The 131,492-nt window shown below is 33.5% G+C and overlaps 1 protein-coding gene across 1 annotated transcript; it reads right to left on the reverse strand.

Moving 5' to 3' along the window:
• Positions 1-56,844: 56,844 nt before the first annotated feature.
• Positions 56,845-120,377, reverse strand: LOC115875402 (zinc finger protein ZIC 4-like). The gene is made up of 2 exons (XM_030890847.1): positions 119,413-120,377; positions 56,845-57,528 (listed from the first exon to the last, which is right to left on the reverse strand). Exons 1-2 carry the CDS (start codon positions 120,218-120,220, stop codon positions 57,092-57,094), a joined length of 1,245 nt encoding a protein of 414 aa, XP_030746707.1. The 5' UTR covers positions 120,221-120,377; the 3' UTR covers positions 56,845-57,091.
• Between the last annotated feature and the right edge of the window lie 11,115 nt (positions 120,378-131,492).

A 131,492-nucleotide genomic window follows, 5' to 3' on the forward strand; every position in this document is an offset into this window, starting at 1 on the left:
TTAACGTCACTGTCAAAAAAAAACAAGCTGAACACATTCTACGAAAATTTACGAGCATCGTCGGACGGTGCCGATGATTGAGTCCTTCTAATAACCGGACAAGTATCTCACATAATTCTCTCCAGCTCCTCCGAGAGAAAAATGTATCTATAACGTTCCACAAAGAACCGGTCCTCCACTAAATTAATACCGGTACAGTTCGCCGATTATTTATACCTCTCCCGTGTTGGTAATACGTTACACGTATTAATCCAATAAATAAATATGGCGGACATAAATTTCTCGCTCAGTTTCGTAGACGACGAAAAGAAACGAAAAAAAGGGCTCCGGGGTTATTTATAATCCAATTAAGTGGGCTATGGACGAAGATGCTACTTTCTAGTTAGAAGGGTAGAATAGAGATTATATAAAAGTGTTAGAAAATATATACAGAAAAAGTGATGGGGCACATTCACAGGAAAGAAACTTTTGGAAAAAATTGGAGATGCAAGGGAATCATCATCATCATTTTCAGCTTATTCAACCGTTTCCAGTTATGGTGTACCATCATAACTCACCTTTTTCACAGTCTTCAACAGAACTCACAGTTTTTTACGGCTATTAAGCCATATTGTACACTTTGCACTAAAAGAGATCTGGTAGTAACATTTTTCAGCTTAAAGTATCACAACACTATTTATTTAATCCAAAAACTCGTAATACAAAACTAAAGTGTCAAAACGAATGACAATGTCGGGAAATAAATAAATAAATATGGCAACTTGACATTTTTACAGCAGAGCTACCACCTGAATATCCAGCGCAAAACTTAAATACCACTTAATCAGCCCGACGCCGAATATTTTCATGGTTGGTAACAATGAATTTAAAAATCGCGCCATCGATTACGTAACTAAAATTTTAATTGATATCAAAATATATACCTACTGTAGACACCTTAACTGTGACTCCAGCAAGGTCAAGGTGTTCTCTGTTTATAGATATTTAGAATATTTATATGCTTACAGATATATAAATAAAAATGGGGGTAAGGCAGGGTCTCCAATGTTGTTTAACTTGTATTTTGTCTCTTTGTTTAACTCGTATTCTCTCTTTTATTCTGTCTCCAATGTTGTTTAACTTGTATGTGGAAAGAGCATTCACTGAGTCAATCTCCGACAGTCCCATTGGTTTGAAAATGACATTCCAATTAATAATATCCGATATGCGAATGGCACAGTGATATTGGCAGACAATGCACAAATGATCTCCAAATCCTTCTAAATAAGGATAACAATGAAAGCCAAAGACTGGGTTTAAACATTAATACTAGAAAAATTACATTTATGGCTGTTAGCAGAAACAACATTCCGAACACCAGAATTTATTTAAATGGAGAGTTCATCAAGCAGGTCACACAATTTAAATACTTGGGATGCACGGTTAACCAAACGTGGGATCCAGATCAGGAGATCAAATGCAGGATCGAACAAGCAAAAACAACTTTTTTAAAACTTCGATGGTTTCTCACAGATAGGAACTTGAACTTCGGCCTTAGATATAGAATGATGAAGTGCTATATCTGGTCCGTTTTGTTATATAGTTTGGAAGCATGGACACTGAAGGTAGCAATAATAAACAGAATTGAAGTCTTCAAAAGGTGGCTTCACATATAGTGGCATACGACGAATGCTAAAAGTGTCCTGGATCGACCGTGTGAGGAATGAAGACATTCATAGAAGTGCTGGTCTAGAAGAACGCGAACTCTTCGAAATCATCAAGAGCAAAATAGCATATTTGGAACACATACTACGTGGACAACGCTATCATTTTCAACGTCTAAATCTCCAGGGTAAAATCGAGCAAAAGGGGAATAGGCCGAAGGAAGCTATCCTGGCTGAGAAATATTCATCATTGGGCAGGCATACATGACTTCCAAGCACTCCAAGTCGCTGTAATTAATGGAACCATCTGATGAGGTAGAAAAAGTTGAACGCCTACGCTGGAATCTGTCTGTACGGAATGAAGAATGCTACACAGAATCTAGAATGCCACTATATGTGAAGAAGTAAACATTCGACAAATTAGTACTACAGTCATGACATCATGCAAAACCTAGACACTTAAAACGGACATTATATGGAAACTGCAGGTCCAATTATATGGAAACTGCAACTCCCAATAGTTAAATCCCTTTAATTAAAAGCTCCCAAGATAAATTAAGTAAAACAGCTTCGAAAATAATAATCGCCTCTAAAATTGACTTTTTTATCGTAAACTTTTTTTTTGAAAAATTGTAAAAAACAACCATTCTTAATACAAGTTGCTTAATTTTAATAATCATTCGACACATACAAATACTCAAAATGTTCTACTAAGAGATACAGAGCATATACTATACAGAAAAATCTTTCTTTTGTATTAGTCTAATCCTGGTTTTGTTTGACATGGAGATAAAGATTAAGAGAGCCCCTTCTAAGAAACACGAAAAAAAGTAAATGAAAGAATGCGAGTTATTAATAACATTCCTTTGTTATGATCCCCACACACACACATACTAATACATTCACATCCACACCAGAAATTATTCAGAACAATATATCATCTCGTCCAGTCAGGCTCGAAAGGACCAAAATAAATTAAGTAGAAAAGTTTCGAAAATATGTCGGGTATTCTTCGGGTCCGGCTTTTCGAAACATTAACATATTTCGCTAATTAATTTCTACCCTCTCCGAGATATAAGTGTTAAAGAAAGGAAACTTTCTGAAAGGAACCCGAAAATGATTTATCGATTTTTTTCACGCGAAATTAATAAGCTTTTCGTTGGATACTTGGTCTGTGAAAAACCGGCCAACGACTTAAACACTACCATAGACTATAAAAAGTGCTGTACAGCAAATCTTGTTTTTTTTTCATCATTTAAAGTACCTACCTATAGATATTCTTAACTCTCCAGCAATTTATTTAATGTTTAAAAAGATAGGGCTGATGATCAATAAATCCCACTCACACGTGTAAAGACAATCCTGTCTCTTTTTTTTTTTTCTTTCGCTATAATTTTTCAATTATAGACCTTTTCATTAGCGATGGGAGCTATCGAATGAATTAGACTATCGAATGGTTAATGAATGAATGATTTCAACTATCGAATGGTTTTATTCGAATAAAATCATTCATTCATTTGTATACTAAAGCATATGTGACAACCTCGCCGTGCGACTAAATGGTTATCGTTGAGCCACGACTATCGAATGCTTTTGATAAATGAAACTTAGTATTCGTTTGATTTTTGTATGCGTCAGTGCATTATTAGTTCTTCCAAAATTTTATAACTTCGCCGTATAAATACTGTGCTATTTTTGCGTTTATTAAAATAGTTAAAATACTAAAATAGTAGTTATTTTTTAATTTTATTTATTGACAATTGTGTGCATGTGCAGGTGGTCAAAATTTTTCCGAAAATTTGTGTGCTTTTCCGTAGTCCGATCTTTCAATTATTTAATTTTATATGGTATATGGTCTATTTTTTAATGGGAAATTTTGAGAAGTAGCAATTTTTAAGAGAGATGAGATGAACTTACAATTAATTTTAAAAATACATATTTGTATTTTAGATGTTTTAATAATATGAATTAGTTGAACTTAATAATCATATTTAAGTAATGTGGTTAAGTAAATGGGGTTATCGAACTCAGACTATGGGGTGAGAAAATTAAAATGAAAGTTTTACACGTGCCAATTTAAAAAAAAGTTAACGATGTTTGTATTTTGTTTATGCTAATTCTCTTACATGTAGTTTTTTGCGAAGAAATATTTCATTTATTTTTAAGTAAATAGCCAGTAAAAGTAAATATAATTTTTAAATAGTAATATAAAGCACCTAATATAAATAATTTTGATTTCTAATTTTTTATTTATATTTTCCTTCCATTACACTGCATGCTTAGTAAATTAATAAATGTTTATATTTCATGATTTTAAAATTTGTTGTTAATATAACAAATTAGTTCTGTAATTATTATTATTTAATAAACCAACGTTGCCACACACAAAAAAATTTGAGACTATATTATTTTTAAATAGGATCTAATATAAAATAATTTTGACATCTAATTTGTTGTTTATATTTTGCTACTGCTTAAAAAAAATATTTATATTAAATGATTTTAAATTTTGTTGTTAATAGGTATAACAAATTATTACTGTTATTATTATTTATTAAACCAGTCTTTGCTTAAAAACATTAAAAATCATTTTCCTACATCCAAAATAACAAGTATTATTGCAGTGTAACAACAGAGTATTAATAAAAAAGAATGCAGAATATATAGACATACTATCCCTAACTAACTAAAGCCAAACAATAATATTCTTTGCTAATATCAACTAATACCAAAAATATGGCAACAGCGCCCTTCATAATGTATTTTCTGTGTAAATACTAGCACCTGAATAAAAAAAATAATGTGTCCTTATCTATATCTGACTCCGCAAAATCAAAGATGCCGGCTTCTTTCATAGCATTGCCACCGACCGCTGTCGGGTTTCTCGAAAAAAACTACGTCGCCGGGCGACAACTAAAATCCAGTTAATATTTTATTATAATCGATCCTGACGAATAAATGAATTTCATAAATGAATGAATTTTATAAATGAATGGTTTTTGCTGCCGAATTACTAGAATACAATATTTCAAGGCAGATGACGGATCTATTCGATAATTTTTATTCGAATAGTTTTCAACGAATGTTTTTTTACTAACTATCGAATTATTCGAATGAATTGCAACTATCGAATGTTTCGATAGTATTCATTCGATAGTTCCCACTACTACTTTTCATGCTTGTATTGACACAATTTAGATTCAATTTATTGCCATACGCTTACAATTTACAGTACTTTATTCATTTTGTGAATGCTCTATACATTGTCGTGGAATGTAGTGGAGTATTATCCAGCGATAACGTGTCATAATTAGGAAAATGAATTATTTCGATGGAGTCCACTAAAAGTTAATACCGTTTTAATAAGCGCATAAAACAGTAACTGGCCGTATCGTTTTCCGTATTCCGGAGAAAAACCGGCGTATACTCTCAGCACAACGCCTTTTTCTCTTCATTATCGTAAATTATATTTAAGACGTCGTTGAACAGGACCGGACTCGTAGCAGGTGCGTTTCGTTCGCGAGAATTTCGTTTTTCCAAAGGGTTTTTGTTTTTGCGTCGCGAGAAACAGAGAATCGCAGAAAATATTCGCGCCCGTTTGATTTACCGTTTTTTACCGATGGTTCGGTGGTAGGTAGTTCTGGTTTTGTGTTTTATCAATGCTGCAGGACTCGCGGTAACCGTGTAGCCTAGCACGTTACGCGGACTATAAAACCGAAGAGGTTGGAGAGTTAGAGGATATATATCGTAGAAATTAAATCTAAGATTACATAAAATTTATGACAATTAGAAAATTTATATAATTTTCAAATCTTAATAAACAAAACAAAGTCGAATTCAATGAGTAAAGAATACAAGGACATGTAAGGCCCATCCCATACAGCATATCAAATCACATTTACGATGTGTTTACATTATTAGATGTAGACACAGGGTGACACAATTCCCCCGATGTAAATATGCTACGTTTACACATTGTAGTTCAACACGTATGCACAAAGGTTAAACGTCCGCCTCACAATGTAGCCACAGTATAGCATTTACGTATACACAAAGTAAGGGATACACAGTGCTTGTGTATTACGTTTAAACTCTGTTTACACATTGCAGTTGTTACTACCGCGTGTATACGTATGTATTTTGCTTCGTATATACATCTTGTGCTAGATAAAACTACTTCTTATGAACGAATTTAGGAAATAATACAAGTTTTGATGCCTAACTTTTCATTCTTTTTAAGAAATATTTATTCAATGATACCAATTATATCTTTTTAGAACGAAAATTAGGAATGCAAAACTTTTTATTTTCCAAAAGTATCTCGATCGTAAGTTCAAGAGAAGTAACCTTCAAATTGTTCCATTTTTGTTTTGTATTAAATGTACCATTTTTCTTCCATAAAATGGATTAAGTGGTTAAAAAATAAAATTCTTATATTTCTTTATACCATGGAACGCAATAGCGCAAAAAACACAATAATAATTATTATTTACACTGCAGAAACCAGAAGTAAGAAAACACTTTAAAACAGAATTGTAGCAAAATGTATTAAAAATATAAGTACCTAGTATAACAACATACTAAAATGGTAAACACTGTTATATCGCCACGATTTGGTGGACCTCGTTTAGTAATTTTTTCCTCCTCTTTTCCCTCCAAGCAGTTGGTTTATTAGCATACTCATTCATCGAGCACTCTGTTGGACTTTGTTGTATTTTATTTCCAGATTAACAGTCTCACCCTTAAATTTTATATGAAACTGATTATTGAATATTAAACATATCTGTATATCGATCCATCAATAACTTACCGAATATCAGTGTAAGAAGTTCTTTGAAGTGTTTAAATCTTTCTTTCTCTGGTCCATTTAGATTTTTATTATTTCCAAATTAAAAAAAATATATTGCAGAGCAAACTCAGCTAACCTCTTTATCATTATACGAGAATATTTGGAGTTTTCATTCATTGGAGTCAAAATTTGGTAAATTGGGTATCGAGTAAGGGAAGAGTCGCTCCTATAATATTAATAATACTCTTAGGAAGGTGTAACAAGGTAATTAAAAACTTGTACTTACCGTCAAATCTCTTTTAAACTACACACAAACAGAACATTTATATAGAGCTTTCGAATGATACAACAATAATGGCTGCTAACACATACCACTCCTAAAAGGAGAAAGGAGAGGGACACATAAGATACACTTGGTCGGTGTATCTACGCTGAGGCTATCCGCGCATGCGCACACCTTCATTTCATGCTAGAATGTAGACACAACAGTACACTATTACAAAGTGTCTATATAGATATTTATAGTATGTGTATACGTCGTTTTTACAAGGTGTGTACTATAGGCACAACTATGATACGAAGTATCACACATACATATGACTTATACATTGTATGTCTTATATACCGACGTCAGATTTCATCATTTTAATAATTATTTGTTACGTTACAAAAACTCTTTAGAATCTTGAGTGCATACGGTATACAACTAGTAAACACTGTATCACACAATTCTATCAATATAAACCTGCGTGTATCTCATATGTATATGTTAGAACTAGATGAACACTTAGGTTCACTTTAACATATGTTGTTTCTCATGTGTCTCCCTTGTAGAAACGTAATTTCATTTGGACGTGCTATATAGGATATTATATCGGCTGCGGCAGAATTTGTGATGTTAGACGCCTTTTTTTTGGAAGTAACGCATGAGTCATCAGCTGGTCGTCAGCGACAATTTTAGCGATTTTTAATAGTTTGTGTGTAGCGAACTTTGTATAAACTTTATTAAAATGGTGATTAGTTGTTCAGCTTTCAAGTGTAAAAGGCGCAGCGATAAGAAAGAGCCCGGAGCCCGGAGCCCGGAGTTACGTTTCATAGGTATTTAAATAAATATCCTACTCTACCTTTTTTGCGTTTTTTTTTATTGAAATCGATAATTATTTTTCTGATATTGTACTTGATATATACTTATACGTCGATATTAGTTTTGTACCTTTTGTTAACATTTTTATACTTTTCTTTTCTTAATTAATTAGTATGATACCACACCGCATACACCATAGGTGTAGTCAAAACATTTATCAAAAATATAAATATCCCTTCAAGCAGCTATGTTAAGAAAATATGTGCCACGGCACTGTTTGGAAGTATGGTAACAATTTGGTTTCGGGTGTTATTAGTCCTTGTATTCTTTATTCATTGGTCGGATTAGTGTCTCTATTTATAACTCAAGAATGTCTGGACCGATTTTAATGATCTCTGATTTGTTGGATTCTTCACCGTTCCGAATAGCAGCATAGAAACTGAGAAATATCGAAAGAATAAACATAGAAAAAATTAATTTTTAAATTAATTAGCTTATGGATTCCGCCATTTTCTGCATTTGACAGCTCACGTCACGCACGGTTATAGCTTATTTGTAATAATTGATCTCAATTGATCAAATCAGTAACATACTAGACAAGATAGAATAGAAATTCAACAAAAAATAATTAGAAAATAAGATAATATTCAAATCTATAAAGATATTTAAATATGTAGAAAATATTTGAATCGAAATTTGAAAAAAAAATGGAGATTTGTTCTCTGACAACAACTGTCAAATCGATTTGTCTCAATCATTCCCGATTATTCGGTCAATCAATCAAATCAAAAAACTCTTACTTCACTTTAATGTTAGGCGGTACAAATTTAGCTGGATCAGCGAGTATAAAAATAATTGATGACCATATCAGCCATGATTTTAGGCGGGTTGACACGGTCCAAGTGTACTTGGACCAAGTATAGTAGTGTAGAGGTAGAAAAAAGCAATAGATAACATTTCTTCTTCTTCTTCTTTCTCAGCCTGGTTCCGTCCAGTGTTGGATATAGGCCTCTTCTAGGTTTTTCCATGCTTCGCGATCTCTAGCCAATCTTATCCATTGTCTTCCCGCCACTGCCCTGACGTCATCGACCCATCTCTTTTTTGGTCGGCCCACACTTCTTGTTGTTCCCCTAGGTGTCCATAGGATTGCTTTTTTGGGGCCATCGGTCTGGATCCTGTCTTGCCACATGTCCTATCCATTGCCACTTCAGACTTGCCACTCTTTTAACGACATCTATTAATTTTGTTTTTTGACGTATGTGGGTATTCCGTATTTTTTCCCTAATGGTGACTCCCAACATGATTCTTTCCATGGCTCTTTGTGCTACTCGTATAGTTGTTCTGCTGTTTTTCGGGTAATTGCCATAGTCTCTAAGCCATACGTAAGCACAGGTAGAATGCAGCTGTCGGAAGCCTTTTTCTTTAGGTTGATGGGCACCTTTTTATCCTTGAAAATATCGCTCATATTTCCAAATGCTACCCATGCCAAATGGATCCTGCGTTTGATCTCCGTATTTTGGTTTTCCTTGCCCAGCTTGATTTTATGACCTAAATATATATAATGGTCTACGTTTTCAATAATAACGTTGTCAACGGTAATGTTATGGATATTGTTGCTCATTATCTTGGTCTTCTTCAAGTTCATTTTAAGGCCAATTTTCTGGGATTGGTCATTTAGCTCATTTAGCATGGTGTTAAGTTCTTGAATGTCGGTGCTCAGCAAGACAATATCGTCTGCTAACCTTAGATGGCTAAGATAACATTTAACAACCCTTTTTCTGTGGAAACCAATTCTGAAAGCAGTTATTGTACTCGCTAGTTAGTACCTTCAAAATTGAGTTTTTAAAGCGCTGACTGCATCTTCTGGGGAATAAAACTTTTGGCCACGCAGTTCATTCTTAATTTTTGGAAAATCAAAAAAGTCGTTAGGATTTAGGTCGGGACTGTCTGCAGGATGGTAATTTTTTTCGAGCTGTGTGGGACCTTGCATTGTCTTGGTGGAGGGTCATTCGTCGTGGTTGTGGCTTTTCGAAACTCCGCAATTACTTCAGACAAACAAATAGATATGTATAGATATGTACCAATAAGCAGTAACAGTTTTTTGATTTTACAGAGGAATTGTTGATCCGATTTTGGGATAAATGTCTACTATTATTTTGAAAACACTTCGAGAATGGATAACTTTCGTCGGTTTTGGTTCATCTCGGAACACCCAAACAGCCGATTGGAGTTTATTTTCTGGTTAATAAGAATAAATCCAGGATTCGTAACCACTCACAAGACTGTATATATTTTTGAGGTGTCTACTTTAAACCGGCTGATGTAGTTTTTTTGACATCGATTGATTCTAACTGCTTAAACTGTTCTTCCGTCAACTGATGCAGTATCAACTCTTAAACGAGAAACTATTTTTTTTCAGATAATTCATCATGTAAAATTTTTTGGTCGAGGTTATTGAAATGCCCAAAGATACTTCAGTTTCACGATATGTGACATATCGATCTTCCTGGATCAGTTTCACTGACTTACGAACAACATCGACGTTTTCGTGGGTGACTGCCGTCGTTTGTGGACAAGGATCGTCGGTAAGACTAATCTGTCCGGGTTTAAATTTTCCATACCAACGAGAAATTGTCCACTGATATGGTGCTTTATTGCCTAAATAGACACTAACTAGGTAAGGCAATTTTTGCATTTCAAAAACTCAATTTATGTACAGTTTTAAACCAAGCGGCCTAAAAAAAAGATAAAAATTAATTTTGGCATTTGATATGTTGACAGGCGATTACTGTTTCTAAAGACAACCCCCGTACTCTCGAAATCGTACCTCGTTCGTTCACACGTAGTACTTGTCACCGCCGAACCAATAAAAATAATTTGCCGTTTTTTCCGCGATCGATCAAACGGCCCCGATGCTCACATAACCGTCACTAAATTGATAATATCGCAATGTTCTCGCGCTTTTCCCATACACGCCCGAGCCTCAGCCACAGAAAAAAAACTGGGCCGCCGCCTCTGACCATTTCGGGCTCAAATCGCCTTTTCCAGCCGATGGGCCAGTTAAAAGGACAATTAAACTGAATTTGTACCGGTGTCCAGCCGGTGTAAAACACTTAATAGTACGGCATTCGATAGTTTTTTCCGCGCGCGGCGTATTAATATTTCATAAAGCGGAACCATTAAAATGGGGAGAAAAAGGGTCGTTGAGCAAAAATATTCTGTGACGGAATTTTCGGTGGTATTAAAAAAGTGAGCGAGTTTCAGCTTAATGGGAGCGGGCTTGTCGGCGAAAAAGGTGACAGTAAGTCAATCATTTGTACGGGTTTTTGCGACAGCGATCTTTATTATCGGTACCTGAAATAAGTTCGCGAAACAAGAAAGAGTCATCTTATCCGATATTCAAGCAGCCTTAAAAGCGATCAACTGGTCAATTCGAAGTTGGTCAAAGAATGCATACTGCCAGCCCACCAAGGGATAGAAGATAATGAAAAAGCAAACGATCTAGCTGGAAAAGAAACGAACACTGCACTAACTGGACCAAAAACGTTCTGCTTCCCAAGTCGGTAACCAACTTAAAGCGGACCTCAACAGCCTGGAAGACTTCATCCATAACCTGGAAGGGAATCCTCTACTTGTCTAAGACAGTTGAAGAAATTTCTCAGTACTTACGACCGAGAAAAATCAAAGATTTTGCCTTGAATTTAATAAGATCAATCTTCGGATTGTCATGGAGTTTTTAATAGGACACTGTCTCGTCAATGAACACCTCAGTAGATTCCGGTATAGTTCACAACGGCAAATTCAGACTCTGTGGGGCGAAAATGGGAAAACGCCAGAACACCTCATCACTGAATGCGCCGAGATGACAATCATTCGTGCCATAAACTTTGCTACGACTGATATCGGAGATGGAGAACTTCTTCTTCTTCTTTCTTAGCCTGGTTCCATCCAGTGTTGGATATAGGCCTCTTCTAGGTTTTTCCATGCTTCGCGATCTCTAGCCAATCTTATCCATTGTCTTCCCGCCACTGCCCTGACGTCATCGACCCATCTCTTTTTTGGTCGGCCCACACTTCTTGTTGTTCCCCTAGGTGTCCATAGGATTGCTTTTTGGGGCCATCGGTCTGGATCCTGTCTTGCCACATGTCCTATCCATTGCCACTTCAGACTTGCCACTCTTTGAACGACATCTATTAATTTTGTTTTTTGACGTATGTGGGTATTCCGTATTTTTTCCCTAATGGTGACTCCAAACATGATTCTTTCCATGACTCTTTGTGCTACTCGTAGTTGTTCTGCTGTTTTTCGGGTAATTGCCATAGTCTCTGTCGTAAGCCTTTTTCTTTAGGTTCATGGGCACCTTTTTATCCTTGAAAATATCGCTCATATTTCCAAATGCTACCCATGCCAAATGGATCCTGCGTTTGATCTCCGTATTTTGGTTTTCCTTGCCCAGCTTGATTTTATGACCTAAATATATATAATGGTCTACGTTTTCAATAATAACGTTGTCAACGGTAATGTTATGGATATAATTTTCTGGGATTGGTCATTTAGCTCATTTAGCATGGAGTTCAGTTCTTGAATGTCGGTGCTCAGCAAGACAATATCGTCTGCGAACCTCAGATGGCTAAGGTGTACCCCATCGATGTTTAGACCTCTATTTTCCCATTCTACTTGAAGACATTTTTCAGTGCCAGTGTAAATAACTTAAGAGAGATGGTATCTCCTTGTATCACGCCCTTGCCGAGTGGTATTTTTTCTGTTTTGAGGTCATCATCTAATTTAACTTGGAAGGTTGCACTATCAGAGAGAACTAACCTCTATAAAACCGTTTCAGATACTAGCTTTTGTCAAAACCCTAAGACTGTATACCGAGTACGTCCCAAAATTGGCTCACCCCTATAACTTTTTTTATTTTTTCAGATAAAAATCGAGATTTGGTATGTTAGTATATGACATAAATTAGGATTGATTGGCGTATTTAATTATTTTTGATCGCTTCCTTTTTCACCGGAAATGACAACTTTTGATTTTTAAATGGCACCCTCCGTATATTTTTACTTCTAGAAAATGACATTCTGAATAGAATAACATATGAAATGTCAACTTTTGACATTTTCGCCTAAAACAAATTGTATTTCAAATTTAAATCTAGAGTGCCACGGCTGTGTACAGTAAACAGTAATTTTTAATCAAGAAGCCTTGGAAAAATAGATTTGATCGTCTAATGTTTTTCGTGTCTTGTCCTGGCCGGTTAAAAGATGTTTAAATCGTAGGTATTTTTAACCATATCTCAATTTTTTCAAATGGAACAAGGGTGGCTCATTAGCATATTTGGAAAAGGCAATTTTTTATGAATAATGTGGTACCACACACTAGGTATTTCGAGTCAAATTGTCGTTATGAACCGCATGTTACATTTTCAAATAATTATGATATGTCATTCTATTCAGAGTGCCATTTTGTATAGAATAAAGTAAAAGAATACCGAGGGTTTCGTTTCAAAATCAAAAGTTGTAGTCATTTCCAGCGAAACAGGACGTGAACAAAAAACAGTTGAATAGGTCAATCAATCCTAATTTATGTCATATACTAACATAATAAATTTCATTTTTTTATCTAGAAAAATAAAAAAGTTATAAAGGTGAGCCACTTTTGAGACGCACCCGGTATAGTTCTCGATATAGTGATAATAAATTAAACAAAGTAAAAAAAGTCAAGAACTACTGGACTGATTTTAATAATCTCTGATTTGTTGGATTCATCTTTGTGCCGACTATTAAAATTTCGGAAAAATTCACGGAAAAAAGAAATTATACAGCAAATTAATTTCTAAATAAATTAAGTTTGCAACGCCACCATCTTCTGCAATTGACAGCTCACGGCTCGCACGCGCCTATACCATACAATCGAAAAAAAAAAACGGCGTCACAGCTTTGAAATTAATGTAATTTCATAGGTAAAATTATATGGAGAATCCAATACGGGGGGGTAGCTGCATACTATACCTAATGGCATGCGGTAGCGGATTTTGATTTGATGCCTATACTACAAATCAGTGAAAATTCGTAAAATTCAACAAAAAATAGTAGAAAAATAGCATATTTAAAACTAGAAGGATATTAAAACAGAATTAAAATATAGAGAAAATCCTGAAACGAAATGTAAACAAAATTATAGAGAACAAATGACAACATTTAAATTAATTGGCTTCCATCATTCCAGAGCATTCAATCACATGGATGACTATTATATCACAATATTGATAAAAGAAAAAAAATAACACTCTCACTTTACTGTTTAAAGGTACGGAGTTAGCTGGTTCAGCTAGTTGATCTAGTATAATATAATATAACATTATAAATAATGTTTAAACAATTTGGAACTCCTCTTTTACGAAACATAACAGGGTACTTTGTGAATGTGGTGAGTCGTATATATTGCAGAAACAAAATGTCTTCTAAACGTACGACTTAAGGAGCCTAGAAAAACATACGCAAAGATGTGAGGAAAACAATGACAATGTGATGTGTACAATGAATGTACGCAAAACAATGAGGATAGGTTGTAAAAAAATTTCAGACCATGTGTGGTCCAAACACCACAACAAAATGTCGTCAGAAGCTCGGATTGTCCACAAAGAACCTTATTGGAAATTATCGTAAATTTAAAGAAGCCGTCTTTAGCAACCCTTCAACATTAAATGGTATTTTTATGGAAGCAATTTCTATTATTCTATGACGTAGTTTTCTATGTCTAGAAAGTACGTGTGCAGCATTGAAGGAAATAAATATATTTCATATCAGTTAAACTTTTAGTTACGTAATCGAGGGCGCGATTTTTAAATTCGTTGTTGCCAACCATGGACATATTCGGCGCCGTGCTGACTAACTGGAATTTAAATTTCGCGCTGGGGATTCCGGTGGCAGCTCTGCTGTAAAAAATGTCAAGTTCCGCATTTATTTATTTATTTCCAGACATTCTTATTTCTTTTGACACTTCAGTTTTGTATTACGAATTTCTGGTTTAAATAAATTGTGTTGTGATACTTTAAGCTTAAAAAAAATTACTAGCAGACCCTGCAGTCGAACATTGTTCTTTTTAGAACCTTTTTTTAGTGCGAAGTGGGTACAAAGATAGCTTAATAGCCGAACCAAACCAAAAAACTCATCGCAACTTTATTAGAATATTTTGAACGGGAGAGCGGTAGTAATGGCCCTTTATGCCCCTTAAGTGCTGTTAAGAAGGTAAGTTTTATTGATATAAATAATAACTATTTATAATTAATTTATTTTTGTGTCGTAAAGTATTTTGATTAAAAGAAAATATGTAAAAGTGGGCAACGCTGTGCCTGTCAAGCTTAATCACGTGACTAAACGTTTATTAGGTATGAACTTGTACATATATCACTCTAATAGAACGAAAGAAATAACTTAAAAAATTAAAAATAAACATATTATATAGTTCTTCTTAATTATATTCAGCCAGTCAATGGGTCCTTAAAAAACAATAACGTTCGTCTCTAACCCGCTATGGGAACGCATATAAGAGCGCTGGCCGAGCATGAAACCATTGAGACGAGTTTTGAGCAATATTTTAAAAATATGACAGTGTCTTGTGGCCCATCTCGGACCATCGGAATGTAGTCTGGCGTCTGCCCCGGTCCATACCGTCGTCTATCGCTGGCCATCTCTGTTTTTTAATCGCCCAGATAAATACGTTTATTAAGGGGACATTTGCATGGCCGGCCGCACGCTATTTTATTCCCGTAATAAAGTTGTGTCACTGGCGCGCGATTCGAATTGCTAAAATCGGTTGGTTCGTGCGTGTAAAATAGGCATTGGCAAATGCTTACGGAGCATTCTACAGGGTGAGCCAGTGTATCGAAAAAGATCCATTTTAGGTTTTCTTTCACAGCCTGCTCATTCCGTGCAGTTTCGGTTATATAAAAATATATATTAATGGGGTCAAGCCGAATGCCACTAGTAATCACACTTGGTGAAGAGAGGCGGTGTATATACCGGGTGTTTCTCAAATGTGGCTCCCCCCTATAACTTTTTAATTTTTCCGATAAAAGAAAGAGATTGGTATATTTATGACATACATTAGGAATTAGGATTGATTGATGTATTCAATTGTTTTCGGTCACTGTCTATTTTACCGGGAAATAACTACAACTGTTGATTTTTAAATGAGAGCCTTAGTAATTTTTTACTCTATTCGATAGAAAATGACACTCTGAATAGAATTGCATTTCATATGTTAACTTTTGACATTTTGGCATATCATTTTTATATATGGTTTATTTAAAAATGTATGTAAATGCATATTATTCGTAAAAATAGCTTTTTCCAAATATGCTAATGAGCCACCCTCCTTCAATTTGAAAAAATTGAGATACGATTTAAAATACGATTGGGGCATATTTTAACCGGCTAGGACAAGACACGAAAGACATTAGACAATCAAATATATTTTTCCAAGTCTCCTTGATTAAAAAATTGAATAAAGTAAAAAAAATACCGAGGGTAAAACACACCATTTAAGAATCAAAAGTTGTAGTCATTTCCGGTGAAACAGGAAGTGACCGAAAGCAATTGAATACGTCAATCAATCCTAATTTATGTCATATACTAACCAAATAACGTTTTTTTTATCTATAAAAATATAGAAGCTATAGGGATGAGCCACCTGGGGTTGAGCCCAGGGGGGGCCTAGGGCTTTTGTTTTTTTAAAAATTAAAAATTATTTTAAAAAACACATTTTTTGAATAAAACGTTTACATGAATTTTTCTATCAATAAATTTCATAGAATTGGTTATCAAACCGTGTTTCCGTAGATTACTTATACCTACAAATTTAAAAAAAAATAAAAATTAACACATTTTTGAACACAACAAAATAATATTAACTAAACAAAACTAAAAAACGTCATTTTTACTGCATCACAAGCAAATAAAAATTAATACGTAGCCAAGAGTCAAGAACAGTTAACCTAATAGGACTGCTCATTCAGCCAAAAGTGTCCGCCAGGTGCATGCGAAAACTACTCGCTTTGTGACGTCATTGTAGCCCTTGTCATGGTTATTAGTCCTTATCCGGCAACCAATAATACACACACGTGCATTATTGGTTACCGAATGCAAAACGTTCATTATTTAGTTTATTTATTTAAACACCTTATATGTATGCAGTATAGAAAATTAACTGTATAAATCCTATTAAATACTCGGATAATGCATTTTTAGGAACAGCAGTTCCCAGCATCACCTTTTGCAAGCATTCTTTTTAGAGTACTTCCATATTTTGCTTTAAAATAATTAATAAACAAAATCGTGGGCACTTAGTATGCACTTTGTCACAATCCACAATACAAAATGAATGTATTTATACACTCTATAGCTCTAAAAACCTTAAAGACACCTTTTTCACATTTAAAATTGACAAAATAATTAACACAAAATTTCTCAGCTGTTATTTTTATAAGTTTACCATAGGCAACTAATAATACACACTATCATGACAAGGCCACGAAGGCTTTGACAAGGGCTACAATGACGTCACAACTGTTAGCTGAAGCGCGGGAAGATGCGAACGTACGTCTTATGAGGATGAGCAATCCTATTAGTTTACCGTTCTTGGCCAAGAGTCACAATTCAGGATATCTCTGGGGTGTGTCCGGCAGTACCTGGGGGAGGGGGGGTCAGGCCCCCCCGGTCCCCCCTGTAGTTACACCAATGTAGTAACATCTTTAACAATCTATGGAAATTTCCACAATGCTGCTTAATAAAATGTACCAATGTCGTACCAAACGTCCTCATCCCCCCCAACTGAACTAGTTTTAGGATTTAGATTAGTTCACAATTGATGACGGTGACTCATATATCTGTCCGAAACGTTGTGTAAAATTTAAAAAAAAATGACAATATCAGTCCAAGAAGATATTCTAGTTTATGTTGGTATATTATTTTTTGGGTGGTTTTAGAGAAGCAATTAAAATCTAATTGGTGTTCTTAATTCTACGTAACTCTAATAATAACAAAATTGTACTTAATGCAGATTTTTTGCGAACACAGCAGATTATTTTTAGTAATCATCTTAATAAAATATAATGGAGTTGGTTTATTGTTTAACAGTTTCCATGTATCCATGTCCTCTAAAACTGCTCATATCTCAAGTATGTATTCTTCTTGTTCATTTCAGACCAAGCCCTATTGTAAATATTTGTCATTCATTCATAACGACGATCGTGGACAACCTGTTCCGTTCAGATAAATATATCTGATTCTGATTTGAATAGGGCAAATGAGACGATTAGGACATTGTCTGAGACGGACAATGTGTGAGGCTGTTTGTATTTAGAACGTATCAATTTCAGGCTTTATTTTTCAATGGTTTATTAATATTCCAATTTAAGAATACTTTTCTTTTACAGCGAATATATTTTTAGATTTAAAAACAATGTCTTCAAGTAGTAATGATATTGATAAATGTGGTTACTTCACTCGTTTATTTGTTTTAAAATAAGAGTTTTCATTCCAACAGCTCTTTAGTACCTTTAATCTCATAACAATGTGTTTATACGTATTGGTAAATTTATAATTTTTCAACCAGTTTGATAATATTTTAGATTCTTGTATATACCGTATGATAAAAAAAAAGCGTCCAGTTGGCTTGGAAATGAAAATCGATGACATTTCCTATATAATGTTACATACAGTATGTCCCCGGATTGTCTTTACCAGAGGAAAAGCTTTTTTTATCATTGATATTATGAGAATATTATGAGAATCAAATATATATTATAATATGACTATTATTGACAGAATTTTAACTAAGGTGATGTTTCTTGCTGTTTTAAAATGTTAAAGAAGCAGAAGATTTATTTAGTTCAATGCTACGGAAAGAGTGATATAGTTATAAGAAAATGTGATACTTTGACAACATCAAAAAATATAACGTTAATCAAAATTAATTGTAGCCTTTTAATTTTTAGAACTTCAACTAAGGAGAAATTCAAATACATTTTCATTATTTTTTAATTTTTAATTTATTACATTTTTAGCATTTCAAACTACACTTTTTCAAACATGTCCTTCCAATGCTTCAATTTAATAGCTGTTATACAGGGTGCGTCTCAAAAGTGGCTCACCCCTATAACTTTTATACTGACGTATTCAATTGTTTTTGGCCACTTCCTGTTTCTCCGGAAACGACTACAAGTTTTGATTTTTAAATGACTCCCTCGGTATATTTTTACTTTGTTTGATAGACACTCTGAATAGAATAACATATTATATGTCAACTTCTGACATTATCGCATATAGTTTATTTGGAATTGTAACATGGCGGCTGTGATCAATTATTGTAACATCACCACAATTTGACTCGAAATTCCAGGTATGCGGTAAAATATGATTTGGGCATTTTTATCCGACTAAGACAAGACACGAAAAACATTAGACGATCAAAACTATTTTTCCAAGGCTCCTTGATTGAAAATTCGTGTTTTTAACACAGCCAAGGCACTATAGATTGAAATTTAAAATAGGGTTTCTTTAAACGAAAATGTCAAAAGTTGACATATGATATGTCATTCTATTCAGAATGTCGTTTTCTATTAAATAAAGTAGAAATATACTGAGGGTGCCATTTAAGAATCAAAAGTTGTAGTCATTTCCGGTGAATCAGGAAGTGACCAATCATAATTAGATACGTCAATCAATCCTGATTTATGTCATATACTATCATACCATATCATAACGTGGTACACTGATGCTTCCAAAACCAAAGCAGGGACAGGGATAGGGGTATTTGGGCCGCAAAAAAAATACTCCGAACCTATAGGCACCTACCCCAGTATCCTTCAGGCAGAAATTTACGCTATCGAAAGATGCGTACAATTTATCTTAGATAGGAACTATCGAAAACAGGAAATTGCCATCCTATCCGATAGTAAAGGGATAAAAGGCAACGAAAAAGCAAATGATCTAGCTAAGAAAGGAGCGAACACTCCACTAACTGGACCAGAACCGTTCTGTTTTCCAAACTTGAACCAACTGAAAACGGAACTGAAGAATTAGGAAGACTCCATCCGTAACTTGGAATGGGTATCCTCCAACGGTCTAAGACACTCGAAAAAGTTCCTCAAAACTTACGACCAAGAAAAATCAAAGGTTTTCCTTGATTTAAGTAAAAACAATCTTCGGATTGTCTCGGGATTTCTAACAGGACACTGACTCCTCAACGAACACCTCAGTAGACTGAAGCTGAGAAACAACGGCGAATGCAGATTCTGTGGGGAAGATGGGGAAACACCAGAACACATCACTGAGTGCGCCGAGACGACGACCATTCGTGCCATGAACTTCGGTACGGCTGATGTCGAGGATGGAGAGCTGGCCTCTGTGGAGCCGTCTCAGATACTGGCTTTTGTTATAGCCTTGAGACTGTATGATGAGTTATAACTCGTTATAACTCAAGAAAGGGGAACACACAATAGATCTGTCAGGTCGCGGTGATTAACTCCCCTCCCTAAACATTCTACATCATACCAAATCTCGTTTTCTTATCTGAAAAAATAAAAAAGTTTTAGGTGAGCCACTTTCGAGACGCACCCGGTGTAGTAAGATGTTTCACTTCAAATATGCGCACACAGTGTACACACAATTTTTCATTATTAATGGTAATGGTAAAGCGACTTATACCGCAACTATTTTCTTCATTTTTGCCCCTTTCGTAGCCAATATCCAACTCCTAATATTCTCAATATTACCGTTAAACATTGTATATACACACTGTCATAAAACCGATAGAGGGTTCTTTTCCGATCTCAAAACACACTTAATACCCACTGGGATAACCGAGGGTAAACACGGTGCTGAGGAAAATTGTGGGTGAATAACGAGAATAGGACATTATGCTACCCGCGAAAATAAATATTAAAGCAATTTCCTCGGTCGATTCACACATTTTTCTTTTGCTCGTTACACGATTTTCAGATTAAATTTATCGCTTTGAGGGTAACAGTTTATTTTTCAAATGTTTTTTATAGCACGTCGGCAATATTCAGTTAATACACTGTTATTCTTTTGTAGTTAATATAAATAGAGCACAAAAAAACTATTTATTAACAATTGAAATATATGTAGATATACGGTAATAGCAAAACATTTTCCGATGCACGTCATCAATCATATAGAAATTGACACTAAAACCTATAAACCTGACTAAATGAAATTTTGGCAAAAATGTTTAAATTTGTTGTATAATTTAAAATACCGTGCAGCTCTTCATTTTACTTCATGGAGCAAATTATTGTAACAGATATTTTATTTAAATTAAAGCTGCAAAAATTGGTTTAAAGCGATTTTTATTACCGCTATGTTGGTTACATTGCGCTGCGATCAGCAAGGTTGTTGTTTATTATTTGACAATTATCATAATGTCAGTCATTATTTTGTATCGTGTTGTTGTTGAATCTTTGGGAGTAATTCTCGTTTTTTTGCCGATTTTTATAGTATTATGGCCCATACGATAGTTCGAAAATCCGGACATAGAGGGCGTATCGCTTAGCATGAATAGCGTATATGGTGCATTTCAGTTGATTTAAAAAAAATCCGACCGCAGCGCTCTTTACGGCAGAAATCAGAACTTTTTTTTGGTGTGTTTCATGGAATTACTCGTTTATGAGTAGAGATACAATTATGCGATTTTCACATTACTTTGCTACTTTTTTATGAAACTAAATATGCTGCACATAGGTTTGTCCTAGTCTCCTTAGTTCCTGAAATACAGGACGAATTTGTGAAGCACAGTAGTGAACGCAAGGTCTACCGGCAGCCAGACGGTCCGCACTCTGTTCAGGAGAGCATAGTAAAAGATATATTAAAAAAACAGCTTTGTTAAAATTCTCTCTCGAAAAAAACTTTGCTAGCTCTTAGACTACAAGTAAAACAGCGAAATCGTTATGGAAATGAAAATATAAAATGACAACAATCACAAGCAAATCGTATATACCCGATAAACCGAGGCATGAAAATACTATAAATTTAAAAACTGCGTAATTTTCTAACCAATCGAAGTCTTTAAATTCAACCAATAAAATTAATATCGTATCATTGTATCGTCGGACAAATGATGCTTTAGACCTTCAAAGATGCTTTATGAAGATACAAAATGACAGCTACAAATGATGCTTTAAAAAATCAAGCTTTAGATCTTCTGAAAATATCAAAATATTATATTTTTTTTAGAATTTTCACTAATTATACTTCCTTACACATTTAGAATAATTAGATAAACTTTTTTTTGTATACTCGCTATTTAAACCCGTGTATTTGTATATGCCGATTGTTTACGACATTCTCCGATGGTGGCAGCACCGGCGGAGAATGCACCAAGCCTATAAGTAGAATCATCACCATCACTGTAATATTCTGTACTACTACGCAACCGTCGACAACCCTAACCTAGCTCAAATCGTTTTTTGTTAATTACCAGCGGGAATGTCAAGCGCGCGTCTCCTCGTACCTCCTGCCCATACCAAAACAACACCGGTACCACCGCCGCAACTATCGCTCCCAATTAGCCGACTTCGCGTGCTGCGCAGGACAGAATCCAGGCTCCGGCGACGTCAGCGCAGCCCCGGGGTGCCCCTCCGGGGGCTCCACCGTTTCGGTTTCTAATTAGTCTGATCGATTGCGGAGGCCGAAAATGTTTCGTGTGCAATATTCCTTATAAAACAACGATATTGTTGCCGTTTAAATCATCATGGTTTTAAATTGGCTTGTCGTCGGCGTCTTCTCCGGCTTTTCTACCGGGCCGGTGGAAAATATTGGCCCGTAAATATTATTAATCGGGCGGCGAGGGTAACGCAGGTGCCGGTGGGTGGAACACAAAACGAGGAAAAATGGTGGTAAATATCTTGCCACGATTTGAGTTTACAGTCATGTATTAATATTGATCAATATGGTTCTTCAATATGTGTATGTTCGTACACGTGAACTCTCAAATTTAAACTTGGTTTATATTTTAATGTTTACTACGATGGTTGTGTCTTATACAGGATGTGTCTTAAATAAGTGCAAATATTTTTATGAGTAATATAACACGTCTATGAGGTTTTTTCGCAATAAAATAAAATAGAATAAAATTTGGATTTTTTTTTTAAATTTTAAGTTAAAAGCCATAATATCCTCATAACATGGCAACATAGGTAGTAGATTAAATTTACAAGAAAGAAAACCCGGAAAAGATACAGTGGTTCTTAAAATATAACCAAACAATTTTTTTTTCTTCAAATTTTCAAAGTAAAATAACTCGATAATTTTGGAGTTATTTGAAAAACGACAAAGAAAAAATATGGTTCTTTTGACGAGATCTACCAGCCTTGAAAATATTTGCACTTATTTAAGACTCATCCTGTATATTGCATACTGGGTACGTCTCAAAAGTGGCTCACCCCTATAACTTTTTAATTTTTTCAGTTGAAAAAAACGAGATTTGGTATGTTAGTATATGACATAAATTAGGATTGATTGACGTATTCAATTGTTTTCGATCACTTCCTGTTTTACCGGAAATGACTACAACTTTTGATTTTTAAATGGCATCCTAGCTATTTTTTTACTTTATTCGATAGAAAATAACACTCTGAATAGAACGACATATCATATGTCAACTTTTGACATTTTCGCATATATGGTTTATGTGAAATTATAACTTGCGGTTCGTAACGAAAATTTGACTCAAAATACGAAATGTGTGGTATCAAATTATTCGAAAAAAATGCTTTTTCCAAATATGCTAATGAGCCATCCTCGTTCCATTTGAAAAAATTGAGATATGGTTAAAAATATGATTTGGGCTTCTTTTAACTGGCCAGAACAAGACACTAAAAACATTAGACGATCAAAACTATTTTTCCAAGCCTCCTTGATTAAGAATTAATGTTTTTGACATAGCCATGGCACTCTAGATTGAAATTTAAAATGCTATATTTTTTATGAAGTGAAAATGTCAAAAGTTGACATATGATATATGATATGTCATTCTATTCAGAATATCATTTTCTATCAAATGAATTAAAAATATACCGAGGATGCCTTTTGAAAGTCAAAAGTTGTAGTCATTTCCGGTGAAACAGGAAGCAACCAAAAACAATTGAATACGTAAATCAATCCTGATTTATATCACATATACTAACATACCAAATCTCGTTTTTTTATCTGATAAGGAGTGTGTCACATTTGTGACGCACCCTGTATAAAAAGTTTAATTATTGGTTTTCTTTGTGTCAATAAATATGTTACAGAATTTTTGGTTGTTACATTAATTTGGTTAAAACACGTAAATTTCCTTTTATTCATTCACTTTTTATTTTTTTAATCATCAAAGTTTTCTTTTTATATTAGATATGTGAATTAGTTTTTCCTTTTTACTAGAGTTACTTTTAAAATTTTCCGTTTTTAGGTCAAATGGAATAATGAAGTTACTATGGAATTTATTTCACTTTATGAAAAACATCATATTTTATGGAATCCTAAACATTCCGGACATAAAAACCGAAGTGCATTAAATGATGCTTGACATTGTCTTGTCCATAGCAGAATTAAAGAAAAAAAAGAGTCTATTATGTCTTATTTTGCCCTGCTTTTATTTAAAGATAGTATCTAGTATCCACCATCTCCTATTACGTCTTATTTCTTTTGCTTCTCTTGCAACAGTTTAGCGCAACTTTAAATTATCATATCAACGGCAATCCCAGCACTTAATATATTATCCATATCTGCTCAAGCCAAGAGTACGTACGACACTGAGTCACTGAGTTAATTTCACAAAAAATGTAGCGCTAGCTTTGCGTCCAGCGTTGGAACAAACCTTCACGCCGTCGCACAGTGCTTCGAACATATAGAGACAAAAATGCAAAACTTCTCTTTTATTGTAGGCAATTTATTCAAACTAGGTTTATTTGACACAAATGATGAGTACTCTCATTGTACTAAATGATGATGTTCTTAGTCCCACGTTTATGAAAAAAATCTTATAAATAATAAAAATGTTGGAGCTCTGTTCCATCTAAGGAAATAATAATTTATAGTATGAAAACGGTGTAAGTATTAAATAAATTCCTGTGATAAAAAAGAATTGGAATAACATTAGAACATGATTCCTACAATATATACCTAATATAAGATAAAAATGTTTTTCTTTAATGAAAAAGAAACATTAATGCTATATTTAATTTAAAAAAAAACTTAAGATACTATAAATTTACTTTAGGACAACAAAATGCATAGATCGTAACTACTCTGATTCAGAAGAATCATTGCTGACAGAATCTTCCAAATTTATACTATCCAAATCACAGGTAGATGAAATATCCTCACATATAACATATTTCTGTACATCATTTTCTAATATGTTACTTTTTCGCGTTGTTATTGTTCTTTTTGTTGGTATGAGGGGTTCGGATGTTAATAGTTACCTCTTTAATAGACCATATCCATATATTATTTTTTCGTTTTCTTGGGTATGAGGTTTTATAATAAATTGAAAGATGGGAACATTTTTTATGCCACGTTTTGCTCCAACATAGTGGGCTCAGGTACAAGTGGTTATCTCATTGGACTGGAAGGTTCATCAATATCTAATAAAGAACACATTTTTTGAAATATAAATAATTTTGAGTTCTTGTCCTTATGATCAAGCCAAGTATTAACCAGATCGGCATTGCTTATCAATTTTACTCCATCTGAAAAGTATTATAAAATAAAGTTCGTCGCAAGCAGACGCAGGTGAACTATGCAAAAATTAAAAGTGTATGGATATGGCAACAAAAATATTCAATAAATACGATATGTTTTGATATGTTTTTTTAATGCCTTTTTGAAGTTTGAAAACGTAAAATTTTTATACCCATTTAAGAATCATCTTAAAAAATAAATAAAAACTAAACAATAACGAACTTGTTTAGAAGTAAATATAAAGTACATACCTTGTTTAACAATATCCATAGTGACTTTTAATTAAGTACGTAAGGTTTAACTCCATATACAGAACTACTATGAATGTTATTCTTTTCACTGATATAAGATAATGATCGCAAAATTTATTTTTAGTGAAAATATTTGCTAATAAAAAACGCTGTTTATGAAAAATAATATACAGGATGGTTGAACATTGCTATAAGTATAAAATTACATATTCAGATATTAGTAAATTTTAACATTTTTTTCGATTTTTGTCCATGGGACGAAGCACTGTGCGTCGTTTAGGAGACACATTTGCCAATTGCAATATTGTCGAAAACTGTGTCAAATGTTGGTTCCAATGTTGGTTCCAACGTTGAACGCACCGTGTAGGACCGGCTTAATGTCCGTAATGGAACGTTGGAAGTGTTTGCCACCTCGTGTGGGACCGGCTTAAATGATATGTCGTAAAAAACGAACTTTTTTTATGTGCAGACGATGTGAAAATATTCCGCATTATTAAAAATGAATGTGACTGTTTAGCACTGCAAAATTAATCCCTAGACGGTGCTAATAACATTCCATTGCATTGAAGGGAAGGAAATACATGAAAGGTATTATTGGTGAGATGGTGAGGTATTTCTTTTAATCTGATAACGAATGAACAGTGTGTATTAGCATTAATCTAGGCAGAGAAAAATCGAAATTTCGGTCAATTTAACGTATACAGCAGCCGATTCTCCCGCTTGGCCAATTAGCGAAAAACCGACAAGACCTCGTCCAAGCTCGGGCCTGGTAATTACCTTAATCTAATAAGTATCCTGGCGATTAGGGTGCTTCCACACGCCCACCGCGCCGCCCGCTGCCGTCCGACGATAAATCGAAGCTGTGGTCGGCGCGCAATATGCCCCGGGCCATAAATAACCCGCGGAATTCCAGACGAACCGCTCTCACACACACTCGCACACGAGGACTTAGACAACACACGATCCTCATCTTATTATAATAAATATGAGGGCTGTCCGGACCCATAAATTCATTACCGAATGGAGGAGGAGAGAGTCGAGGAGGGAAGGAGATAAGAGATAGAGCTGTTTATGGGTCTGCTGGTATTTATTGTCGTTTTAATTAAGAACTAAGATCGGGTTTTGAATAATTCGTTTCAAATCGACGGGAAAATATAAGAGGTGTCTATGGATTTTTTCAAAAGGCACTTGCAAACGGAAAGACTTAAAAATAGATGACTCTATACATATTACCTGATGAGTATAGAAAGGAAGGGGGTGAATAACTATTTGGACCCTGCTAATACCAATCAATATCAAAAGGTTTTTGTAACAGAATCGAGATGTTTTCTAATGTATACTATGTAAAGTGTAAATTTAGAGATACCATTTTAATATCCAGCAATACCGGAGTGAGGTGGTAGAACTGTTTTATTTTTTCAGATAAAAAACGATATTTGGTATGTTAGTTATGACATAAATTAGGATTGATTGACGCATTCAATTGTTTTTGGTTACTTCCTGTTTCACCGGAAATGACTACAACTTTTGATTTTTAAATGGCACCCTCATTTATGCGATAGAAAATGACACTCTATCTAGTGGGCATATTTTAACCGGCCAGGACAAGACACGAAAGACATTAGACGATCAAAACTAATTTTCCAAGGATGCTTGATTAAAAATTAGTGTTTTTAATACAGCCATGTCACTCTAGATTGAAATTTAAAATACGATTTGTTTTTAAGTATATACATATATATATATATATATAAACGGGATTTGGTTTAAGTATTACTCATTTCCAACTACAGCCTATTGCTGCCTTCCCGTTACCCTTCGCCACACATCTCGATTTAGAGCCTCATCAGCTTCTAGGTTACGAGTTTCCATTGCTTCCGTAACCGTTCCGTTCCAGGATTTTCTACGTCTACCTCTCTTTCTTCAGCCCTGGGGAGCCCATTGAAAAACTTCTTTTGGTCACCTGTTCTCCGGCATACGTAGAACATGTCCAAACCATTTTAAGCTGTTTTTCGATACGATCTGGTTCTGTTTCCTCCGATGCATTCACGCCTGACCTCGATGTTTGTCTTTTTTTCCATCCTAGATATACCTGCACTTCTTCTAAAGTACTCCATTTCAACAACTTGGATTTTGCGCTTCGCGTCTGCACTCAGAATCCATAGCTCTGAACCATAGCAAAGAACTGACTCCTCTAATGTTCTTCCAAGTCTCTTTTTAGTTGTTGCAGACAAGTTTTGGTCCCACCAGAGGCTATTAAGACATACAATAACTTGTTTGCTCTTCTGAATTCGGGTTTGTGTTTTTTCTTTGCCCAAACCCTCGTTGTTAATAGTAGCACCCAGGTATTTAAATTTGTCTACTTGTTGAATCTGGACGTTATCATTAATGAAGTCATTAATGACGTTATCACAAATGACTTCAAAATAAGCGTTGGAATTGACAGCTAAGTGTTTTTAAGTAAAACTAGTGAAATGAATAAAGTAGGTTTCCATTTGAAAAAAAAAAAATGATTTATGATAATTTCTGAATCTTTCAATTCCATGACAACTACGGCCAATATTATTTGACATTCAAACAATTTTATTTTTGAAACAGTGGCTGTGGTAATCACTAAATTTGACGTTAGCTATACAATTTTTTTTGACAGGCAGTTTTTTTGCTCCAAAAATTTTAAATATTTTTTATTCTCAAAAACGGTTAATGTTAGATATAGAGTGTTTGATATAAAAATGCATAAAATTTTACAGAGAATCTAAACGTGTAATAAAAAATGAGTTACTTATTTAAAAAATAAGAAAGTAGCTGTCAATTTCTGGTATTTCCGGAAGTGCCGCCATATTTAATCGATAGATCTCATTGTGAAACAATGATGTGCAAAAAATCTCTGATCTAGATACTGTAGTTCTCTAGAAACTTCTAATGCACGCTCAGCCTGGGACACCCTGTATGTGCCAGATTTTTCTCTATTATTCGACACATACTCATATAATAAACGACAAAGAATAAAGCATAGCCGGCCATTTTATCAACATCGTCCAATTTTTCCGAAAATTTACGACCAAGCCTAGCACATATTTCCAAGGGAAAGAAAGATAATAAATAGCCAGTATTTCGGCCGAAAATTAGGTCCTCCATCTTTACGAGCTGCTTACGTCGCGGGACGAAAAAAAAACGATATAAGTTCGAGGGCTTCATTGTTCGTGTGCGAATCCTGCTGCGCCCCAATGTTCTCCACCGAGGGTCTACAACCGAGTACAAGCGGAGATTCGCCAACTTATATTTGGGGAAGCGGTTATTTATTATCTAATGAAAACATTGTCTTGGCGGAAAAGGCGAAGAGATTACTGCAAGGGGCTCTCAGGAAAGTTTTGTATAGATGTTGGTCATAATTTTTCGTTATATTGAAACTAAATAAAAATGGCATTTATGATTACTAACAGTTCTTTAATAAATATATCTAAGAGATGTCAGGGGACTGAAATATTCTATCATAACTTTCAAAATACACTCTGATACAAAAAACGCCACGGAAACATTTTTGGTCAAGTTTATAAAATGTTTATTTTTTTTTATTTTTAGCCCTATTTTCTTGATTTTTTTTAGCAAACTGTAGCAGCCGGAGGAGGAAATACAAAGTATTAGAGTATTACTCCATTACGATTTATTCCACACAAACTCACAAACAAAAGTATAACGCACACGTATTCGAATACGTAAAAAATAACCAAGACAGAAGCATCAGCCGGACGCCTGACTAGAATCAGCTGTTAAAAATCGATAATCCCTGCCAATATCCTTTAATGCGCAAGCCAACCCAAACAGTTCTCAATTTGGACCATGTACCGAAATTACCGTTCTGAAATCGTAACTAAACGATCTCAAGGTAGGTTAGTACGCAAAAGGAAACGGCGAATGCAGATTCTGTGGGGAAGATGGGGAAACACCAGTACACCTCATCACTGAGTGCGCCGAGACGACAACCATTCGTGCCATGAATTTTGGTACGACTGATATTGGAGATGGATAACTACCCTCTATAAAACCGTCCCAGATACTGGCTTTTGTCAAAGCCCTGGGACTGTATGATGAGTTATAACTCAAGAAAGGGGGACACAATAGATTTGTAAGGTCGCAGTGATTAACCCCCCTCTCACTCATTCTAATTCTAAATTCTAGTACGCAAATATGATCGTCCGATAACGGTTAAATCTTGGTTGGAACACATTTGAATTACTGCGCACGAGCGTGATCGTTTAGTGAGGGTTCTACGGCGGGTTGGAACAAACCTATTATCCTCTCATAGTATAGTGTCTATTTAATTTTTTGATTATGTAATGGGCACTTTGTTTCGCCGAATTGCCTGAACCCATTTTTACTTTTGATCAAATCGATGTGAGAAGCTGTGAAGCTATAAAATGTTGATTCGGAAGAGTTGAATACCCGGGAAAGTTGAGTTATTGAATGTTATTGCACCCAACAACCACGTAATTATGCCCTTCTTTACGCGTTAACATTTTTTTGCCAATTTTATTAACATTTGAAATTGTCAGAACGTCAGAACACATCAACGCGACGCCCAGTTGGAGTTCTTTTTCACTTAATTTTTACTACCCGAATCAGGGATATATCACACAAACGACAAGTAATTTACTTTATATTTTTATATTAACTACTAGATATACATACACAAAAATATTTTTGTAATATCTCTTCCGAGCTTCGTACTAAAAACGAAGAAAGAGATTTGCATTGATTAATAGTTCTGTTCTGCTCTATGGAAATAAATCAAGCTGGCGAGTGGAAAGCGTAGACGTGGGAAATGAAACAGTGTGCAATCGTGTGTGTGAGATATCGGATGTGACTCAGAACTAGAAACTGCATCAATGAAATTAACAGATGCGTAAAATATAAGAGATGTTTTACAATTTAAATTCATGAAAATTAACAGCGAAGCTGTAAATTAAGTCTACAGGGTGTCCCATTTTCGTGTGTTTTGTAGGGTTTCTCGTTTATGAGTAGAGCTAAAAAGATGCGGTATTTACATCACTGTGCTACTTTTTTATGGCACTAAAGATGCGACACACAGATTTGTGCGTCGCTAGTGTCGCTACTTACTTTGATAAAAAGTAAATACTATACAAGCAGCGTACAAGTGAGACGCGCGCAGTTTTAGTATCATCATCATCATTTTCAGCTTATTCAACCATTTTCGATTATGGTGTAGCCTCCCTCACATATTTAGATACTCTTTTTGTAGTTGGGCCCATTTTTGTCTATTGTTATGCATTATCATGGTCCCTTCTCAGGTTCGGTCTTCTTCTAGGTCTCTTAGTTCCTCGTGGGTACCATGCTGCAATTTTTGTGTTGTCCGTTCTTCTTGCCAAGTGTCCTGCTCATTGCCACTTGAGGGATTTGATTCTGTGGATGACATCTATTACCTGGGTCTTTTGTCGTATCCACTCTATTCTTTTTCGATCTCTCTTGGTTATTCCCAGCTTATTTCGTTCCATTGAGCGTTGTGCGACCTGAGTATTTTTATATAAGTACAGTTATATGGTAGCATCCAAGTGTACTTGATTCAAGTTCACTTTGATCGTGTCATCCAGCCTTTAATAACTTAAAATATATTATTTGTATCCTACACAAATAATCAAAGTGATCATAACTCTTGTAATGATAATCGGGGTACCAATTAAATATCGATTTTAAATATATAAGCGTTCCAGCTGAGCACAATTCGATATTGAATTTAGCGAAATGCGATTGATATCTGAACTAGCTATATCTCGACTTAAGATAAGATTTTTGTTAAGTTACATAGTTAGAAAACATAGAGCATTGTTTGCTAGATCATGAACAGGCAAAGGTCAGTGAATTTAATATTATACAGGGTTATTTCACATTACATATAATGACATATATTTATATTTTTACTGTGAAAATTTCAACTGTCTAGCTATAACGGTTCATAAGATAGACCTTTGTGACGGACGGACGGACGGACAGCGAAGTCTTAGTAATAGGGTTCCCGTTTTTACCCTTTGGGTACGGAACTCTAAAAAAGAACAGTAGATAACTTTAAAATACTACTGTTTTTCGAAGTATTCCCCACGAAGTGAAATGCATTTTTGCATCTCTTGGAAGCTTTTCTGAAAGCAGTTATTCCACTCTATTGTTGGTACCTTCAAAATTGCGTTTTTAAAGGCGCTGACGGTATCTTCTGGAAATTGGAACTTTTGATCGTGTAGTTTTTTCTTAATTTTTGGAGAAGTAAAAAAAAGTCGTTAGGATTTAGTTCGGGACTGTATGGAGGATGGTCCAACAATTCGATGTTTTCTTGCTTTAAACACCCAGTTGTTTTTCAAGCTGTGAGGGAACTTGCGTTGTCTTGGTGGAGAATGATTCGTAGTTGAGAGTTGGTTTTTCGAAACTCAGCAATTACTTCCGGCAAACAAATAGATATGTACGAATCAGCAGTAATAGTTCTTTGATCTTGAAGAGGAATAATTATTACTACATGAACCGCTTTTGAGACAAATGTTGCCACCATCTTTTTCGAAACACTTCTAGAATGGATATCTTTCGCCGGTTTTGGTTCCACAGTCAAACAGCCGATTGAAGTTTATAGTTTTAGACTTCATAAGAGTAAATCCACGATTAATTAGGATTGAAAATCTTTTTTTGAGTTCCCTGCGTTAAATCGATGTAGAGTTTTTGAAACCAATTAACTCTAATTGCTTTCTGTTCTTCCGTCAACAGATGCGGTATCTAACAAGAAACTAGTTTTTTACAGATAATTCTTCATGTAAATTTTTTTTCAATTGGGGTCATTGAAATACCCAATAATGCTTCAATTTCACGAAAATATGTGTTATGTCGATCTTCTAGGATCAGCTTACATACAACATACAATATCGATGTTTTCCTGGGTACATGACTGCCGTTGTTGCTTGACCTGTTCTTGGATCGTCGCTAAGACTAATCCGTCAACGTTTAAATCATCCATACGAACGATAAATTGACTACTGATGTGGTGATGATGTGGTGCCGAAAACAGAAACCAACTCGGCAAGTATTCTTGTTGGGACAACTGTCTTCGAAAATTGTAAAAAATTATTGCGCGAAAATTTTCTCGATTTAATTCCATTTTTGACTCACTCAAAAATCTGACATAAAACAAAGAGGTCTAAAACTTTAGCGTTAAGTGAACTAAAGATGACAGTTAATTTTGACATCTGATATAAGTTGACAGGCGCCTACTATGTTTCTATACGCAAAATATAAAAGACAACCGACGTATTTGGAAAAGTTAAGAAAAGTAATACATTTCCAAGCAAAACTTACCCTTATTTGAAAATTTTCATCAAAATTCTTTGTTTTCTTTTTTATTCTCCCAGTTCCATTATTGGTCTAAATAAAAAAAAGTTTCCCATTCCATCGATCGTCTATTTTTCTTTTCGCGCACGCACGAGAGGTCAGGGCCGGGTCGGCCATGGTATGCGGCTCATTACCATTATCATTTCATTAACGGATCGGGATCATTTATAAGGGGCTGTCACTGGCGAGGAGCCCAAGAGGAAAGAGCAATGGTCATTGTTTTGTTCTCTTTCTCTATCTCACACGATAGTCTCCGGTTATTTTTTCTCTTTTTTTTCAATTTGAAAACTGACGTGGGGAGAGAAAATGGAGAAAAAAAAACAATATGTTACACCATTTGGACACACAGCAGTTGAAAACAAGCAAGAGGAAATATTTATAATAGTATACTATGATTATTTATACTATGAAATTAAGTTAGCATGGAATACTTATGGAAGAAACTCAATCATATTTAAATCTAGAATGCCATTTTTTCTAAAGAAGAAAAACATTCACCAATTGGAAAAAAGAAAAACATTCACCAATACAGGGTCTCTCATTTTGGTTGAAATCATACGGTATCTCCGTTATTAGTAAAGATAGGAGGAGTTTGCACCAACCTGTCCCATTTTTTTGTCAAACGGAAGATGCTGTAAACAAAATTTTCGAAGCTTTCTTTGTTTCTGAGGTACAGGATCATTTTGAAAATTTTGCAATTTGTAACACCCCCCGTATCTTCGTTATTGTGATGTATCGAGAAGGTGAAAACTGATTCTTTTAGAACTTTTTACGTAGAATACAGTGGCCTTGTCTGTTTTTCCACGAAAAAAAATATTTTTGAAAATATAAGTAATGTTATGTTTTTTCAAATGGAACACCCTGTATATTTATAAATTATATTATCCGTTTTGCTATATGCTTCTCACAAATATATAACACTCTATATTTATTTTCATTATTTACTGCAATATTTAAAATATATCATTTTCTCATTAGTAGGCCGTGAGAGATAACAAAAAATCAAAATGGTACCTATTTGCTAAAATACACATACACACATTAAAATTTTATTTAGGACTGCAATATTTTACTTTTAAACTGTTATCACTAAATCTCTGAATACGTTTTTCTTCTTTTTTTTATAACTGGATTTATTATAACGGGATGGGTTTGCGAATATCTAAAAGCTTGTCTGATGGCATTTTCATATTGCTATTAATCCAATAATCCCAATACTCGTAGTTGCCACGATATATTTTATATTTCAAAAAACCCTAAATACAGAAATCGAGAACGGACAAACTCGGAAATCAGGGAGGCTATGGTATGGGTGCATTGGTCCCAATTCATTGATTTGGGAAATAGTCATTTAACAAAAAAAAACTAATATTTTCAAAGTTGTGAGGGTAAGCCCCATCTTGCTGAAAGTATATTTCATGTAAATTATCTAAAGGGATATCTAAAAGTTCAATAGCAGTAGAGAGTTAAGTTTCCCTGATATATAAAGAATTTATTCCAAAATAAAACAAGAGATAGATAACAGTATACTTTTAGTAATTCTTTAGTTTCTTTTATTATCAATCATGGCGTACTAATAAAAATGATCTATTAATGAAATCTGTTAAATATTTCAGTAAATAGTGAAAATAAATATAATGTGTTATATATTTTTGAGAAGCTCATAGCAAGACAGATCATATGATTTATAAATATACAGGGTGTTCAATTTGAAAAAACAAAACTTTAGTTCATATTTTCAAAAATATTTTTATCGTAGGAAAACAGACTATGGCACTGTATTCTACGTAAAAAGTTCTAAAAGAATTAGTTTTCAACTTCTCGATACCTTTCACAATAACGAAGATACGGAGGGTGTTCTAAATTGCAAAATTTTCAAAAAGACCCTACAGACAAAGCTACAGGGTTCTCATAGGGTACGCCACCCTCTTCGAAGAAGGCTACACAGAATTTGTTTACAGCATCTTTCCTTTGACTAAAAAGTTGGACAAGTTGGTGCAAACAGCAAATAAAACACTTTTATCTTTACTAATAACGGAGATGATTTATATGATGATATTATATGATGTATGATTTCAACCAAAATGGGACACCCTGTACTGCCAGTCATGACCTATGCAGATCAAACTTGGACGCTTAAAACCAAGATTATAAGGAAACTGCAGGTCGCACAACTCCCAATGGAACGAATAGGCTGGGAATTACCAAGAAAGACCGTAAAAGAATAGAACGGATAGGACAAAAGACCCAGGTAATAGATGTCCTCCACAGAATCAAATCTCTCAAGTGGCAATGGGCATGACACCTGGCAAGAAGCAGGGACAACAGATGGACCACAAAAGTTACAGCATGGTAGCTACGAGGAATTAAGAGACCTAGAAGAAGACCGAACCTGAGATGGGACCATGATATTAGGAAATTATCAGGGATAACTTGGGCCCACATAGCCAACAATAGACAACATTGGGCCCAACTACAAAGAGAGTATATAAATATGTGAGAGAGGCTACACTATAATGGTTGAATAAGCTGAAAATGATGTTGAAGAATGATGACATATAAAGAAAATTCTCCACATTAAATTACTTCCAGCAAAATCGTAGAATATTGTCACCTTTGACAACAATATAACGCGAACTTTATCGTAATCAGAATCGATTATTCATTTTGGCGCTCGAATAAAATCCGAATCGCGAATGCTTGTGACCGGTTTCGGCTGGACGCGGCGCGGCGCGGCGCAAAGCCTCAATATTTTCGTTTACATAAAGAGGGCGCTTATAAAATCAAAGTTATTGGCAATTGGAGTGTCGTTGGAGGCATCGTAAACTGTAAAACCGAATCGACTTAATAAAATCGTGAGAGTTTCCGACGTTATTGCGGCAGATATGAACGCAAATAAAAAATATAAGTAAGTGTTGTGCTTGGTCTGCCTTTGTTTCGCTTAATTGTTGGCACAATTAATAAAACCAGCTTATAACTGTTTCTGCAATTCATTTTAACTACAATTGTAAATATTGGAAAATAAGTTAGTAATTATAGCACTTTTATTGGCCACCTTTTATTTACCACAAGGAGAAAACATGCGTACTACCAGTCATGATCTATGGATGGGACTGGACACAAGAAGAGAGAAACCTGGACACTTAAAACGACAATTGCTGTCCTCCATTCGCGAACTTCGAGTTCCGGGCTTTACGCCCTGGCTACTCGAGAACGGTTCTGAAAGGAGCTGTGCGCGATAGCCTGGTGCCTCGATATGGCGCGGAACAGTTCTGGAACTTTATGACTCAGTTGAATGGAGTGAGAGTATCGTGTTCTTGAACAGTTCAGAGCTGCACAACTGCGTGAATGGAGGACAGCAATTATAAAGAAACTTCTTTAAAGAAGGAGTGCTTGCGTCTCCGAAGTCCTCTTCTGCCTTCTACCTTTCCTTCTATAATCAACTTCAGAAGCTTTGTTCTACTATTACGCATGATATGGCCCAGGTATGCTGTCTTTTTTTTATATTTGTCAGTAATTTCCTTTCTTTGTCAATAACCTCTTCATTGCGTACATGATCTGTCCAGGGTATAAGTATATCTGTAAGAGTCTTCTGTAGATCCACATTTTAAAACCTTCCAACCGTCTCATGCCTGGTGTTCACTTTATGCGCCCAGATCTTAAGCCGTATAAGAGGATTGAGTTTTAGGTCCGACCGAGATCTCGGTTTCGTTCTCGGCATAGAAAGGCCGAGATTGTCGGCCACGGCCGAGACTGCTCACGATCGTCAAATTAACTGATTTTTGAGCGTATCGCTCCATCTATCGAGGCGTGGATGAATGAAATACTCGTCCGAAATCGAAAAAAATATTGGATTATATCTGGTTCATATATGATCTGATTGAATCACGAAGGGGATCTCTCGGATGGCTAAAGAATCGCTTTCGTATTTCTATGCGTAAACAATGAACGAAATGAGTACTCTATTATTGAAATCACTTGAAACTCGAGTAATCGATTATTGAAATTAATCGATTTTTGCCATCACTAGTAATAACCAGGAAAGAACGTAAAAGAATAAGAGTAGATAAGACAAAAATCAAGTAACAGATGACATCCACAGAATCAAATCTTTCAAGTGGTAATGGGAAGGACACCTGGCAAGAAGGACGGACAACAGATGGACCATTAAAATTACAGCATGATAACCACAAGGAATTAAGAGACATAGAAATAGACCAAACCTGAGATGGGACTATGATATTAGAAAATTATCAGGGATTACTTGCGTTACAAAGAGGTTATCTAAATATGTGAGGGACGCTACACCATAATTGGAAATAGTTGAATAAGGTGAAAATAAAATGATGACGATGATGTACAGCTGGTTCCAAAAAAATGAATACGACTCTTTACACATTTTTCTCGAATATTTGGGCAGTGTATATTTATGTGTCAAGTATTTTGACATGTTAAGGTTATTGTGACATTGTATAAAACAACTTCGCTTTTGACAAAGTGGCAAATAAATTTTTCAGAATGTCAGCATGACACGAGTAGAGAAATGGGGTACTGGTATCATAGAATATACTGCTCGAAATAATAAAAATATGTTTTATATCGTACTCAATTTTATTGGAACCAGCTGTAAAGCAAAATGGGGCAATAATGTAAAGTTTTTTCTTATAGGATATAAGATCTTCTACTAAAACGAATGCTGTTTGCCCACCCTGTAGATGCGTCGAATCAAATTAGGTCGAAAGAGCCGTCATCACCGTGACGGCGTAGAATTCGATTACAATCGATTTTTGTCTTAAATATTCGCCGTAAGAATTTTAATAAGAGTATTAGCTAATGATTGATTAAAAGGCAATCAAAGCATTGTCTCGGGTCCAGCCAATAATAATGCCACGTAATATTCTCTAATTGTTGGTTTGTGTCTGGGTTTAGTCAGTGGCGTGCTAGAAAGATTATGGTGCAATATAATCATTAGGTTAATAAATATTTTGAATTTCTATAATAGATTTGTTGTTTTTTATATATATACCAAAATTACGAAGTAAAAGTACTTTATTTAATTTTATTAATAACCTAATTCAGAAATAAAAATTCATATACGTCGGTAAAACAGTTGCGTAATTTTATAAATTTTTTATTATTTTTCTTTTTAATTTTTATAAACTATTTATAAAAGGATATGTCTCATTTACGTGGAAAAACGTTGAAAAAATAAAACTGAATTGGTATTTTTGGAATTTTTACATAAGTAATTTTATTTAAAATATCTAATAGGTTTTGCGCCTAATTGCTAGCGGCTTTTTTTACTCATTAATATAATATTAAAAGAGACTGTAAAAGTGTATACAAATATAAAAATATATTTCATATAATAATAATAAATAATAAAGATATAAAGTTCATACTAAATAAACTTTCAGTCGCGTGATTAAGCTAAAAAAAATCAGACATATACGCGTACACAAAACAATTTTTATATGAAATCTGCCTCAGAATGAGTACGCCACTGCTGAGAGATTGTTTTTTTTTGTCCTGAAAGATAGTTCACGATTAGTTTTGATCTCGGTTTTGATTGTTTCGATTAAATGAAGAGAGAAATTGTCTAACAGAAAGTAACAATTGAAAAATGACTGTATTGGAAGATAGATATTTATCTGCTGCTGCAATAGGATATCATTTGTGATTATTGGTAAGAAAATTTATACTAAGTATCATTTATACGCATAATTGCCTACATAATTATATAGATAATTAATATTTTTAACATTTTCCCTAATTGCAAAGTTATACTTTTTATCAAAACACTCATATAGGACTGCGAAGTATCCTGAAAAGGTTGCGCACACATTATGTTTAAATAAGTACATATTTTTTACATAAAAAAATCTATGTGTGTTAACCTATACATATGCACACAATAAATAATATACAGGGTGGTCCGAACTGTATTCCGGAAACTTCGGCAGCATATTCTGCAGAAGAAAGAGTTGTAAATGTGTATTTTTTTACTCAGTAGTATTATACAGGTACGGACGAAAAGTTATTACTCTTCAAACCAATTAAAAAATGTGTAGGTGACGACCTCTACAAGTAGGAGTCATATTGACATCAAAATCAAATTTCTCATGTCAAAAAACTCTCAGACACCAATTCTCATACAAATATTGACGTTACTTCATAAATTATTTGGAAAAAATCGAAATAATAATGAAACTTCTACACCCTGTATCTCCGAAACTAAGCATTTTAGGACATACATTTATATACGAACTTTTTTACTTGTTTTAAGCTGCAGAATATGCTGCCGAAGTTTCCGGAATACAGTTCGGACCACCCTGTATATTATGTGTATATTAATTTCTGAAGTAAAAAACTCATTATGAACATAATTAGGATGACTATTGCATTAGTATGTAAACAATTTTTTGCAGAACTTTTTGCACACTAGTAAAACAAGCGAAAACAAATTGTGTTTTATATTTAAAGGCCAAAAGTTACCCAGTAAATATGTAAAATAAAAACAGAGCAATAGATACATTAAACAAACGCGTATGTACTTTACTTTAGTCAGTATAAATATACGTGTGAATATGTAATAAATAATAACATTTTAATGAAGTATATTATTTTCTTTAAGAAGAAACTGGTATAGATCTATTATAATTCGAAAACGTATAAATACACGAACAAATAAACAAGGACTCGGAAATACACTGAGGAAAATCTACTTCCTGCTGGCTTCCGCTCTTTATTCTGACAGAAGCGGAAGTACCAAAAGTTTCGTAGATGTCACTACGGTATGCGCTGTATATATATTTTCCGAAAGGGAAAGGAAACAGATATTTGTTTACAAGTGACTTAGATCGAGTGAAAAATTGTCTTCAGTAGGTAAGTACGTATATGATCGCGGAAATAATTTGTAAATATTTGGAAAATATAACGGAAATAATGAAGAATAAAAGTGAAAGTAATATTGTTTAATCTGGAAGTACTCTCCAAAGTAATTTAGTATATTCTACTTTGTCAATTACAGTCTATGAATAAAAAGATTAATCACAATTATTACAATTAACCCCCATTTTAGGACATAATTTTCTTTTTTAAAAATATTTTTTAAATGTGCTCATTGTGCTCTACGTAAAACAGTAGATACTAGAATTAGTTTGAGAAAGTCATATATTAACTAAAAAAAAATTAAATTAATTTAAAATAAATTTCATATATTGACTATACTCCATTTATTGAGTCTCTCAATCTAGACAAACCTTCAGTATATTATAGCTTCTTCAATATTTTATTTTTACAAATCAATACGTACGAACATATTGAACGGAAGGCACAATATTTTCTGGAGAATATAGGACGTCAAATCCAGATAAATTCTGTGCAAACAGTCGAATTTATGATTTTCGTTGGCACAATGGAATAATTTTAATATTTAGGGGAAAAATACGAAAGATGGGACAATAAATTAAAAATATTTTTATCATATTTAATCATAAATTTGATTAAAAAGAGCAGGAACTTGCTAACATTAGGTAATTATATTGGTATGGTAGCATACCCGGTATGTGCGTCTCAAAAGTGGCTAATCCCCTATAACTTTTTTATTTTTTCAGATAAAAAAAAACGAGATTTGGAATTGATTGACGTATTCAATTATTTTTGGCCACTTTCTGTTTCACCGGAAATGACTACAACTTTTGATATCTAAATGATATTCTCGGTATTTTTTTACTCTATTCAATAGAATATGACATTCTCAATAGAATGACATATCATATGTCAATTTTTGACATTCACGCTTAATAAAAAATCGTATTTTAAATTCCAATCTAGAGTGCCATGGCTATGTTAAAAACACTAGTTCTTAATCAAGGAGCCTTTGGAAAAATAGATTTGATCGTCTAATGTTTTTAGTGTCTTATCCTGGCCTTTAACCGGCCAAGATAAGACACTTTAGTTGCCCAAATCGTATTTTTAATCATATTTCAATTTTTTCAAATGCAATTAGAGTGGCTCATTAGCATATTTGGAAAAAGCATTTTTTTACGAATAATTTGATACCACACAGTTGGTATATTTCGAGTAAAATTTTCGTTATGAACCGCAAGTTATAATTTCAAATAAACGATATGCAAAAATTTTAAAAGTAAACATATGATATGTCATTCTATTCAGAATGTCATATTCTATTGAAGAGAGTAAAAAAATACCGAGAGTACCATTTAAAAATCAAAAGTTGTAGTAATTTCCGGTGAAACAGGAAGTGATCGAAAGCAATTGAATATATCAATCAATCCTAATTTATGTCATAGACTAACATACCAAATCTCGTTTTATTTAGCAGAAAAAATTAAAAAGTTATAGGGATGAGCCACTTTTGAGACGGACCCTGTATATTATTCTGATGTATAAGCTATATTATTGTAAAGTTTCATTAAAATCCATTAAGTACCGTATGATATTCATAGCCATCGCTGACACCGTTTTTATTCGATCATACGGTAGTTTTTACGTGAAAGGGTCAAACATCCATACATACAAACTTTCGCGTTTATAATATTAGTAAGGATCTATAAAGAGGCTAAACAGTCATTCGATTTAGTTACAAATTGCTTTAAAAAGAACTAAAATTGGCCCACTAGAACACTAAAAAAACTTTAAGATGAATGAAAACAGTGTATTAAGATTAAGTACAAATAAATTTTTAATGTATCAATGTATCTTTTTTTAAATATTAAAAGTGTATGAATAAAATTAAATCAAGAAATACTTACCTAATCAATCATAAAAAAGACCGGTATGTCACATTGTGACAAATTTTCTTCCCTAATATCCATTTTCTTTTGATTTATCTACGGTTAATAATACAGCAAAACGTTAATTATTTTTTTTTGCCGGTAGATCTAATCACAATCCGTCATTTTTAACAAGGTAGAAAAAGTCCCGTCTAATTGTTTTTTCATTAAACCAACAAGGTCCAAAATGACTAGCGACATCTAATCCGTTTTTTCCTTAAGACGTTCTACGTCAGATCCATTTGTTAAGATCAATATAGGGGGAGATATCACGTATAAACAATTTCTTTATCGAATCAAAAATAATACATTTTAAATGAAATAAAAGATAATTTTTTTCTGCACAAATAATAGTTATTTTTTATACAAGACGATAAAATGGTATTTTATCGTCGACCGAAAAGATTAATTCACAGGGGATGAAATCGCGAGTGAATTAATTTTGGGAGACGTTAATGCAATTTTATCGTCGTGTATAAAACAATATTCTTTTCCATAGCGAGTTACGTTTTAAAAAATATTCAGAATATAATTATTTCAAGGAATTTATTACAAGTAGAAAAAATATTGTGCTGGGTTGGCGTTGGTTTCTATGTAATTGGACAAATAAATTAAGCTGTCTCTTTAGTTGTCAGTTTTGACTCAATATTTTTTAATTCTCTTTCGTGTCGATTGCTGATTGAATTGGGACCAGAAATGGCTCAAAACGGAATAAGTAAATTACCAACAGATATTCAGGCTGAGGCGACAAACGCCATATCCAAATTACTTCCACATGTGGAAGTCCAAATTACTTCCACAGTGTGTCTTCCTACAAATGGAAGCAATTAAAAAACCTGCGAGAAGAAGTAAAGTTTTTAACCTATCTTAAAATTAACCGTTAAATTGTCATTTAATCTACCCTTGCGGTTAAAGTACTATGTTATCCTACTATTTTTGATAGATATAAGGCAATTTTAACAGTTGCTATGGAAAAAATGAGTTTAATTGAATCACACAGCAGTAGAATGACACAAAGCAGTAGAATGAAAAGGCAACCTTTAGAAAAGATATATATCCAAATTGATGACAACTGATGAGATTTAACAGTTGATGATTAAAACTACTTTTTAATCAGACATTTACTGATGACGCTATCAGAGTAGAAAACTGTGCGTCCAATGTTAGAGGTAAAGTGTTTTGATGTATTGTAGTGAATTATTTTATTTTGTACCCTAAAGGTTCCTAGTTGATCTGTACCCTACGATATCGTTATATCGACTAGTTTTAAGTGTGACACAGATGGATTCCTGAGATACTGTAATATAGATGCTCGTGTATTACAAGTATGATCAAATGGTACTATTACAATTTATTATCAATGTTTTAATTATTATTTAAAATAACTATATCAGGTACTGAAAAATTGGTGTGTCTATTGTATATTGGTGGTTCCTGAACATCAGACGGCGCCAGCGTAGGAGTTGTAATACTACAACTGAAACAAAGGATAGCTATCCAAGGGTGTCACAATTTTTCAGGCTGAAATAACGCCAATTCCTTATTATGCGAAAGAAATAATAAGGCAGGAAAGATCATACCGTTCAGTTGCCATTTCAACAGATGGCCAAGTAGCGCTAAAGGAATTTGATTCCATTGAGGGTCAATTCTAGATAACCACATAATCATTTGCCGTTGTTTCTTAGCTTCATTCTACTGAGGTATTGATTGAGGAAATAGTGAAAACCCCGTGACAATTCCAAGATTGTTCTTACTTAAATCAATCTGGTCCAGTTAGTGTTTGTTCCTTTTCTAGATATATATTTTGCTTTTTAGTATTAATAAAATTGATGATGACTAAAACTGAAATTTATTTACATCCTCCATTATATATTAGAAAAAATGTGTAAAGTATATTCAGGTATATGGTACTGCCTCAAGATGAAAAATAAACTGATGTCAAGCGACGATGTAAGAATTTTGTAGACAGGGCTGTCGCGTGCTACAAGTTCCCTTCGAGATGTTTTTATATATAGAATTTTTGAGATTTTAGTTTCACACGTCGCATCTATTCTGATAAAAGGATGTGATCATTGGCAGATTTTGAGATAGATGTTTGAAGCCAATTTTCGATTAACGGAATTGAATTTATACTCCTTTATTTTACATTATAAAAAAATACTTACTTTTTTGTTTTCTTTGCTATTATTACAGTTGAGGCTTGGAATCTTTGCTTGGTACCTTTGAAGAATTACGTCTCGCCGCGCCATTTACCTTTAAGTTAGGGTACCAATATGCAACTGTTAAAGGCGAACTTAATTTTATCATGTATTGTTCCTACCAGCGGGGGCTAAAGTTTCATTGGGGCGTGTGTGGCACCACCACGCCAAAAATGTTTTATTATTAGAATGGTGGGTAGTCTAAAAAGTGTGCCTCACTAGGACGCTAATTTTCAGGAAGCATTAATTGAGTGGTTTGATGAACTTAAACAGGCTTAAGCGAGATGAAGATCATCGAGACATTGATTTTTCTCCAAAGATAACCATAACTCCGATTCTGAATCTCTTACTTATAGAAGAGAGAAAATTGAATAATCAATACCAGAAAAGAAAGAGATATGGTATATGTCAACTATATGTTATCGAAGAAATGACAAAAAACAAAAATCTCATGAATCAAATGGATCGTGCACCATGTGCGGCAAATGCAGATCTTATATTACCTACCATGAACTGTATTTGAAAAAGTTATGTACATTCAAGGTTTGCAGTTTTGTTGAAAATAATTTATGTTTATTACTTTAGCTTCACATTTCAGTTGTTTGTAGTTTTAATAATACGGTCATAGATAAAAGAAAATAATCTTCTGTTAAGAAATACGGTAAAATCAAAAAAGATATTTTTTTCCATAGCAACTGTTAAAATTGCCTTATATCTATCAAATATAGTAGATAAAATAATACTTTAACCGCAATGGTAGATTAAATGTTACTTTAACAGCTAGGATAGGTTAAAAACTTTATTTCTTCTCGCACGTTTTTCAATTGCTTCCATTTTTGAAAATTTTTGTATTCCTTTTCATAAGTTATTCGGGATTTAAATGGAAGTAGTTTCGATATGGCGTTTGTCGTCTCAGCCTGAATAGCTGTTGGTCATTTACTTATTTCGTTTTGAGCCATTTCTGGATCCAATTCAATCAACAATCGACACGAAAGAGAATTAAAAAATATTGTCTCAAAACTGACAACTAAAGAGACAGCTTTATTTATTTGTCAAATTACATAGAAACCAACGCCAACCCAGCACAATATTTTTTCTACTCGTAATAAATTCCTTGAAATAATAATTTCTGAATATTTTTTAAAACGTAACTCGCTATGGAAAAAATATTGTTTTATACACGACGATAAAATTGCATTATCGTCTTATTATTATCATTCACTCGCGATTTCATCGCTCGTGAATTAATCTTTTCGGTCGACGATAAAATACAAAAAATAACTATTTATTTCTATAGGTTTCTTAGCCAAGTTATATTTCTGTTGCCAAAAATTCCTAAAAAATGCGTTTTACTTTATTTTTGTGTCCGTTCTTATTAATTTGTTGAAAATTAATGAAATTGTTTGTTCACAAGTTTGAATATATTGTAAACAGTGTTAAAATAACAAGCTTTTTATAAAATCTCTTATCATATATTTTTAACTAAAAAAAATTGACTCCAGCACGCCATAAGCGGTACAAAAATTCGCCACGCCATCACCAGTTGAGGGTTAAGTTGGTTTCCATTATTTGTGAAGTAGAAATTTTAGAGTAATTTGAAATATCTTCATTATTGAGAATTCCGCTTTATTTACTTTACACACACCATTATATTATATATCTATCTATTCAAAAATATCGATGTGATTTATATCATTATTATAAGCACAATTAAACCGTCAAACACCCGGCAATAAATTGTTAAAGGGTTTCGAAAAAAAAGGTGAATAAAACTTGACTACGATTCGGAACCAGACAGGAACCGCGGGAAACATTCCATACATTTTTCATAGCATCTCCTTATTCCGCATCCTTTTTCTCTCACACAAATACCAGTTTATTACCATCCGTCTCTCTCGGCTGGTAGAGGCCCGTATTAATTTGATTTCATTTTATTGTGACGTCGCTCGATAAATAAGAGAGAGATGGCGCCACGCAGCCACCGTCTGGCGCCAAAAGGGTCCATCCGGCATTAATATCAGAAAAAACTATTACTTTTCGAAATTTTGTCGTTTATTTATTTTCGAAATATGAACGTGCGTGGCGCAAGACCGGTCCCGGGCGTTTATTGGGGGTTTGGTCCCCCCTCACCGATTCACCCGCTGGTCAATGTTTTTATTTAGACATTTTGGATGTTAAGCGGCTATAAAAAGATAGTTTTGGAAAGCGAAGGTTAGATAAAATCAGAGTGTTATGAGAGGTAAGACTACATTTTTTTGGTTTAATAATTATACTTTGATATAGGTGTCTTTTAATGATCTTGATTCTGTTGTTTGTATAAAGATAGTGGGCAATAGTACGCAGAAAGAAAAAAATCGTGGGTGTTCGTGGCGATTCCAACCGCCAACACTAGAATTAGAATTAGAATTAGAATTAGTGGGAGGGGGGTTAATCACTGCGACCTTACAGATCTATTGTGTCCCCCTTTCTTGAGTTATAACTCATCATACAGTCCCAGAGCTTTGACAAAAGCCAGTATCTGGGACTGTTTTATAGAGGGTAGTTCTCCATCTCCAATATCAGTTGGCACGAATGGTTGTCGTCTCGGCGCACTCAGTGATGAGGTGTACTGGTCTTTCCCCATCTTCCCCACAGAATCTGCATTCGCCGTTTCTTCTTAGTTTCAATCTACTGAGGTGTTCATTGAGGAGACAGTGTCCTGTTAAAAACCCCGTGACAATCCGAAGATTGTTCTTACTTAAACCCAGGAAGATCTGTGATTTTTCTTGATCATAAGCCCTTAGAAACTTCTTCAAGTATCTTAGACCGTTGCAAGATTCCCATTCCAGGTTGCGGATGGAATCTTCCAAGTTCTTGAGTTCCGCCTTGAGTTGGTTACCACTTGGAAAGCAGAACGGTTCTGGTCCAGTTAGTGGAGTGTTTGCTCCTTTTCTAGCTAGATTATTTGCTTTTTCATTGCCTTCTATCCCTTGGTGAGCAGGCACCCAGAATAGGAGGACTTTGTTTTTTTTGCCTAATTTATTCAGCTTCTCTATGCATTCTTTGACCAATTTCGAATTGATTGATACTGAGTTGATCGCTTTTAACGCTGCTTGACTATCAGACAAGATGCCACATGCGGAAGAAAGAACAGAAACTTAACGAGTATTTTTTTCCGGATGTACACCGATGCTCGGTTTGTGTCGTACTATTGCCTACTCTTGCCGAGATAGGTTCTTTGTTTTAAGTTATGAAAATGCGTGCGAGAGAAAATGACACATACTGTCTAAGTATTTTCTGATGGCTGCCTGGGATAAAATAAAAGTTGTGTCTGGCAGCAGCTCTCTTTTACAGAGCTTCTAATTCAACACACTTGAAAGAAATAAACAAGTAAGTCTCTGATTTTTTGCCACAAACCATGGTCAGAATGAGTTAGACTCTGCACATAGCTGTATTGCGTATCCAGAAAATTGTCCGAGAACAAATGGCCGAAGAAAAATTGACCGAAAAGCAAATCACCGAAACGAAGATTGACCTAATGTAAAATTGCCCGAAATCATAATTCCCCTAAAAACACTTTAGCGAACCTGCCAATTTCTGAATAATTGTATTTATTATGCCTATCATCATCCGGCATAAACACGTAGATTGGAAGTCGACTTTGTAATCAGTGAACAGGGAAAACAGAAACTGTTACACCACAGTTATTTGTATCAAAAGAAGCACGGGTGAAGAAACATGTTTTGTCTTTGTCTAGTTTAGTTTTTTTCCAATTGTTGTTTCCCAAAGTTGATTAGCGAGGGCAAGATCGAGGGCCGAAGAGGTTTGGGACGGAAAAAAATGTCGTGGCTGCAGAACATAAGACAGTGCACAGGCATTAGTAACATACAGACGTTGATCCACACAGCCAGAGATAGGGAAAACATGGAAAGTGTGGTCGCAAACATCCATTAATGGATAAGCAGAGAAAGAAGATAGAAGTAGAATGTATTAGGGGTAAATGTCCTGTATTAGGGCAATCTTTAACAAAAATCGACATTTTGGGGAAGAATTTTTATTGCTCTCAATAGTAATTTGATGATTTTTCTTTACGAGCAACTATCTTTTTGGTTAATTTGCTTTTCGATCAATTATTTTCGGGTAGATTATTTCGGTATTTACAACGCAGAAGTATTTACAAAAAATAACTATTTTATTTTGTAGATTTTCTTGCAGTGCAGTGGCGAAACGAATGAATGAGAGATGAATCCGCCACATAGATATAGACATTTTTTAAGATCTTGATGGTTTCTCAACATTCAAAAAAAAACATTAAATAAATATTTCTTGAAGGTTGATGACACGATTGCGACTATCTGCTAACACACACACACCTACACATTATGGCTAAAGAATATACGAGGCATGTAATATATAAGGAACATATGACGCATGTAATTTTGACATTACCTCACCCAGATATCTATGTAAAAATTTGTGTGGCTAATTAAAGTACCTGAAGAATTAATCTTGAGCTGTTTATTTTCTAAAACTGAACCATAGAAGTGGTAAACTAGGTGTTTTCTTAATTGTCCAAATTGAGCCGGTGCATTTGGGGTGTCCCCGAGGGCCCCAAAGTACAGGTGCGTCGGCGGCGACGGGGCAATTAATAACGGGAGTCGTGGGCGAGCGCGCAACTGCCCGCAATTTGAATATCTTCATCGGCGTAACGGCTACTATTTTTTAAAATTTGTCGGTTTACACGGTTCTTATCAGGCGCCGCTATCGCTAATGGCGCACGGTTTCGATAGCGCGCCCTGTCACAGATAATGGCCCTTATAACGCCGGCTTTTGGACGATGAATGGACAACGTAACACATCGTGATAGGCTTGGTACATATAAAATTTCTTTAAAAAAAGCCAGAGAAAATTGAAAAATCTTTATTAGTGATGCAAGAAAAGAAACAAGAGAACAAACGTGAGACAAATCATGAAAAAGCATATGAATTTAATGTTAAAACGTATCCCATCAAAAACATAGAATGTTGGAGGAACTGCCAAGTCTCGCAACACAATTCTTCCACTATAAAAAGTTGTGAGATCTCATGTAAAATCAAGTCAGTTTATTTTATTTAGTCTTTCTTTAAGCACCTATTCAACATTTTTGTTATAAATTATTTGCTGCGATATAACCTGCGATATACGACCTTGAATGCTCTGTTAATTTAGATAGTAAATTCCGAGTGCGCTAGGTGGCGCATCAAGTTTTTATAGTTGCCAAAAAACTGACAAAAAGGCAGATATAGTCTGTCCAACGAGAAGATCCTTGACAGTGATAGATGTATCTGTCATTTTAATTTCAAAGTAGTTTATTTTATTTTACAAAGAAATAAGTTGGTACAACTGGAACGCATAGCAGGAAATATTTAAAATTTGATTGACAAGATGACAAGTGATTACTTCAAAATATTGTGAAAAAAATGTATAAAACTGAAAAAAATGTAATCGAGTTATTTTATTTAATAAAAACGGTATGTGTTAATACAAAACAAACAAGAACAAGACACTACATACCAAAAAATATAAAAAGAACTATTATTTACTTTCAAGCTTTATGAAACTACCCGCATTTATGATTATATTTATCAATATAACTTATGTACAAATACAAATTTGTAATATTCCACAGGAATAAATAAAACAACATAGGTAAATAAAACAAACTATTTTATTAATAATAACTCCTACCAAATTTTATACCTTAAAGGTTGATTAATTAACTTTAATCTTAATTTTTTTAAACCAGTACCTTTTGACATTATTTTTCTGCAGTACTAAAATACATTATTTGCCTATCGTGTGATGTCGATATTTTACAGTTACTCCAGTTTTTAGTATGTGTTTAGTTTGATCCTTCTACCTTATACGAGATGCACTTATCTACGACGAAATGGTATACAAACTTTATCGATGGCAACTTCATTGGTGTATAAGACTTTCTGCCTGGGCAGCGAGTATTAACCATAAACTGTGCTCTGGGTCTACAGTTAATTTTCACTCGATTTTTTCCTCCACTTGACTTGAAAAAGACACAAAACACACGTAATAATACGAATCAAAATGCATCATTTTCCAAAACGCAGGGTATTTAACAAAAGTTGACACAAAATTATAACCTATAATTTGGCAAGACTTTGACAAGCGTCAAAAATGACAAAAATCTAAAGGCGAGTTCATACGCATCGGCGTCCGTTTGTCGTTCATCGTTCCGTCAAACCAATAAAATTGAAATACGATCTGTCATTTTTTAAATAAACCAATAAAACTGGTTAAAAACAACAAGACACGACGCATGACGGATTTATATTTAAACCCATCCATAGATAACTTAAAAATAATTAGAAACTTTTTTTAGTAAAATAAATAGATTGGTATGGGACGTCATCTGCTTTTCTTCTGTCATCGTCTGTCGAAATCTTACCTGAGAAAAAAACAGAGTATATTTTCTTTCTTTTTCTACCGATCTAAACCACACTTTTCCAAATTTGAAATCATCAGCTGTTTATTATTATTCTGAACTTCTGATCTTGGTGAAGAAGTAGTAAGTGATAAAAAAACATCATTTTCACAAACCGAGTTAGGAATTTGAAAACATTGTTTATTTAAAATTAAATTGTCTCAGATACCTACGTACTTATTACAAGATTCTCCCAGATTTCTATTACAATAATTTTTGTAAATACTTCTATTTTTATGAATATTTAAGTTACTTTTACTCTTAATTTTTTGGAGAAATCATGTACCTATAAAACTATTTGGAGGAAGTTTTTTCGAAGAAAATTTCAAAGTATAATTTATTTATATTAGCTTTATTAATAAATACCTATCTTATAGTTTGAATCTATTCTTATCTGTATCGTAAAATGTGTAATGGAACCAATTGACACTACAATATTTTAACTCTTTAATATTACCTATCCTTTAATTATTTTCTTTGTTGCCAGAGTAATTATGAACCAGTTAGTAACAATCAGATGTAATAAAATAAGTTAAAATAAGTATTTATACTGATTTCTGAAAATCTGATTATTTCTGTTTTGTATCTACATTTCAAACAAATTACACAAAAATAATAAAATATGGTACATTCAAATTTTCCGCCAGGTTTAATTTATTCTTGCCACACTAGATGGCGCCAATTTAAACTCGAAATTAATAAATACACGGGAGTTTTTCTTTAGTATGTTCCGTGGTTTTGTCATCTACTTAGGCTAATAAAAACTAACTGCGTCAAAAGCTTCCACTCTCTAATTTTTTTTATTCTTTCTCCTTTCGTCAAATTTTCATTAAAGTGATTGGGCTGACCCACGTAAATTTTATTTGTTATTTCTTTGTTTCCTACTTCTATATAAATTTAACTAGCAAATTAATTACATATAACATAGCAATCAACAGATCAGTAGTAATCTGTACAGTACAAGATTTATTTATTTATTTTTATTGTAATATCTTTGTAGCTGATCCCTGCGCGCTGCACTATGTACAATTTATCTAGGATATACCGGTGCGTCTCAAAAGTCGCTCACCTCTATTATTTTTTTTATTTTTTTTAGATAAAAAAACGAGATTTCATATGTTATTATATGATATAAATTAGGATTAATTGACGTATTCAGTTCTTTTCGGTCACTTCCTGTTTCACCGGAAATGACTGCAACTTTTGATTTTTAAATGACACCCTTGGTATTTTTTTACTTCATTTGATAGAATATTACATTCTGAATAGAATGAAATAGAATTTCAACTTTTAGCATTTTCAATTAAAAAAAATATAGCATTTTAAATTTTAATTTAGAGTGCTCATAAGCACGAGTGGCATGAGTGCATGAGTGGTCATAAATTTGACAACAATTTAACACGAAATACCAAGTTGTGTGGTACCAAATCATTCGTAAAAAATGCTTTTTCCAAATATGTTAACGAACCATCCTCGTTCTATTTGAAAAATATTGAGATATGATTAAAAATACTATTTCGGCATCTTTTAACCGACCAGGACAAGACACGAAAAACATTAAACGAGCAAATCTATTTTTCCAAGGCTCCTTGATTAAGAGTTAGTCTTTTCTAGATTTAAATTTAAAATACGTTTTTTAAGGAAGAATGTCAAAAATATACACATGATATGTCATTCTATTCAGAGTGTCATTTTCTTTTGAATAAAGTAAAAATATACTGAGGATGCCATCAGAGCCGGCGGAAGGCAAATATTGAGACCGGGCGAGTACCCTATCTGGCGCCCCGCCCCCAATAGTTATTATAATTCTCTTTTTCTTTCAATACTGTCCTTTAACTACAACTAAGCATATTTATGCTACTTTAACAATAAATTTTCACTTAAAAATACTTCAAAATTCTTCTCTTCTTTCAATCTTAGTCTGCGGTTTTTGTTTTTTGTATACCGGGTGCGTCTCGAAATTTACTCACCCCTATAACTTTTTAATTTTTTTACCTAAAAACGAAATTTGGTATGTTAGTATATGACATAAATTATTAGGATTGACTATTCAATTGTTTTTGGCCACTTTCTGTTTCACCGGAAATGACTAAAATTTCTGATTTTTAAATGGTACCTCGGTATATTTCTACTTTATTCGATAGAAAATGACACTCTGAGTAGAATGACATATTTATCATATATCAACTTTTGACATTTTCTTTCAAAAAGCTTTATATTTTAAATTTCAATCTAGAGTGCCATGGCTCTGTTAAAAACACTAATTTTTAAACATGGAGCCTTGGAAAAATTGATTTAATCGTCTAATGTTTTTCATGTCTTGTCCTGGCCTGTCCAAAAGATGCCAAAATCATATTTTTAATCGAAAATATCAAAAGATGACATGTGTCATAAAGTAGAAATATACCGAGGATGCTATCGAGGGTGCCATTTAAAAATCAAAAGTTGTAGGTAGTAATTTCCGGTGAAACAGGAAGTGACCAAAAACAATTGAATACGTCAATTAATCCTAATTTATGTCGTCTACTAACATACCAAATTTCGTTTATTTTCTGAAAAAAATACACAAGTTATAGGGGTAAACTACTTTTGAGACGCACCCGGTATATAGAGTTATGAGAAGTAGAATTCCTTTTGAAATAGAATTATCTTTGAAAATATTAGTATTTAGTTTCAAGCAGTTGCATGATTTTCTATTAGAATTTAAGAAAATTTTCTTTTCTTTTTCACAATCAATGATTTCATGCGGAATCAGTTTATGATCAGATACAGTTTTGTATCTGATCATAAACTTCAAAATGAGGTTCAGCCAGTGTTTGAGATGCATTCCTTTTGTCTTGCTCTAATGAGAAAATTCTACGATTCTGCTACCATTTTCCGTGTATTATTACACATTCGATTGGGAAAATCAAAATCATCAACAGATTGATATGTATTTTTCCCACTACTGTTAATAAATTAATTTAACTAATGAGGCAAACTTATAAGCTTTTTTTTTGGATAATAAGGATATCGAGCTTCTTGCAAATGAATATTTACCTCATATAATTTTAGGGTACATCAGCCATTAATAACAAATAAAATGGTAGTAGAAAAAGTGCTATTTTGAGCAGTCAGTCTAAAACTGTCAATTTTGCTGGCTCTTGACCCAAAACAGTTTGTTTAGAGAAAATTTATAAAAACACAAATTATGGAAAGAAAGGTTATTTACAAAAAGTTGATAGCTTTTGAATTATAAGTAAAATACCACGAAAAAATCAGATTTATATCTTTTTATTTTATTTTGTTTAAGATTTTTCCACGAAAATGAATTCGCAAATCCCAGTTTCGAATAGAGCACCCAAAAAACATATAGAATGGAAGAAATTAAAACTATCCCAAAACTTTCGTGCAGAGGATTTTTTGAGCCTAATTTCAGTCTAGGATATAGTAGTGTTTATAATGTTTAAGTCAGCTATTCTTTCCTATGTGGTGTGGTAATTGGTAATATTTTAATGTGGAAATTCATAGTACCGATTAATTATTGATCTGGTCATTCGTTACTCTTTTTTTAGATTACTGTTTTAAACATTTTAGTTGCCGTCGTAGCGCCCCTCGTATACGGCGCCCCGGGCGGCCCTTGCGCCGGCCCTGGATGCCATTTAAAAATCAAAAGTTGTAGTCATTTCCGGCGAAACAGGAAGTGACCGATAACAATTGAATACGTCAATCAATCCTAAATTATTTCATATACTGCCATACCAAATCTCGTTTTTTATCTGAAAAAATAAAAAAGAAGTGATAGAGATAAGCCACTTTTGAGACGCACCCGGTATTTACAGTTCATATTTCTTATAGCAACAAATAAAAGTTTTATTATGAAATATAAATTTTTGCAATCAAATTTAAGTAAGTTTAATGTTCGGCACTAAATTTATATCAACTTCTAAATTCAAGAGCAAGGTTTCTGTTCATTATTTTGGTATACCCCGACGATCGATACCGTCTAAATATACCTCTATGGTTTCGTTTATTTTTCCAACAGGGCAGCTAAATAAAACACCTAAAGTATATCAGTCAAGATTTATTTATTTTTTATTTATAGTAAACTCTCGAAGGTTTTCTGATATACAGAGATCCCTGATAGTGACAGCTTTATTTACAATAAAATTCTTTTTACAATATTTTCCCGACTATTTTTAGATTCGGGCTTATGGAAATTTACACTGTTGTTTATTCGTGTTTTTCTTCCTCTTACAGAAATTAACTGTAGAGAGGCATGTCGAAAAGTTAGTTTTTCATTAAAACCTTCAAAATATACATAATTCGAAACCAACTTTTCGATTTTTTTTATACGACACAATTGCTCATAAAATAAGCAATGTGTTCATTGCACGAAGGAACGCTCAATATATTAAAAATATTTATATAAATATACAATGATTTTTAATATTCACAGTCAAAAATTAAGGTTTTAGCAACATTTTATTAATTCCAAGATAAAAATTACAAGAAGGCGAATTTACAATAATATAAAACAAAAATTGCAGGGCCTATAAATATACATCATTTATTGTAAAATATAATCATTCACAAATTACTTTAAACACATAAAACGTATAATAAACTCAGATTAAATATAGGTACATATTTAATTTGATTTGTATAATCGAAAAAAACGGCGTCAGCGTAGGCTATGAAATGAATATCACTTATATTTTCATTTTCGTCATTTTATATGGGAAATGTCATCGATCGTCATTTCCCAGCTAACTGGACGTCGTTTTTTTTTCAATCATACGGTATGTACATCAATTAATTACATTACAGTCAAAAAGTTATATAGTCAAGTGGGCTTTGACTTTGACAGAATTCTAATATAATTTTTCATAAGATTTGTTTTCCTCTGTCATTACATAATATATTGCACACATGATAATAAAACTTCTTGATCACACTGTATTTAAAAAAGAATTAATACAAAACAAGAACAGAGTTTATAATAAGTTGTATTGCAATTTCTGTTTTTTGCTGTTCATTAAAATATTGCTAAAACTTACTTTACAAAAGACAATTAGAAAACATAATATGTAAAAAATATTTACAGCTTCACAGCAACATTTACAAAAATATATACAGCGTATTTTTATAAACAAACAAAATAAATAACAATAATTCGATCACAGGCTAGAAAGAAGAGTGTCAAAATTACATAAAATTTATATTTTATCTATTCCTCCTAACCAAACAATTTTCACCCCCCTTGAATACAAAATTTGTCTATAAAAGATTTATTATACAGACTGGATAATTCTATTAGAAATTCATTTTCCCAGAATGGTCCTTATGTGGAGATATTTGTAACCATCCAATCTGTATAACGTTTATAGAATGTTTTAAGAAATATTATACACATTAAAATTGAAGTCTTGAAGTGTATGTTTCGGTAATTTTTGTTTTAGGAAATATATATATGCGAAGAAATATGAGTATATGAAGATATTAGTGGGCATATAATAAAATTATTTAGATTAGTTAATTTAATGTTACTTAAATATTAATTATCTATACGTTTATATTATCTTATTATTATTAATTTATGCAGATTACTTATACTGGGCGAGTCTTAAATAAGTACAAATATATTTAGGGGTAATATATTTCGACCCCAGAAACACATCTATGAGGTTTTTCTCCCGAAAAAAATGAAAATTTAGAATTTTTTCAAAAATGTTCTAGAATTTTGTTTAATTTTTAGATAAAAAAACATAATATTTTCAAAATATGACAACATAGGTAGTAGATCAAATTTACCAGAAAGAAAATCCAGAAAAGATCCAATGGTTCTCAAAATTTAAACCAAAAATATTTTTTTTGGGAAATTTTCAAAATAAAATATCTGTTATTTTGGACTTATTTGAAAAAGGATAAAGAGAAAATATGTTTCTTTTATCGAGAACTACTAGCCCTGAAAATATTTACACTTATTTAAGACTCACCCTGTATAAAAATAATCGTAATAGTAAAACATAATTAATGTCAATATTGTAATAATGAAGGAGAAGCAAATTTTTTGATATTTTAGAGCTGTTATTTAGAAATAACAGTTGTAACTGTTGTTTTGGTACTTTAAAAAATAACAGGTATAAAAATAACAGTGGATTATAACAAGTTGGGATAGTGTGCAACGAAATTTAACAAACATATAAATAAACAACGAGTTTTGAGAGTAACTGTTATTCGAAAAACCTTAGAAGTGTCGTTTTTGTTTTAGACTTATAGAATTATCTACTAACATTAGTTTAATTTCTTCTTTGAGTTTTTCTGTTTATTTTTAAAATTACAGTTGTGGGTTGGAGCCTTTGGTCTTACAACAACAAAATAGTTCACCACAATGCACCAAAATACTTTACTTTTGCACTGGACTCGCATTTCGCTAACTATGTTAGCATCATCAGCAGATGATTAGAACTAGACGGTAAATTTTAATCATCTGCTGATGATGCAAAACTTAGTTAGCAAAACGCGCGACAAGTATAAAAGTAAAGTGTTTTGGTGTATTGTGGTAAAACAGTGATTTAAAGATTGAGATAAGATCAATTTTAAGATTCCAACCCCCAACTGTAAGAAACCTGTTATTCTTCAAATAACAGTTCTATCCGCTCTGTTATCTCCACAAAGACTTATTTATTTCAACGTGTATAACATTTCAACTGGACAATAATCCTCAACATCACTTAAACCCTAATACGCCGTGGCCGCCCCCGTGTGATGATGCAACCCACTAAACGGACCCCCCAGCCCACTCAAATGTTCCGTATGACTGTTGGGTCCCGGAGGCTGACACCCCGTGTACCAGTCACTGATCGAGGTCGCTCCAGGCACTTGCAGCCCACCAGAGTTCTGCACGTGCGGACTCACGGCCACCGAGATGGAACCCGCACTGGAAGTGTTGCTCTCCTCACCATCGGAGTCGTAGTGAGGAGGTGACCTCCCGCTCATCCCGTGCACCTTCATGTGCTTCCTGAGTGAGGAGGGGTGTGTGTAGGACTTGTCGCAACCCGCGACGCGACAGTTGTAGGGCTTGTCGGAGGTGTGGACGTGCGAGTGCTTCTTCCGGTCGGAGCTGTTGGCAAAGCGTCGGTCGCAGCCCTCGAATTCGCACTTGAAGGGTTTCTCGCCTGTAATAACAAGGAAAAAAGGATTTAGTAATGTGTAAACTTGGAAAATAAGTTATAGTAATACTTTTATTGTCCACTATTATAATACAAAATATGCATTCTTTTTAAAAACCATATAGATATAAAATTTGGAACTTTTGGAAATGTTTAGTTAAAAGACATAATATATTCATAATATGGCAAAATATATACAGGGTGGTCCGAACTGTATTCCGGAAACTTCGGCAGCATATTTTCCAGATTAAAACAAGTAAAAAAGTTACAGGGTGTAGAAGTTTCATTTTTATTTCGATTTTTTTCCAAATAATTTAAGTAACGTCAATATTTGGATGAAAATTGGTGTCTGGGAGTTTTTGGACATGAGAAAATCAAATTTGTCGTGTCACAAAACTCCCGAACACCAATTTTCATCCAAATATTGACGTTACTTCAAAAATTATTTAGAAAAAATCGAAATAAAAATGGAACTTCTACACCCTGTATCTCCGAAACTAAGTATTTTAGGACATACATTTATACGAACTTTTTTACTTATTTTTATCTGCAGAATATACTGCCGAAGTTTCCGGAATACAGTTCGGACCACCCTGTATAGTAGATTAAATTTAAAAGAAATAAAATCCAGAAAAGATCCAGTGGTTCTCAAAATTTAAGCAAAAAATCATTTTATTTTATTTTCAAAGTCTCGGTTATTTTGGCCTTATTTGAAAAACGGTAAACAGAAAATATGTTTCTTTTATGGAGATCTACCAGCCCTGAAAATATTTGCATTTATTTAAGACTCACCCTGTATACCGGGTGCGTTTTAAAAATGCCTCACTCCTATAACTTTTTTATTTTTTCAGATAAAAAATACTAGATTTGGTATGTTAGTATATGACATAAATTAGGAATGATTGCCATTTTCAATTCTTTTCCGCCATTCCAGTTTCACCGGAAATGATTACAATTTTTGATTTTTAAATGGTACCCTCGGTATTTTTTTACTTTATTCGATAGAAAATGACACTCTGAATAGAATGACATATATCACAACAACAATGGCAATATGTCAACTTTCGAGACAAAATTGTATTTTAAGGTTCAATCTAGAGTACCACTGGTTGTGTTAAAAATACTAATTTTTAATCAAAGAAACTTGGAAAAATAGATTTGATCGTCGAATATTTTGAATGTTTTGTCCTGGCTCATATCTCAATTTTTTCCAATGAAAAGGTGTAATTTGGTACCATACGCTTGGTATTTCGAGACAAATTGTCGTTATGAATCGCATGTTGTAATTTCAAATAAACCATATTCGAAAATGTCAAAAGTTGACATATGTCATTATTCTATTAAGAGTGTCATTTTCTAGAATAAACTAAGAAAAATCCTAGGGTGCCATTTAAAAATCAAAAGTTGTAGTCATTTCCGGTTAAACAAGAAGTGACCGAAAACAATTGAATACGTCAATCAATCCTAATTTATGTCATATACTAACATACCAACTCTCGATTTTTTTTCTATAAAAATTTATGGAGGTGAACTAATTTTGAAACGCACCCGGTATAAAAGTATTTAAACATTTATTTCCTATTTCTGGAAATGGTAATATGTATACTTTTTGTATATGTTTATAGGTACACATACAACGAGATGGTATTAAAAAATAAAATTGTAACAACCGACACCGTATGATCCCAAAAAAACGGCGAAATGACGATCGATGATTTCCTAAATAAATTTACATATAAAATGACAACGATTGTCATTTCATAGCCGTTATACATTTTCATTTCATACGGTATTTTAGAAATGTCTAGGGTCATATCAAAAAACACCTAGACATCAATTTTCACCCAAATATTGATTCTAGTTCAGAAATGATTTAGAAAAAACCGAAATAAAAATGTAGCTTCTACACCCTGTATCTCCTCTATTATACAAACATTTTTACTTATTTTCATCTGCAGAATATGTTGCCAAAGTTTCCCGAATACAATTTGGACCGCCCTGTATATTAAAAAATAAAAAAAGTCAGACAAATAATGTTTCTTTTTTAAAGTTTCATTTGAATTAGATTAATCAAAAAAGCTATTTATGTAATGATTTTCTACGTAGAAAATACCTTCGGTAAAAATCAGAAGGTGCAAGACTTGAGAGAGTCTTCCAAAAAGTCCAGGACCAAGAGTACTTATTAGCAAGATCAAGATTAATGAGAATCTTGCTAATAACTGATAATAACAACGTATTTGAATAAAAATAAACTTTTCAAATCAACAATATTAACAATAGAATATTTAAAGGTTAAAATAAAATTATTTTATCAGAAAAACATCTGTTCCTTCTTCGAATGAAAAATTACGACAACAATTAAATAGTATAAATTATTTTTATTTTGTCGCTGTTGACATTTATGTCCAGTCAATTATATAAGTTGTAAATTAATATTCATTATAACTTCCTAATTACTAGCCAGATGTTATCAGATAAATAAGTATTACCTAATTATAAATTGGCAAAAATAATTTGTACCTAAATTATTTTGCTGCTAACGAATATACAAACATTCACAATGATTGAATTTAAAATGAGTACAAAGAATTAGTTAATCAAAACTTAAATTACGTGTTGAATTAAATTCAGAATATATTTTCGCTCTTTTACTGGCATTTAAAATAAAGAGTCGAAATATTTTAATCAACATAAAAAAAAAGATACATACATTAATATTATTAGTTAGTTTTGTTTTATTAAAAATCGCATCGTTCATATATGGGGCCATCCAAAACGCTGTCCATGAATGATGGGCTTGGGAACCATAGGTATATGCGATCTCGAACCCAAACGATTTGGTCCCACATTCCATCATACGTAGGCGGTTGGAATGGACGAAAAAAAGGGATAAAAAAGTTACATTTGACCCTTTAGGATGGACCCAAAAAGAAACAAGTATCTTTCAAGTCTGCTAAGTTTATTACCTATGTCTTAATTTTTACTCTCGCACCTTTCATACCTTAATAAAATAATTTGTTTGTGACCTGGGTATTTTAATTTGCATTGGTAAGCGCTTAAAAATAAAAGAAAATATATATGTCTGATTCAACAATATCAATCATTTACAATCCACCGAAAATATTAATTTTCAATCGACTTAGCTTGTATGTAAAAAATGTTTTAGCTGTGTTTTGATTTCTTTTAAGTACATTTGTTATTTTCTACATTGTTTGGTTACATTTGCTTTTATTGATTTTTACATATTTAAGTAAACGAAGAAAAAATGTCAGTATTATAGATTTACATTAGAAAAACAAATTAAATATACATTATTATATATTATGTGTATTATAATATTATATTATATATTATTATACAGGGTGGCGCCTCTCATACGACGTGGACTCTCCAAGGAGAACGACAGTTTGTATTGAAGTGAAGTTTTGTAAGCATGTGTAGTTTCATTTAGAGCATTTATAGAGTTCTACAGGGTGTTCCCAAAAAAGTTACACATCAAAGTTTTTGTAATCGAATACCCTATATATTAATTGATTTTTGGATTCTAGGAGAAAAAATAAAGGTGAGGTTCAATTAATAAGTATATATGACTAAAATGAAAGGTTTTTTGGCATATTTTTAACATTCAACAAAAATGAAGAACAATTTTTAAATTTCAATAAAAGCTAGCTAAATTGGACTTTACTTGGATCTAATATGGCGTTAAAATAACCATTATAATTTAACTCAAATTGAAACTGGACCCAAAAAGTTATAGCGGGTGAGACAAAATTAATATTCAACTTTGGTTACATTTAAAAGCAAGTAATTATTTTATTTGAAATGAAACACCCAGTATATTATTCCGCTATTCAATGGAAAATTAATATCTCTTCAAAAATACTACATAATAAGGTTGCCTACTTTTAAACAAAGATTTCCAAGATATTTTAATTTTTATGATTTAGTGTCAGCAGATGATAATTTTGATAATTTTTTAATAGTGTAATAGAATGGCACATATTGTGATTTAATCTGCCATTCTATTACTATTAGTAATTAGTAGACTATTATACTCCAAAAAAAATTACATAAGTATTTAGAAAGTATAATCATGACAAAACAATATAGTAAAGTATCGCAGTAAAAATATAGTAAAGTACCGTATGATCGAAAAAAAACCGCGGCCAGTTGGCTGGGAAATGACGATCGATGACATTTCCCATACAAATTTACACATAAAATGACAGCGATCTTCATTTCATAGCCATGGCTGACGCCGTTTTTATTCGATCATACGGTATAAGTGGAATAACTGGTAGTATAATTCAGTATATGACAATATTGATATTCAATAGAAAGAGATTACATTAGGAATGTAGCTGAGTGTAATGGATATTCTCCTTCAATAGTTGATAAAATAATTAGAAAACGTAGGTATAAGTTTTTGATTTCTGAAAATTCGACTTTTGAAGTGGAGAAAGATACGTCAAAATATTTTTCAATATTGTTTGATAGAGAATTATCCCGTGGTCTAAAAGGAATTTTTAAGAATGTCAATTATAAACTTGTATATAGTGCTAATAATAAATTACACCAATTATTAGGTAATCCAAAGGATAAAACACATCTACTGGAAAGATCGGGTATTTATGAAATTTCTTGTAAAGATTGTAATCAAAAATATGTTAGGCAAACTAGAAGATTAATATTAACTAGATTTAAAGAACATTTAGCTCAGATAAGATACGGTAGACCGGATAAATCTTGGCTTTGCTGAACATATTGTTGATAAAGAATATTGTATAGATCTTAATCACCGCGACCTTACAGATGTATGGTGTGTTTTAAAAAAATTATAGACTTCTGGAATGTTTTCTTCATCGAAATTACAATTGGCGTTATTTGGGACAAGGTGTTCTTAATAGCGCCAACAGCAACCGAATATATTTTTTTCATGAAACTTTAATATGGCGTTAATTGGTTCACTGACCTTAACAAATTCCAATGTTCTAGTACGAGTCTTTTTTGATAAGTCGATAGTATTGTAATTTTGGTCCAAAAACCTATTTCTTGCGACTTTGAACCTCCCAAAATAATAGTCTAGATCCGCCTCTGCCCGCATCTATTCTTCTGCGCCTCCGGCCTATCCGAAACGGTGCAGTTTACGACAGTCGCGAGTGTGGAATCGGCCTTTGTTTTTGCGGATCGTTCCTTTTTGTGCGAAATACGACGTGGAATCGGGCCCGGACGGGCACTTGGCCGGAGGTTAAATATTCCGGCGTAAACGTGATTTATTGCCTCATTGTCATTTTTATTTATTTTTGATTTATTGTTATTTATTGCCTCGATATATTTTCGGTTGTGTGTTGCCGTTCGGCCGTGAAAAGGGTCGCTGCAGGTTGGCCCTCTTGACGATTTTATTCTCTTTTCGCTCGATTTCGTGCCTCCTCTCTCCCTCTATCGCCCTGTTAGCCTCTCGCGTTCTTTGTCGTCGTATTCCTTCTTGTTTGCTGAACGGATCCGCAAAATAGATCTGTCAAACGGTACAATGCAGCTATTAAATGCGAAGTTAGGTCTTTTTTATACCGGTGCGAAGGTCCATCTATCTTTTATTAAGAGCTGATGCGTTATAATTCAATATATTTACAATTTATAGTGTTAAACATGAAATAATATAATTATTAGAGCGCTTTGACTTCTGGTATGTTTTCTTCATCGAAATTACAATTGGCGTTATTTGGGACAAGGTGTTCTTAATAGCGCCAACAGCAACTCGAATATATTTTTTCATGAAACTTTAATATGGCGTTAATTGGTTCACTGACCTTAACAAATTCCAATTTTCTAGTACGAGTCTTTTTGATAAGTCGATAGTATTGTAATTTTGGTCCAAAAACCTATTTCTTGCGACTTTGAACCTCCCAAAATAATAGTCTAGATCCGCCCCTGCCCGCATCTATTCTTCTGCACCTCCGGCCTATACGAAACGGTGCAGTTTACGACAGTCGCGAGTGTGGAATCGGCCTTGTGCTTGCGGATCGTTCCTTTTGTGCGAAATACGACGTGGAATCGGGCCCGAGGACGGGCACTTGGCCGGAGGTTAAATATTCCGGCCGTAAACGTGATTTATTGCCTCATTGTCATTTTTATTTATTTTTGATTTATTGTTATTTATTGCCTCGATATATTTTCGGTTGTGTGTTGCCGTTCGGCCGTGAAAGAGGTGGCTGCAGGTTGGCCCTCTTGACGATTTTATTCTCTTTTCGCTCGATTTCGTGCCTCTTCTCTCCCTCTATCGCCCTGTTAGCCTCTCGCGTTCTTTGTCGTCGTATTCCTTCTTGTTTGCTGAACGGATCCGCAAAATAGATCTGTCAAACGCTACAATGCCAGCTATTAAATGCGAAGTTAGGTCTTTTTATATACCGGTGCGAAGGTCCATCTATCTTTTATTAAGAGCTGATGCGTTATAATTCAATATATTTACAATTTATAGTGTTAAACTTGTTTAAATTTTACATTTTTATTCAAAAAGGAACACTAAATTCGCTAAATAAAACAGAGAAGTGATAAAAGAAAAGAAATACCTTTCCATTTCTGCAAATGCTGCGCAGATAAAATCAATGGTAAATTTTCTATGAGCAAATTAAAACAAAAAATATCTTAAGTGTCCAATAACTGGGTGGTTTACCCTACTCAAGTATACAAACAGAAAAAAATTGTAAAATATACCCTAGATAATACTTTGTATGGCTGTCTTTGGCTGTTATAACTGCCCTATATACGTCCGTTCATACTGTCATTGAGGCTGCATATCATATTGCATTGTGTTTCCATTCTTTAAGGACCAAGCGAAGTTCATTTAATGAAGTTTGTACTGTTTCGCGACCTCTAACCCTTCTGCCAAGCATTTGCCCAACGTCGAACATGATGGGCAGTTCATAGTAGTATCACAGTAGTATATAGTCCACAATAATCACCAAAGCCGCCTTGTCATATTGAACAATAACGTAAATAACTTCCAAAAAAAATGATGACCAAAACTGACCTCTAACTTAGAATTGATCGCTACTGAGTTTGATCGCTCTTAAAGCTGTTTGACTATCGAATGAAATAATAAATATGTAAATTAATCTTATATATAATATATGACTTATTCTTTATTTAAAATGTATAGAATTCCAAGATGGATGGATGGTCTCGAAGTCTAAAAGTGCGTGTCTGAGGTGTTGCGTGATTTAATAAAGCGATTTTCGGTTTTTGTTTATTTTCGAACGACGTGCGTGCCACCGACGAAAATAAAGCAGATTCACTTTCCAGGGTTCGTTTACACGCGGGCTTCATTCGAATTCCTGTCTATATTGCGGCTGGCTTAAGAATGCAAACGTCACTTTTTGTGTCGTATTGATTCGATTTTATCATATATCAAGTTTGAGCAATTTAGTTAACTCAAATTCTTGTGTGTTTAACTCCACATATTAAAAATTCTATCATCAGTTTTGAAATTTGCTCACATTGTAGACCATGACATGTCTTTTTAAGGCAAGCCGATACGATAAGATGTACAACATAGTCTAAAAATGTTTCAATATAGAAGATGGAACACGGACAGGAGTATTTGGGCCGAAAACTAAATATTCCCAACCAAGGGGCTAAAAATCTACACTGTCGAAAGATGTGTACAACTTATCTTACATAGGAACTATCAGAAACAAGAAATAACCATCTTATTCAATGTCAGGCAGCATTAAAAACGATCAACTCAGTAACTATCAATTCAAAGTTGGTCAAGGATGCCTTGAAAAGCTGAACAAATTAGACAAAAACAATAAAGTCCTCCTACTCTGGGTGCCAACCCACCAAATATAGAAGGCAATGAAAAAGCATACGATCTATCCAGAAAAGAAGCAAACCCTCCACTATCTGAACCAGAATCGTTCAGCTTCTCTAGTGGAAACCAACTTAAAGCTCAACCTATCTTGGTCCAGAGCCAGTACTGGGAATACCCAAATGTATGGCCCGTAGTGCACTAAAACTCTGGATCAGGGAAAAGCAGAATGTCCATTAGAGAAACAGACAGGGACACAGCAAGGCTTTTATCCAAGGATCTAGCTCTAAAACCGCAAAAGAAGTGCTAATGCTGAGCAGGAAAAAAGTGCGGATTACAACAGGCCTATTGACAGAACACATGGCTCTCAAGTGTTACCTGAACAAGCTCAACCTGTATCAAGGAAGTCTTTGGTGCAGACTCTGCGATAAATATATCAAGGACTTGCATAAGCTAGTGCAGGGCACAGGGATAGGAGAATGGGTGCAGATATAGAAAGGGGACAAACACAATAGGCCTCACAGGTCGCAGTTTTTCCGGTAGAGGACGGCCCCTTGTTATGAAAAAAAAACTTAAAGCTCATGAACCTGGATGATTTCATTCGTAACCTGGAATGGGAATCCTCCAACGGTCTAGATATTCGAAGAAATTTTTCAGAACTTACTATTACGGTTTTTTTAACAGGACACTGGCTCCTCAACAAACACCTCAGTAAATTGAAGCTAAGAAACAACGGCGAATGCAGATTCTGTGGGAAAAATGGGGAAACGCCAAAACACCTTATCACTGAGTTCGCCGAGACGACAACCATTTGTGCCGTGAAGTAGGTATGGTACAGCTGATATCGAAGATGGAGATCTAATCTTATTTATGATGCGTTATAACTCAAGAAAGGGGAGCACAATAGATCTGTAAGGTCGAAGTGATAAACCCCCATCCCATAGATTCTACATTCTATAAGTGTCGCAATACAGTTTTTGTAATTGATAAGATTCAGTAACCTTGTATTCATCTTAGAATTTTACTCGGAATTCTAGACATGTTGTTGAAACCTCAAAAGGATCTTTATGCAATTGTAGTTGAAATCAGAAAACTCAATACGACGCTGACAATTCCCATCGCAAGCTTCCAAGTCCACAGTTCTATCCTTTCTTAATCTTTCTATCATCATCATCATCATCATTTAGTCTTCCGTCCACTTCTGAACAAAAGCCTCCCTTAACTCTAGCCATTTCTTTCTATTTTGTACCACTTGAATCCATTTTCCAGCCACTCTCTTAATATCATCTGTTCATCGACTAAGAGGTCGTTCTCGGCTTCTATAGACCTCGTGTCTTGGTCTCCATTTCACAAGTCTCTTTATCCATCCTCCATATGTTATCTTAGCCACATGTCCTGCCCAATTCCATTTAAGATGTAAGACAGATATCACCGCATCTCTTACTCCTGTTCGATTTCGTATAGTATGATTGGGTATTTTATCTCTAAGTGTAACTCCCATGGGCCATTCCATTTTCCATTGCATGACCTGTATTCTAGAATATCGAATACAGAATCTTTCTATAATTAGTGTTAATTTTTGAGTAGTTTTCTGTCAATTTTTAGTAAATGATGTCTAGATTAAATTCTTCCAGAAAATGACGTCTAGATATTAACCTCTACAAAATTATTATGGATTGTCATTCCTCTGCAGGGCAACGACCAGGCTACGTCAAAACACCGGTTCCCATTAGAACACCGAAGTTAAGCGACGTAAGACGATGCTAGTGGATGGAAGGGTGATCGGTTCGAAACTGTGTATCGTGCTGTTGTCCAAAAAAGGCAAAAGTGTAAAATCTATTGACACACACTGCTCATTTACGCCGGTTCGAGGCCGGATGAGATCGGATATCTCGTGAGTAATAGTCGATTTAGACTTGCCAAGTCGGCAGGCCATGATATGGCCGGGGACCACGGTTCGAATTCCGCGTAAACAAAGTAGGCCCCGTCCAGATTAGCCTCTGCCGCCTTTAACGATATTTTTTTTGATTACACGATATAAATAAGAAAATAAATAAGACAATGGAAACTCGACATAACAGTTTTCTATTTGAAAGAAGAAGACTATGGCAAATTGACAACTACAGCGTAAATTAATGTTAATAAATGTATCCATGTTAATTTCGATGATCTAAGAAGACATCTGACTGACCTTCCTCTTCTCAAATGGACATTATATTCTCGTATTTGGCGGGACTGATGCTTCGCAAAATCCGTGAATACTAGACAATAGAAAGGAAAAAAAGCTGGACGCTGAGCTCTCTTGCGGTATTCCCTACCCGACAAAAATACAATAAAAAAGAATTTACTACAGTTTTTTCTGTGAAGTGGGCCTGCTTTTTGACGTTCGGCGACCGAGTCAAATCGGATCCTTATTTATTTCTTTCGGTTTAGTGGAGATTTACCTGGTGTCAGTTAAAGGGGCCTAGAGAAACGGTTCTCTTATTCAGTGTTACGCAAGATGTGGTATATTGTCTCACACTTTCTGACTTCAACTAAGTTTGAAAATACGGCAAAAATGAAGACAATCTTATACAGGATGTTTCAAAAAACATGTACCATCTCTCGTGGGGATGTTCCTGCTTTGTCGTAGATAGGATTAAAGTCCTTTTTTCGTTTTCTTAGAATTTATTTCTAGTTATTTTTTTTTGTGAAAAAGCTTAGTTTGAACGATTTTAGAATTCGTGCGATGTAATTTGAGAAATTTTAATTTTTTTAAATTAATCATAAATTTGTCTGCGAAAAACTGATGATAAAACAGTTTCTTTGGAACTTTTGGCACACAAACATTTCAAAATTATGGTTTCAGCCTAATACTAAACATGTTTAATTTACGTCAATGATGACAGGTATTGATAATTTCGATTCCAAATATCTCGAGAACCATAACCCGTAGCGATTTTTACCAATAGACCTTTTTTACGTAAAAAACATCGTAAATGTATATTCTTTACTCAGTAGTTTTATACAGGTACAGACGAAGTTATTACTTTTCAAACCAGTTAAAAATATGTAGGTGGCGCCCTCTACAAATCTCACTCATATTGACATCAAAATCAAATTTCTCATATCAAAAAACTCACAGACACCAATTTTCATCCAAATGTTGACAATGATAGTTTTGTTCAGAAATTATTTGGAAAAAAATCGAAATAAAAATGAAACTTCTATACCCTGTATCTCAGAAACTAAGCATTTTAGAACATACATTTATACGAACTTTTTTACTTATTTTTATGTGCAGAATATGCTGCCGAAGTTTCCGGAATACAGACTTGTGTCTAGCCCTAGCAGGCAACTATTAAGCCCGACCAATCACGTTAGAGTTTTTGACAAATACAAATGAATTAACACCTCCATGTAACCACGCTAACCAACCTGATTGGTCAAGCTTAATAGTTGACAGCTAGGGCTAGACACTTCTGGAATACAGTTCGGACCACCCTGTATATTTAGAAACTTTGGTTAAGTTTAATAATATATTTTCGTACTTTTGGGCTTAGGCGTAAAGGTGCTTTACTTTTACGCCTAGGCGTTAAAATGACTTTTTTATATTATCAATCACGTGGCAAAAAGTAATATTTTTGTGATTTTTGAATTCTGAATTATGTTTTTATGAATTTTTAATGCAGAAACAAATATACATTTTATCAGTAAATAAAAAAAAAGAATTATAAATATTTTGATAAAGAAGTTTATCGAAATAATTTTTAATATTAATTAATGAGAACTACTAGAATCATTATTTAATAGATAAACGTAGATATACAACGTAGATATTTTAGAGCATTTTTCTGTTTACATCTAGTTTGTAAAAATAGTACCCAATGGTACTATGTTACAAACTGGATATGTATATAGTATACTTAGGCAACTTTTGTTTATTTACATTATTTGTCTGAGTCCAAAACTTAAAACTATACAAATATGAAAAAAATCGATGGATAAAGCAAAGAATCATAATTTAACGGTCTATTTTCCGTCGAGTTAACACACCCTTGTAGAAAATAATCGGCTAAAATTGACTTATAACAGCTGAAACCGCAGAAGATTAACAACTATACCCAAAAAGAAGAATACGAATTTTATCCAGTCATCGCCGATCCATCAATAAAAAAAAATCAGCCATCAAAAAGGTGGAACAAAAAAAAACGGATTTAATGTTGCTTAGCAAAACTCTCTCAGATTGAATTTGACGCCTAAAGCTACGTTTACACGATGCAAGTTTTGCTTGCGCAAGAACTTGATTGCAAATACTTGCTTAATGGGAACTGTGTTTCAAGTAATTGCTCAACTGATTGTACAAGAAAAATTACTTTGCAAGTAAAGTTGATCGACGATCTACTTTTCTTGCACGCTAGGACTTGCAGAGCGAAAATTTGAGATGTAAACACATTGTCAAGTTCTTGCAGTAGCAGTTGCCCGAAAAAATGACACCAAGCTGGTTGTCTGACGACCAAATTATGAGGTTGTTAAATTTCCAAAAAGCACCAATATTTGTGAACGTTGAAGTGTACACCTTATTGTACACTATAGAAATCAAAATATGAGAGATGCTGTCTCTGAAAACATTTTGGAATAAATAATTTTTCCTTAGATTTATCCATGGTTTTACCCATACTCTTGCTTTTTGATTTTTCTTACAAAGTACGCAAATCATTACATATGTACTTAACGTACGACATTAAATATTTACGCCATATTTAATAATCTCTGTGGTATCCATAGTTCTTGCGCAATAACTTGACTAGTGTAAACATACAATTTTAAAATGTTCAATTGCAAGTACTTGCCATCAAGTATTTGCGCAAGCAAAACTTGTATCGTGTAAACGCCGCTTAAGGCTTAGCCCGATCCTGTCATGTTAAGCCACGCCCAAAATTTCAAACACACGTGCTTTGATTAAGGTTTGCAGAGCTTCAGCATTTGCCATAAAATAGCGAGCAATTTATTACAAAACCATATAAATTGTATATCACTGTAATCACAAAACTTCAATCTATTTCCGTATTGTAACAGGATTTTAAATTATGTCTTTATTTTCGAAAATTTAGTCCAAACATAAGGAATATTTTGTTGATGTTTGACCATCAAAATCTTAAAAATAAGAAGCTGTCTAAAAGTGTGCTACAATACGGATATATCTTTAATTTCCTTCTTCGTTTGTGTAAAAATACCTAGCCAGTTTTACATAAAACGTTAAATGCCGAACGCGTATTTTGCTACTTTTCCCAACTAGTGAAATGGACCCTTAAATCAAGTATGTAAAGAAATGTTTTACGATACAGTCTGACATAATATTATTTAATGCTAACAGATAGTTTTTATGTTTTTAATACATTTTTTAGTGTATTAATTTAAATTTTATTGTTCCGGTCCTGAATTATTAAATCTTCAGCGCTAAAACTCTTAGAAGACTATTTATTTATATTTACTTTTCTTTCGAAAGTGACAATTGGCCGGCAGAATGGCAGTAGTGCTCGAACAGAGGCAGCCAACGACAAAAGGCGCAAAGAATAAAACCTAAATAAAATATATTATATACGGTGCTTGTCACTGCGATGAATGCGTGATAAATAGCTGCATATTTAGATCTGGGGTCGGATTAAAGAAAAAATAGAGAAGAATTGGAAAGGAGGGGAGATGTTAGAAGGAGATAGGGTGGCAGAAACGGAACTGGATAATTTAAATAATATACTCAAGAAGGTATGGTATTTTTAACTTTACGGATTTTGTTTGTTTACATGTTATAAGTATGCATATTAGATTAACAAGAAGCTGCGTGGAAGATCTGTCAAATATCTTCTTAAACGTATGAAACCATCATTGTATAGATTGTAGATTGTATGAGTGGGGGAAGTTAATCACCGCGACGCTATAGATCTATTGTGTCCCTCTTTCTTGTGTTATACTCATCATTCCGTCTCAGGACTTTGACAAAAGCCAGTATCTGAGACGGTTTTACAGAGGTCGGTTCTCTATCTTCGATGTGCTGATGTTCACCATTTCCCCGAATCTGCAATTGTCATTTTCTATTAGCGTCAATCTTCTAAGGTGTTCATTGAGGTAACAGCGTCGTTTTAAAAAACCCTTGACAATCCGAAGATTGTTCTTACTTAAATCAAGGAAAATCTTTGATTTTTGCGGTCGCAAGTCCTGAAAAATTTCTCCAAGTCTCTTAGACCGTTGGAGAATTCCCATTCCAGGAGGGAGTCTTTCAGATTCTTGAGTTTTGCTTTAAGTTAGTTTCTACTTGAGAAGCAGAACGGTTCTGGTCCAGTTAGTGGAGTGTTCGGTGCTTTTCTAGCTAAATCGTTTGCATTTTCATTACCTTCTATTCCTTGGTGTGCTGGTACCCAGATTAGGAGGGCTTTATTTTCTTTGCCTAATTTGTTCAGCTTCTCTAGGCATTCTTTAACCAACTTCGAATTGATGGTTACTGAGTTGATTGCACTTAAGGCTGATTGACTATTCCTCGTTTTTTGTTCTGCTATTCTATCGGCAGCCGCCGATCAGCCTAACTGTGACTAAATGAACCTAAACCTGTCTTAAAACCCGTGACCAGTTTATTTGCATTGAGTCGTCACATAAAAATAGGTTTAGTCAAAAACTGTGTTGCTCTTTCACTGTGCGTCTAGCCTAAATCTGGTGAAGGATGACAACACGCGGGGAACTGGTACGTTACGTATTTTCATCACATAATAATAGAGATTTGTTCAGAAGATAATAGATAGATTTAAACCTTAAAGCCTGCTTGACACGGACAAAGTGTACTAGGATCAAATACGCCTGGAGACCGCGCGAGTTTCTCTTGGACGCCCCTTGGATCGTATTTTAAATCAGTTGGCAGGATCCAAACAGCGTCCAAGTGTCTATGCTATCTAAGAACACTTTGACTTTAACCAGGCTTTAACCCCAGATATACCGGGTGCGTCTCAAAAGTGGCGTACCCCTATAACTTTTATATTTATTTATATATACAAATTAGATTTGGTATGTCAGTATATCACATAAATTAGGATTGATTGACGTATTCAATTGTTTTCGGTCACGACTACAACTTGATTTTTAAATGGCACCCTCGGTATTTTTTTACTTTACGAGTATTCGATAGAAAATGACTGAATAGAATGACATATCATATGTCAACTTTTGACATTTTCGCATATGGCTTATTTGAAATTGTAACTTACGGTTCATAACCACAATTTGACTCGATATACCAAGAGTGTGGTACCAAACTATTCGTCAAAAAATGCTTTTTCCAAATATCCTAATGAGCCACTTTCGTTCCATTTGAAAAAATTGAGATATTATTAAAAATAAGATTTGATCATCTTTCAACCGGCAAGGACGAGACGCTAAAAACATTACACGATCAAATCTACTTTTCCAAGGCTCCTTGATTAAAAATTAGTATTTTCACCACAGCCATGGCACTCTAGATTGAAATTTAAAATACAATTTCTTTTTAAGTGAGAATTTCAAAACTTGATATATGATATGTTATTCTATTCGGAGTGTCAGTTTCTATCAAATAAAGCAAAAAAATACCGAGGGTGCCCTTTAAAAATCAAAAGTTGTAGTAATTTCCGGTGAAACATGAAGTGACCAAATAATTGAATACGTCAATCATTCCTAATTTATGTCATATACTAATATACCAAATTTCATTTGTATATCTAAAAAAATAAAAAAGTTATAGGGGTGAGCCACTTTTGAGAATTCGATAAAGATTTTCTGTATAAATTTTAAATCTTTGACAAATCGTTTTTGGAATAACAGAGTTAATGAAAGGATGATAAAATTTATTTTGTTTTTCTCTTTCAGAAGAAGCATCAAATTTAGGAACCACCACTGGTTTCAAATTAAGAAAAGGAATATTAAGTAAATTGGCAGGTTGGTAACAAAATGAGTAATAAAAATAGTTTTTTTTAAATTTAACTATAGACTGCGTCTAATTGAAAAGTAATACTAAAAATTCAGCGAGGCCTCGTTTGCGAGCGATCTCCCACGCAAATCCGCGCAACGAACGTCTTCGCTTATCGGGCGATTCTATCTGGGAGCTCCACGTCCGTCCGACGGGGCACAAAAGAGCAAGGAGCCAGGTGGGGTCGGGTTTCGGGGCCTCCAGGAAACGCGATACTCCCGAGGCGGCTACTCGCGATCCGAGAATGCACCTATTTTAACTGCAAGAAATACAGTGAAAATGCGCTTTTTTTCATTGCTTTCACTGCGCTAAGAACACCACGGTAGTTTTATTATGAAAATTGTTTCTGTTATCTTAATATGAAGGGCTCCAAATTGTAAAAAGGTGTCCTAAATTTGCTAAATATGCGTGAGAAATGGAGTGCGATACATCGATGTTTCAGAAACATCCACGTAGAAAATACACAATAGAAAATTTTAAAGGTTGCTGTTAAGGCAAATTAATAAAATTGCGTTTATCTCATCAAGGAAGCCGAAATCTACAAAATATCAAGAGACAACTTTTAATCGGCATTAAATGGATTACATTATTTCGCTAACAAGAGAAAAAAGAAAGCTTTTTTTAGAAAAAAATATTCCATTGATAATCCATATGCATGTTTCTGGTGAATATGTCGCTACTCTTTTAACATTAAAATATGACGCACTTATAGTAACTTTTGCCCTCAAAACTTCATTCGAATCGCTAAAAGTACTTGGAAGAAAATTATAATAAATCGAAAAAAGATCAAGACTTTAACCACAGTTTAAAGAATATAAATATATATGTATATTCTTTAAACTGTGCTTTAACGTCTTGTAGCTACGAAACAAAGCAGAATCGGACCTATGGTGATATAAAAAATAAATATTATTTTTACGTGAGTAATCTCCCCACGAGAGATGGCACATGTTTTTTGAAACACTCTGTATCTCGCCCTATATACCGGGTGATTCTTAACCTAAAATATTGCTGATGACAAATAATGACTAATAATGAAAAAAAAAGTTAGTAAAATATTTTTAGATTCTGAAATAATTGGAGTTTTTTTTCACAAAAATGTATCAACTTTATCAGTAAATGCCCATTTAATTTAATAGAATTTACGTTTTTTGTTATTATTTCAAATAGTTTGTTATCTCCGTAAATAAAAATATTTAGTGCACATTCAATTTAATGGAATTTACGTTTTTTGTTTTTATTTCAAATAGTTTGTTATCTCCGTAAATAAAAATGTTTTATTAACTCTTTTTTTCATTTTTAGTCATTATTTGTCATCAGCAATAATTTTCCAACTTTATGCGTATATAGGCTAAGAATCACCCTGTAGATAGCATGAAAATGACAAACATAACTTAAGCGTATACGATTGCCATTTGTTCTTTTTTGTTACTTTAACCAATGTAAAGACAACAGTGCCTTATTTTTAACTATAATTTACATAATATATTCGCTGCAGTGAGACCTTCTGCACTATTGTTTATATGCGCACATAATCTGATTTCCCGGCTTGGGGGCACTCACCTATACCCAATAAAACTCCGACATATAATCTCCCTTCATAACCTTATTAGGATCGCTTAAACCATCCCTTTCCCATTCAACACACTAACTAAAATGGCGTCTACCGGCGCAGATGTTACTGTTTCCACGTCCCGCACCCCACCGTACCCCGCTATAAAGCGATTACCGCTTTATCGAAGCACTAATCTGTCATTATACCCCCCTCCCCTTTATCTAGCAGCATATAGCAAAAAGAAAGAAGATCGACGAAAAAAAAGCGAATCGTTTAATCCCCCTAAGTCTAGCGAGTGACAATAAACATTTGACAATCTGCTCATGGCGGCGCGGCGACGGCGTTGACAGGCGACCGTCTGTTGTTCGCGATATATCTGTATTTATTGGCGTGGCCTACTTAGACGGGATGAAAAAACGGCTGCCGGATTATTAGAGAGGCCAATGTGAGATACTGTATGCGTGTTTTTCTCTTCTTTCTTTTTTTTTCGGTGGAAGAGAGAGGCTATTGTTGGATACCAAAGAGGAGGAGATATTTAAACGCTAAGGATCGGGTTACAGAGGATGTTTTGTTTTGTTTTTCGGGGTTCCGTTCGTTCGGGGTTACTTCGTTCTTTTTTCTTTTGCCACGGTAAAAGAAGTTTTAATACAGGTAAATTCTGGTGATCTTGTCTCGAGATAGCTAACCGCGTTTGTCGGGGATGTTTCTTTTTTCACGTAAAATTAATTGAATAAGTACCTTTGAATAAGAAGACTAAGGAAGGAGCATATCAAAAATCTTAGGTACACCGCGATGGGCCTCAAATATGGCCGACTTAAATTCCGGTTTATCAGTGTCGTTCTAATTTTATTTAAAAAATGTAAAACTATGATGTAGGGTAGACGTGGGGTAGACTCAATAATTTCTTGTTTTATTTTACGTTGTGAATAAATGTTGGTAGTTATTAAAATTGTTATAAAAATATATAATTCTAATAAAAATAGATAAGTTACAATAAGTATTTATTACCACAAACATCCGATACGCTACTACTGAAGCAGGTAAGAAGTCAAATTAACGTATCTAAAATTCTTTGACATCTAATCTTTGACAAGTAATAAATAAAAGCTAAAATGCAAGAAAAATATATAAAATTTAGTTAATTTAGAGTGAATTTCATAAATGATCGGTTTACTACACGTATGTATATTATATAGTCACTTACTAGCGAAAAGTTGTTCCATTATTTCACTCAATTTTTTTGCCGAGATCTACCGCACGCTACACAACCAACTATTTTAGAGTCTTTTTTCGATAAATCGCTGATGGTGTCACTGTTAATTTAAGTTCTGCCACAATTTCCATCTAGATTTACTACCTTTATACAACTATCAGTAGTAGAATAAATAATAAATAACATAAAATAAGCTCTGTAAAGAGTGACAAATCCACAAAATTTCAAATCAAATTCAAATGTGTCAAATGAATCGTCAAACAGAACTGTCAAGGATCCCCACCCTAGAGTGCTTTTATGGCGCTTTTTCCACCCACCATGCATGAATACATGGATAGCATTATGCTCCTTCCTTAGTCTTCTTATTCAATGATAAGTACCTATAAAACAAAAAAAAATAGATATATAGATAGAAGATATACCGATTCGTGGTTTTACATTTCATATGGCATTTTCCACAGTAATTTTTTATCAAAGCCATCCAGTGATTTTTCTCTCGTATTTTATCGTTGAAAGAGTCCTATGAAATAATACTTCGTGTATCTGCGAAACGATTAAACATTCTGAAATACTTTAAATACAAAAAATGTTCATTTTTTAAATCTCCATCTTATAAAAAAATAATATACAGGGTGTTCCATTTAAAAAAAAAAACGAAGAAAAATTATTTTATATTTTAGAGTAAGTTTGGCGTAGAATTTTGAACATCCTGTGTGGTTTACGATTACTACATTTATAGCAAATTAAGTACAAACCATCTAAAGTAAATATCTGATATAGTTTTGATTTCGGGACAGTTCTTGTATTTTTAATATTTTTTTCAGAAAGGCTGAAAAATATATATTTTTTATTTATTTATTAATATCTCTGAAACTATCGAAATATATTTACTCATATCTTAGGATTATGTAAAGTCATCTGAAAGAAAGCCAAAAATACAATAATATACAGAGTGTTCCATTTAAAATATATCATCCCGATCCACTCACTATTTTTTGGACCACCCTATAGAAGTTTGAATAGAAGAAGTGATATGAACCACTTCTTCATGTAATAGAGTCTATTTATATGACATATTATTCTAGGATGTAAAAAATCAGATACTGAATTGGCAAAGAACTCATGTTTAACATCACAAAAAATAAAAGAATAAAGTAAAAAGAAGTTTCAACGAGATACGTTCCCTATCTGGATATATTTTTTGCCTTTTTCGTATACCGGCCGTGTGTCTAAACAACATATATATTTTAAAAAGGAATCGCTAGAGAATTTATCTTCCGATCAGATCTTTCTCTCAGCAGCAAAACGACAGGTTTGTCCTTTTCAGTTAGACGTTACAAATGCCCAGTTTTTTATCGATAAATATTTCCCGACTTTCTCGATATTTCTGCCGTCGCTTGTTGGCTTTATCTTCAGTTGGCCGTTTTGTATTTATTCGCATTGTCGAAAGGGGATAGCGATAACTTACTGGGGATAGTTGATTTTTCTTTTATTTCTGCTGTTGGAATTGTTTTATCGATTTTGGAATGTTACATCTCTTTCTCTAATAAAAAAAAAACAGTCGTAATAACTCTGTTATGGAAGACAGTAGTTGAATTATACGTTCGTGTACCAGTGACTTCGTTCGCGTCGAATTAATCATTTGTAATGGTGATGATAAAGCAAAGCAAGAATTTCCATTAACATACAAACTGGATAAAATTTTCTCACATTTATGTCAGCATAAGAAAAAACAGTATGGCGATATTATTATATAACTTGGTAATATTTGAGGGGTAGTTTCATCTCGTTGAAATTTGACTTTCGAAAAATCCGTTTGCGGAAAATAAACTTTTTACGTTTAAGCAGTTTAAGCAGAATCGTGGTTAAGAAATTACCCAACTTTTTGGAACACCCTCTATGATTTTTTAAAAAATTTCAAAATATGTCAAAAAAAACCAAATAAATTATGCTTGTCCAAGCGTTTTCCCGAAAGACTAACCGTTTTATAAATAACAAATATTGTAATATTTGAGGGGCGTTTTCACCCTCTTGTAATTTGAGATTCGAGAAACCCCTCCTTATCGAACCTCTACACCCACAGTCAATCCGTTTGCCATAAATCAACTTTAAACGTCAAGCAGTTTAAGCAGAATCGTGATTACTCAATGGTCATATTTTATGAAACACCCTGTATAAATTTATAAAAAATCTTAAAATATCCAAAACCAAAACAACAAAATAAAATATACGTGTTTAAGAGTTTTTCCGAAAAACTCACCGGTTTTTAAATAAAAAATATTTTAATATTTGAGGGATAGTTTCACCCCCTTAGAATTCGAGTTTCGAAAAATCCCTTTTTATCGAACCTCTACACCCTAAAGTCAATCTGTTTTTCAAAAATCAGCTTTTTACGTCAAGCACTTTAAGCAGGATCGTGATTAATCAATGATCAGATTTTTCGAAACACCCTGTATACATTTTTAAAAAATCTTAAAATATGTAAAAAAACTTAAAATATGTAAAATATACGTGTTTAAGCGTTTTTTCGGAAACTTGACCGTTTTTTAAATAAAAAATATTGTAATATTTGAGGGGTGGTTTCACCCCCTTGGAACTGGAATTTCGAAAAATCCCTTCTTATCGAACCTCTACACCCTAGAATCAACCTGTATGCCAAAACTGAGCTTCTTACGTTGAGTGGTTCGAGCAGGATCGTGATTAATCAGTATGTCAGTCACTTAAGGATTTGATATATTAGTATAGATGTAACGGGGTATCCATCCTAACAGTTAGTAACATTGTAAGGTTTTTAAAATATGTTCATTCATGATCATCATCATTCTCATTTCAGTTTATTCAACCATTTCCAGTTATGATGAATTTTCAGTGAGTCTCCATCACCTGTAGTTGGGTCCATTGTTGTCTATTGCTGACTATGCGGGCCCAAATTATCCCTAATGATTCCAACTCAGGTTTAGTTTTCTTCTAGGTCTCTTAATTAAGCGTGGGTACCATACTGTAATTTTTGTAGTCCATCTGTTCCGTTCTTCTTGTCATGTGTCCCGCCCATTGCCACTTGAGGAATTTGATTCTGTGGATGATATCTATTCCTGGGTCTTTTGTCGTATCCACTCTATTATTTTGCGGTCTTTCTTGGTTATTCTTAGCATATTCCGTTCCATTGAGCGTTGTGCGACCTGCAGTTTCCTTATTATGTCCGTTTTAAGTATCCAGGTTTCGCATGCGTAGGTCATGACTGGTAGTAAACATTGGTCGAATATTTTCTTCTTTAGATCAAGTGGCATTCTAGATTGGATTATGATTGACTTTTTTCCATAAGTACTCCATTATTTTTCAATAACTAAGATAAAATACAGTATGGTATGGTAATAATGAGCTGCCCCACCAATAACCTTAATGGCTCTGCTTTCCATTAATGTGCAATTTGCCAGCTGTTTGTAAGTAAGTAAGTAAGTAAATTTGCCAGCACATTAGTTAATTAGTTTTGATCGCAGTCCGTCTGTAAAATACATACATATGTGTGCAAAACAATGAATGCGATTGCTTTTTGGCAGCTTCATTTCATTCTCGTGATCTAACGCATCACGTAGAGTTCTGGTTGAGAATTTGAAAACATTCAATTCTTCCTGTGTTAATCTGTATCTTCCGTTAGAAGTTCAATGGAAAAAGTAAAATATGAAAATATGATATTGTCCCTTGTTTCGATTTATTATCTATTTATTATCTGTTATATCTGTTATAGAAATATTTTTTATAGTTTTCTAGGACACATTTTTATAACATTTACACTTAATTTTTTAAATTTATTATAAAGTTTCAATAAATATTTATTTTTGATTTAAATCACAAGATTAAAATTAAAAAAATCATTTGATTTAAATCACGATTTAAATCATGATTTAAATCATGCCAACCCTGGCAATTACTCAAACAAGGGTAGTAGGTATATTTTATTTTCATAGTAATATCTTCAGTCTTAAATCACCTTTTGGCTAGTTTTGCTTATAGTAGGTATTTTTTTAGTCTGATATTTAAAAAATATGATCTAGTTTTTAATTTTCAATTACAAACATTACTTTATGTAACGGTATTACTGTAAGTGTAATTAATGTTCATTTAAGTGTATAACAGTGTGCAAATTCTAGAATTTATCAATCGTTGTGATCGCTTTGTTTAAATATCATCTAGAAATGAGAAAATAGAGATCGTTATCATTTTATGTGTAGATAAAATAATATGAAAAATATCATCGATAGTCATTTCCAAGCTATCTTGATGTCGTTATTTTTTTCGAGCATACGGTATAAAAATTATATTAACGATTTGAATTGCGTAATTATGGCAAAGGACTGTCAATATTTTAAAACACGAATAATTTTGACAGTCGGCCAACCGTGACGTGTCGCAATAAAAACAAAAGACACTCGCGACTCGCGAGCGATCTTAGAGCCATCCATCTCCGGGCGATCGGGAAGGCCGTGACGGCCGGACAAATCGCAGTCGGCCTGGGCAGCGGCATTATTAATCGCGCGTCGCGCAATTCATTTGTTTTATTGTTGCACGTGAATCGTTCTTTTGTTTCTGTTCTTTCGTGGTTTTAGTTTTTTTATTGTTTTCTTTGTATTCTCGTTATTTTTTAATTAAGTTAATAACGTGCAGGTAGAGTACGGCGCACTGTTTCTGGAACAATAGCCTCGAGAGTAGTTTGAATGTTTGACCAGACGTCAGTTTGTTTTGTTGTTAATACGGTCTGGAGTTAGGGGAGGTGTTATGGTATTAAGTTGAAAATTTTATATAAGCATAATTAAAATTTTATATCTCCCTAGTGTTTTTATTAGCGCTCATCTTCTGTAAAAAAACAGCCATGTGTATTATTTAATGTAATAATAATATACATCATAATGGTTAACAACATATATATATACAAGGTGTTTCAAAAAACATGTGCCATCTCTTGTAAGGTCCGATTTTTTGTTTCGTATCTACAGGGTGTTAAAGTCTTAATATTTTTTCGATTTATTGTCATTTTTTTCCACGTACTTTTAGCGTATCCAATGAAATTTTGGGAGTAAAAGTTACTATAAATGCTACATATTTTAAAGCTAAAAAAGTGTCGTCATATTCACCAGGGACGTGCATATGGGTTATCACTGAAATATTTTTCTGAAAAAAGCATGTACGCCACTGACTTTTTTCTCTTATTAGCGAAATAATGTAAGCATTGTAATGCCAATTAAAAATTGTCTCTTAATATTTTGTCGATTTCGGCAAGGTTAGGTTAGATTAGGTTAGATTTCGGCCTCCTTGATGAGTCTAATAGCAACCTTTAAAAACATTATTATCATTAACTTGCGAAAGTTTTAAATAAGTACCTACTTATTGATTCCTCATAAAAAAAATATGAAAAAAGTTCCTATAAACGTGGGTACGGAAATACATAGTTACAGGATGTTAGGTTAGGTTAGAAAAAAAAACCTTTTAAAATTAGGCTGTTTGTAATTACCTTAAATACCATTTTTTTATTTGAAATTGCTCTGTAGGTTGGACTAATAGCAATAATAACTAATAGTAATAATATTTAATAATAAATTATGTAAAATATACATATAATATAATTTAATTTTTATTTTAATTTTATTAATTAGTGCTGACGGAACAGAAGCTGGAGTATTTGAGGAAAGACCAAATTTCCGAAAAAAAAGAATTTCCTTAGTTAAATTCTCAACTGTATTCTAGGCAGAAATATTTTCCATTCTACAATGCACAATGCACATGTAGTCATGTACTCCTCCAATCCTTTGCCATGTGGTTCTGTTCAGGACAGTTTGCATCCAAGCGATAATTTGTTTGTACTAGTGTCCATTTATTTCTTCAACGCATAAAAAGGATTTACCAAAAAATGCCATAAAGATAAACCAGTCAATAAATAATATACTTGAATCGCTTCATTCGCTTAACTTACACGATATTAAGTATTAATTTTGACGGTAGATGGCCATCGATAGCGAACGTTTTCAAAAACCAATCCGACCGTATCATCATTGAGCATCACGTAACCCAAGGAGCCGCGCGGAACCCCGAAACAGGGTTCGTTCTTCCAAATTCCTTGTAATTCTACACTTTCGTATATATAAACGAGAAGACATTAGTGTCGTTTCCGTCTAGACCCCGTGTACAGATAGACATCTCTGTTTATAAGGATGATCACGTCACGCTTCAGTAATTCCTGCGGTTTTGAAATTTTTGGAATTTGTTTTAAGTAGTTGTAAATTTGTTTGTATCAAAAAAACTACCATTTAAAAGAATTTTAATGTTTGTTTAAATTTAATTTTGATAAATTAAGTACAAACATTTTTGGAAGTAAGTTTTATAATTTTTAGGAAATTTTATTATTAAGAGTCCATTTGACTAATCCGAAAAAGTAGCAAAATAAGCGTTCGGCATTTAACGTTTTATGTAAAACTGACTAGGTATTTTTACACAAATGAAGAAGGAAATTAAAGATAAAGGATTATACTATATCCGTATTGTAGCACATTTTTAGACAACTTCTTTATTTTTAAGGTTTTGATGGACAAACATCAACAAAATATTCTTTATGTTTGGACTAAATTTTCTCGAAAATAGACATAATTTAAAATTCTGTTACAATATGGAAATAGATTGAAGTTTTCTGATTACAGTGATATATAATTTATATCGTTTTGTAACAAAAAACTCCCAAAAACCAATTTTCATCCAAATATTGACGTTACTTCAGAAATTATTTCGAAAAAATTGAAATAAAAATGAAATGTCTACACCCTGTATCTTCGAAACTAAGCATTTTAGGACATACATTTATACGAACTTTTTTTACTTATTTTTATCTGCAGATTATGCTGCCGAAGTTTCCGGAATACAGTTCGGACCACCCTGTATATTTAAAAATAGATCAATATTGCCCTTTTTCGAATTGAACTATAATTGTGTTTATTATTAAATAAAAACATTTTCACAAGGTTTCTTTCTATAAGAACATTCAAAATCAAGATATCAATTTCTTCATTAAATACTAAGTAGTTGGTAATTTTTAATTTGACAAAGAAATCCCACAAGTAAATAAATCGATCCCAAGTCTGCGTTTCATGTGTTTTACCAGCCCCTCCTTCTTGACAGCTGTCAATCTTCTAGCTGGGCACTAACCTTCTTCGGTAACTCGATCCGAACCAATATTATTCTAGGCTTAATATACGTGATATCGATTGTCGGAAACCCGGTACTACCGAGAAATTGTTTTAGTGCCATCTGGACTGGACGATTTTAGTGACATTTGGATTGATCATGGATCTGTTTATGTCTCTTCTTTATTTTAAACTTTTTTGTTATTAAAAAAAACGACGCTAACCAAACTGCCTGGAAAATATCGATCGATATCAGTCCTCATATAATTTTATATATAAAACTAGCGTGTACCCGCGACTTCGTTCGCGTAGAATTAATCATTTGTAATGGTGATGATAAAGCAAAGCAAGAATTTCCATTAACATACAAACTGGATAAAATTTCCTCACTTTGATGAGCATGAGAAAAACAATATGGCTATATTATTATATAACTTGCCAAAAATAAGCTTTTTACGTCAAGCAGTTTAAGCAGAATTGTGGTTAATCAATTACCCAACTTTTTGGAACACCCTGTATGATTTTTTTAAACTTTGCAAAATATGTAAAAAAAACAAAATAAATTATGCGTGTCCAAGCGTTTTCCCGAAAGACTAACCGTTTTTTAAATAACAAATATTGTAATATTTGAGGGGCGTTTTCACCCTCTTGGAATTTGAGATTCGAGAAACCCCTCCTTACCGAACCTCTACACCCCACAGCCCATCCGTTTGCCAAAAATCAGCTTTAAACGTCAAGCAGTTTAAGCAGAATCGAGATTACTCAATGGTCATATTTTATGAAACATCCTGTATACATTTTTAAAAAATCTTAAAATATGTAAAACAACAAAATAAAATATACGTGGTTAAGAGTTTTTCCGGAAAACTCACCGGTTTTTAAATAAAAAATATTCTAATATTTGAGGGGTGGTTTCGCCCCCTTAGAATTCGAGTTTCGAAAAATCCCTTCTTATTGAACCTCTACACCCTAAAGTCAATCCGTTTTCCAAAAATCAGCTTTTTACGTCAAGCGCTTTAAGCAGGATCGTGATTAATCAATGACCAGATTTTTCGAAACACCCTGTATACATTTTTAAAAAATCTTAAAATAAAAAAAAATATACGTGTTTAAGCGTTTTTTCGAAAACTTGGCCGTTTTTTAAATAAAAAATATTGTAATATTTGAGGGGTGGTTTCACCCCCTTGAAACTGGAATTTCGAAAAATCCCTTCTTATCGAACCTCTACACACCCTAGAATCAACCTGTATGCAAAAATTGAGCTTCTTGCGTGCGTTGAATGGTTTGAGCAGGATCGTGATTAATCAGAGTGAGTCGGTCACGTCAGAGTCCCAGTAAGGATTTTATATATTAGCACAGATAACACATAATATGTGTTATCTGTGATATTAGTATAGATTACAGCGGTTTTCATTTCCAATCCAACTCTGATGCCGCCTTTTAATCGTATGGTATTTTACTAGTGAAAAAATGCGAGGTTTTGCGAATCCATGGTAACACAAAAATGTTACCCCTATCTTAACAGTAAACAGTATTATTTTCTTCTATCTTTCACAATCACTTCACCCCCACAGATGTCGTACGCCGTCCTCTCTTGTTTCCAAACACCTTTTGACATCTATCTCTCCTATCGCAAGCGACACCATTCTTCTCTAATAATTCCCCTGGCCAAACACCATCGAGATTTATATCTCTGCCGCGCCAGATCGCATCTCCGAGAGGCCTTATGGTCCGTCCGTTTCGACATACAAAACGGAGAAAAAATCATCATCGGTAACAGAAAAAAAGGCGAAAGAAAGAGAGGAGATTATCGAAAAGTCAGATTTGGATCGGATAGGCTTGATAAATTAGGTTCCGGAGGTGTTTATAGAAGCTTACAATGAACGAAAGCAGAAAAACGGTTTTCGGAGGGGCTTTTGTACAACAGACAAGCCGTTCCTTTTTATTTTTCTATTGGACGTGACGTCTTTCTGAAAAAGGAACTAGATTTTAGTGAATTTAAGCGTGCTTTGAAGGTGTCATTGTCTTAAATTTGAGTTGACATTGCTTTTATTTAGGAAAAAATGTGCTAGTAGTGTTTTCAAAACTTAATAATGCATTATACTATAGAAAACATAGACATTAACCAATGACTAAAGAATACAAGAACAAATAGCAACCGAAACCAAACTGTGACCATTCTTCCAAACAGTGCCGTGGCACATATTTTTCTTAACATGGCCGGTTGAAGCGATATTTATATTTTTGGTAAATATTTTCACTACGCCTCTGGTGTGTCCTGTGGTATCATACTAATTAATTACGAAAAAAACGTATTAAAATGTTAACATAAGGTACAAAACTAGTATCGACGTATAGCACATATCAAGTACATATAATATTAGAAAAATAATTATCGAATTCAATAAAAAAAAAAACGCTAAAAAGGTGTAGTGGACTGTTTATTTCCCTATAAAACGTAACTCCTGGATCTTTCTTATCATTGCGCCTTTTACACTTGAAAGCTGAACAAATTACCATTGTAATAAATAAAATAAAATGAATGAATATCAACAATTAAACAAGTTCTTTTTCTAAATCATTTTGCAATCAAAAAGCCAATTAAAAACTGAAAAATACTGTAATAATCTTGGAAATGATGATCACCATAAATATAATATATACCGTATGATCGAATAAAAACGGCGTCAGTCTATGAAATGAACATCGATGACATTTTCCATATAAAATGACAGCGATTTTCATTTCATAGCCATCGCTGACGCTGTTTTTATTCGATCATACGGTACCATATTTTGGTATAACGTTTGCTAACTTTTTCTACGAACTGAAAATTACTATTACCACTAATATTATCGTTCTAACTGCTTATATTGAAATTAAAGAAACAAACTTCTACGCACTAATTTGTTCCACTAATTTGGAGGAAAATTCTTCTTCTAAATTTTTTTCTAATAAAACCTTGCTATTTATAGTTAAACGGTTCACATATTTTCCGAATTTGCTACTTTTTGAAACGCTTGTGTGAAACTGCTCACCTTATTTACTTCTACCTCACCCAAAATCCCTTTTGAAACGCCGACAAGGACATTGAATGAACCAGATTATTTCTAGGTCTCTTCCCCGTAGAAATTGATATTTAATACGGTCTTCAACAAGGAGCAGAATTTTTAAGTAGTAAGGTACTGTCGTGTCATTGAATGCCCTGCCCTTTTTCAACCAATCAGTACTTATACCGAAAAAATAATCTGCTCCTCGACACCGAGAAAAGAAGGGCGATACAAGGTGTAAAACCGGCCAAACAAAAATCTCATCCCAGTCAACTAGCGTAGAGTGCCGTGGCAGAGCGAGCTTAGAGAGAGACTAATCCAGTAGGCTTAGAATGCCCCATTCATCTGACGATGCGGCAGGTAAAACTGGCATCTCATGTCGACAGGGATGGGCAAATTTGGAAATGATCTTTTTTAATACATTTTACTACGTAGTAAATACTGTTTGCGTACAGTTGAGCAAACTAAACTAATCATATTTTATATCAAAACATTCTGCAATTGACTCTGGAAGCGCCATTTCAGCAAATTATTAAAATTTATCTATTATTCTCAAATTCAGGATGTTTATACCGTGAGAGTCTCAAAAGTGGCCCTGTAACTAGTATATAGCATAAATTAGGATTGATTGACGTATTCAATTCTTTTCGCTCACTTTCTGTTTCACCGTAAATGACTACAACTTTTGATGTTTAAATGGCACCCTCGGTATTTTTTTTTACTTTATACGATAGGAAATGACATTCTGAATAGAATGACATATCATATGTCAACTTTTGACATTCTCGCTTAATAAAAAATTGTATTTTAAATTTCAATTTAGAATGCCATGACTATGTCAAAAACACTAATTCTTAATCAAGGAGCCTTGGAAAAATAGATTGGATCTTCTAATGTTTTTAATGTCTTGTCCTAGCCAGTTAGAAAATGCTCACCCTTGGTATTTTTTTACTTCATTTGATAGAAAATGACATTCTGAACGGAATGACATATCATATGTCAACTTTTGATATTCTCGCTTAAAAAAGAGATCCGTTCACACGCCAATTTGGAATGCGTCGTGCTCGTCTCGCTTTCGTCTCGTCAGGTCTGGACGCACCTTTAGACGATCAAATCTATTTTTTCAAGGCTCCTTGATTAAAAATTAGTGTATTTAACACAGCCATGCACTCTAGATTGAAATTTAAAATACGATTTAGGATTGATTGACGTATTCAATTCTTTTCGGTCACTTTCTGTTTCACCGTAAATGACTACAACTTTTGATGTTTAAATGGCACCCTCGGTATTTTTTTTACTTTATTCGATAGAAAATGACATTCTGAATAGAATGACATATCATATGTCAACTTTTGACATTCTCGCTTAATAAAAAATTGTATTTTAAATTTCAATCTAGAGTGCCATGACTATGTTAAAAACACTAATTCGTAATCAAGGAGCCTTGGAAAAATAGATTGGATCTTCTAATGTTTTTAATGTCTTGTCCTAGCCAGTTAGAAAATGCTCACCCTTGGTATTTTTTTACTTCATTTGATAGAAAATGACATTCTGAACGGAATGACATATCATATGTCAACTTTTGACATTCTCGCTTAAAAAAGAGACCCGTTCACACGCCAATTTGGAATGCGTCGCGCTCGTCTCGCTTTCGTCTCGTCAGGTCTGGACGCACCTTTAGACGATCAAATCTATTTTTTCAAGGCTCCTTGATTAAAAATTAGTGTATTTAACACAGCCATACACTCTAGATTGAAATTTAAAATACTATTTTTTTAAGCCAGAATATCAGTTGTAGTATGTTGACATATCAGAGTGTCATTTTCTATCGAATAAAGTAAAAATATACCGAGGGTGCCATTTAAAAATCAAAAGTTGTAGTAATTTGCGGTGAAACAGGAAGTGAACGAAAAGTATTGAATATATGAATCAATCCTAATTTAAGTCATATACTAACAAACCGAATCTCTTCTTTTATCTAAAAAAATAAAAAAGTTATAGGGGTGAGCACTTTTCACATGCACCCGGTATAGTAACTCAGAATGAACAATCAAGCTATTGAAACACAGAGGCCTCGCTGGGAGCAATATCTCAGTCCATATTAGTTTTAAATTTCCTTATTTTGAAACTCTCATGAACATTTAAAGATGGCGTCCGTTTTTCGCTGACTGACTTTTTTTAGAACTGACTTTTAAATTTAAAAAAAGAGACTGAGACTTTTTCCTTTTTAACTCATAACCATTGCCTGTAATCAAAAAAAGATTATTTTTTACAAAAATATGTTGAGTAGTAACGCAAGATTTCTTTGCTTTGTGTCAACAAAGTTGAAATATATGCAACGCATGCTCTTTGAATCTAGTTAGAAATAATTAACATTTGTTTAAAAGTCGTAGATGATGATGAACTGTGAAATAAAATATCTTCATGGACTGAAATTGTCTTTAATTTTCCTTTTTTGTTCAACGACTCAAGGAAGATTTTGACAGATGACATCCAAAAAACGTGCATGAGGGTACAAAAGTAACCGAAGCATGAAGGTTACAAGAGTATCGAAAAGACAGATAAAATGGCCAAAATACGGCTTATCAATGAAGTCACATGAATGGCCACAAAACAGTGTGTGGCCAGCACAAAGATCAAATCTCTAAAATGGTAGAAAAATTCGCCAGATGTAAAGATAAAAAGTACAGAAAACACTTTGTCAGTGCCACAGCTCGCCAAATTTATTGTATTAGGCAATATTATGCGCGGTTTATTGTATTAGGCAATGATAGGTCATAGACAAAGAGCTAAATGGAGGGTTCAGTTTCCAAGTTGTTAGATTTTCTTGAAAAGGATACAGGACTGGAGAATGTAACATAGGTATCAGTAGAGGACCACGATAGATCTGAAAAGATCGCAGTCAACAGGCCGATAGCCACCTCAATCCATACCAAATTTTAAATATTTTTGGTTGGCTTTTGGAAAACTCTCCTCTACATATAAGTTTTTTTATAATTTAATAATAATTTATTATTTATCTACGAACCCAACCCTGTCGATCGTCCCAACACCGTCCGTAGATTATGTATATACGGCAGTAGGCCGCGCTTTCGAGTGTGTTTTGTCTGAACAAACGAACATCGTCGGCAAACATGGCCAACTTCGCATAATGCACAATAATGCGTTCATTATGCCGGAGTTTCAATGCGGAAATAAGATTCTATTCAGCGATTGTGGAGCGAGGGGCGCAAGCTAGGGCCGCTGCGGTTTACTTCGGCATTCTGAGGGCTGTTTAAGATCCGTCTGAGCGTGAAACGTTACACGCCGAGAGGAGGGAATCTCTTAAATATTTGTTAAACGCGTATTACAATGTGTCGAGGATTATACCGTTTTTATATCGATTTGAAGAAGACGTCAAAATAATAGATATAAATAATTAATACACTGGTTTTTGTTTCCAATATTGGTATTCTGAAAATGTATCTTTAACTGTTTTTTGCAATTTTGGTTTAAATAATTGTGAACTAACACTATCAACGTTTTTTTTCCTATACCTTATCAACCAATGACTAAAGATTACAAGGACAAATAATACCCGAGACCAAATTGTTACCATTCTTCCAAACACAACTCATCATACAGTCTCAGGGCTTTGAAAAATCCAGTATCTGAGACGGTTTTATAGAGGTTAGTTCTCCATCTCCGATATCAGTCGTACCAAAGTTCATGGCACAAATGGTTTTCGTCTGGACGCATTTAGTGATGAGGTGTTCTGGTGTTTCCCCATTTTTCCCACTGCAGAATCTGCATTGTTTCTCAGCTTCATCATCTACTGAGATGTTCTTTGAGGAGATAGTCCATTTAAAATCTCCTCCGAAGATTTTTGTTACTTAAATCAAGGGAAATATTTGATTTTTCTCGGTCATAAGTCCTGAGAAATGTCTTCAAAAATCTTAGACCCTTGGAGTATTCCCACTCCCAGTTAGGAATGGGTCTTCCAGGTTCTTCAGTTCTGCTTTAAGCTGGTGTCCGGTGTCCACTTGGGAAGCACAAGGGTTCTAGTTCAGTTAGTGGAGTGTTCGCTCCTTTTCTAGTCAGGTCGTTGGCATTTTCATTACCAAAAATTCTATACCTAAATTAAGGAAAGAAAGTCCTCCTACTCTGGGTGCCACCCCATCTAGAGATTGAAGGTACATTTTTAGAACTTCAATATCCATAACCATGATAGTCTTTTGGATCACCAACCCTCCCGAGAAGACAGCGACTTGAAAAGCACAATAGAAGTTAAAAATTGACCCTACTTTTTGAAAGTTCTTGTATCTTTTGAAAAATCGAACCGTAGAATCATGGACAAAGAATTAATAGAAAAATGTATGGATCTCATGATAGAAAGATTAAAAAAAATAAAACTGATTATTATAATTAACAGTCAATTAAAAATAACCTAAAATAAACAAGATATTTTTAATGATATTAGAATAAATTCGTTGTCGATTCATTATCTTTGAGTTATTTCGATATAACACGATCAGAAAACAAATTAACATCAACGTCAATCCACAAAATAAAGACAAATGAACAGGCAATGAATTAGCTTCGAACCAGCCATAGAAACAGGAGACTCCAATGATTTACATTTCCAGTGGCGTACCCTATATTCAACCTAGTTTCCTACCCTAATTTCAAATGGCACTCAAAAATATATAAAATCTTGACAAGGATTTGACGTATTTTCTAAACTAATCAATTATCGATAATTACACATTTTAGCAAACTGATTATCTGAAATAATAATAATATAAGCAAAACGGTTCTTGTCCATTTAATGTGTACACTTCTTTTCAGTACCTCCTATCCCTTGGCGAACTGGCAGTCAGAGTAGAAGGACCTTATTTTCTTCTGCCTAATTTCTTCAGCTTCTCTAGTCATTCTTTAACCAACTTCGAATAATTGATGGTTAGTGAGTTGATCGCGCTTAAGGCTGCTAGAGTATCGGATAAGATGCGTATTTCTTGTTAAAAATGGTTCCTGGAAAATGGAAAAGGACTACAGCCTTAAATCCCATTGGACCCCCTGTGTATCTTAATCTTTCGGAGCTCGCGCGCGGACTCACAGTCCGCAGGTACCTATTTTTCCCGATAATTTGAAAATCTGGAAACATCAGATGTTGGGCATCAGTATCTTCCTGTCTCTGCATATTTTATGATAAGTGTACATTTGCACATCTTTTAGGGTAACTAGTATCTTTTTATACTCATATGTGTGAATGGTTCAGTCATTTTATAATGTCAAAAAAGGTTATTTTACTGATTTGCTTAAATTGAAAATGATTGAATTGTGGTAAAAAAGTGAATATTCGACTTTTTTACTAAATAAATATTATTTTTTAGATGTACTCTCCAAGAACGATATCAACAGCTCATGCAAGACTGTTTGAACGAAGATCAACTACTGAACATGATGATGAAAAGGAAGAACGAGAAGTAAATATTATAGAAAGGCAAGGGTCCAAAATAAATTCTGATACAGAAAAATTTCAGATTCAAAGAAAGAAACACTAGAAACGCTGAATACAGTATTGCCAGAGGATCGGCACTTCAGAATTGTAATTGAAGATGTTGAATTGTGAAAACAGACCAACTCGTTACTCTTGTGTATACAGTGTCACAATTTCGTATGTTTTAAGCTACACACATATTCTGTGATCACTGTTATACCGATTTATTTTTTCATTATTATTATTTATTTTTATTTTTGAATAATATTTATTAGTTATTTTTTTTGCATGTTTTATATTGTTTTATGTTATATATTTTATGTTTATGTTTGTTATTTGTAATGAAGCAAGTCAATAAATAGTTGTTATTTTGATTATCATATTATTTTATGTCTTTACACTACTAGCAACGCTTAAGACCTCTTGAATTTAGCATGCGGACTCAGAGTCCGCGCGCGACCTTTCATGTAAAAAATAAATCGCGACCTCCAAAAGGTTAAGAAAATTTTATGTATCAGAAGCATAGACGATTTTAGGTCTATGATAAGGGAAAATTTCAGTCTTTTTGGAGTGAAATAAACAAAATACAAGAAGCAAAAAATTAAGGCCAAAAGCCAAAAAAACAGACAAAAAAACAAATTTTTGGAGTGACTTAGCAATAATGGGTACATTTCAGAGAAGTTTCAAATAATTTATATGTTACAGTGAAAGTCGGAAATTCAGTTATTGTTAACATTCACTAGGAAATGCTAACAATTACGCACTGAACCAGTAAATGTGGTATTTAACAGAGATTTGTCGACTTTTCCTATAATAGTAATTTCTAACATTCACTAGTGAAAGTAACATTTACTAAAGGTCGCCAGTAAAAGTTATTCTATTGTACAGTGTGTCCCATTTTGGTTGAAATCATACGGTATCTCCGTTAATAGTGAAGATAGATGCGTGCGGTTTGCACAAACCTGTCTCACTTTTTTCAACGTCAAACGGAATTTTGTTTACTTGTTTTATTTTGGAAGCCACTAATAAATTCTTTATATATTAGGGAAACTTAATTCTCTACCGCTATTTGTAAATCTTGGAAGCTACCGCACAGGAAATTTTAGATATTCGTTTAGCTAATTTACGTGAAATATACTTTCAGGAAGATGAGGTTCCAGCTCACAACTTTGAAAATATTAGAATTTTGCTAAATTATTATTTCTCAAATTAATGAATTAATCCCAACATATAGAACCAATGAACCCATATGATGGCCCCACTGATTCCCGGATTTGTTCGTTCTCGATTTCTGATTTTGTTTTTTTTTTTGAAATATGAAGTATATCCTGGCAACTACAACAATGTCGAACACCTGCAAAATGCTTTAATAATGCAAGCTTTTAGATATTTGCAAACGCATCCCGTTATAATAAATTTCGTTATAAGAAAAAGACAAATATATTCACAGATTCAGTGATAACAGTAACACAAAAGTGTAATATATTAATCCGAAATAAAATTTGAATATGTGTAGATTATTTTAGTAAATACCTACCATTTTATTTTTTTTGTTATTTATCACGGCCTACTAATTAGAAAATGATATATTTTAAATATTGCAGTAAATACTGAAAATAAATATAGAGTGTATACATTTTTGAGAAGCTCATAGCAAGACAGATCATATTATTTATAAATATACAGGGTGTTTCATTTGAAAATACCTAACTTTAGTTCATACTTTCAAAAATATTTTTTTCGTAGGGAACCAGTCTACGCCACTGTATTCTACGTAAAAAGTTCTACAATAAACAGTTTTCACCTTCTCGATACCTTTAACAATAACAGTAGTCAGTAGCTCAGAAACGAAGAAGGCTATGAAAATTTTGTTTGCAGCATCTTCCGTTTGACAAAAAAGTGGGACAGGTTTGTGCAAACCGCATCCTCCTATCTTTACTAATAACGGAGATACCGTATGATTTCAACCAAAATGGGACACCCTGTACAGGATGAGTGTGGTGAGGAAGAATGTTGGTGGAAGTTAGAACAAATAAAACTTTTAAGAATATTGGATCACCTCAATATTCAAGCTGATCCACATATAGTAAAATTACAATTTACTTCTTGAGTATATTTATTAAAAATTATAGAAAATAACGACATTACCTTCTAAATATTAAAAGCGATAGTAAACGTTTTAAAGCGTACAAAAGAATTAAAAAAAAAGCATTCATAAACATAAGATTACTTATTGGTACAAGTTAAAGTTCTTCATCGTGGACAAAATAAAGGTATATGCCCGAATTTTCTTCAACCGGGAGTAAGTTGGTTTCAAAAATAGCCGTTGAACTTCTAGTCATAGCAAATCAGTGAGTATAAGCTTTTACTAGTAATTGTTAACAATCACTGATTTCCAACTTTTACTGTAACATATAACCAAACCAAACCAAACCAAACCATTATCAATCCCCCTTGGTAACGGACCACCTCTGTAATCCGGCGTTCCGACGCATCGATCGTCACATGTCTCCGTCAGAGACGGCCAAAATGGCGGCGACCGTCGTCGCAAGGATGAATGTCGCGATTGTGTAAGGATGCTCCGTTTTCCGACAGGGACGAGGGCACGACGGAGGGGTGAAGGGGGTTGCGACGCCATCCCTAGGCTAGGGACGCCGCGACGCGAGGGGTAGGCGTCGAGCGTTGTCCTAGAAACCCGGTGGAAGATTTCAGCTGGTGTTGTCGTCGGGAAACCCCGCAATACGAACGCTGGGGGTTATGTGTATATCAGGGCGAGGTCGAAGGGTTGTTTTTTTAAAGGGACGATCTGTTTGTTCGTTATTGTAGAGATAATAGCGTTATTAATTAGAATTGATTATGATTTATTTAGTTACATTTTATAATTATCGATAATGTCGGTTTCTAGGCGATTTTTTTTTGTTTTAGTAGAAGTAAAGAGAGAGTTTTTTGAGACATTGAGACCAGTCGATTTGACGGTTGTCATTTATTTACCAAAATCAGTCAAGGTATTTTTGAGTTATCAATGGTGTGTAGCTAACCCGACTGCCTTTAAATGCGACACATTGTATATTAGAACTTTGGAACATGTCCCTAAGGAACAGTTACGTATCTGCGTTTTATTCATTTTTATCAGGCAAAAGAAGGGCCTGGTAACGTAACAATGACGTCACCTAAGATATATTTTCCTTAAAGGAATAAAATGCTCACTGGGATATTATCTAGCAGCAAAATAAAACACTAATTCACTATAATACACCAAAACGCTTTACTCTTAAACAGTGGGCTGGCGTTTAGTTAACCATGTTAGCATCATCAGCAGATGATTAAAACTCAACATTGATAGCACTTATTTTTTAATGATTTCAAAAAAATATTGGTTTCAAGTTATCTATGTCATTAGATATTATTAGCTTGACATAAATATACAGGGTGGTCCGAAGTGTATTCCGGAAACTTCGGCAGCATATTCGGCAGATAAATGTCCTAAAGTGCTTAGTTTCTTAGAGATAGGGTGTAGAAGTTTCATTTTTATTTCGATTTTTTCCAAATAATTTATGAAGTAACGTCCATATTTGAATGAAAATTGGTGTCTGGGAGTTTTTTGACATGAGAAATTTGATTTTGATGTCAATATGACTACTATTTGTAGGGGGCGTCACCTACATGTGTTTTAACTCTTTTCAAGAGTAATAACTTTTCGTCCGTACCTGTATAAAACTACTGGGTAAAAAAATATACATTTTCGTGATTTTTTGCGAATAAAATGTCTCTTGGTAAAAATCGCTACGAGCAACCGTTCTCAAGATATTTAGAAGGGAAATAGTCAATACATGTCATTATTGACAAAAAATAAACATATGTTGAGTGGATAGTTATTTGACTGAAATGGTAAATTTGGGAACTTTTTAGTTTTTTAACATAAATTTTTCTTCGAAAAAATGATGAGTTGGCACAAAATCATTTCAAATTTATGATTTCAGTCTAATAACTATTTAGTCAACATGTTTAATTTATGACAATGATGACAGGTATTGATAATTTCGATTCCAAATATCTCGAGAACCATTACTCGTAGCGACTTTTACCAAGAGACTTTTTTAACGTAAAAAAGTCGTAAAAAAGTTGTAAATGTATATTTTTTTACTCAATTGTTTTATACAGGTACGGACGAAAAGTTATTACTTTTCAAACCAGTCAAAAAATATGTAGGTGGCACCCTCTACAAGTAGGAGCCATATTGATAGCAAAATCAAATTTCTCATGTCAAAAAACTCACTGACACCAATGTTCATCAAAATATTGACGTTACTTCAGAAAATATCGAAATAAAAATGGAAATTCAACAACCTGTATCTCAGAAACTAAGCATTTTAGGACATACATTTATACGAACATTTTTACTTATTATTATTTGCAGAATATGATGCCGAAGTTTCCGGAATACAGTTCGGACCACCCTGTATACTATTTTTAAACATTTTTATCAAATTTGTATAAAACTATTAAAAAGAAAGAGTATGTGTGTTACATAGTTTTGAAATCAGAAAAAAAAATTGTTATATAAAAATTTCTAATATACGGTGTGTGCTATTTAAAAAATATTATTTTTACCCGTAACTATGACACTTGACTGCGTATAAAATGTTTGGCAATACGCAATCAAACTGAATTAAAACCCTATAATTTATTATTTTAATGACAGTTCTATCTCCAAAAATAAAAAAGTTGTAGACAGTAACAATTGGGACAAAAATAAAATGCTAACACTGTACTTAATGTGTTAATGTTTTTTTAAAATATTTGAATAACATAAAAACAAAACAGAGGGTACCCGGTGGCATGACGTAGAGGTACAGCTCTCGTCTATCAATTCAAGGGTTGTGGTTTCGAATCCTACAGCCGGCATTTCAGCCGACTATTTTTAATAAAATAAAAATAGTTTGGGTACCTAGGTCGACTCAGCCTTAAATGAGTACTTGAGATTCACAATCCTGAGGTAATATTAGGCTGTTGAAGCGTAATGCCCACATTACCTTCCTTGTATACCGAATGGCTCTAGTATGGCAAGCTCCCCAATAATAGCTCCCGTATACCTACAGTATACGGGAGCTATTATTATTATTTAAAAACAAAACAGTCGGGGTTGGAACCTTTGGTGTTAAAACAGCAAAATAAAACACTGTAATTCAACACAATGTCACTTTACTTTCAACACTGGACGTGCGTTTACTGACCCCTGTTACTGACCCCAAGCAAACCCACATCAGTAGATGATTTAAACTCAAAAACAGAACTTAAAACTGGTTTAAATCATTCATCTTCGGATAATGGGCTAACACGTGAGCTTGAAACTTCAAACCATATTTTGGTGTATAGTGGTAAATTAGTGTTGTATTTTGCAACATTAAAAACAGCCCTTCAACACAACAAAATTTCAAACAACACACTTATTTATCCGATTATATCCTCATCCCCCAAAAACCGAACCGAAAAAAACTGTTCCGAACTAATCGTCTCCTTTTAATACGCGTTCTCGTACCTACGAGAAAACGTCCGTCCATCATTTTTTTTCGACAGCCGAATCCATCATCAATCGGGGGAGGCGCGGGACCGGCCGGGTGGAAAATGGCGTCCCACACGCGGGCCCAGATCGGGGTTCTAGATTACCATCACACCTGTATGAAAAATGGAGCAACGATGACGAGGCATGTTCGGGCAGCCTAGGAGGCTATGGGAAACGGATAGAGTGGGGATGTTTGTGGGTTTCGGATGATAATATGATGGTTATGTAATAAGTATAATATAAAAATATCATAATTCTGATTTTTTGGATATTTTTTGATACTGTGGCAATTTTTTATTTTTTTATAAAGTTTTCGTAAATGTAATATGAGGTCTACGGTAATCGCAAAACATTTTCCGATGCACGTCATCAATCGTATCGAAATTGACACTAAGTGAAATTTTGGTAAAAATGTTTTAATTTGTTGTATAATTTAAGATAGTGAGCTGCTCTTCATTTTATTTCATAGAGCAAATGATTGTAACAGATATATTATTTATATTAAAACTGCAAAAATTAGTTTAAACCGAATTTTATTATCGCCATGTTGGTCACATTGCGCATTGTTCAGCAACGCTGTCCTTTATTATTTGACAATTATCATAATGTCAGTCATTATTTTGTATAATATCGTGTTGTTGAATTTTTAGGAGTAATTCTCGTTTTTTGCCGATTTTCGTAGTCTTTTTTTAAATTGCACTTTTAAGCACAAACAGTTCTTTTAAGAACTAAATTGACGAGTTTTTGTATTGCAATTCTTGAAATTGTGTGACGAAAATATGCCAAAGCATTTAAACAGTGGAAGCAAAGAGCTTGTAGCTTTCCTAATAAACTATTTTGAACGAGAACCTGACAATAAAGATCCTTTATTACCCTTGACTGCAGTAAGAGAGATAAGTTTGATTGGTAAGCACATTATCCCACTTTCAAAGTTATTTCTACTTATTTCGGTTTGTAGCGAGTATAGCTGCTGCCTTAAATTGAAATATTTCTACGGTGAGTGTTAGGGACTACTGTTAATAAATTAATTAATTACTAAAATATTAATTATTAAATTCAAAATAAAGCGTAAAAATCTTTAAAAAATGATATAATAAATATATTGTTTCCCAATTTTACATTAAGAGTCATCTCATAAAGCCCTTACAATCTGGCAGCGCTGTCGCCATCGGTTGTCACTCAAAGTTGATCACGTGCATCGGAAATTTTACCTAATGCGACAACGATTAGAATGGTCATAGACAGAAACGGTATTGGGAGAATTGTCAGCTCAGGAGCTTGGAATACCCTCCAAAGGAATATTAAGGAAATAGCCATCTTATCCGATAGTCAAGCAGAATTAAAAGCGATTGACTCAGTAACCATCAATTCGAAGTTGGTCAAAGAATGCCTAGAGAAGCTAAGCAAATTAAGCAAAGAAAATAAAGTCCTCGTACTCTGGGTACCAGCCCACCAAGGGATAGAAGGTAATGAAAAGGCAAACGATCTAGCTAGAAAAGGTACGAACACTTAACTAACTGGACCAGAACCGTTCTGCTTCCCAAGTGGAAACCAACTTAAAGCAGAATTCAAGAACCTGGAAGACTCCATCTGTAACCTGGAATGGGAATCCTCAAATAGTCTAAGACACTTGAAGAAATTTCTGAGAACTTACGAATCAAAGATATTCCTTTGACACAGTCTCCTCAATGAACACTTCAGTAGATTGAAGCTAAGAAACAACGGAGAATGCAGATTCTGTGGGGAAAATGGGAAAACACTAGAAACCTCATCAATGAGTGCACCGAGACGACAACTGTTCGCTGATGTCGAAGATGGAGAGCTGTCCTCTGTGGAGCCGTTTCAGATACCGGCTTTGCTAAAGCCCTGAGATTGTATGAGTTATACCTCGTTATAACTCAAGACAAGGGAACACACATTAGATCTGTAAGGTCGCGGTGATTAACACCCCTCCTAAACATTCGACATTCTACAATTTATTCGATGTCAAATTTTGGTTATTGGCTATTCCACGCTAGTTTCTGAGGGTGAACGTAAAGTACAGATTCACCCGGTATATCACCACGATAAATCTCTATTGTTGTACATGTTGTCAGGATTCAGATACATCGATTAACAAAAGTTATAATACCTGGAAGGTATACTTTGACAGCGCCATTTGATTCAAAATTCATATAATGTCAGGCCAAGAAGTAGAAAAATTTGAAAAAAGCGCAGAGGAAGTGCCAAAAAATGAAGCTGAAAAAACTATAACTGATGCTAGTGTGAAATCTGGTGATAATGTGAGTGAAGTGAAGCAAATTGAAGAACCAAAGCGGAATGAAGAAGAAAATATTGTCTCTATTGGTGAGCCTGAAAAACCGGTAGGAGGTGATACGGCAGAAGAAAAACCTGAAAATAAAGAGAAAATAAAAACACCTAAAACAGATGTCGAATCAAATGAAACAACTGACAAGCCTGCCATCGTTGATGAAGTAAGTCGTGAAAACCAACCAGGGGATGAAGCAAAGAGCAAAGTAGAAAATTCAGAATGTAAACCCATACAAGAGCCATCCATTAAAACTGACAAGGAAAGTATTTCTGAAAAATTTCTGGACCTCCTAGGTGGTATATAGTGCATTCAAAATATCAATATATCAGATTGACACTGTACTATTGAACGCAAAATTATCTGGTTAAATAAAATAAAATAAAATAATAATACTCTCTTAAACTATGTTGATTTAAGGTTAATTTATGTTAAAAAGGTAAATAATTCATTTTTTATCTTATTTATGAAAATAAGTATCATCATCATCATTTTCAGCTTATTCAACCATTTCAAATTCTGGTGTAGCCTTCCTCACATATTTAGATACTCTCTTTGTACTTGGGCCCATTGTCGTCTATTGTTGGCTATGCGGGCCCAAGTTATTTCTGCTAATTTCCTAATATCATGGTCCCATCTCAGGTCTGGTCTTCCTCTAGATCTCTTAATTCCTCGTGGGTACCGGGCTGTAACTTTTGTGGTCCATCTGTTATCCGTCCTACTTGCCCTTTGAATAAGAAGACTAAGGAAGGAGCATAATGCTATCCATGTATTCATGCATGGTGGGCGGAAAAGCTCTCTAGGGTGGGGATCCTTGACAGTTCTGTTTGACGATTCATTTGACACATTTGAATTTGATTTGAAATTTTGTGGATTTGTCAGTCTTTACGGAGCTTATTTTATGTTATTTATTATTTATTCTACTACTGATAGTTGTATAAAGGTAGTAAATGTAGATGGAAATTGTGGCAGAACTTAAATTAACAGTGACATTATCGCGATTTATCGAAAAAAACTCTAAAATAGTTGGTTGTGTAGCGTGCGGTAGATCTCGGAAAAAATTGAGTGAAATAATGGAACAACTTTTCGCTAGTAAGTGACTATATAATATACATACATGTAGTAAACCGATCATTTATGAAATTCACTTAAATTAACTAAATTATATATTTTCTTGCATTTTAGCTTTTATTCACTACTTGTCAAAGATCAGATGTCAAAGAATTTTGATACGTTAATTTGACTTACCTGCTTCAGTAGCGTATCGGATGTTTGTGTTAATAAATACTTATTTAACTTATCTATTTTATTAGAAAATTATATATTTTTTATAACAATTTTAATAACTACCAACATTTATTCACAACGTAAAATAAAATAACAAAATTATTGAGTCTACCCACCTTTACCCTATATCATAGTTTTACATTTTTTAAATAAAATTAGAACGGCACTGATAAACCGGAATTTAAGTCGGCCATATTTGAGGCCCATCGCGGTGTACCTAAGATTTTTGATATGCTCCTTCCTTAGTCTTCTTATTCAAAAAGTTATTCAAAGTACTTGCCAGGTGTCCTGCCCATTGCCTGAGGGATTTGACTCTGTGGATGACATCTATTACCTTGGTCTTTTGTCGTATCGACCCTATTTCTTTACGGTCTCTCTTGCTTATTCCCAGCATATTTTGTAAGACATTCTTTATGCAGGGTACATAGACCAATCAAAATTACCAAAAGACAAATACGATCCCATTATTGTTATGTAATTATTTAATGGGACCAACGTGTGCTTCTCGCAATAAGGACATCGGCATCCTCCTCAGCTTGATGTAATACAATCTTTGCCTTTTCTGTGAGACAGTAGGCACTATGGAATCAGTACATAATATTGCAGCAGATTGCTTTTTTTGCATACTTGTCGACCGTTCTATGCTCTTGGTGCTTCCACAACCTTTCCAGTATATCCATCAAAAATGACAAGAGAGAAAGAGAATATAGGAACTAAGTTCAAACCGCAAAAAAACATTATCTGAACGTTTTACGATGGCAATTCGATGGAAAAGTGTGGTTGGATTGTAATTAATAGTTATGTTTCTATGGACATATTTCTTGAATATCATAAGAAAAATGCAGGTTGCATAAAGCTCAATATAACGAAATATGCTAGGAATAACCAAGAGAGGCCGCAAAAGAATAGAGTGGATATGATGACAAAAGATCCATGTAATAGATGTCATCCACAGAGTCAAATCTCTCAAGTGGCAATGGGCAGGACACCTGGAAAGAAGGACAGACAACAGATGGACCATAAAAATTACAGCATGGCACCTACGAGGAATTAAGAGACCTAGAAGAAGACCGAACCTAAAATGGGACCATGATATTAGGAAATAAGCAGGAATAATTTGGGCCCACATAGCCAACAATAGACAAAAATGGGCCCAACTACAAAGAGAGTATCTAAATATGCGAGGGAGGCTACACCATAATTGGAAATGGTTGAGAGCTGAGAGCTGGAAAGAGTTGAAAGTGATGATAATGATGATGACTATACCTAATAAGGTAAGTGAGATACGAAGGGGGTTAAAAATTATTTGGCATATGAACAGGGTTTCATAAAGCATGACAAATCTGTGTGTATTAGCATCTTTAGTTTCTTAAAAAAGTAGCACAGTGATTTGAAAACCGCATCTTTGTATCTCTACTCTAGAGACACTACAAAACACACGAATATGGATACCATGTACACTTAATGATGAACCATCACTGAGTTTCATGATCAAAATTTGATAATTTTTGTAAACTAGACATTATATTCCAGCTAAAGCGTTCTCTACATATATATCGAACTCAAACAAACCTCCCTTTGTAATGATCTCGAACGGGAACACACAAAAAAACACAAGCCGTCACTAAAAGATACCGGACAATGGGAGGAATGGGAGGGTCGTCCGACATAGACAACCACCAGATGGACCCTCTGCGCGCTCCCTTCGCGTTTATGAATGTAAATTAACCGAGGTCCGCGTGGGGGAATAAAGGGGCGAAAGGGACCCTTTCGGGAAGCGAGATGGAAGGTATAGGTTGGAGTGGGATAAGGAGAGATGAGAGCGTTCGTTGTATACGGACACGGTGTGTTTTATTTTGGGTAAATACGAGTTACGAATGGCTTGCGTTGGAAAAAGCGGTGTAACGGATGGATGAACCGTTCGAGTTTGTTAATTAAAATTGTAAAAAAGCAAGATTTGTTTTATTTTACCGTTACGATTAGTACACAAAGCATGTTTCTGTCGACAAACGTCTACAATAAGAGTCTCGTTTTTGATGACGTTTGTAGAAACGACGTTTGACATGAAAATATCGTTCAAGATGATGAAGAAACATTCTGGTAAAGTTTGAGCTGTCTCATCGTGATTTTCATTTCCCATTTAAATAACACGGACTTTAGCCGACCATACCAACAGGTATGATTAGGCTATTGTCGGCAAAAAACTTCATTTCAGTCAAAATGAGTTATTTGGGTCATAAATGCACTAAATACAAAATATTTTCATGGTGTCTGTTTGTCTGTCTGTCTGTCTATCTGTCTGTCTGTCTGTCTGTTCGTCTGTCTGTTCGTCCGACCGTCTGTCTGTCTGTCTGTCTGTAACACGATAACCTCAAAAAACCGCTAAAACCGATTTTAACCAAATTCGGCACAAAAATACCGTGGCACCCGAGAATCTGGCCATTAGTTTCTGGTGGGGGTTGGTAAGTTAAAAATTTTAAAAAAAATCTTAACTCCAAAATTACAGTAGCTATCGAAACGCGGTTTTCAATTTAAAGCATTAGGAATAATATATTTTTGCAACAAAATTTGTAATAACATCAAAATCAGTCAAAGTCGCAGTTTTTGAGATAAAAAAAATTGGAAAATGTCTTTACTTTGAAACTAAAAGAACTTAAGCCTACAACTTGTTATTAATATATTTTAGTATGGGCGGCTATACGTGCCTCCCGGCGCCAATTTTTTTTTTTTTTGGAATTTTATTGCTGTGTGTGAATTTTATTACGTGCGTGTTGTTATAAATATCAGTAACTCTAATATACTTCAATAACATACCAATCTCTGCTTTTATCTGAAAAATAAAGTTATAGGGTGAGCCACTTTTGAGGCGCACCCGGTATACTACTAGTCGAAAGTTGTTATTTTTTCTATGCTTTTAGTCTTGCAACCATTGCAAGCTGGCTAAGTAACTATTTTGAAACTTTTTATAAGATTCATAAGAATTTCACTGGAACACAAGCCGAAGAAATAAAAGAATATAAATGTGGAAGTTATCATATACGATTTGAAGTTGATTTTAACCTTCAATAACTTTCGAACGACTCGATTAAATGAAAAATCATAATAGATTTTTTTGAAGACTGTTGTCATGTGTTGATTTTTACACCACGCTAATTTGTTCGAACGCAATAAAATTTCAAAAAAATTCCCTGTTATTTAAAATGGGAAATAGAAAATCACAATGAGACACCGCTTAATATTAATATTAAGATCTCAGACTTTACCAGAATTTTGGAAATATTAAAATTTTTAAGTATGAATCTTTGATCACCAACATCAAATTGCACAACTTTGCCTTCAATTATCCGAACTCTTGTATAGTAGGTATCTCTAACCAAACCAAACCGAGATCCCTCCCAATGATAAACTTCGAATTTGTACACCCTGTACACAGACTAAATGGATATTTAAAGAATAATACGTTTTTACTCTGCTTAGCCAGCTATAGTTCGTGTATCTAATAACAAATTTACCACCAGTCATCCTCACAGTCCTTTAAAACTAAAACATTCAAAAATAAAAATCTGTAAATTATACAAAACAAGATGCCTTGTTTATATCTTAACTCGGCCGATTCATTATTTAAATTGATGGCATAAAATTGGACATAATTCATTTTTTATGCGCCCGCTCAAAATTTTACGACCTTTTTTCATATTCGGAAGGTTTTGGGTCCACCAGAGGCCACTCGTCCACCTTTGAATCGCTTAGATGCGACCCATAAATCTCTTCAGTCGTGGGTAACTCTTCGAATAAACATGTTGCTGATTAGTTAGGTCTAAATTTTTATGGCAAGTTCATTAGAATTCCGATTTATCATCAAAAATCACGCTGTCTAGTCAAGTGTCCTTCTTTTTGTTCTTTTAATAAACAAAAAATTATTTGGTAAATAGCTATATTTTCTGAAAAATTGATACAATCTCTTTTGTCTCTATTTATGGTAGATTAAAGGAAATTTTTGAGTCACAAAAGCGGGGGCTCCAAGGAGAACGACAGTTTTTATTAAAATGAGATTTTGTGAGCATATGTAGGTTAATTCAGAGCACTTTTAAAAATAGAGTCTCACAGGTGTCCCCAAAAAAAGTTACATATCAAAGTTGTGTTTTTTTGTAATGAACACCCTATATATTAATTAATTTTCGGATTCTGGGTGAAAAAATAACCATTGTACTTTAAATCAACTGTACATTAAATTAACTACTGTACTTTAAATCAAATTAAACTTGATCCAAAAAATTATACAGGGTGATATAAAAATTACTACTGTGAACATTGGTCACCTTAAAAAGCATGTTACTTTATTTACAAATTGAACACCCAGTATATTATTCCGGATATTCAATGGAGAATTCATGTCTCTCTCTGTAAATACTATTAAGGTTGCTTGGCAACCCCATTGAACACCTTGAATAATATATTGGTGTTCCATTTAAAAAAAAGCTAAATATAGCTGTTATCGAAATTTAAAATTTACTCTTCATTTTCACTAAATGTGAAATATGTCAAAAATCCTTAGATTTTAGGTATATCCTTCTTTAATAAAAACTCACCTTAATTTTTTTCCTAGAATTCGAAAATCAATTAATATGTGTTCCAATTAATTGTGGTGTTCCATTAGTAAAAACACAACTTTGACACCCTGTACCTATAATTTATATATTTTTATAAAAATGCTTTCATTACAGTTGAGGGTTATTGGAACCTTTGGTGTTAAACAGCAAAATAAAAAACACTAAATCACCAGCCAATACACCAAAACACTTTTTACTTTTACACTGGACGTGTTTCGCTAACCATGTTAGCATCATCAGCAGATGATTATAAACCAAAGTACAATCTGCCAAGTTGAGCGTTTGTATACTCGCCCAGTGGGCACCGAGTGGGCGTGGCAAAAACTAGCCAACCGGGTCAGAACCAACTGAGCGTAACAGTTAGATTTCCGCCACTAGAGTAGTAGGAACAAAGAACTTGAAGGAATTGACCGTTGTCTCTGTTCATACTATCTTTACATTTATTAATTCTGGATGCATTCATATGCATCTAATTGCCTGTAATTTGAGACTGGTTTAATTAATTTTAAATTATTAAGATCTATAGAATGTTCTTTTATCAATATGTTCGGCAACGCAAGATTTATCCGGGTCTACCATATCTTATCTGGAGCTAAATGTTCTTAAATTCATTAATATTGATTCTAGTTTACCCAACATATTTCTGATTACAAATCTTTACAAGAAATTTCATAAATACCCGGCCTTTCCAGTGGAGATGTTTATCCTTTGGATTACCTAATAATTGTTGTAATTTATTATTAGCACTATACACAAAGTTTATAATTGACATTCTTAAAATTCCTTTAGACCACGGGTTAACTCTCTATCAGTCGAAAAAATATTTAGACGTATCTTTCTCCAATTTGAAAAGTTTGAATTTTCAGAAATCATTAACCTATACCTACGTTTTCTAATTAATTTATCAACTAGGGAAGGAGAATATCCATTACACTCAGCCACATTCCTAATGTAATCTCTCTTTCTATTTAATATCTTCAAGCTGGAAAGTGGGAACCATAATCTTATGAACTAAGTATTTTAAACTAGTCATTTTATGTTCAACACTATGATGTGATTCATTAGAAATATATCTGCGTGTGGTCGTATTTTTCCTATAGATATCAAATTCCAGGCAATTATTAGCATTTCTAATAACTAATACATCTAGAAATGGTAACCTGTCGTTGTTCTCAATTTCAGGCGTAAATTTAATGGAAGGAAAAACGATTATTCAATCCAAGTAGGAAATAAAATTATTTCAAAAATAAAAAAAAAAAAAAACAGCAAAATATCATCCACATACCTAAACCAAGCTCTTGGAAAATACTCAAACTGATTTTTAGCCTCTACTTCAAACCTACTCATGAATAAATTAGCCAAAAATGGAGACAATGGATTACCCATTGCTGTACCTTCCCGCTGTTCAAAAAAGTTGTTATTAAATTGAAAACAATTTTGTTTCATACATAACGATGTAAGCTCAATATATTCAGTCACAGTTTTGTTTTAAAGTTAACCTACATATGCTGCTAAATTTTTTTTTGTCTTTTTGGGGACAAAATATACTACCCCTTAAAATATTTGCACGTATTTAAGTTTAGCCCTGTATAAAGCTTAAAAATAGTAAACATTAAAAATAATTGATTTTTTTTAAATACTTACTAGTGAGTGATCGACAGCGAATCACAGCCGATCCCGACATATATCACGTCAAATTACGTGGCTGTCTTTTTTTAATTAAGGCCTTCTCGAAGATAAATCGGCTAATTATAGGGCCGAGACGGGGAACCGATCCAAAAGAAGGACGAACAGTGTTTAAACAAGCTTTAAAGATCGGACTACTGAGAGCCGTGGGTTGTTTGAGGTTACGCCCCCTTGTTAAGGCCGGGTTGCTTTTTTTCTTTTGCATTTTATCTCCGGGATACATGCTCTGGTACTTGGTTTTATGGTATTGGCAGTTATCAGTATGAATAAGATAGGATTATTATTTGAGGATTTTATGATGGATGGGTTCTTCGGATACCAAAAGCACAATTGCCAAAATTATAAATATTTACTACCGTTTACTACCTGCTTCCTTTATGTTAAGTGTACCTGAAATTATATCACTGCCGTTATATGTTAATAATTTTATACAGGTGAGTCTTTAAATAAGTGCAAATATTTTCAGGGGTATTATATTTTGACACTACAGAAACACGATCATGAGGTTTTTTTCGTCCATTTTTTTTAAAATTTAGTTAAAACATAATTTCTTGATAATATGACAACATAGGAAGTAGATTAAAATTACAAGAAAGAAAACCCAAAAAAAAAAAAAAAAAAAAGTTCTCAAAATTTAAACGAAAAAAAAATTTTTTGGAAATTTCAAAGTAAAATAACTCGTTTTTTTTAAATACGTTTCTTTTATCGAGATCTACCTCACAACCTCTTAAAATACTTGTACTTATTTAAGACTCACCCTGTATTGTAATTTAACCTAACTTAATTTTTTTTCGTTTCAGACGTGATTGAACATATGGTTATATTAATTTTACTGTTTGTAACAATGACTAAAGAATTCATGTCACCAAGACCCGAGAGCAAATTGTTACCATGGCACCAAACAGTGCCGTGGCCATATTTTTTCTTTAACTTAACTAGCTGAAGCGGACATTATATTTTTGACTACGCCTATGGTGTGGCGGTGGTATCATACCACTAATTATGAAAAAAACGTATTAAAATGTTAACAAAGGTACAAAACTAGTATCGACGTATGGCACATATCAAGTACATATAATATCAGAAAAATAATTATCGAATTCAATAAGAAAACTTAAGAAAACGCTAAAAAGTGGGAGTGGACTGTTTATTTACCTATGAACGTAATTCCTGGCTCTTTCTTATCGCTGCTTCTTTTACACTTGAAAGCTTGAACAACTAATCAGCATTGTAATAAAGTTTATACAAAGTTCACTAACAACTATTAAAAATTTCTAAAATTGTCGCTGGTGACCAACTGATGACTCATTGTTTGCCACCAAAAGAAAAGTCGTCTAAGGTCACAAATTCCTGCTGCAGCTCCGTATAGGGGCGTTACATGTCCTTATATTCTTTAGTCATTGGTTTGTAAGATTTTTTTGTCGTTTGGACAAATTTGTTTTACTAGCAAAATACCACTGACAAATTTGTCTCCGTTGGATCAACGCAGTGGTGTTTATAATGTTTTTGTTATTATTTTGTAGATTTTCCTCTAATGGTGAAAACACAGAATTCTTTTCGAGAGAAAAATTGATTGTCACAATAACTTTCTTGTCTAAAATATCATAAATTAGATATCATTAGAGAGAACATAATATTCGGTAAAATAATTCTATAATAAATGCGTAGGCAATAAATGAAATTTACATTATCATATGCAAATTAATATTATAAAATATTTCTGATTTAAAAATAGCTTCGAACTCAAAATTTAAATATTTCCAAGAAAACCTACAAAAGCTTTTTTATATTATACATCAGTAATATTTAATTTGAACGTCAAACAACTAACAGCTGTTATTTAAAAAAAAATAAAAAACTTAAAAAAAATCTTAATTTATAAATCCTTAATTCTAGAGAAATCCACATTTACCTAATTACCTATTTCATGATAATCATTACCTCGAAAAAAGTCTGAGTTTCTCGCCACTGGAAGAATCTACAAAATAAATAAGTTATCTCTTTTATTGAATCACTGCATTGAATCCTTAGATTATATTAATTGAATCCAAACGGAAACCAGCTGTCAGTGGCTTTTTGCTTGCAAGACAAATTTACCTAACTGACAAAAAATGCTTAACGTTTTAGAAGGTGTATCTCTTCTGTCATCGTCAAAAACAAATAAACTTTAAGAAAAAAGAAAAACTATTTAAAATATTTAAATTCTACTACCCCATTCAAAAACACTAATTTTTAACAGATATGTGTTAAAGCAATTTGTAGCAAGTTATTTGACTTTTTAGTATCTCTTTCTAAATTAAAAATGAAAGTTTCCATTTCTCCAAAATTTGGCACTGGAAATTAAAAGACAGGGCTTTCTACAATCATGACTTGAGCACAAAAACGAAACTTGCAGTGTACCGAGCAATAATAATCCCCACCATGTTATATGGAAGCGAAACCTGGGTGCCGTACCGCCGGCACACGAACGTATTAAACAAGTTGCAACAGAGACACCTTAGACAACTGTTAAGAATCAAATGGTACCACCGTATCTCAAACGTATCAGTCCTTGGAAAAGCTAGCTGGGAAAACGCCGAAGTCATGAGTACTAAATCCCGCTTAAGATGAGCTGGCCACGTACGCAGAATGCAAGAAAACCGCCTACCTAAATATCTTCTTTACGGTGAGCTTGTAGAGGGTAAGAGGAAACCGGGTGAACAACTCAAAAGATACAAAGATATTTTCTATGAAAACTGAAAGGGAATAAGCATGCAGAATAAGTGGGAGGAAGCAGCGCACAGTAAAACGCAATGGAGAACAATAATTGTAAACTCACAAAGTTTAGTTTCACAAACAGCGACAATCAAAAAGTAAAGAGGCAACAAAGTAATGAGATTTTTGAATGTCCGGAGTGCGGAAAAGAAAACGTAACCATCTTCTGATGCGTGTCAAATACTCGTCAACGAGTAATGGCAGTAAGTAAGTGTTTTTTCTTTCTGATGACGGGGACGGGAAGAGGTATACCTACTGGATAGAGTAGTATTTAATATCTACTAAATTTCAATTTAGTAGGCTAACCATTTCTCTAATTATATTTATTTGCAATTCGACAAGGTTTTCAAGTTATATGTACAAGATTTCAAATATTTATTGCACTCTCTTCTATTCTCGTCGACTTTTCTATGCGATAAATCTGCCGTTCGGCTGTCGTAACGGGTTCCGGGAACACAAACGGACACGGTTTCACCGAAAAGGTAAAAGTTTACGGAGCCGTCGAAAATTTCGAAAAAATCTTTTGTCAGAGCCAGGGGACCGTATCTGTCCGAGGGAATGCTCGCTTCCACGCCCACAAACTTTAAAAGTCATTTAAAAGATGATTCTGGGCCGATGGTAAATCTCGGAAATTTTCGGAATTCGGGTATAGGTACAGGTAGAGTGAGTTATCGTTGTATGGGTACTGATTAAATATACTATGTTTTCCCCTATGGAATTAGAAAAGATACAGTGTGTTTGAAAAATGCACGACAAAATTTTAGGGGATGATTCATAAATATACTCATAAAAAATATATTCTTGATTGATATCAATTAAACTTTTAGTTAAGTAATCGAGGGCGCGATTTTTAAATTCATTGTTGCTAACCATGGACATATTCGTCGCCGGGCTGCCTAACTGGAATTTAAATTTCCCGCTGAGGATTCAGGTGGTAGCTCTGCTCTGAAAAATGTCAAGTTGCCACATTTATTTATTTATTTCCTGACATTGTCATTCGTTTTGACACTTTAGATTTTTATTGCGAGTTTTTGGTTTAAATTAGTTTTGTTGTGATACTTTAAGTTTAAAAATGTTTACTAGCAGACCTTGCAGTCAAACATTGTTCTTTTTAGAACCTCTTTTAATCCGAAGTGTACACGATAATTGGCTTAATAGCCGTAAAAAATTAATCGCAACTTTATTAGAATATTTTGAACGGGAAAGCGGTAGTAATGGCCTTTTATATCCCTTAAGTGCTGTTAAGAAGGTGAGTTTTGTCGATGTAAATAATAATTGTTTATATATTTATAACTCATTTATCTTTGTTTCCTAAAATATTTTGACTATAAAAAAATATGTAAAAGTTGGCAACGATGTGCAGGTCAAGCTTAATCACGTGACTCGAAGTTTATTTGGTATAAACTATAGAAAAAAAATCCTATAAACACGAAGCCGAAAATGCATAGGTTTAATGTATATGTTACGCTCAATAGTCGAATTCGGGCAATGCCCGGAAAAAATACGCAAATCTAGTTTTGAGCAAGGAATATTTCCCAAACCCGAAAAACCAACTAACCAATGAATTAACACCCTCCAAATAACCACGCTAACCAACTCGCCAAATAACTAAACCAATCCAACCAAAAAGAATGAAACCAATGCAACCAAATCATACCATAGGCAAAAAAAATAATCAAATAAAATTAATATTTCGGATTTGGGAAATATTCCTTGCTCAAAACTAGATTTGCGTATTTTTCTCGGGCATTGTCCGAATTCGACTATTGAGCGTAATATATACCCGATGTTAAACTTTTAAAATAATATAGGAAAGTTTTTTGTAATTTCGTTAAATAAGCATTTTTTGGCTGCTGTTATTTTTTGTTTAACTTTGTTGTTTGTTTTGGTGTATTGTGGTGATTTAGTGTTTTATTTTGCTACGACTGATATCGGGGATGGAGAAGTAACCACTATAAACCCGTCTCAGATACTAGCTTTTTTCAAAGGCTTGAGACTGTATGGTGAGCTATAACTCAAGAAAGGGGGACACAATAGATCTATAAGGTCAAGGTGATAAACCAAACTCCCCCCCTCCCTATACGATCTACAATAGGAATATCCAGAAAATAATTTCATTGTATATGGTCCTGAGTTGTTTAAAACGTTTTGTTTAAAAATGTGTTTAAAAACAAACAAAATTATGTTTTTTTTTTCAACCCTGATATCGTACTCATAAAGTTTTAAGATAATATTCAACTGTCTAACGCATCTACGTCAAATTGAAACCTTCAACGACCATCCGACACGAGTTACCTCCGACCTAACCTCAATCGTCAATCTCGCCCCCTCTGACAAATGCGGCGGCCGTCGCCGATGTTCGAGTGTTCTCGAGAGGCCAATCGAACCGTGGCCTACTCGAATTTTGCCGCCGCCGATTGTCGCATTATCATCAAGGGCGTACGTGTGATTGAATATGTGCTGCGAGTGTGTGAGTGTGTGCGAGAACGTTATTCTTTTGTCGCCCCGAGTCGGGGCTCTCGCTTCTGTCAAAATAGTCGTTAGGCCTTTGTTCGACGACGGTAACTAGAGCTTTATTAGGTTTTAAGATTCGATACTGAGCAGTGGGCATTTATTAGACTATATTAATATTCCTAACAATCTGTTTCTTAGATTTTTTTTAATTTATCTACTTAACATATCTATTAGAGTTGTGGGGTTAGAACCTTTAGTGTTAGAACAGCAAAATAAAACACTAATTTACCACAATACAGCAAAATACTTTAATTTTGCTCTGGGACGCACGTTTCGCTAACCATGTCTTAGCATCAATGAAAACTGAGTTTAAATTAAATATAAACTGGAAAATTAAACCACTCTCTTTATACTCTGAGAAAATTTCACACCCTTTTGAACCTTTCCCTGTACAGTATGTCCCGGATTCTCTTTATAAGAGAAAAACTTTTTTATTATTGAAATTTTAGAAAAATGAATCCTTCATAAAAATGTTTCCTCCTTCTAAAATGGTTAATCCTGTTCATGCTCAAATTTCCATTACAGTTTTAGAGAAAATTAAAAAAACATAAAAATAAAGTTTATAAAAAAAAAAAAAAAAAAAAAAAAAAAAGGTTAAAAATAATCTGATTTCATTCTTTGATAGCTGATTATTATTATTTCTGAATAATGTCATACTTTTTGCTATTGTTAAAGTATCAAATTTTCCGATAACTATTATCACCTTCCGTAGCATTGAAGTACATAAATTTTGTGCTTCTTTAACATTGTAAAACAGTAAAAAATATGACGTTAATTAAAATTCTATCAATAACATTTTATCAAAGACTGAAAACGAAATTACCACGCCTTTTGATTTTTAGGACTTGTCGAACAAATTACAGCTATATTTTCATGTTTTTCTTTTAATTTTCTCCAAAAAGGTATGAAAATTTAGAAATGTATAAACGGGATTAACCTTTATCAAGCAATGTTTTAAGAAGAACACATTTTTCCCAAATGTCAATAATAAAAGTTATTCCTCTTTGTAAAGACAATCCGAGGACATAATTTGTATATCAAACAACACACTAAAGTGTTTAGATTTTATTTAGCACTTTACTGATAGACAGAATAATATACTTTAAAAGAATAAAAAAATTGTTTCTCCATAAGTATCGAAATTTATTGAATACACTGTATAAAATAAGAAATCTAGTTAATTTTTAATGTAGTATACCATTAGATAACATTTTGTATACCTTTTAATATGCTCGGTTATAAGGAACAATCATGCATCGCAACAAAAATTATATTGTTAGATGCTGTTTGGTGTATTATGAAATGGTTATCATACATTCACAAATTGTGAGGAATTGTACTAATTTAAATAAATTAATATTTTTAACCTTTACTTGTTCTTTAATTCAATTTTTAATACTTATCACCTACCTCGCCTATTCCCATACACACACCTGTAATCACAGCTCTAGTCTCCACAGATTTTAAATAAAGTTTCAATGGAGCTCAGAACACGACATAACATATTAAGCTAGGTAGAACATCAGATTTTCGTTTAAATGATCGTAGTACCAGGACAATTTTTGATAATATGTAGTTTACATAAATTCTATCGGCATAAGTATAGCTTGGGGATTTTTTTTATACCATACCTATTATAAACATAACAAAGTAAAAATTAAAACAAACTAAAAAATATTTTTAAATTGAAAAAATATTTAGACTTTTTGTTTTAACCTCGTTATTGTTAATTTTAAAGTCATAGCAAAGTTTAACTTGACGTATCAAAAGTCATTTAAATTATGAACGTCAACGGTTTTATAGACGCATCTGTTGAAAATGTTGTTCTTGAATAGCATTTAGTATTGTATTTAGATATTTTAAATAGTTTTTTTCTTTGTTTCTTTTGTTTTTTGTTTCGGACGACGGGAAGAGATATACCTCCCGAAACGTTAAGCATTTTTGTCCGTTAGACAAATTTGTTTATTAGTAAATAACTGCTGACAAGCTGGTCTCTGTTGGATTAACGTATAGGGTTGCCAACCGTCCGTCCTCTATTTCAGAGAACAGTCCTCTTTTTTGAACGCACTGTCCTCTTTTCTCTCTATTGAAAAAGTCCTCTTTTTTTCACACGAAACTCAAAATCTAAAAAATTATCATTTATAGAAACAATGCTTAATAAAATTGCTAATCTGGCAACAGTATGTCTTTTGCTAGCTCCACTCCTTCATACAGAAAAAATATTTACTTGCGTATAAGAAATATTGGTAGATGCGCTAAGAAAGCAAAAAAGGCCATTATCTGTATAACGTTTACATAACTTTTGCGTAAATTTTTGACGTTTGGAGTTTTTAAAAATTTTTTCGCCTGTCCCGTTTTAATTCCGCGTCCTTATTTTAATTTTGAAAGTTGGCAACCCTAGATTAACGCATCAGTGTTTGCAAAATAATAACTATTTTATTTTGTAGATTTTCTTACAGTAACTGGCGAAATACTAAAAAGTTTTTTGAAGAGAAAACCATATACCCCTTATTTTCAACATTCATATCTTCTTTTGAAATATAAAAAGCCTATCATAATATGGTCTCTCTAATGATATTTATATATTTTTTTTGATCTCCAGTATTTCTTTATATTTTTATAAGTAAATAAACGAGTTAATTAAAGATAAAACACTGAACTTTCGATTGAATTTCCCTTTCTCCCATTCCCAACATTCTCCCTCCACAAATTTCTCATCCAAAATAAATTAATAGCTCTGATAACCGCGACTAATCGCAGCCATATTGCACACACGTCACATAAGCCGCGCAACGTTAATATATCGAGTGGTTCTAGAAAAATTTCGCGTGAGTTAAACGAAAATAGCAAATTAAATCGCGCTATATATTACAAGGAACGACTCGATCGCAATTATTTACACTCTACGGTCTTCTGTCGTGTGTGAAAGTTATATCTACCTCCGGCAATTAGGAGAAGGATTGCGTGATAATTTCGATTTGTTTGTATTAAAAGAATCCCGCGGACTTTGCATCGTATTCATGTCAAGAGGTTCTAAGTTATTTTGGACTGTCGATGTTCAACACCAAAAATCCTATGTATTTTTTAATTACGTACCGGGAAGAGAAGGCCACTCAAAACATTTCAAGCCCCCCCCCCTCCAATATTCAATACACAAAATATATTTCTTTTTGAATTTACATAACGGTAAGATGATAAAGATAATAAGAATATCACTAAAAAAAGTTAATTTTACATACTTTTCATATCAGAGATCTAACTAATTTGGACTGTCGATTGTTCAACAATTTACCATACCACAAATTAGAGATAAAAGAATGCCACACGAAATAGTTAATTTTGAATCGTATTTATGTCAGACGTCTAACTGTTTTGGACAGTCGATATTTAACAAATAAAATATATTTCTTTTTGAATTTACATACCAGAAAGATAATAGAGATAAATGAATACCACGCAAAAAAGTTAATTGTACACCGTTTTCATAGCAGACATCTAACTAATTGGACTGTCGCTTATTCAACACACAAAATATACTTATTTTTGGATTTACATACCACAAATATATTATAGATAAAAGAAATATCACACAAAATAGTTAATTTTGAATCGTATTTATGTCAGACGTCTAATTATTTTAGGCTGTCGATATTTAACAAACAAAATATAGTTTTTTGAATTTACATACTAGAAAGATAATAGAGATAAATGAATACCACGCAAAAAAAGTTAATTTTACATCGTTTTCATAGCAGAGATCTAACTAATTGGACTGTCGATTATTCAACACACAAAAAATACTTATTTTTGAATTTACATACCACAAATATATTAGAGATAAAAGAATATCACACAAAATAATTAATTTTGAATCGTATTTGTGTCAGACGTCTAACTGTTTTGGACTGTCGATATTTAACTAACAAAATATGTTTCTTTTTGAATTTACATACCAGAAAGATAATAGAGATAAATGAATACCACTCAAAAAAGTTAATTTTACGTCGTTTTCGTAGCAGAGATCTAACTAATTTGGACTGTCGATTATTCAACACACAAAATATGCTTATTTTTCAATGTATATACCACAAATATATTAGTGATAAAAGAATACCACACAAAATAGTTAATTTTGATTCATTTTTACGTCTCTCTATTTTGGACTGTCGATATTCAACAAACAAAATATATTTCTTTTTGAATTTACATACCAGAAAGATAATAGAGATAAATGAATACCACTCAAAAAAGTTAATTTTACGTCGTTTTCATAGCAGAGATCTAACTAATTTGGACTGTCGATTATTCAACACACAGAACATGCTTATTTTTGAATTTACATACCACAAATATACTAGAGATAAATGAATACCACAAAAAATAGTTAATTTTGAATCATACTTAAGTCAGACGGGTAACTATTTTGGACTGTCGATGTTCAACACACAAAATGTACTTCTTTTAGAGAATTTCCATACAAGAAAGATGATAAAGATAAAAGAATACCACTGAAAGAAAATAATGTTACATCATTTTTAATCAGAGATTTAACTAATATGGACTGTCGATAATTCAAAACTCAAAATATATTTATTTTTGAATTTACATATCAGAAAGATAACAGAAATACAGTGTATCATTTCATGTCGGACGTTTAACTAATTTGGACTGTGTCGATATTCAACAAGCAAAATATTTCTTTTAGAGTATTTACAAAATAAGAAAATTATAAAGATTAAAGAAGATAACTTAATAATGTCATTTTTCTAATATATTTATGTCAGAAGTTTCACTCATTTGGACTGTCAATGTTCAACACAAAAAATATATTTCTTTTTGCATTTACATACCAGAAATATAATAGAAATAAGAGAATAGCGCTCAAAAAAGTTAATTTTACATCGTTTAACAAATATTTAACTTACTTGGACTGTCGACTATTCAACATACAAAATAGTTATTTTTAAATTTATATAGGTACCACAAGGATAAGAACACCACTTAAAATAGTTAATTTTTTATCACGTCTAACTAATTTGGACTTCCAATATTCAATAAACAAGATATACATCTTTTAGACTATTCACATACCAGAAAGGTTATAAGCATAGAAGAATATAACTTAAACATATCAATTTTGTATCAAATTTATGTCAGAACTCTGATCCATTTGGACTGTCGATGTTCAACACACAAAATATATTTCTTTTTGAATTTACATACGCGAAATATATAACAGGGATAGAAATACCGCACTCAAAATAGTTAATTTTGTATCGTTTTCATGTCAGAAGTGTAACTAATTTGGACTGACGATATTCAACAATATAATAAATATAAACAAATATATATTTCTTTTAAAATATATATTTCTTTTAGAGAATTTACATACCAGAAAGATAATAAAGATAAAACAATACCACTAAGAAAACTTAACTTTGCACCGTATTTATGTAGGAGTTGTCGATATTTGTATACTATAATTTGTGTTAATTGTTCTTTTTTAGTTCCAGTAAATAAACAAAATTAGCTATATTAGAGTTCCATAAATAGCCTGATTTCCTGTAAACGCAAAAATATTCCAAGATCAAATAACCTTAACGAAAAAGAATAAAAACTCATATAAATATTCCTTATATGACAAGCCGTCAATGTTACATCCTTCTCATAAGTCTATAGGTATCCGTTGAACGTAAATCAAAATATTAATTTAAATTAATTGTTAAAAAATGAATATTAAATATCAACATTTAATATTTTTTTCTTCATTATTAACAGCTTGTTATTTATCTGCACATGTTTCGTATTTTTGGATTAATGAAATATGGAAGTATATTGAAGATTAATTAAGTATTATAATCTATTTTCAACAAGAAGGAAATCCGTAACAATAAGAAAAATTAACTGTTTTATGTAGGTACTCTACCTATATAAGCGTTCTGTAGTACTGTAGTACCTCTAAAAGATATTAGGTACATAATATATTCATATTTCAATTATTGTATCTAGCCATTCATCAATCCTTGATTTAATACATTGGAAAATTTAAATTCTTATCATATTTTTTGTAAAAGGAAAACAGTATTGAAATTTGTGATGTCGATGTGACTAAAAAAGTATTGTTATTATAATTTTATGAAATATAAATTATGAAAAACTTAAATTAAATTAATTATAATTATTCTTTTGTATAGAGTTGATGGATAATAACTATTGTTGAACTTATACATTTTATTTGAAGGGTATAGGTACTATCTTTGTAATTCTATTTTAAATATAGCTGAAGAAGTTAAATTTCATGTTACAAATTATCAAATCATCATAGTCACACAAAAAGACATTTGTCATTGGAGGCAAAATAAAAAATAAATCTAAATGTTAAGGGTAAATAATAGTATCTAGTAGTCTAGTAAGTAAATTCATTTATTTTTTTTAGAGAGAATATAAAAGTCATTTTAACGCTTAGGCATAAAAGTAAAGCACTTTTACGCCTAAGCATAAAAGTACGAAAATTTATTATTAAACTGACATGAAGTGTCAAATTCAACGAGCGTAACCATAGTTTCTCGATATATAATTACAAATAAGGTATTACTTTTAAATCTTTTTATATTATTTGGAACGTTTGAAATTGTTTAAAAAATTATTTGTGACGTTTGAAAAAAAAAGTATTATTAAATTATTTAATGAAATTATTTACATATTATTTCTAGCATTATCATCTTATAAACAAAATATGAATCATATGATAATATTCAGTTAATGTCATACCTAACATATAAAAGGAAATTGAGGGGTTTTATTACTATCTTCAATATGTTAACTTCAAGATTTACTGAAAATCCTTAGCAGAACAACACAGGAATCGAAAGACTCAATTTTAATGTCTGTCATTTTATCTTTAATTCTATTTCGCTACATGCTCTCACCTGTATGCGTCCTTTTATGTATCTTGAGGTTCTCACTCCTCGCAAACACCTTTCCACACCCTGGAAACGGACAATGAAAAGGCTTCTCCCCCGTGTGCACCCTGATATGGTTCACCAGCTTATATTTCGCCTTGAACGGCCTCCCGTTCCGCGAACAGTTCTGCCAGTAGCACGCGTGGTTCGTTATTTCCGGTCCCCCCACATGCTCCACCCCCAAATGCCCTACAATCTCCGCCATGGTCGTAAAATGCTTCCCGCAAATCTTTTTAGGGGGTGGCTGATCAGGATCTATCCACAAACACTGCATCTCTTGCTTGATCGGCCTCATATACTTGAAAAAACCTCCGTGGAGGTTGCCGGGATGGTGAGGCATCGCCATAGCGTGATGGTTAATATACTGGGGGTTAGGCTGGGCGTGATAGGCCGCGTGGTGATCAGTCCGAGAGTAGAGCACTTGGTGGTGAGGAGCTAGGTGCAGGTTGTGATGCGGAGGCATCTCCGAGTGATGATGGAACAGCATAGAGTCACTAGGAGCGGTTTGGGCGGTGGGAAAGTCATGATGATCGCGTCGGAGGAGGAAATCTCTAGCCGCGTAACCGGGGTGAGGGTTTAAATGACCCATATGTCCATAATTCGCTTGGAAGTGGTGGTTTTGCGCTCCGGGACCCACATCCGGAGCCGTCATCGCCGCCGCCGGATTCTGGTGAGGCGCCGGTATCGTTGCACCTCCACCATTATGTCCAGGCGACATTTTCAACCCATACGCACTAAGATGATGGTGTCCAGAGTCCATAAACGCGTTAATCATTGTCTAGCACTCCCGAATTCACGCACTTTATCTCAAAGTCCACTCATATCATCACTAAAAATCTCAAAAATATACGTCATCTACTTGTATCAACCCGGAAAAGTGCTACTGAAAATCAAAATAACTAACTGTAGCCCATCGGACAACAACTGCTTTCGTGCTGTGTACGCAGCATGACTGAGTGCTTGTTGGGAGCCGAGAATCGTGCTGCGATCATCACGGTGAGCTTGGGCGGGGCCGCTGTGCGATTGGGTGCACGCAGGACCCCTGGCATTGGCGCTCACGGGGGGAGACAGCCGATTGGACGTTTCGGTTGGTTCAAGCTGGGCCAATGGCTGCGGGGGGTGTGCGACGAAAACACGTTCTGCGTGGCGACTTGTTGATATTTCGGTGTGATGTTTCTCCTGTTGTTTTTTTCCTGTTTCGTTTTAGCGTTAAGACGTGGAGAAGCGGAGGAACGGTCCTGACTAATTGGGTAATTAGGGGACGGAATGCGAGATGCGGCATTGAGCGGAGCTTGTTTTAATGGTTAAGTTGGACTCGGTTCGTGATATTAATTCAGGCGTACCGGATGAATTATTAATTTAATTATTTTCTAATAAGATAGAAAAAGAGATATCGTTTACGTAACGATCTATAAATAATAATTTCCATTTACTTTTAAAGAGGTTGAATATACTGGTAGAATACTCAAATGCCTTGGAATAGATCTATTGAGGTTTCATATCTTCAAGTATTATGCTAATCGATTTTTTAATATCCAATATCTAGTTTACCTATATGATACTAAAATATCTACAATATGATAAAATGCTTTAATTACTGTTTCTCTCTGTTTGCTTCGTTTCTTTAGTTTTGAAAATAAAAAAATATGGTAATCTTTATTTTTCTGCATTAGGAATCCAAATTAGTAAATTTTCAAATTACATGAAAAATGTTTAAAATCATATAAAACAAAAAAAAATAAATCATGAAAAAAATAATATTGAATATCTAAAAATAAATACTAAAATGAACAAAAATAATATAAAACAAAACTAAAAATTTATAATCAACAAAAAATGGTAAAATAAAAATATGAGTATAATTTTTAGTTTTTCAGTATTCTTTTAAGAAATAAAAACTTTAAGTTGCTTTGTTTTCTTACATTTTTCCCAGATATATTTAGTTAAGCAAATCAGTTATATAATTTCTCTAAATTTAAATTTAATTAAATCAAATTTTAAACAATTGCCACCAATATACCTAAATGCTTAAAAGTGTACTTAGGTATTTTTCTTAAATAATTTAATAAAATAATATAAAATATTTTTGATTAAAAGATATCTAGACTCTACTGTATGACACCTTAAAAAGTTTGACAGAAACATGAAAAACGAAAATTAAAATATACATTATTGAATTAAAAGAAAAACAAAAGGAAAGAAAAAGTTTAAACACGAATAAAAATACAAAATAATAAAAATAAAAGTATAAATTAATAACAAAAATTAAAGATGTTCTATTATAAAATTACGTTTAACAGTAAATAAGCAACAAATAAAATTACAATAGTACAGTAAAAATATATAGATAACAGAAAATAACTATAACATACATAAATGTAGATACCAACGTATATAATTTAATAATAATATTAAAAAAAAGTAAAAACTGTGCTTAATTAATATAGCAAATAAAATTAGAATAGTGAAAATAAAGAAAACAAAAATTAAATAACTAAAATAAGAGAAATTAAGATAACTAAATAAGGAGGCGGTACAAATAAACAATAAAAATAATAAAATGTCCAATAATAAAAAGTATCAGGAAAATGTCAAATTAACATTATTTGTATAATTATTTGTTACCATGAGTGTAGAAGAATAGATGATATAGATTGAAATAGATTTCTACCTTCTACTTATAGGTACCTACTTACACCAAACTAGTTTCTAGTTTCCAGGCTATCCATTTTCTTCTATTTTAAATGCCTTCTTTTTCTTTTAATATCCAATTTTTTAATAATATATTCAGAACACTTACTGTTAGAGTAATAAAATAAATTTTATGAAAATTTTGGTAAATTGATGTGAATTCATGTTGTTCAAGAATCGGTCTGCTTCTTTTATTTTTTCTTTAATTTCTAATTTATTGAAATTGAGCACATACTTATTTATTTACCGAGCATATCGTTGTATACAATCTATAAGTAAATATGTAAAAATACATGAATACATACAAAAAATGCATAAGTATTTCACAAGTAGTTACATGCTTTTATTATAGATTATATCTTGATATGATAACTTTATTAGATAATCGTGATATCGCACAAAAATCATAGAGCTCCTAATATCAACAAATGTCTGAGCTCGTATATCGTCTCAATCAACCGACCAACTTAAGCCAGCTTAAGATGGGAGCGATACCGAACCCGAAACGTTTAAGCCGCTTATCCAGGACCATTTTTTACACGCCGATATATTAAACGTATACAAAGATCTCGTAAAGAAGTTAACCAGGTATGAAAAGCACACTCTGCTACGTCCCAGATTCTTATCTCCATTGAATTCGTACGATGCAGCCGATTAAACAATTTGTGATTTATTGTCTCTGAAGTATGATGTTACTTATTTGTTATTTAATATAAAATATTGTCAGATAATTATCAAGACTAAGACTGAACGCACACAGAAAACGGAAAGTGTTCTAGTCAAAAATGTTTTTGTCTCGGACAAAAACGTTTATATATTTTATAAAAATATACAAACTCTTAAAAAACTTTTAAAAATTCTAAAAAAGTATGTTTTGCTTTTTCTGTTTGCGTCTAGCCAATTATTATAGGACGTTTTATAGAATACTTCAAAGTTTTTTTTTAGTTTGTTATATGAACAATAAATTTTTATATACAGATTCAGCATATTAGTTTACATTGGCTTAATATTCCTAACTAATCTTGTAAATAACATTTACAATAACGTAATTAATACTTTATGAATTTTAGTAATTATATCAAGGAAGTGTATATCGTATCTTATTAAATTAAGAGCAGTAATCTACAGGGTGGTCCGAACTGTATTTCGGAAACTTCGGCAGCATATTCTGCAGTTAAAATAAGTAAAAAGTTCGTATAAATGTATGCCCTAAATTACTTAATTTCGGAGATACAGGGTGTAGAAGTTTTATTTTTATTTCGAGTTTTTCCCAAATAATTTCTGAAGTAACGTCAATATTTGGATGATAATTGGTGTCTGGGAGTTTTTTGACATGAGAAATTTGATTTTGATATCAATATCACTGCTATTTTTGGGGGCCACCAACTAAATGTGTTTCAACTGTATTGAAGAATAATAACTTTTCGTTCGTACCTGTATAAAACTACTGAGTGAAAAAATATACATCCTATATCAATATATACATCATATATCAACTTAAAAACTCAAATGGAACTGATGGGCTGGGTATATTGTCAGAAGAACGGACGATAGATGGACCAAGCTAAAACTAGAATGGCGGCCAACACAGGATGTTCTCAGAAGCAGAGGCAGACCTCCGACAAGATGGTCAGATGACTTAAGAAGAAGATTTAGGGGAAACTGGATCCAAGTGGTACAGGACCGAGAAGAGTGGAAAGATTTGATGATAGGCTGGTCGATGAAGTTTTTTTCCCCTAATAAAATGTAATAACTGAACCGTCTAAGTTACTTAATTTTCCTGAAACATCCCACATATTACATCTACACTACACAAAATAAATTAGTTTGTTTATTAGAAGAAAATAGAGTTAGCGACAAAATGAACAAACCGAATCCATATAATCTAATATAATCTAATGATGTTAGAGGAAGATAACACCAATAATGGGTTTGTTAAAGGAGGGAAAGAAAACATACCGCCAAAGGCTATATAGGGGATAGTTCATTTTTGGGGATTTCATATCAAATAAACTTTTAGTCACGTGATTAAGCTTGACCGGCACAGCGTTGCCCACTTTTACATATTTTCTTTTAATCAAAATATTTTAGGAATCAAAAATAAATGAACTATAAATATATAAACAGTTATTATTTACATCAACAAAACTCACCTTTCTTAACAGCACTTAAGGGGCATAGAGGCCATTACTACCGCTTTCCCGTTCAAAATATTCTAATAAAGTAGCGATGAGTTTTTTACGGCTGTTAAGCTATCTTGTATACACTTCGCACTAACAGAGGTTCTAAAAAAAAAACATATTTCCGCACCATACAACAGGACGGGCCGTACATACCATAATCACTCTTAAGGTTGATTCTCACTACGAATATACCTTCCGTTTCCATTCCGTATCCATTCCATATCCGTTCCGTATTTTTTATCGTATTGACGCTATACGTAAGGTGCCGTTCTGTATCAGTTGTGAAAATGACGTTTTATTGTACAATTTATATCATTACGAGAGTTTTATTTTAAAAAAAAATATCTTTTGTAAAAGGTAATAGATTTAAAAGGTGAAAGAACAAATAAATATTAGCAAAACGTTAACAGAGCTGGTACAAATGTAAGAACTTGACAACGCTGTTTCCGATATGAAAATGTATAGGAAGAAAGAATATGGAACGGAAGGGAAACGGAACGGATAGTGTGCATTGTCCTATTCGTATAGATGATATAATATTTTATGTAAACGGAAGGGAACGGAAGGTAGCTAATTCTTCTTCTTTTTTAAGTGCGTCTCTCTCATGGAGGTTGACGATCACATTGGCAAAATCTTCACGATTCTCGGCTTTCCTTATGAGTTCTTCAAAAGTTAGGTGAGTCGAGTTTCTGATGTTTCTCAACCAAGATAGTTTCTTCCTGCCGAACATCTTTTTCCTTCAATTTTGCCCTTAACTATTAATTGTAAGACGTGGTATTTTTCATTTCTCAATATATGCCCTAAGTATGATGTTTTTCTTATTCTTATTATATTGAGCAATTCTCTTTCTCTGCCTGTTCTGTTGTAGACTTCGGTATTTGTGATATGGGCTGTCCATGGAACTTTAAGCATTCTTCGATATATCCATGTTTCGAACGATTCGAGGCGATTCACCTCTTGAACTTTCAGTGTCCATGTTTCTGCTCCGTATAATAGGATTGACCAAACATAACACTTAACGAGCCTAGTTCTCAACTCAAGGTCCAATCTGGGGTTCTGGAAGACGTTCTTCATTTTTAAAATGCATTTCTCGCTTGTTCTATTCTGGTTTTTATTTCCACGTCGTTGTTCAAGGTGTTAACTAGGTATCCAGAACCACAAATATTTGAACTTGTAGACCCGTTCTAAGATATTGCCCTCTATTTTAATAGGAATTGGTACATTTTGGTTCTTTCCAAATACCATGACTTTAATTTTAGAGGAATTGATCTTCATCCCGTATTTCTTATAGGAGCCTTCAAGTCGTTCCACTAAACGCTGAAGACCAGTATTAGAGTCGGCAATAAGAACTGTGTCATCGACAAATCTAATGTTGTTAATGACTTCGTCGTCGACTTTAATACCGCAATCTGTTGAAGAGAAAGCTTCCCGAAAAATCGCCTCAGAATAAACATTAAACAACGAAGGAGACAGCACACATCCCTGTCTTACTCCTCTCTGTATATTGACTGGATTGAAATTGTCATTTTCATGATACGGAAGGTATAGTGACAATCAACCTTTATTCGGACGTCTAATGCTCGTTATTTCATTTAAACCAAATGATCTGATTTTTCCGTATAAAAAAGACCAACAAAAACATAGACCGCTGGCGCAAATCATTCCCAACAACTACATCAAAACCGAATAGTCCCCCTAACAACAACGACCCATTTGCGGGCAATAATTGAAAGGCCAATTGCGTCCCCGCCGAGCGGTCCATTAGCGTGCCCCTCTATCTCTAATTAATCGCGTTATCGCAACGACGGACCGACCTATCCCCCACAAAGGAAGAAAGCATTAGATGCCATCTCCGGTGCGCGTCTGTTTTCGTCCAATTTAGCCGTTTCATTTTTATTAATTAGACGCGATTGTGTCCAATTTGCCAGTGTTTGTCCGTGAGCTCGGCGAAAGGAAGTATAAGTGGATTAATTGGGAGGAAAGGAAATGGATATCTATGCGGAGAAAAAAATTGCACTGAGTTTGTTTCTTTAGTTGCTTTTGTTCGTATGAATTGAAAAATCAGTTAAAGTAGTTAATTATCTAATAAGTAATGAAGCTAAGTATATATATAAGTTTCTTCCATGTGTCATTATTTAAATAAGAATATCCCTTAAAATCAGAACCCTTAAGACTCCACGCGCAACCTGAATGGGAATCTTCCAACTAGAGATGTGTAGTTCGTGAACGAACTAGTTCCAATGAACTATTCCGACCCCGGAACGAAAGGAACTAGTTTCAGGTTTCTCAAAGGACTAGTTCCTCAGGACCTATTCCGGGGACCGATATATAATAATATACGACGGCGCCGGATCGGCACGCGCTATCATACCCCGATGCTAGGCGGGACTGAGGAGTACCAGCCGTATGTTATCGGTCCTGGACCGAGAGGAACTTGAGGAACTAAATAAAAGACTAGTTCACGTACGGATCGGCCAACGCGATCGTTACCCGATGGTAGATGGGAGTGGGGAGTGCCAGCCGTATGTTACGGGTAGTAATAGAAAAATCCCATGAATTTTAATAATCGAGCACTCCAGTTTCGAGCGAAATTTCGCTCGTATTTAAAGATATGGTTTTTCACCGTCGCCGTCACTTTACTCAGATACTGGGTTTTGTCAAAGCCTTGAGACTGTATAATGAGTTATAACTTTCTTATTCTCCCTTCCCATACAATCTACAATCTATCATTTAACAAAAAAGGCAAATTGGCATTACAAATATTTAGCCAAAATATCCTTTTCTAGTGTTCTTAAAACTGCATCACAATGGACCGAACTTTTAACGACAAACAGCGCTTTTTTCCCTTCATCCACTTGACGGTTATCAAACAATCGCTAAGCGAACTTACCGAACAAGAACTAAAGAACGACAACGTACACCTCCCGAAGGGCCGACATTATTGTAGTCGCGCGACAACAAAAAGTCAAGCGGGCCCTTCCAAAAGCAACTCCAATTCTCACGAGTGTAAGATTGCGATAATTTCGATCGCAGAGGAGGGGAAGACTATCTAACCGGAAGTTACACGTGCGATTTGACTTCCTCTCCTTTAATTATCCCTTCTAGAATAAAGGACTCGCTCGAGGGTAACATGTATTGTAATGCGCCAATTTCTTTTCAGCTCATTGTCTGAGCTTCGCGATTTCTCTGAATCGAAAAGTCGACGTCTCGGGGAGATATTGGGACGTAATTGCATGTTTAAATCGAATTTAACAAGCAAATTCGTTGACGTAAGGTGACTGCGACGCTATTATTTCGAAGGGTAGAGAATAACCGTCGAAATGGTTTTTGTTGTTTAAGTAACGTTCACTTTGGTTTATTATGATTATACCTTAGACTAGAACTAAGATAAAATATGAAAATAAAAGGATTTCGAACTTCCATTGTGTTTATTTATTTTAACTTACACATGTGGAAGTTAAAACAAGTTTCAACAATTTCCGAATTTTGATTTTGAAATGTTAAACGAAAATTTTGTAATTTCCAGACTTGATATAATCTCATTTTATACTGCAGAATCGTGATTAATCAATGACCAGATTTTTCGAAACACCCTGTATACATTTTTAAAAAATCTTAAAATATGTAAAAAAACAAAATAAAATTTACGTGTTTAAGCGTTCTTTCGGAAACTTGACCGTTTTTTAAATAAAAAATATTGTAACATTTGAGGGGCGGTTTCACCCTCTTGGAACTGGAATTTCGAAAAATCCCTTCTTATCGAACCTCTACACCCTAGAATCAATCTGTATGCCAAAATTGAGCTTCTTACGTTGAGTGGTTTGAGCAGGATCGTGATTAATCAGTATGTCAGTCACTTAAGAATTTTATATATTAGTATAGATAATCGAATTTGATCTTGTAAACACTGGTCCAATGTTTGCTATTGCCATATTTACTAATGACATCAAAATAAATTTATTTAGAGGTCATTGATATTTACTATAAACTAACTAAATATTTTTGAATATTATTTTTATTTTTTTATTGTTTGACATTGTAAACATTTTTAAATGTTTATTTTAAATAATAAGACTGACAATATTATTTGTATAATGTTTTGTATTATCTTTTGTTTGTTTGTTTGTTTACTTTGTTTGTTTAGTTTACCTTTGTCTACAAATTGAAATTTTTTTTGACAATAAAGGCATTTATTTATTTATTTATTTATAACATTAAATAGAATTGTAGCATTTGAAATATGGACACTACGAAGAATAATCCGAATGTCATGGACTCATCATGTTTGGAACAATGAAATCTTAGGAAAATCTGAGGTGAGAGAGAGTTTCTAAGTATTGCAAAGCATCGGAAAACTCTCATACTTAAGCCACATGCTACTTTTAGAAGACGAGGCTTCAAGTTTTTTTAATAAAATATGATACTCTAATTTGCTGCACTTAAAGTTATGCAGAAATTATGCCCAAATATTAAACAACGCGTCACCACAGGACAGGGAAATTCGGATTAAAATGTTTCTGCTTTTGTCCATTTTATAAATAACACACAGCACACAACAAACAAACACTATTTTAACAAGAAAGAACTTTATTTCCAAAATAGTTTAAATCAGAAAAAAACTGAATTTATTTCTTTCAGCTATTATACCACACAAAGCTAGTCGTAAATACTACCATTAAATAAATACGAGCACAAACCAAGTACCCTGTCTCGGATACAAATTTATAACGAACTGCTTAAAGCACTTGCAACTGAAAATGGTTTATTAAGCCTGACTTTGGCAAGAAAAAGACGATATGATTCACTAACTGGAGTTTATTTTATGCCATCGGGATCAAGAAGGTTAAATTTGTCTGAAATTATTTAGTATGGTATACTGGATTACATACAGGCTGAAGTTATATATTTCTGACAACTCGGAATATATCTACCTAATTATTTTACTGAAAACGTTTACGCATTTTTATTCATCATTTTTTTTGAATTTATTTATTTTTTTTACAATCTATACTAATATATAAAATCCTTAAGTGACTCACAGATTAATCACGATCCTGCTCAAACCACTCAACGTAAGAAGCTCAATTTTGGCATACAGGTTGATTCTAGTGTGTAGAGGTTCGATAAGAAGGGATTTTTCGAAATTCCAGTTCCAATAGAGTGAAACCACCCCTCAAATATTACAATATTTTTAATTAAAAACCGGCCAAGTTTCCGAAAAAACGCTTAAACACGTATATTTTATTTTGTTTTTTTTTACATATTTTAAGAAAGATTTTTTAAAAACGTATACAGGGTGTTTCAAAAAATCTGGTCATTGATTAATCACGACCCTGCTTAAAGCGCTTGACGTAAAAAGCTAATTTTTGGAGAACGGATTGAGTTTAGGGTGTATAGAGGTTCGATAAAAAGAGATTTTTCGAAACTCAAATTCTAAGAGGGTGAAACCACCCCTTAGATATTAGAATATTTTTTATTTAAAAACCGGTGAGTTTTTTGGAAAAACTCTTAAACACGTATACTTTATTTTGTTGTTTTATATATTTGAAGATTTTTTAAAAATTTATACAGGGTGTTTCATAAAATATGACCATTGAGTAATCACGATTCTGCTTAACCTGCTTGACATTTAAAGCTGATTTTTGACAAACGGATTGACTGTGGGGTGTAGAGGTTCGATAAGGAGGGGTCTCTCGAATCTCAAATTCCAAGAGGGTGAAAACGCCCCTCAAATATTACAATATTTGTTATTTAAAAAACGGTTAGTCTTTCGAGAAAACGCTTGGACCCAATTTATTTTTGTTTTTTTTTACATATTTTGAAATTTTTTAAAAATCATTCAGGGTGTTCCAAAAAGTTGGGTAATTGATTACCCACGATTCTGCTTAAACTGCTTGACGAAAAAAGCTTATTTTTGGCAAACGGATTTTTCGAAAGTTAAATTCCAACAAGATGAAACTACAACAAGTTATATAATAATATCGTCATATTGTTTTTTCTCATGCTGACATAAATGTGAGAAAATTTTATCCGGTTTGTATGTTATTGGAAATTCTTGCTTTGCTTTATCATCACCATTACAAATGATTAATTCAACGCGAACGAAGTCGCGGGTACACGCTAGTCTTTTAATAATTTTTTTTTGATAGTTGTGATATTATATTTTGATAGTTGTTTCTTTAGTAAAGATCCACACAATCTTAACGATAGTCCTACCATAAATAAAACACATCTCATATAAGCCATTTTTAGGGTGCATAAGAAAAAAAAACATAAATAGATATACAAAAAAAGGTTTTTTATAGTTGAATAAAACGGTAGACAGTCTGCCAGTAAGCAACCCATCCGAACCTCGCCAGGGTTCCGAATTAATTACTTTTTATAAATTAACGTTAATAAGTTTCAAGCCCCAAAAACACATTAGGTTTATTAGAAAAGGGACCCAGAGGTCCCATAGAAATATAAACAAAAAAGATTGATGCAGTATTTGTTGAGAGGAGCGGGTGCCCCGTAGCGGTACCCGCGGCGAACAGTCGTAAAACAGCGGCCGGTGATTTGTGGAACCCCGGTTCCTAACCCCTTCACGATTATCCCTTTAATTTTATCGGTCCTGCCCGGTGTAGAAGTTGATTTACTGGCGCGCCTAACCAAATATCTAGTCCCGGTCCCGATTTGAAAGTCAAATTGCGGATTTTTTCCTGTTGTTTGGGATGAATTTAATTTGGTGGGTATAAGAATAAGATATATTAACTCACCAGAAAACTTGTGCTGTTCGAATTATATTAAATAAGTTTGTCGATCTGTCATCATTATTATCTGCAACTTTACACTCTACTGTAAATTAAGGTGAGGTCGCTCTTGAATATTCTTCATTGATTTGCGTCCATGTGTTCCGGTGCTGTGATGTTTTATACAATTTTCTTCCTGCTTGTTATTTATTGTGTTCTATCTAAACTCACCTTTAGATTATATGAAGTGAAATATTTACTTGTTTAGATTGAAAATCTAATAAAATCATATTATAGGTAACTAGCTTTTTCCCGCGACTTCGTTCGCGTTACACCTCGAATCGTTCATGCATTGATTTTAATGATTGTTTACCTCTTTATGGATAGAGCTAGTGAACCTTACAAATGCACTATTTAAACTATGTTTTAGAGCTACTCGTATTTC

This window comes from Sitophilus oryzae, unplaced genomic scaffold, assembly GCF_002938485.1.
Source record: "Sitophilus oryzae breed Bouriz unplaced genomic scaffold, Soryzae_2.0 scaffold_1385_pilon_pilon, whole genome shotgun sequence".
In the NCBI taxonomy this organism is placed as follows: domain Eukaryota; kingdom Metazoa; phylum Arthropoda; class Insecta; order Coleoptera; family Curculionidae; genus Sitophilus; species Sitophilus oryzae.

Excerpts from the sequence above, each read along its gene's own strand:
- LOC115875402 (XM_030890847.1), bottom strand. The coding sequence starts at position 120,220 with ATGATTAACGCGTTTATGGACTCTGGACACCATCATCTTAGTGCGTAT. Across the intron at positions 57,529-119,412 it reads ACATAAAAGGACGCATACAG|GCGAGAAACCCTTCAAGTGC; the intron begins GTGAGAGCATGT and ends TTGTTATTACAG.